This window comes from Martes martes (genome assembly GCF_963455335.1).
Source record: "Martes martes genome assembly, chromosome: 1".
In the NCBI taxonomy this organism is placed as follows: Eukaryota; Metazoa; Chordata; class Mammalia; order Carnivora; family Mustelidae; genus Martes; species Martes martes.
The window spans coordinates 104,777,866-104,922,044 of NC_137888.1; the positions used below are offsets into that span (position 1 = coordinate 104,777,866).

General features: G+C 42.2%; 1 protein-coding gene across 1 annotated transcript; it reads right to left on the minus strand.

The window, feature by feature from the left end:
• Window positions 1-21,646: 21,646 nt before the first annotated feature.
• On the minus strand, window positions 21,647-78,236 carry KLHL6 (kelch like family member 6; the record flags this gene model as incomplete). Its single annotated transcript, XM_080826719.1, has 7 exons — window positions 21,647-23,367; window positions 24,707-24,920; window positions 26,546-26,748; window positions 31,835-32,072; window positions 39,401-39,850; window positions 55,734-55,899; window positions 77,944-78,236. 7 exons carry the CDS (start codon window positions 78,234-78,236, stop codon window positions 23,066-23,068), a joined length of 1,866 nt encoding a protein of 621 aa, XP_080682845.1. The 3' UTR covers window positions 21,647-23,065.
• Between the last annotated feature and the right edge of the window lie 65,943 nt (window positions 78,237-144,179).

A 144,179-nucleotide genomic window follows, 5' to 3' on the forward strand; every position in this document is an offset into this window, starting at 1 on the left:
TGTTCTAAGAGACACCACACCAAGTTTCTCTTGGAGAAAATGGTGGTCATTTTAACATGAGACAGAACCCCAAATTAGATAGAAACGTGTGGTTTAGCAGAAGGGCTTCTTTCTTTCTCTTTCTTTCTTTCTTTCCTTTAAGATTTATTATTTGACAGAGAGAGACACAGTGAGAGAGAGAGAACACAAGCAGGGGGAGAGGTGCAGAGGGAGAAGCCGGCTTCCTACAGAGCAGGGAGCCTGATGTGGGGCTCGATCCTAGGGTCCTGGGATCATGACCCGAGCCAAAGGCAGATGCTTAATAACTGAGCCACCCAGGGCCCCTGCTTCTCTCATTGTTCTTATGGAATATACAGGTTTTAACCAGTGCAAAAACTCAAGACCTATGGTAGTATCTTAAAGAGTAGCATCTGTGGCCCCTCTGTGCTCCAAGTGTATGGTGGGGACCTCCTGAAATGGCCTTGGCTGTGTTCAATAACATGTGACACTATCATCTACTGATAGCAAAGTTTGAATTTCATATAATTTTATTGTCATAAAATAGTATGCTTCTGATTTTTTTCCCCAACCATTTACAAATGTTAACACCATTCTTAGCTTGTGAGCCATACAAAAATGGGCATTTGGTCCACAGGCTGTATTTGCTAACTCTTGATGTAGAAAACAGAAGGGAGGGATTTCCAGGAGCTGCAAAGAGTAATCTATTCTTAGTTGTAGAATTAATGTGTTCAAAAGGAAAGGAAGAGGGACACTTGGGTGGCTCAGTCTGTTAAGCCTCTGCTTTCAGTTCAGGTCATGATATCTGGGTCCTGGGATGGAGATTGTCCTCGGGAGTCTGCTGCACTCTCTCTCTCTCTCTCTCTCCTTTCTCTCCCTCTGCCTCTTCCTTGCCCTCATGCTCTCTTTCTCAAATAAATAAGTAAATTCTTTAAAAAAAAATTAAAAAGGCAAGGAAGAAACCAGATGAGGTTAGCAAGAGAAATCTGGGGGAACGAGAGAGAGTGTGTAGAGCTCTGCAGACCTTGGGAGAACCTTGGCTCTAGGGAAGTGGCGAGACATTACAGGGTTTTAAGCAGAAAAATGCCATGATCTGACTTTGGTTTAAAATTATGAAGTCCTAATTTAACCCAGTTTTGTAATAGGAAGTAGTTGAATTTGGTTTTTTGGTTTTTTAAAGATTATATTTATTTATTTATTTATTTATTTTTTTGACAGAGAGACACAGCAAGAGAGGAAACACAAGTGGGGGAGTGGGAGAGAGAGAAGTTGGCTTCCCCCTGAGCAGGGAGCCTGATGCAGGGCTCCATCACAGGACCCTGGGATCATGACCTGAGCTGAAGGCAGATGCCTAACAATTGAGCCACACAGGCACGCAGGAAGTAGTTGAATTTGAGTAAATAAATTCACAAATAAAACATTTAAAGAAAATTTCCTTCCAATACTTAATTTCTCTCCCAGCTGTGTGTGCTCAATTTGTTCATGACTTCCGTAAATCACGGGGGGGTGGCGGGGGGTAGGGCAGAGAACACTTTCAGACACTGTCATTATGGATCTCAACTGGGATGAATTTGATTTCTCTCCATGTGTCACAAACTTTTCTCTGTTGAATCCAGTGCATGATAGAAATGCATTTGGGGATGCCTGGGTGGCTCAGCTGGTTGAGCCTCCAACTGTTGGTCTGGCTCAAGTTATGATCTCAGTGTCCTGAGTCCAGACCCACGTTGTCTCTGCGCTATGCTGGGAGTCTGCTTGAGATTCTCTCTCTCCTTCTCCCTCTGCCCCTCCCCCTGCTTGTTCTCTCTCTAAATAAAGAAATAAATAAAATCTTTAAAACAAGCAAAAAGAAATGTATGCGGATTCCATTTAGATCCTGGCTGATCACAAACAAGTTCTGAAGTTTGACTACTCATGTTGAAAAAAAGACTTTTCTTTTCAAGGACTAGTTTGTGTGATCCAACAATGGAAGGATTTTTATGGCAAGTTCTGTAGAGGCAAAGACCTTCATTTTGTAGAGGCTGCTTTTGGGCAACAGGCCTGAGTCATGGAAACCTGAGTAGGGTCAAAGAGCCACAGTGACCATGGAGCTGAATGCATGCAAGTTTATTAAGGGACCCACCTCAAAACAGCCATAGGCCCCCACCTCTGGCAGACGGCCTCACCTTTGCTGCCCAACCAGCTGCTCCCTTGCAACGTATTCAACAAGCCCCTCCCTATACCTGAGCCTCTGGCTTCTGCCCAGTGGGGTCCCCCCAAACTTTCCTGATTTCATTCCTTACTTCCCTAAGCAGAATGTTGGCTGCGGAGGGAAGGCCGAGTAAATAACCTTATCGACTCTGTGGGATTGCCTGCGCTTCTTCCCATGCTCCAGGCACCTATGTCAAGAGGCTGTGAGGAGTAAATGACAATTAAGTCATAATAAAAGCACCCAGCACTGTGCCGGGCACCTGGGAGAGGCTGAATAAAGGGCCCCTGGGCTGACTCATTTGGATCCATGATCAGATTGGAAAGGAAGGAGCCTTTTTGCTTCTAGTGATTATAGTTATAGGTTCCTCTGTCCTACAGCTTCTGTTTTTTTCTGGACTGACCTTGTGCTGATTCACTTGCCCAGATGTTTCCTCTTCCTTTGTGTGAGAAGCATACAGCTCTGCCATGCTGCTGTCACCACCAGGAATGAAAACCTGGGCATCCAAATGTGGCCTCTTTCTGGAGGCCAGCTTCCCCAGACACTCTCAGCCAGATCCTTCATTTGGCTGATGTAGTCACATTTGAAATTCCTGTATCAGAGGCCTTACTTACAAAATATCCATGCAGGTATGCCTGGGTGGCTCAGTGGGTTAAGCATCTGCCTTCAGTTTAGGTCGTGAGCCCAGGGTCCTGATATCAAGCCCTGCATCGGGCTCCCTGGTCTCACTGTGTCTCTCTCTGTCAAATAAATAAATAAAATCTTTTTAAAAAAATGTCCATGCAAGAAGATGATAATGTTTTTTAAACAAAATGGAAGCAACACCTTCTAGTCTCTCTGTGAGGAATAAATGAGATGAAGCTCTTAGCATAGCATGTGGCTCAGGGTACGGTTTCACTCATTACTAATTGGTACCATCAACTGTTTATTCCTCAGATATAAGAGGAAAACACTGCTTAGAGCTTCAGACAGGGAAATAGCATACCTTCCTTTGTGTGTTAGAGAGGATCCTTAAAAAGTTGTACTTAAATTGTTTACCTTTCTTTTCTTTTTTAAACATGTTTTCTTTTCTTTTCTTTTTTTTAAGATTTTATTTATTTGTCAGAGAGAAAGCGCACAAGCAGGGGGAGCGACAGGAAGAGGGAGAAGCAGGCAGAGGGAGAAGCTGGCTAGAGGCAGGCTTCCCACTGAGCAGGGAGCCCTACGTGAGGCTCTACCCCAGGACTCTGGTATCATAACCTGAGCCGAAAGCAGACACTTAACCGACTGAGCCACCCAGGCGTCCCCACCTTTATTTTCTGAAAGGAAAAAAAAATCTTAGATGGAACCCAAACAAGAATATGGTTCCCTCCCTTTAAACCTGCGCTGGAGAGGCACCTTTGAGCTCGTGGTATCTAGCCTGGTCCCATCCCGCCATCTAGTGGACAATAAAGGAAAATCCGAATTTAGTGCAAAGTAATTCATCAGTCATGATGTATCCTTCAAAGTCTTTAATTCACTGAAAATGTGTTTTCTAATCAGGATAATTTAAACTCCCTAGTATATTCACTAGTTACAAGATTTTATTCAATGAGTTCAAGCAAAACTACAGTGCTAGATTTTAAACACTAAACCCAAACACTAATTTCCTAAGTCCCGCACTGATGAAGTTCTGCCTAGGAAAGACAGAATGCTCCCCAGGTCTTATGACCATGACTTTTCATGCTCCACCATTCCCATTCACCTGGTCCTTCTCTATCAACATACCTCGTGCTTCTTCTGCACATGGATTGGGAGTGTCCCCAGAGACCAGGGTTACGTCTTCCCTGCAGACTGCTGGACACTGGCCAGGACCAGAGTCGTTCCGTTCATTTTCCAAGAATGCAACTCTCCTTTGTAACCAGGATCATTGCTTGGCAAGGGCCCATGTTCTTGGTTTGGTTTGGAGCGTGTGTGTCTTTTTTTCTCCTCTCCTTTTATTATTAAGGCTGTTCATGACAAACAACTAGCTTCCTCCCCTAGGGACTTATGAGTATTTCTTTTCTGTCTAGGATGAAAACAATAGTAGCCCAGCGTCCCCCAAAAAACTCAGTCACAGCAGCACACCTGAAGTATTCAGAGTAGTCCTGAGACGGTCTAGTGAGTGTGGTTGTAATTATGATTAACAACGATCATTGCATGTTATTTTTGAGGTCCCAGGCACCCTGAGTTTTACACATTTTTGCTAATCCTCACACCAGCCCTGCAAAATAAGTTGCGAGAAACTGGTGCTCAGAGAGACCAAGTGACTTACCCAGGACCACACAGCTAGCGAATGAGCGATTAAGTCAGAACTGCCCTCAGGTCTCACTGACTCCAAAGTCTCTGCTCCTACCACTGGACAATGGGCCTTTCATTTAGTCACTCGTGGGATCTGTCAGACCCTGAACCCAAGATTCTGGGGTCTCCTGAGTGCTATGCACTCTATAGGAACTAAGAACTTAAGACCTCTGAGAGCCCATGGCCAGTGAACCCAGAAGGAAGGGTTTCAATATGCAAATGGCAGAGATGTAGCAAAACTCAGACTGGGAGTTACGCTTTCCTCCCCTGAACTTCTGGCTTTGAAGGACCTTCTCCAAGGTGTGCTGGTTCTGAGAATGCCTCCCAGGAGCTGGGGGGCGGGGTACTGGGTGAATAGGATATAGTCTCTGCTGCCAAGAGGCTGGGACCCATGAGGGAGACACAGGAGGGCTCCCCCAGAGCAGCTGCCGTTTGTGTCAGAAGAAATTCTCTCTTGAAGAGTCTTATGAGGTGATTGTGGGGGAGCCCATCATCTCCATAGCCCCTCTCCTCCTCTGTCTCCCAGAATAGAATGGGATAGAATAGAATAGAACACAATGGAGTAAAATACAATAGTAGAATAGAACAGACCAGATCAGATCAGAATATCATACCTGGAAGGGGAATATTGTTCCATAAACTTGTTTTCATTTCAGAGATGTGTTATGTGCATCCCCAAACCAGGAAAAGACCCCATCAAAAAGGAGAATTTCAGACCAATATCCCTGATGAATATGGATGCTAAGATTCTCAACAAGATCCCAGCTAATAGGATCCAACAGTACATTAAAAAGATTATCCATCATGACTAGGTGGGATTTATCCCTGGGTTGCAAGGGTGGTTCAACATTCGCAAATCAGCCAATGTGATAAAACAAATCAATAAGAGAAGAGAGAAGAACCACATGGTCCTCTCAATTGATGCAGAAAAAGCATTTGACAAGATACAGCATCTGTTCCTGATTAAAACGCTTCAAAGTATAGGGATAGAGAGAATATTCTTCAACTTCATAAAATCTATCTATGAAAAACCCACAGGGAATATCATTCTCAATGTGGAAAAGCTGACAGCCTTCCCTTTGAGATCAGGAACACGACAAGGATGCCCACTCTCGCCACTCTTGTTCAACATATTGTTAGAAGTCCTAGCAACAGCAATCAGACAATAAAGAGAAATAAAAGGTATTCAAATTGGCAATGAAGAAGTCAATCCCTCTCTCTTCACAGATGACATGATACTTTATGTGGAAAACCCAAAAGACTCCACCCCCAAACTACTAGAACTCATACAGTAATTCAGTAATGTGGCAGGATACAAAATCAATGTGCAAAAATCAGTTGCTTTCTTATACACTGACAATGAAAATACAGAAAGGGAAATTAGAGAATCAGTTCCATTTACTACTGCACCAAGAACCATAAGATACCTGGGAATAAACCTAACCAAAGAGGTAAAGGATCTGTATCGAGGAACTACAGAACACACATGAAAGAAATTGAAGAAGACACAAAAAGATGGAAGACCATTCCATGCTCATGGATCGGAAGAATAAACACTGTTAGAATGTCTATACTGCCTAGAGCAATCTATACTTTCAATGCCATTCTGATCAAAATTCCACCGGCATTTTTCAGAGAGCTGCAGCGAACAATCCTACAATTTGTATGGAACCGGAAGAGTCCCTGAATTGCTAAGGAAATGTTGAAAAAGAAAAACAAAATGGGGGCATCACATTGCCTGATTTCAAGCTTTACTACAAAGCTGTGATCACCAAGATAGCATGGTACTGGCACAGAAACAGATACATAGACCAGTGGAACAGAGTAGAGAGCCCACATATGGACCCTCAACTTTATGGTCAACTAATCTTCGACAACGCAGGAAAAAATATACAGTGGAGAAAAGACAGTCTCTTTAATAAATGGTGCTGGGAAAATTGGACAGCTATGTGTAGAAGAATGAAACTTGACCATTCTTTTACACCATACACAAAAATAAACACTATGTTGGATGGAAAATGGGCATCTCTCTGGGGCTGCACCCTAAGGAGTATAGACAACTTTGGTCCAGACTAAACTGGGGGGTCTGGGGGACTCCAGGCCTCCTCCCGCCCTCACCCGTGGTACCAGGAAAGAAGGAGGCCTTGTGTGCTGACAGTCTCCAGCCAGGAGGTGGCATCTGGGTCATGAAGCACTGGGAAGATCATTTCTTTCCAGGCTCAGGCTGAAGGCAGGAAAAGGCGCAGGTGACCTTGAAATGATGCGGTCAACCTGTGGCCAAATGTGTGAGAGGTCCCCTGTGGCACCCCTGTGCCGGGCTGAGGGTCCCCTTCCCCTCTGGCTGGGTCCACAGGAGAGGGGAAACCCGCCATCAGTGCCTGATTGTCATTTTGCCCAGGTGCCACCTACCTGCAGAGTGGCTGGAACTGGTTGTCAGGTGTCTAAGCTGCACCATCAACCCCCAGTCCTGCTGCCCCCAGGCCTTGAGCTCTCCATGGCCATGGAGACCTCCGGCCAGGCCCCACCCCTGGCCTCCCAGCAGATGGCTCTGGGGTTCCCCCCCACACCCTGCTTTGTCTGGGGCACTAAGGCCACATCCTCTGGAGATGCTGTCCTTCTGTTCACACAGGGAGATGGTGGGAGGGTGGTCCAGGGCAATGTCTCCAGTGTCCTCCCTTACAGCCTTTCAGCAAGACTTCCATTCCTCATCCTTCCTGTCTGCTCCCCAGTGTAAGGGGGTCTGGATTGGATGACTGCCCTAGAGAGATGTCTCTGGGTGTTATTGCGGATGTCCCAAGTCCTGTCTGGGGGAGGGCAGTGGGAGGCACCTCCCTAAGCCAGCTTCTCCTCTGCCCTCCACATTCCACTCCATACACTGTAATCCCTTGCTATATACCAAATTCCCCTATATCTTCATAGCTTAAAACAACAGACATTTGTTATCTTATGGTTTCTGTGGGCAGCTCAGCTAGTGATTCTAGTTCAGGGTCTTTCTTGAGAATCCAGTGAAGTGGATGGATGGGGCTGTGGTCATCTGAAGGCTTGAGAGCTGGAGGACCCACTTCCAAGACAGAGGAGTTCAGCATGGCAATGACAGGAGGCCTCAACTCTCTGCCATGTGGGCTTTCTCCAGGGATGCTTGTGTGTCCTCACAACATGGCCATTGGCTCCACCTAGAGCAAGTAATCCAAGAGAAAGAAAGGAAGAGGACCTGAGGCTTTTTATGATCTTGTCTCAAAAGTTACATACTCATTTGGATCACATTCCATTCTTTATACATGAGTCACTAAGTATAGCCCTGCCTAAAGAGAGGGGAATTCACCCACCTCTTTAAGGAAAAATATTAAAGAATTCATGGACATGTGTTAGCGTCACCATATTCAATAATCTGGGATTTGGAATCATATCCAGAACTAGACAAGCAAGTGTCCCAGGACATAAAACTTTAGGAACTCAAACAAATATAGAGTAAAAGTATATAGATGACATATTACTTTTATCAGATTTTCAGAAGAATACAAGAAGTGATATTGATTTTTATAACAATTTCTGATTATTCATTGTTAGTTTATAGAATTACAATCCATCTTTTTGTATATTAATGTTTCCTGCAAACTTACTAAATTCTCCTATTGGTTCTAAAAGTTTTCGTTGTTGGTTTATTTTCTATTTTTTACTGACTCCATCAGATTATCCACATAGATATTTTTGTCATCTGCAAATAAAAATAATTTTAAATCATCCTTTGCAGACTGGACATCCTTCCATTTTTCTTCATTTTTTTTTTAAGATTTTATTTATTTGACAGAGATCACAAGTAGGCAGAGAGGCAGGCAGAGAGAGAGAGGAAGGGAAGCAGGCTCCCCGCTGAGCAGAGAGCCTGATGCGGGGCTCGATCCCAGGACCCTGAGATCATGACCTGAACTGAAGGAAGAGGCCTTAACCCACTGAGCCACCCAGGCACCCCTCCATTTTTCTTCTTTATCAAGACAAGTTAGTGGGAGAAAGAATAGACTTTCTTTTTTTTTTTTTTAAGATTTTATTTATTTATTTAAGAGAGCGAGCGAGCGAGCGAGCGAGAGAGAAAGAACAACCTGTGGGAAGGGGCAAAGGGAGAGGGAGAAGGAGCTCCCCACCAAGCAGGAAGCCCGATGTCGGGCTCCATACCAACACACTGGGATCATGACCTGAGCTGAAGGCAGATGCTTAACCAATGAGCCACCCAGGCACTGCTGTTGATGGTGTTTTGATAGGGATTGTATTGAATGTATAGATTGCTCTGGAAAGCATGGACATTTTAACAATATTTGTTCTTCCAGTCCATGAGCATGGAACATTTTTCCATTTCTTTGCATCTTCCTCAAGTTCTTTCATAAGTGTTCTATAGTTTTGAGAGTATAGATCCTTTATCTCTTTGGTTAGGTTTATTCCTAGGTATTATGGTTTTGGGTGCAATTGTAAATGGGATCAATTCCTTAATCTCTCTTTCTTCTGTCTCATTGTTAGTGTATAGAAATGCCACAGATTTCTGTGCATTGATTTTATATCCTGACACTTTGCTGAATTTCTGTATGGGTTCTAGCAATTGGTGGTGGAGAGGTAGGAGTCTTTTGGGTTTTCCACATAGAGTATCATGTCATCTGTGAAGAGAGAGAGTTTGACTTCTTCTTTGCCTATTCGGATGCCTTTTATTTCTTTTTGTTTTCTGATTGCTGAGGCTAGGACTTCTTAGTATTAGAAGTTGTTGAACAGTTGTGGTGACAGTGGACATCCTTGCTGTGTTCCTGACCTTAGGGGAAAAGCTCTCAGTTTTCCCCATTGAGAATGATATTTGTTGTGGGTTTTTCATAGATGGCTTTTATGATATTGAGGTATGTTCCCTCTATCCCTACATTGTGGAGAGTTTTAATCAAGAAAGGATGCTGTACTTTGTCAAATGTTTTTCTGCATCTATTGAGAGGATCATAGGATTCTTGCTTTTTATTTTATCAATGTAGTGTATCACACTGATTAATTTGTGGAATTTGAAGCACCCTTGCAGCCCAGGAATAAATCCCACTTGATCATGGTGAATAATCCTTCCAATGTACTGTTGGATTCTATTGGCTAGTATTTCGGTAAGAATTTTTGCAGCCATGTTCATCAAGAATATTGGCCTGTAATTCTCCTTTTTGGTGGGATCTTTTTCTGGTTTGGGGATCAAGGTAATGCTGGCCTCATAGAAAGAGTCTGGAAGTTTTCCTTTCATTTCTATTTTTTGAAATAGCTTCAGAAGAATAGGTATTAATTCTTCTTTAAATGTTTGGTAGAAATCCCCTGGGAAGCCATCTGGCCCTGGACTCTTGTTTGTTGGAGATGTTTGATTATTGCTTCAATTTCCTTGCTGGTTATGGGTCTGTTCAAGTTTTCTATGTCTTCCTATTTCAGTTTTGGTAGTTTATATGTCTCTAAGAATGCATTCATTTCTTCCAGATTGCCTAATTTTGGGCATATAGTTGCTCATAATATATTCTTATATTTTTTTATTTCTTTGGTATTAGTTGTGATCTCTCCTCTTTCATTCATGATTTTATTAATTTGAGTCCTTTCTCTTTTCTTTTTGATAAATCTGGTTACACAACAAAAAATCTGGCCAGACGTTTAATCAATCGTGTTAATTTTTTCAAAGAACCACCTTCTAGTTTTGTTGATCTGTTCTACTGTCCTTTAGGTTTCTATTTCCTTGATTTCTGCTCTAGTCTTTATTAATTCTCTTCTCCTGCTGGGTTTAGCCTTTATTTGCTGTTCTTTCTCCAGCTCTTTTAGGCATAAGGTTAGGTTGTGTATTTGAGACTTTTCTTGTTTCTTGAGAAAGGCTAGTGTTGTTATGTACTTCCTTCTTAGGACTGCCTTTGCTGCATCCCAAAGGTTTTGAACAGTTGTGTTTTCATTTTTATTTGCTTCCATGAATTTTTTAAAATTCTTCTTTAAGTTCCTGGTTGACCCATTCATTCTTTAATAGCATGCTCTTTAAACTCCATGAATCTGTTTTCCTTCCAAATTTCCTCTTGTGATTGAGTTCAGGTTTCAAAGCATTGTTGTCCTAAAATATGCAGGTAATAATTCCAGTCTTTTGGTACCAGTTGAGACCTGGTTTGTGACCCAGTATGTGATCTATTCTGGAGAATGTTCCATGTGCACTCAAGAAGAATGTGTATTCTGTTGCTTTAGGATGGAATGTTCTGAATATATCTGTGATGTCTATGTGGTCCAGTGTGTCACTCAAAGCCCTTGTTTCCTTGTTGATCTGCTTAGACAATCTGTCCATTGTTGTGAGTGAGGTGTTAAAGTCCCCTACTATTATTGTAATATTAACAGTGTGTTTCTTTAATTTTGTTATTAAATGGTTTATATAATTGGCTACTCCTGTGTTAGGGGCATAAATATTTACAATTCTTAGATCTTCTTGTTGAATAGACCCTTTAATTATGATATAGTGACCCTCTTCATCTCTTATTACAGTCTTTGGTTTAAAATCTAAGTTGTCTAATGTAAGGATTGCTACTCCAGCTTTTTTCTTAAATGTCCATTAGCATGATAAATTGTTCTCCACCCCTTCAGTTTCAATCTGGAGGTGTATTTGGGTCTAAAATGAGTCACCTGCAGACAGCATACCATTGGGTCTTGCTTTTTTACCCAATCTGACATCCTGTGTCTTTTGATTGGCATATTTAGCCCACTGACATTCAGAGTAACTTTTGAAAGATGAATTTAGGGCCATTGTATTACCTGTTAAATTGCTGCTTCTGTATATTGTCTCTGTTCCTTTCTGGTCTATGTTACTTTTGGGCTCTCTCAAGAGACATTTCTTCAAAGAAAATATAAGAATGGCCTATGAGCATATGAAAAAATGCTCATTACTAGTTGTTAGGGAAATGGAAATCCAAACCATGAGATACTATTTCATACCTGTTAAAATGGATACAATAAAAAAACAGACAATAGCAAATGTCAAGGATGTGCAGGTATTGAGCCCTTGTACGTTGTTATAGGGCGTATAAATGGTACAGTCACTTTAGAAAATTGTGTAGCATTTTTTTTAAGAATGTTAAACAGTGTTGGTGTGTTTGAATGTCACAGCATGACCGAGCAATTTCATTCCTAACTATATACCTGAGAGAAATGCAAGGGATGTCCACACAGAAACTTGTATACATATGTTTATGGCACCATTATTCATAATGGCCAAAAAGTGGAAACAACCCAAATGTTTCCACCAATGGAAAAATGGATAATTGTGTTATATCCATACAATGGAATATTACTTGGCCATAAAAAAGAAATGAAACATTGATATGTGTTACAACAAACCAGAACCTTGAAAACATTGCTAAATCAAAAAAGCCAGTCAGAACACCACATATTGTATCATTCTGTATGTATGAAATGTCAAAAGTAAGTAAACATAGAGAGGCAAAATGTGGAATGGTGCTTGCTTAGGGCTGGGGATAGAACTGGGAGTGACTGCAAAGAGGCATGAGGTTTCTTTTGGGGATCATAAAAATGATCTACAATCAGATTTGGTTGATATTTGCACAGCTTTGTACATGTACTAAAACCCATTGAATTATATACTTACATCAGGTGAATTTTGTGCCATATAATTAATATCTCAACAAAGTTTTTTAAATAAATGAATGTATTGATACACACAACAATGATGAATCTCAAGATAATTGCTGAGTGAAAGAAGCCAGACAAAAAAAAGTACAAGTTGTATGGTTCTTATATAAAGAAACTAGACAATGCAAAAGTTCTAGAAAATGTGCACTGATCTATACTGACAGAAAGCATATCATTGTTTACCTGTATAGGGGTGATGGAGAGATGGGGATGGATGGGAGGGAGGGATTCCCAAGGAGCAGGAGAACCTTTGATGGTGAATGGTTTTATCATTTTGTTTGTAATGATGGTTTCATAAATGTATACATATGTCAAACATCAAATAGTATACTTTTTTAAAAGTTTTTTTTTAAGTAATTACTATATCCAATGTGGGGTTCGAACCCACAACCCCAAGATCAAGAGTTACATGTTCCACCTACTGAGCCAGCAAGGTGCCCCCAAATAGTATACTTTAAAGATGTACAGTTTAGGGGCTCCTGGGTGGCTCAATCAATTAAGCATCTCACTCTTGATTTCAGTTCAGGTCATGATCCCAGGGTTCTGGGATTGAGTCCCACATCAGGCTCACTGCTCAGCGGGGAGTCTGCCTCTCCCTGGCCCTCTGCTTCGCCAACACCCCCACCCCACACTGTGCTTACATGCTCTCCTCTGTCAAAAAAATATTTTTAAAAAAAGATACAGTTTATTGTATGCCAATTATATCTCAATTAGGCTTTTCTAAGAAATGATTTCAAGATGATAATGCTATGATTTGGCAGTGAAACAAAAAGTTACCGTGTACAGGAAAGCAAGGCAATAGAGCATTGGGATATACGTTTTATATTAGTGAAATAAATATTCATTAGAGGGGGATTGACCACAATCCTATATTTTCTTGCAAAGCACCAAGCAACTGCTGTAAGACACCTGAGTAAATGATGTTCTATTTATGCTTTATTACTGAGAATAGGTGCTAAAGATTGCCTATGTCATGCTAAGGAATTCAAGTGAAAGGGGGAGGTAAACGGCTAGTTCTCTTAAGAGAGAGAAAACAAATTTCAAAGCAAAGAAATGCGGGTGTGACCAAGCAGTGTGAACTTCGGTCATTAAGGCATTGTACGATCTTCCCTTTGTTAGGGTCACCTAAAATAAAGAGGCATCTTAACAATCAGTAGTGTGTTAGACTCAATGACTTCAGAATAGAACAGACCACAGTGCACCTGGGTGGCTCGGTTGGCTCGGTTTTGGCTCAGGTCGCGATCTCGGGATCCTGGGATGGAGCCCCGAGTTGGGCTCTGCTTAGCGGAGTGTTTGCATATCTCCGTTTCCTTCTACTCCTCCCCCTGCTCGCTTGCTCTCTCGCTCTCTCTTTCTAATAAATAAATCTTAAAAAAAGAAAAGAAAGGAACAGGTCATAGCCACTTAGGAGCTCAGTCTGAGGAGGGGGCCTGGCACGGAACTAGGAGGACAGGACAGAGACGTTAAGGCTTGGCGGTTCCCGCCAGACTTTTCCTTTTAAGACAATAAACCCCGAGAGTCCTTGGCTCCGCCCCATCGTCGCTTAGTAACTAAGGAACTCACGATCATCTTCCGCCCCCACGTGGACGCCTTTAAAAGTGCAGCCATGCCTCCTGCAGGAGAGTCCGTCAGGACCAGAAGTGAACTGAGAGTCCTCTCCAACCCCTTTGTTTTGTTCGAGGCCTTGCATAAATCACATAGTGAGTTAGCAATATGTATTCTAAGGGTGGCTCTGGAACTGCGACACGCGTGATCTAAATCCTCACATCAAACGATCATGGAGTCACGTGGGTTCTGTGTCATCAGGTCATCCAGTATAGCCCCGCCTCGCAAGCCCAGCGAGCATAGCAGAAGCATCTCCAGCTTGGGAGACCCAGAGACCTGTGTCCAGTCCTGACCCTAAAAAGCTACTCAACATCTCTGAGCCTCAGTTTTCTCATAAAGCATGGATGTACTTTGCAAAGTCGGTGCAAGCATTACACAGATACTATCTGTCAGACACTGCAAACTCAAATGCTTTTGGGCCATGCTAGGTCGGTGGAGTCTGGTAAACTGGAGAGCACCACCCCTTTCTAAAGAGAACATTCCCTACTCTGTTCCAGCCAGTTGTTAAGTAGAAATATGGCCCCTGTGTTGCCAATTTTCAAAAATATTGCACAGTCCGATATCAGTGATATCAGTGGTTTTCATTGTTCAACTTCTAATGGATGTACATGGTCCGGGAGGAGATCAATAATGGTGGTGGCAATGGCTGGGGCGGCCTGTTCTCAGGACCCCACCCCTGTACGTTCTTCCTGCCAGGTCACAGCTTCTGCACAAGGTGCTATATATATAGTCCGGAAGGCCACTAAAACCCAGCCCGTATCATCACCCTCCTCAGGAGTCAGGGAGGTTGGGCAACAACACTGGAACCCATTCTAAATCACTTCATCTCCAGGCTGTTCCCACTGAGGATTCCAAACGCCTCCTGGGAAGACGCGATCTCTGAAGTCATCCTGAAATAACACTTTTAGCACCTAATTTCTAGTTTGCATCTGAATTGCCACACATTTTAGAGAGATTTTTTTTTAATAGCTTCCTGGTTTGTACTTAACCACCAAGGATTTTTATTTGTTTTTTAATGTGCTAACCACAGGCCACATTATTTTGGGCTACTGATAAGAGGTTTCCAAATATTTAGGCTTCCTAGAAGAGTCACTGACTTGAAGTTCCAGTTTTCATCCCCCTTGCCCTGCCCCACCACCATCACCACTAGGGATCTTGTGATCTGAGTGATGCCCATGGATCTGAGTACTGCCATTTCTATTGATGCAGAGAATGATAGATCTTAGTTATTTGAGAGGCTTTCCCCAACCACCCCATCCCCCACCCCACCCAGCCCAGGCTCTTACAACTAGGCAGCTGGGAGAGGCAGCCCAACCTACCTTAATGTGAGCACACAGGGCAGGATCAGAAAAACCAAGGATTTGGAAAAAGAGTTTAATGTTTGTTGCTATCACAAAACCCTTGCGTTCAGCAGATCCTAGTTCCTAACTGCCACGGGGAATGCAGCAGACTTGAATGTGAAAGCCATAGGCTTGGGTACCTAACATTTGTGAATCTTTAGCATTACTAAACTTGTCTTATGCCCTATCATCTTACTCTGATCACACACAAAGTGCTTACAATGGCCTTGAGACTCATTATTATCACTCAGAATTTACTCAGCTACACAGACCTTTTTCCTGTTTCTTGAAGACACTGAGCCTCCTGCCTAAGGGCCTCTGCACTGGCTATTCCCTCTACCTGGAATATGCTTCCTCCAGGCATTCACAGGCCCTACACTTTTTCTTCACTCAAGTTTCTCTATAATAGTCTCTATCAGAAAGCACATCTGCTCACCCTGTTTAAAATTACCCTGATTTTCCAGCATTTATCACTACTTGGCATTATTTATATACTTGTTTGGTTGTTGCCGATCTTTACTAGAATGGTAGCTCATGAGAGCAGTGACATTGTTTTACTTGAGGATGCGGAGCCCTAGAACCTAGAATTGTGCCTGGCATGTAGTAGATGCTCAATAAATATTTGCTACATTGTTTCACAAGGACTAACCCCATTACTCCCTCTACCAACATCTATTTATGATTTAGTCAGAACGAAGTCTAATGTATTGTTTCCTCCAGGTTTCTAGGGTGACCTTTTCTGGGATGCACTTTGATAAGAAAAAAAAACCATTCCTGCCTAGACTGGTTTTGTCACTGTCCCAATCTCTGACTACTTCTGGCTCTGGGTCACATTTCTGGGAAATTACACAATAGAGGCTCCCATTACTATACTTATGTTATAAAAGAATAGACTCTTACCGGCAAAAATTCTGTTTGTCTAAGGTCAGAACTCATGGGCTTCTTCTTGCAGGTAGACCTTTCCCTCCAGTTTCTGTTGTGTTAAACCAAGGGTTTGCAACCTCCACTCCCCTGGTCCCTACCCAGTCTTTGTCTGGGTCTGTGCCCAGAAGCCTTGTATTTTTCAGGTGTGGGTTATGACTTGTGACCCACTGGTAGGTGATGAAATTAACTTAATAAATTTTGAACAGCATTTTAAGAAGAACTAGAATAGAAAATATTGAAAATGTTTCTATTTTGAAATTGTGGGACATAGTCTAAAAAGTTTGAGAGCATCACTCTGGCCTATATAAGTTGAAAGAAGTTTTAGCATTATTATTCTCTTTAATTATCTTTAGAATATTCTAGAGGGAGAGGTTATAGCACTCCTGGTCTCACAGTGAGCTTATGTTGAGTTGTAGAAAACACTCAGCCCCCTTTTAAAATTCCCCCACCAGCAGTACGAGTGGTGGGCACACTTACCTGTTTTATTGTCTCTGTTCCATAAAGCAAATATACCTGGGGTGCCCAAAATGGCCAAAGTTCTTTGCGTGAACACTCCTTTCAAACTCTTGCACTAACAGATGTGATCAAACCTAACACGGCTACCTAAGAATACATCCCTGGGATGAACCAGCCTTCCTTTTGTGTTTCTGTCTGGAAAAGCTCAAGAGTGTCAAAAGAACTTACCATGTGCTGTAGTCAACACCTGAGGATAGGCCCCGGACCTTCCTTTCTTAGAGCATTTACTAAAAATGGCTTACAACAGTAAATCCATCCTCTGTGCCTTTGAGATAGGTATGTACCTCCTATAGCCCAGGAGTGTCTTTCTCAAGGACCTGATAAGCCATTCCTTTGGATGTAACTACCAGGAAGTAGAGGGCCTCTGCCTGCCAGTCTCTGTGGAAGGAGGGAACCCTAACTTCAACATTGCCTGCTGGCAGACACAGGAGGGCTAAGCACACTTACTGACCAATGCTTTCTGACTTTTCATTTCCCTGCCTCTACCTCAGTGCCCACCTGTTCCCTCTCTCCTCCTCTCAGTTTTCCCTTTAGTACCTGTTCAGCTCTGCACAAAGCAGATGGGGCTCAGCCCTTTCCTCTACTGTCAGTAGTTGCTGGATAAAATCTGTTCTCTCTGATTTAGCTGTGTGCAGCTTTGTTTATTGTTGACAGCATGTACACACACGTGCTCACAGGCGCACATACGTACATCCCCACCCCCCACCTAAGGATAATGCTGCTTCTCAAAGACAGGTGAACCCTGGCATCCTCATCACCCAGAGCATTGCTCCTTTTTGTACTTATTTTCCTATAGCATCTCTAAGTCATTAGTAAAGTCTTATTCAGCTGTTCCAGCCTGGTCTGTGATGTCCTTTGGGAAATTAAGAGCCATGTATGGGACTCTTTCCTTACAGGGATAAGAGTTGAGGCTATGAGACCCAACTCTCTGTCCCCACTGGGAGTTTCTCCCTCTACTGCAAACTTGGAGGAACTGGGTCAGTTTTACCAAAGGAAAAGGAAATTTTTCTTACACACAAACCTTTTTAAAGAATTTGTAGCCAGAGTCAGTCTCCTATCTCCTTTTGCTTTTTCTCGAAACTTCAGAAATTAGGGGACCCGAGAGATACTATGGTGCTAGGACAGCTAGAGGTCAACACAGGAAGGGTAATGAGGTTTCTACGTTTGGAGATCCCAGGGCAGGCAGCAGGTTAGGGACTCAGACAGATGACCAGAGATGAGGGCAGGCATGGGTGTCCAGGTAGCCTGCCATGCAGGAACCAATAACAAAGGAGATATCTGAGCATGCAAGAAGGAAAATCCCTGGGAATTAGAAACAAGCATGGAAGTGAAACCAAAGTGATTTGTAATTAGGCAGACTGCTACAGGGCAGCTTGGGAGTTGGGGAGACCTGACCCAAATTAGTTCCCAGCACCAAGGGTCTGAATTGTAGTAGCATATAAGAACAGAAAATGAGGGGCACCTGGATGGCTCAGTCGGTTAAGCATCCAACTCTTGGTTTCAGCTGAGGTCATGATCTCAGGGTTGTGAGACTGTGCCCCACAATGTAGGTCTCTGCATTCAGTAGGGAGTCTTCTTGAGGTTTTTTCGCCCTCCCTTTCCCTCTCCTTCTGCTCTCCCCTCACTGGCGCTCTCTCTCAAATAAATAAATAAATAAAACTTAAAAAAAAAAGAAAGAAAGAAAGAAAAGAAAAACAGAAAATGAGGCATGAGCCCACAGGAGGTAGAGGAGAATTGAGATCCTATATAAAGGCCATATCCCCAGTGAAAAGGGGACTGGTCCAGAGGATGCCACATACCAGCAGAGACCACCAAGAGTGGCGAGAGGAACCAAGGAAAGCTGGGCAGATGCCAGGCCCTGGCTGAGCAGCCCAGGCCTCAGATTACTACTTAGACCCAGCAGGGAAACTGGAGGGCTCAGCAGTGAATTTAAGGTCAAAACCCCATCTTGGCTCACAACGGTGCGCTGGCTGTTGAGCTGTTGTCCAGGATTAACTCCAGAGTACTTCCCACCCGTGAGATGAGGCTATGCTTCCCGAGCTTTTCCATCCAGAGTCCCCAAAGTAGAGGAGTCAGAACCTCCATTTCCAGGGAGGACAGGAGGAATGGTTAAAGTTATTCATGTGACTCCAGTTTCTTTAAAACCTCAGGTTTTCCCTTTCAGTGGCACAGGATCTTTGTAATGTTATCCAAAACAAACTAAACTGATGACAAGTTTTCCAGTGGCCGAAAACTACAGCTCTCCATCTCAACTGCCAAGTTCCAAGTGCCCTGATTTGAGAAACACAGGTTGGTTAAAGCTTCAGAAAAAACAGTGATGTTGGTAAGGTGGGGTTAATTCTTTTTATTCTTTTACTTTTTAAAAGATTTTATTTATTTATTTGACACAGAGAGAGAGAACATAAGCAGGGGGAGCAGCGGAGGGAGAGGGAGAAGCAGAATCCCCGCTGAGCAGGGAGCCCGATGTGGGGCTTGATCCTAGAATTCTGGGATCATGACCTGGGCTGAAGGTAGACGCTTAACTGACGGAGTCACCCAGGTGCAAGATTAAGTGTCAGACCAGAAATCCAAAACCTAGAAGGGGGCCTCCTGTAAGAAGGAGTAAGGCAGGCAGGATGAGAGTCATACAGCTTTCAAGTGGGTTGGTAAAAGTATGCTCATAGAGGCAATGAGACTTTAGGGAGGGGAAAGCTGTCTACTTTTTTGCCATTTTCTAGACCACTTCTGATCAATTCTAGCTTATGACTTTATTGAAACCCTGTTGAACCAGCTGAAATGTTTTAAATTCCCACCTCCTAAATTAATTTCTATTCAGATACTACTTACTCATATTAACTAAAACAAGCAAAAAAAAATTCACCTAGTAATTGTGTACAAGATTCTTATCCATTCCACACATTATTGAATAAATACAAAATTTATTTGCATATTTATGTATAAACAATATCCTTAGTTTGATAGTTTAAAAAAATACAAATTCATGTAGCCAAAATGCTGAAAGGATTTGGTCAAGTTAGCATTGACATTTTTAACCTATAAATATGAAATTGGTCAAAATTGGTTTTGCAAGAACCACATCTGAGATATTTGTGGATTTCCATGAAGTTTGACTTCAGATTCTGAGATCTAATCCAACACTCAAATCAGATATTAAGGAAAAAAATGATTTTGCAACCCCAAGGACCTTATGGTATCTACTCACTTTGAAAATTCTGAGTACTTTTCTTATTCAAAATCAAGTAGGATTCGTAAACAACAGTACCTCAAGTGCTTTTATAAATAGCAAAGCTATAGTTTCACAGCTATAAGCAAACTATATTTCTATTTCCCTGAGAGCATAGTTTGACTTCAAGGGCAGTGTGTGAGCATGTGTGTTTCCTGAAGGCACTGATGGCAGAATGTGGTGAGGGCTAAGAAGAGGACACTTATCTGTGGATGTTCAGGTGAGCTTAGTTCCCTGTCCATTTCAGATCAGCTTTGGCAACCAGGGTCCTTTAACCTCTCCGACAGTTTCCATCCCATCACAGCCTCTGGGCCTCATTTTCTTCAGGTCCAGTAAAATAGGAGAGCCAGCCAGGCAGCTCAGAGCCCTGCACCCCAACAAGTGGGTCTGGCTGCCAGTTCTGTTCGAACTTGTGCCTCTCTTTTCCTGGAACCCACTTGCCTGAACTAGCTGTTCCTTATCTCTTTTGCCTTTGAGAATGGAGTCATGCTCACAAAATCTAGAGACTATGGTATCATTTTCTAGACCTGTATCCTTAAACTTGACTTTCTCTTTCTCCTCCTAGCTCATCCTCTTCCTCCCGGCCAGGGAGGTCCCTCACACAACCTGCTTCCAGATCCAGTCTGCTGGGCCAAGAAGAGCCCCTTGCCCTGCCTCAGTCCCTGGAGCCCTTTGCATCTGGCTCACCTGGCACCAACCTGCCTCTTCCCCCTGCTGGTGGGATGGGTTATGACAGCTACACAAACAAAAATTTTTGATTGATTGTTCACCTGCAAATGGAAATTAGATTTTAAGAGCCTCCATCTGGGCTGGCGCCTAGAAGCTTAAATCGCAATATGCTTATAAAGTTTCACCAAATTACTTGAACTCTTTTCTTTCTTTAAAAGCTGCTGATTGGCAGCTTTAAGTACAGAACTCTGTACCATCTTAACAGGTGTGACTGTCTGCCAACCCATGCCATTATTGAGAATCTCTATTTCTTAAGGGTCAGGCACCTGAGATTTTACAAGTCGCCTGCATATCTGATGACATAAAAATCACATAGAATCCTTCCCTTGCCTTCATTTAAATATTCTGAACTAGTCCTGATACTTGCGTCCTGCAGTTAGAACCAGATTTATAACACAGAGATCCTAAACCCCTTTCCCAGAGTAGGGATGATTCACTGATGAGCGCAAAATTTGCTGATTGTTCTTTTCAAAAGACTGCCATGACAAGGAACACTCTCTTTCTGAGGGGAGCTCTCTGCATATGCCACTGATGTTGTCATTGGATATCCATCTTGGAAGTTCTTCCCTGAAATGGTCTTGGGAAAATGATTTCTCCTATAGCTCATAAATGGTTTCTGAAGGGGATCTCAAAGAAAGTCAAATATATAAGCAATGGCCACATCACTGGCCCAAGAACACAGCTTTCCAAGATGCCCCTGGGAGAGCAATAAAGACATGGATGTAACCTCATAACTTCATATACATCTCATTTTTCTCTAACTTGAAAAGAAAAAATATAATGTTGACTAGTGGCCTGTTTACTGGTTTACTGAGTGTTTCTTGGTCGGGGAGAATTTGTCTTATTCATTGGTGTCCCCGAGTCTTGACAAACAGAAAGAACTCCTTGAATATTTGCTAAATGGAACTAGATTAAATTGTTTCAGTTGAAATCTTCATTAAGGTTATTAGTGCTTATGAGTAAGTACATCACTCACTGTAATGTGTTCTACATTTCCACAAATATGTGTGTATTTTCCCATCCTGCTTTTCAGAGCAGGGAGCTGAACCTAACCTGACCCCAAGGCACAGAATTTTTCACACACCAACAAGCGTTTATATTTATCCCCAGTGACATAAATGTACATAGAAATCTCATTTGTAATGTTCCAAGTCTTTTTTTCTTTTCAGATTTGAACTTTAGCTTCTAACCACAACTTTTCTATGAAAATTCAACTATCAACTCTAATACCTCTAACTTCCCAAACTATTCAGAAGTACGAGCACAGTCTGCCGCATCTGACATGAAATAAAACTCTGTAAAAAGATCGGAAATCGTTATGATGAAAATAAAACACATTGGGTAATGCAGTTACTATGTTGTTACCATGGTTGTTGCTTTTTAAGTACAGCACATGAAACAGGATCTCTTGATCTGTTTCCCCAATTTGGAGATTAGAATGAATTTCCAGTGAGCTCATCTGAAAGCTCTATCTCTTAGAGTGGACAGACTCCATTCTTTGTGACCAAATTGTGCCAGACTGATCCAAAAACCAAATAGAAGGGCTTCAAAGGATCCTGAAAACTAAGGTTCCAGGAAGGTGGGGACTCAGGGACACGGACTCAAATCTCAGTCTAAAAGGCAGAAAGTATATGGTTCAAGAAGAGTCAGTCATTCCTGCGGTGGCCAGCAGGGAGGGAATTTTTACATTTAAAAAAAAAAATAGTAATCTGAGTCTCTGGAAAACCCTTTCTATACTGCAATATAGGTGTTGGGCATGAAGAGGTGAGGGCACTGGCCTGTGCTGAAGGTACAATTCTGTCTGGCAAGGACAGTTCTGGTCTGAATGTACCTCTGTGATCCTAAGAAATAGAGGTTTTGATGGGGGGAAAGTCTTTTATCTCTTTCTAAGCATATAGGTTTTCCCAGAGCCATCTCCTGGTCCTGTCAGATAGAACAACATATAAGACACTCTTGACAAGGTGTCTTGTCACCTTGTGACAAGGTGACAAGGAGAAAAATAGGAGAAAAAAAGAAAAGGAAAAAAAAAAAAAAGAAACAACTTTATTTCCTTGCCTTTCTGAGTGAATCCTTTTAGCAAACTTGTCAGAACAAAAAATGAACCAGTTTTTGTTTGTTTTGTTTCCTACTCGGAGATAGACAACATGACAGAACGCCACTGACCTTTCAATGGAAAGAGCTGGGTTTAGATTCCTGACTTAGCTACTTAGAATCAGAGACACCAGGGGCAAAGCCCTAAGCCTCTCAGAAACTCAGTTTCCTCAGCTGTAAAACTGAAGTGATCATACCCAGTCACCAGGTCGTTATGATGGTTAAATGAATTGATACACACAAGTGCCTGGCACAGAACCTGGCATGGGACAGGTGTGTCCTGAATGTTAAGTAGTCTTCTTCTTTCCTCCTGAGGTAGGTCACGCAAACATTCCTGGCTGGTCTCGAGTGTCCCAAAGCTGTGACTTCCAAGGAGCCCCCATGGGGGCCCAGGTGTAGGGCCGGTAGCTCAAGGCCAGCCTGCTGTCTTTAGTGGCATGAACCCAGGCAACAGGTGCAGAGAGCGGTCTCCCGGCACCTGGTGCCCTTGCGCAGTCACACTGACACGGCTCCAGGCACGATCCTCCGGATGTGGGTGTAAGACTTCCTGATGGTGACGCTGCCATGGTGCGACACCCCCCGGGGCAGGACACACTCCTCTGTCAGTTTCTGGGCCTCAGGGTCCCAACACAGCACGGTGGCAATGACCTCATTCTTCTCGTCCCTCCCCCCGGTGATGTAGAGCCGGTTGTTGCAGGGTGCGATGCCGCAGCTGGCCCTCTCGTGGCTGAGCTGGGTCACCAGGCACCAGCTGTCCTCCAGGGGGCTGTAGGCATAGAGTGCTCTCATGGCCCCTCCTGAAGAGGAAGGCAAACACGGTGGGCATCTTACTGTTCTGGTTTTCTTCCCCTTTACCCACAAAAATCCCACTTCCGCTCGGTAAAATCTACCATCTTGCCAATAGAAAGGGTAGATTCATGGCTCTCCAGAAAGGTTGAATGGGTAGAAGGGGCAGTAAGTCTCACGCTGGCAACCCTTCAAAGAGCCCTTTAAACTCTGAGGTCAGGTGCTAATCAGGTGTTAAACAACAACTGGCTTCACACAGTGCCAAAATGTACCCTAAGACTGCTCCCTAGAAGAAATACCATCTTGTTCATTGGGTGCACTCAGCTCATCATCCCAGCTCTGCCACGTTTTTATTGTAACGATAATCCCTGAGACCAAGGTGATTTTAAGACACCAGAAGGACCATGGACATAAAGCACCTGCAGAAGGCCTGGTGCATAGAAGCTATCAACACATGACCATGACTAGAGGAGGTGGCATCTCTCTGTAGACTGAGCATGACCTGGCACACCAGTCCGAGTCACCATCTTAAGATGAGCTTTGAAGTCATGAGACTGACGATACAGATACAGGAAACCTGAAGCAAGGGCGAGAAGGGCTTTTTCCTTAATCTCTTCCTGTATTTTGCCTCCAGGAAGCCTTCTCTGATTAGCTCTTATTTGCTGAAGTTACATATTTTTGGCATCTCCTTACATCAGGGACTCTCAGTTGTGGCTGCACAGGAGAAATCGCCTGCACATTCGAAACACCTTGCTCTGCTGGCCAGCGTCCTCCCTCTCATTCTGATATCATTGGTCTGGGGTAAGCTCCAGCAATGCATATTTCTGTAAAAAGCTCCCCAGGTGATTCTCATGAATAGTCAGGATTGAGATCCATCATCCTTAACAATTACATGCCTACTGTGGTCTGACCAGTCAGGCTTTCCTCTTGGCTAAATGCAACTTGTCAGAGCTCCCAAAGCAAGTGGAAAGAGTAAAATTCCCATGAACACAAAATAAGAAATGATGATAGCTACCATTTAGCGGTCACTTATCATATACACTGTGCACATTTCAATATCTGTACATTTGCTAATGTTTACAATACACTTTGTTCCTGTAGCAGCTTCTGGCTCCTCCACTGGATCCCACTGTCAGTCTGCTTTGTATGTCCCCTGAAAGTGAGCTGTTTCTGCATCCAAGACTGGAAGGTAAATTCCACCAAGGCCTAGACCAATCTGGTCTTTTCTTTTTTTGAACCTCACCCACATCACCCAGGAATCTGAGTTCCCAGGAGGGCCTCATCTGATCTCCCTGTGAGGCTGCATGGGTGGGGGGGCTCAGATAAATAAGATGCCATTCATTGACTTACCAACAACATAGATGCGGTCCCGGAAACTGACGGCATTGATGCATTTAGCCTCCACTGGCATGGACGACTTTAAACTCCATTTATTAGTTGAAGGGTCATAACACTGAGTCTTGTCTGTGGCCAGTTTCCCATTGGGTCCTCCCCCAATCACATAGAGCTTCTTCTTATGGCTCGTAGCTGCGAAGGAACTGACGTGGACAAGAAGGGGAGCAGCCTGCAGAGGCACAGGGCACCAGGAGAAGCTGTCAGTCACACAGCTACAGACTGCTCCCAGATTGCTGCAGGGGCTCACAGGACACAGGCCAGGAGCTAAGGGACGCAAGTCTGGGCATCCTCTGCCTGAGGTCACAAGGCCTTTGGGCTTGGCTCCCTCTGAGATGCAGAGAGGTCAAAACATGCATTTACCACCCTCCCTGAAAGCTCAGGACGGGCTAGAACAGGCTGAGTTTCTTCCAAACTCCAGCTATCAGGTGAGTAAAGGTGTACGTGAGAATAAGTGTTTATACAGATGAAACCAGCCAATGTTGGAGGAAAATGCTTTCTCAAACATGCATATTTATATTCATTCATGTATTCCTTCATTCAAATAATATTCACTGAGTGCCTCCTATGTGCCAGGCATTGTCCTTATTGCTTCTATCTAGGAAGAAAAGCTGGTATAAGGGTTTCAGGTGGCCATAGGTAAGCCGACTCCCATTCTGGGGCAAAATGAAGATTTGGGGATTAAGCCAGACTTGTGCTCCCACCCTGTGAACCCCACGGCACTTAAGGGGACTTCCCAGAGCCTCTTATCCATGGACATGGCCCTCATTAGTCATGGTGCAACTCTGTAACAGGACTTGACAAGTTGAGCAGATCTGGGGCACACCCCCATAAATGTTAAGGGCTATACAGCAGTTTTCAGGTTGACAGATCTTGGCTGGATGCCATGACGACCTGGCTACCTTTGCTTGTGTCCCTAATGACCAGGTTTTACACTCCCCCATGTGGAACATATTCTGACATATGATCTAATAAGGAGAAAGAAAATTTGAAATTGGGCATAACCTGAAAATACAGGAAGTGAGATATTATTATTATTATTATTATTATTATTATTCTTGTAAAGACACTTAACATGAGATCTACTCTCTTGACAAATTTTTTTTTCCACATGAGATGGGTAACGTGCCAAGGTCATGAAAAAGTTTGAGGGGGCACATGTCACACAACAGTGTGAACATGCAATCATCACACTTATAAACTACAAAAGGATCTCTCAACATATTTTTAAGCATAAACTACAGTACCGTTATCTGTAGCAGACCACCAGAGCTCATTCATCTCGTGTAACTGAAACTCTATGCCCATTAACTAACAATGATATACACCGGAGGTTGAATAGCTAGTCTTGCAAGCAGCATGTAAATTGTTCATCAATAGGCAAATAAATAAGGGCTAAGCTCTAAACACTACCAAATCACTCCGACTCAGTAAACAGTGTATTAAAGGGATCCTTATATGCCCACTGTGGAGACAACAAGGGCAGATAGCATCTGGGGAGATAGCGACTCTGAGCTAAGACATGCCAACTGAGTTTAGGACCAAGTCTCCCCTCTACACCTGGGGTTCTTGCCCACACAGAACTTCCCTACCTGGAAAGAAGTTGTTTCTGTGACCTGATCAGCAATGCTGAAGCAAAGGCTCCTTTTAGGAGAGAAGCTCAGAGCCACCAACAATGTTCTCAGTGGGAGCAGAGAGATCAGAAAACCATATGCCTACATGGGCATATACTTTTCTTTTTTTTTAAAGCTTTGAAGTAGTAATACAAAGTCACTCATAGAAATAAATCTCCTATACCTCTGACCAGCAGTTATGGAAGGGGTCGTAAGTCTCCACATTGTTGATCCTCTGCAAGCCATCAAAACCTCCAATCACATAGACCTTGCCACCTAACACCACCATCTTATGCCTCCAGCGGCCTATATTTAAATACTCAATTTGAATCCATTTGTTGATTGAAGAATTGTATTTCCAAACATCGTGTTGTGTTTCTTTGCCACCTAGAAGAGAAATAGAGCATTTAAGAAACCACTAGATGTGTCAGAAATACAGCTTCCTCCATAATTTCCCACAGTCCTTAAGAAAATGATCTGGATCAGGAGACAGAGCCAACACAGGGGAATAGAGAGAGCCAGTGTGAGGCTGGGGTGAATTGTGTACCAGACTGTGTCATGTGTCACCTCTGTGCTTTGAGTTCAGAGAAGAAGTGGCTGAATGAGTTGGGTCCAGAGAAGTCTTCAGGGAAGTGGCACCAAGTCCACATAGGTGGGTAGGGGCCAGCAGGTACCTGGACTCCATGTCTGTGCAGCCAAGGGACAGGAAGTAAGGCAGGTCAGGTGAGGTTGGACTTTTGCCAGTAGGGACTGTAGAGCCTTGACCAGCTGCTAAATTAGAAGGCACCTCAAGTTTTGTTTGCTTACTTATTTAGACAAATACAAACCTGGAAAAATCACTAAGAAATCTTACAAAATTGTCTCAGTTCAAATCTCTGATCTATTCAAAAATCATAAGTGGGATTTGTCCTATTGTTAAATAATTGTTTATTATAAAAGAATGAGATGCTCGCAATAGGTAATTTGAGAATGAGCTGGTAAATATTTTCTTCAAGACCACTCTCTTAATAAACTGAAAATATATAATTCAGTTAGGGTGAGAGATCAAGACAAAGGGGAGCTGACTCTTTTGGTGATTTTAATATTCTATCAGCTTTGTGTTTCCATTCCTTAACAGCACAGAGTACCACCAACTCCTCAAAGCAAAGATGTACTTTTCAGACTTATAAATGTGCACTAGGGGGACGTGCTCGCTTCGGCAGCACATATAATAAATGTGCACTAGTGGGGCAATATGTATCCCTGATGATGCTCTGTGTCCTGGGTAAGTGTTTCTTCAGGGTAGAGCCCAAAAGTGAGACTTCTAAGTCAAGAGCACACACTCTGAATTTTTATAGGTGTTGCCAAAGAGCCTTGCACAACTGTCCTGGTTGACCTACCCCTCTCCTATCCACAACATATATTAAAAGCGTTTTTGTTTGTTTGTTTTGTTGTATACGCTGATGGAGAAAAGTAATGTCATACTTTGGTTTTTCCTGGCTGCTCAGGAGACCGAGCTTCTTCCTCTTCCATGAATTTTTTTCTTCATATAGTTTAGCCATTTTTCCTTGGGTTGTATACCTTTTAGAGGTCTCTATTCAAAACACTGTGTATGACATTGATCCCATTTAGGTAGTGTCAAAAGTTACAAAAGAGGGGCGCTTGGGTGGCTCCGTTAGTTAAGAGTCTGACTCTTGATTTTTGACTCAGGTCATGGCCCAACGGTCATAGGGTGGAGCTCCACATTGGGTTCCACACTCAGAGAGGAGTCTGCTTGAGATTCTCTCTCTCTGCCCCTCCCCCCTCACACATGCACACACACACTCTCTCAAATAAATAAAATCTTTTTAAAAAGAGTTATAAAATAACTATATGCTTTCAAAGAAATGTATGTATACTATATTGAAAAGAAGAAAAATTTATGATTTTTACTGCAAGATGTAAAGGAAGATCTGAATAAGTGGGAAGCATATCATGTGCATAGATGAGAAGACAGGTTATTGCAAAAATGTCAACCCTCCCTGAGTTAATTGATGCATTCAGTGCCTTCAGAACTTTTCAGAGAACTTGAAGAGATCATTCTAAATTTCATTTGGAAGAGTAAATTTGGAAAAATTTCTAAGAAACTTTGGGAAAAAAATGAATAAGAAGGCTTTTGTAGCAAATACCAAAATATACTAAAAAGCTATGATAATGAAACACTGTGGTATTGGCATAAGATGAAACAAATTGACCAATGAAAAACAAGAATACAGAAGAGACTGAAAGATATAAGGATCATTAAATAAATGGTAGTAGAACAATTGGCTATTTGGAGAAAAATTAAATTAGATCCTTCTTCCACATTATGGTGAAAATAAAATTCAAAGGTAAATGGTTTTATAAAAATAACTGGAGAGTATATAGAAGATGTTGATGATCTTGGGGTGAGAGGGGCTTTCTAAGCATGACATGAATGAAACAGAATCACATAGGAAAGAAAGTTACTACATACAATATAAATCAAAGTTAAAAGAAAATCATAGTCTGAGGGAAACTATTTGCAATACAAACAGCAAAGGATATATTGTAAGAGCTCCAAAAAATTAACAAAAAGGCAAACTACCAATAGAAAGACAAAGGGTAGGAGTAGATAATTTTTTAAAAAATAAAGTGTTAGCTAAAAAAAAGTGTTAGCTAATAAATATATGAAAATGTGCTACCATCATTAATGAATTAATTATTGAATTAATGAATTAAATATTCTAGGCTATTGAAAATATAAATTGTTAATAAAAAATGTTAGCAAGGATGTAGAAAATGGGCACTGTTCAACATTGGTTGAACTGTAAATTGGTACAAATTTTCTGGAGCACAATTTAACAATATCTACAAAAATTCTAAATTGATATATCTTTCTTTTTTTCACATCAGATGGGTAATGTGTGATGGTCGTAAAAAGGTTTAAGGGAGGCACATGTCACACAATAGCATGAACACCCAATCATCACGCTTACGAACTACAAAAGGATCCCTAAATTGACATATCTTATGACCACCTCCAGGAATCTCTCCAAACAGTAGCACAAGTTCTTAAATATATGTGTATTAAAATACCTATTGTGGTGCACCTGTGTGGCTCAGTTGATTGAGTGCCTGACTCTTGATTTTGGTTCAGGTCATGATCTCCAAGGGTTTGAGCCTTGTGTGGGGCTCTGTGCTCAGTGTGGAGTCTGCTTGTCCCTCTTCCTCTTTCTCTGTTCTTCCCCCCCACCTCTAAAATATATAAATAAAATCCTTGAAATAATAAAATAATAAAATAAAATGCCTATTGCAGTATTTTTTTTCCAGTGGGAAAATAAAAGCTAAAAAAATTGTTTCATTCATTCAATAGACTTAATCCATAATTTAGATTCATTATATCAATATGTAATTATGTCCAAAATAAATCATTAATTGAAGTACAAGTTTCTGTGATTTAACTGTGTGTAACAAGCATGCCTTCATGCACTGCTTGTATCATTTTTCAATAGACAACAACAAATCTAAGTGAAGGAAATGACAAACTGTAGAATATAACATGTGTAGCATGTGTGACATAGACTATGATTGCCAAACCTGTCTTTTCCTCCTGTGCACGCAGCTAAACTACATTTCCTAGCCCCCCTCCATGGGGGCTGGTGGTGCAGCAGGGAATGTGGCTAGTTCTTGTCCATAGAATGTAAGCAGATTGATGCCTCCCATCCAGGCAGAGGCTGTTATGAGCAGGTGTGCCTTCTCAACTTGTTCAGTATCTCCCTCTTCCTGAATTGTATCAACCTTGAAGGCCACGTATGGAAAACAGCAACATCATCAGATGGAAGGAACCTAGGTCTCTGAATGACTGAGTGAAGCAGGTCCACTCTCCCCACATACTATTGCAATAATTCATTGAGATTTAGCATTTGTGACAGCAACTAGCATTAGTTTACTCTAAACCAATATAAAATTACTTTTGTAAAAAAGTTAAAACATGTAAGATGGTAATGGCACAGAGAAACTGCCATATTTTACTTTATACTCTCTATATTATTTGAATCTTCAACAGCAATCAAAAAATATTTCTATAGTGGGGCACCTGGGTGGCTCAGATGGTTAAGCCTCCGCCTTTGGTTCAGGTCATGATCCCAGGGTCCTGGGATCAAGTCCCGCATCGGGCTCCCTGCTCAGCGGGAAGCATGCTTCTCCCTCTCCCTCTGCTGATCCCTTGCTTGTGTGCGCTCTCTCTCTTTCTCAGTGTCAAATGAATAAATAAGATCTTTAAAAAATTATTTCTACAAGATAAACAAAAGTTATCCCATAATCTACGATAATTAACATACCCAGGGAAGAACTGATGTGACTTTGATTTTGGAGGATACTGGTTCTGGGAAGAAGTTCTTCCCCAAACAAATACAGATTAGAGAAATTCACCAAGAGAGGACAAGGGATGCTTGTCTCCTCCCCAGGAGCCCCAAGAAGAGCTGGGGAAAGCATGGGCCTCAGAGAACCTGGGTTGAGACCCTGCCTGATGTTTACCAGTGTGTGACCTGTCTTCAGATACATTTCATAACACTTCAGAGCCTGCATTTTCTCCATTTGTAAACTGGAGATTAAAATCACCTACCTTGGAGAGTTGATGTGAGAGGAAAATGATTAAATACCACCAAAGTGTAAATTCACCTACTGTGCTGTAAAGATGATAGAGACTGTCACTTAATAAATATATATTAAGCATGTACTAGTAGCCAGGCGCAGGGCTAGGTACTGGCAATACAGTATTGACTCTCCTGGAATTCAAGGACTAATGGGAGTCAGGTGCAGTGTAATTGTAAATAAGCAAGTAACTTAGAAGTGAGAAATGGCAAAGTATTGTGTGCTACTGGAGCATCTAAAAGTACAACAGTTGGGGCACCTGTGTGACTCAGTCAGTTAAGCGTCGCCATTGGCTCAGGTCATGATCCCAGGGTCCTGGGATTGAGCCCTGCACTGGGCTCCCTGCTCTGTGGGAAGCCTGTTTCTCCCTCTCCCAATCCCCCTGCTTGTGTTTCCTCCCTCACTGTGTGTCTCTCTGTCAAATAAATACATTTTTAAAAAATCTTTAAAAGTATAACAATAAATTTGAGGTGAAGGTTCAGGTTTGGGGAGAACAGCAGACATTTTTATTCATTACCCAGTGCCCAGCTCAGTGTCATACACCTCTAGCAAATACCAAATAAGCTCTAGTATCACTTCCCTTCTTCCTTTCCATGAAGGACAGGACCTGTCTGCTGCTCCCCCAGATCCTAGTACAACTGCTCACAGGTTAGCCTCCATTAAGTAAGAATGTGCTTTCCAGGATAAGATCACCTGAGCTCCTGGTTTCCACGTGCTGACCCTGTCAGAGCTAGATCATCACCATTCATAGTAATCCTTCTAAATTGGTTGCCTGGCTCTCACTCAGGAAATGCATAGTGCCCCTGGGGGCTTGCTTTGGCATCACGTGGCTCCTGCTTACCTGAGATGTAGACCTCATTTTTTAACGTCACGCATGCAAACTCCACCCACTTCTTATTCTCACTGTCCAGCTCATGCTCCGTCATGGGGAGCTTGGCCACCTCCAGGCGGCTGCGCCGCAGGGGGTCCAGGCAGGTAACCTCCGCCACAAACCGTTCATCCTTCGTGCAGCCACCAATGATCATGAATACCTCAGACTGAAACTCATGCATCCTGGGCTTGGTGCGCTCCGAAATGATCTGGAAAACCAATGGGAGTACGTAAAGTCAGGATGACACAGAGGTTCAGAGCCCAGGCTATGGAGCCAGACCGAGCAGAGCCCAGTTCCCAACTCTGCACCATCTGACCTCACCTTGAGCCTCAGCTCCATCATCTGCATCATCTGTGCAATGGGGACTTGAGCCGTAATTACCTCATAGGTCTGTGGTGAGGATGAAATGGTATCACATATGTAGTGTGCCTGGCCTGGAAGAGGCCCAGCATATATTAAATACTCAACAAAGTTTACCTATTGTTGCTTTTGCTGCTATCTTAAGAAGTCCAGGTCCATTTACCATCAAAAGCACTTCACCCTTCCTGCCCAGTCTGAAGGTTTGAACCCTGGAATTTCATTTCTGGCCACCTTCCCCCTACTCCCGGTTTCAATTTCTTAAAGATATCCCAGACTTTGCTCACTACCAGACCTCTTCTGAAAGAGAAGTCCTGACGGTAGGCACACAGAGCATTTGGAGACTTAGGGGAAAAGTCTCAAACAGGAGCATGGTGTGGCCAGGGACGTTGGAGGACTGGGTCTCAACATCAAAGATATGACCCTTCAGAGCCCTGAACAAGCAAGAAAAAAAAAAAAAAATCCACACCACAGATATTTGAACCCAGCTGAAAGAACAGAGGTTTGAAAGTCAAATACACCAGAGTTTAGTCCTGGTTTCACCACCTTTGGCTATATGACCTTGGAGAAGCAACACAATCTCCATAAATGCCTGAGATCACTTCTGTGTCACCAAGTCATTGTGAGCATTCATGCAGTTGTGATGTAGAGGAATGAGCAGAGCACCTGGCATAGACACAGCCCTTAACAGTCATGGTAGGAGGAGCAGCTAGAGAGTCATATCAGCATTACTGGGGAAAAGGGAGAGCTGCCCTCTTCCTGGTTCCATCCATCCCCTGGGCTCTGTGGGGCAGTTTCTGCAAGTGAGCTAATAGGAGATGGAAAGGCAGCACACATTTCTCAATGACCAAAGCAGCCTGCAAGGTCAGGCTGACCTCACACAGGCTGACACTTCAATTTTGACCACAGGTGTGACAAGTTACAGTAGCAAAAACTTCCCCCTCAAGTGGCGAACTTGAGGTTCAATTGTCACAAATAAGCAGACCAAACAAAGTAAGAGACTTTAGTTTTCTGTACCAAAGAGTCAGACACAGTAAATTTTTCATACTCAATTCATGGCCGTGAAGTGTGTTGCAGGGCTCTCCTTTGGAGGTCGGCAGAAAGAAGTAGGGGATGTCTGGGGCAATGGGCAGAATCTGAGAGCCCTGACAGTGGAGAAGACAGCTGGGATAAGGGTGGGAGGGGTGGTCCTGGGAATTTGGAGGCACTGTGAGAAACCAAGCTGGCAGGACAGGATCTGAGTAATGAGCCAGCACCAAAGACAAGTTTTGCCACTCTGTCATTTTCTTTCCACTATCTGCCCTGCTTCATGTCCCTAAATCTCCCCTCCCCACAGTTGAGATGCAACTCCAGCACCAATCTGGTCCTTTCAAAAGAATTAGGGACTGCGGAGCAATGCTTAGATGATAGCACTAGCTTCCCAGAATTGGTCCCTGTATGACCTTTATTCCAGTTCTGAAAGCCAGACCTCGGCCTTCCTCTGAAGGCCCATCTTCTTCACAGTGGCTGCTCTCTTGCCTCAATAGCCTGTTGACCTGTAGGGGATTGGACTAGTTGTGATCTTACTCCTGATTTCTAGCCTGGTACCTTATTCCTGAGTCCTAGGCTGTGGAAGACTCTGCTCCCATTGACTGAAAACTCTGCCTTCCTGCTATCTGGATCCTCCCATAATATCTGTCCTTGATTTCCCATACCACTTCCCCATCCACCTACCCTTTAAGTCACAGGCATTATTTGTAATGTCCCTTGGTCCTTTCTTCCAAGAAGTCATTCTTGACTTTCTACACATCTTCCCACAGTCCTGAATTCCCCTATCACAACACTTTTCCTACTTCTTTGTAATTTACTATCAGGTCCCTGATGGCAGAAACAGCCCTTATTCTCCAATAGATCCTCAGCATCAAGAATAGTGCTTGGAGGTTGTGGGATTCTAAGAACACTTGTTGAATGAATGGATGAATGAATGAATGAATGAATGAATGAATGAGTTAGGTAACCCAGGACCCAATACAGACTTTTTTCCAGTCTAGATCACATTGTAACCAGCTTCCACAGTGGCACCCAGCAATCCCCACCTCAGGGTATTTACATCTTATGTTGTAAGATGTAAGATTGTTCCAGGGTTGGCCTGTATGCCAGCAGAATACAGCAGAGGTGATGATTTATTAGTGCTGAAACTAGGTTTTAAAAAGCACTACAGCTTTCAGGGTGCCTGGGTGGCTCAGTGGGTTAAAGCCTCTGCCTTCGGCTTGGGTCGTGATCCCAGGGTCCTGGGACCGAGCCCTGTATTGGGTTCTCTGTTCAGCAGGGAGCCTTCTTCCTCCCCTCTCTCTGCCTGCTTTTATGCCTGCTTGTGATCTCTGTCAAATAAATAAATAAAATCTAAAAAATAAATAAATAAATAAATAAAATCTTAAAAAAAAAATAAAAAGCACTACAGCTTTCATCTTGATGGATCTCTCAGTCTTTCTGGGACCATTTGCTCTGGAAAAGCCAGCTGCTGTGGAGAGGCCCATGTGGTAAGAAACTGAGGCTTCCAGCCAACAGCCAGCAAGAAACTGACACCTGTCAACAATCCTGTGAGTGAGGCTGGAATTTGATCCTCCAACCCTGTTTGAGCTTTGAGATGACTGTAGCCTCTGCCAACAGCTTGACTACAGCTTCATGAGAGACTCTGGGCCAGAACTGCCCAAATAAACCATGCCTAGATTCCTGTGAGCTGTGAGAGAATAAATGTTTATTGCCTTAAAGTTTGGGGACAATTTGTTACACAAAAATAGATAACTAATATAACCATCTAGTTGATAGCATTGTTAGATATTAAGACCCACCTTATCACTTGGCACCACAGAACTCCTAAGTGGTGGCACTATTATCAAACTGTAAATTCAGCTACATTTGACAAAATATTAACCCCAAAGGCATCATGACAAGGCCAGTCTTGAAGTCAGAGACGTGCAAGTTTGTCGCAGACACACAGAAGGGTTTGCCAGTGAATCACATGCAACAATTAGGCCTAACTAGTTTCTTTTCAGATTGTTAAAAATAGAACAAACAGTTGCACCTTGCTGACTGTTCATTAACAAGGCCTATACTAGGGGACCAGCAGAAGAGACCATGTTGCTTTAACAAAGCTGTCCTCAGGGGTGAGCCTCTGCCTCACTCAGGAGTGAGAGACACCACGCATGCCAGAGCAGCTTTGGGTATAAATCAAGGTGGTCGCTAGACATTTAGGAGGCAATGAAATAAAGGGAAAACTATCTCTGCCCCCAAAGACTTCTCTCTATGAAGGTACTAGCTACCATTCCTAAATTGAATGCAGATTGACATCTGCTTTTAGGGTTCTAAAATATCCCACTGTCTTCCACCTCCCCAAACTTAGAGGAGGAATAAGGTTAAAAGGGAGAGATGATGATAGGACAAGAAGGGCTTCAGTTTGGAAAAGGAAGGTTAAGGGGATAACTGTGTTCAAAGAGTAGCCTCCAGACTTAGACCACTATTATCAGGAGGAAGCCCAGGATTATTCAAGTAGTGAACAGATAGGGAGTTTCAAGGAATGAACAGGCAATTGACACCCCAATTCAAAGATCACAATGGTCGATTGGTTCAGTTACCCAGACTGTAAAATAGGAATGAGAAAGTGCCCTGAGGAGGATTTGGGAAAAAGCAGCAACCCTTGGACACAGTGAAAAGAGAAATCTGGGATGCCTGGGTAGCTCAGTCAGTTAAGCATCTGCCTTTGGCTCCGGTCATGATCCCAGGATGCTGGGATCGAGTCCTGCCTACATCAGGCTCCTTGCTAAGCAGGGAGCCTGCTTCTCCCTCTGCCTGCTTTGCCTGCTCTGCCTGCCACTCCCCCTGCTTGTGCTCTCTCTCTCTCTCTCTGACAAATAAACAAAATCTTAAAAAAAAAAAAAAAAGAAAGAAAGAAAGAAAGAAAAGAGAAATCATAGATTTAGAGAGAGAGAAAATGCCTGGTTGTGAGAGATAGTGCACCATAAAGGAATTGCAAAAGAATGAGAATAGTCTCATTTGTGGGGCCTTAACCACGCACCAGACACTGTGCTAACCACATCTCATTGATTATCCTATTTAATTCTCACTGTATCAGTTGGTAGGCATTATTATCTCCATGTTATAGGTCAGGACAGAGCTTTCAAGCAGCTAACTGGCTTACCCAAGGCCACACTGTCAATCAATTGTGCAGTCAAGATTAAAGCCCAGATCTGCCTAAATATAAAGCCCAAGTTCCTGCCACTGGAAACTCTTCCAGATATCAGAATTCTCTCCTCTCCTAACCCCAAAATTCATAATGCCACTCTCCCACACACTGCAAATACCAAAGTCAGAGTACATACTTCATAGCAGCAACTTAGGTATTTTTTATCAGCAGAAAACCTTTATTACCTGTATTTCAGGGACTTAGGAAATAGGAAGCAGAAATAAAAGTAGCTAGAATATTGGAAGTGTAGTTGAGCAAGACTCTATACTTTGAACACTGAACTGAGAGCAGTTGTAGAGACAGACACTATCTGCAGTTTTATGAGGGCTTTGATGACCCAGTGCTGAGCCATCTGCCAGCGACCCACATACCCAGCATGTGGTAGGACCCATACGGTTGCCTGGACTCCCTCTTCTAGTCTACTCGTCACTGTTCATTCATTTAGTGTCTTAGCTTCTCTGATAGACCATAAGGCAGAGACTGTTTTTGTAGTGCCTGGTGCCATATCTGGCACACAGCTGGTGTTCAGAATTTATTTGCAAAAAATACATACATACATATATAAAAAATATAGCTTATTAAAATATATGGGATGCTGTTAAAGTAGTTAGCAGGAAATTTATAGCACTACTGATAATACTAGAAAATATAAGTTAGTTCTAAAATCAATGACTTCAGCTTCCAATTTAAAAAAACAAGAGATAAACCCAAAGTAAGCAGAAGAAAGAAAATAATCATGATTAGATTCAAATAAATGAAATAAATCATAAAAACTAATGAAACCAGAAGGTGTTTCTTTGAGAAAATTGATAGAACTGATAAACCTCTAACCAGCCTATTCAGGAAAAAAAGAGAGGAAACATTAACTACTAATATCTAAAGTGAGAGATGTGACATCACTATAGATTCTACAGATATTAAAAGATAATAAAGGAATGCCATGAGCAACTTTATGCCAGTAAATTCCATAACCTCTATGAAATGGGGAAATTCTTTGAAAGACACAAACTCCCAAAGCATTCTAGAAGAAATAGATAACCCTATATATATTAAAGAAATACAATTTGTAGTTAAAAATCTCACAAAGAAAACTCCTGGGGCACCTGAGTGGCTCAGTTGGTTGAGCATCCAACTCTTGATTTCAGCTGGGTTAATGATCTCAGGGTTGTGAGACTGACATCAGTCTCCGCACTCAGTGCAGAGTCTGCTTGTCCCTCTCTCTCCCTGACTTGCATTTTCTCTCTCCCTCTCTAAAATAAATAGATAAAATCTTAAAAAAACAAAAACCCTCCTGACCTCCTGATTCTGATAGTATCACTGGTAAATTCTACTAAACATTTCAGGATAGTTGCAGAGTGAATCAATGACAGCAGATCTGAGGGCAACACACAAATAGAAAAGGACATATAGGAAAAGAAGGAGGCTCCGGTGGCCTCAGACAGATAATTTCTAAACCACATGAGGTTAGGATTTCTATCAATGGCCTAATGAAGGTTTAGAAGCCTATACCAGAATTACTGTACAGTGGTATATAGGTGTGTGTGTTCATGCGTATAAACTTAACACACTGTCCCTATATTATTATTTCCTGATGGTTTTTTTCCTTTCCACTAAGCCTATTTTTGTGTTTATGAAGTTTTGAATAAAACACTCTTCAGAAGTTGTTAAGGAGAAACAGGTACAGCCAAATGATATGCATATTCATCATCTTGGTACCCATTTATTCATTCAACAAACATTTACCAATCAGTTACTCTATATCAGGGCTTCTCCTAAGGTCTGGAGATGGAAAGTCCAATAAGACATATTTCTGACCATAAAAAGCTGCCCAGTATCGAGACATTTACAGATGAGGAAGTCAATGGTTACCATGTGGCGGTTGGTGCTACGACAGAGCAATGCACCAGGTGCTAGGGGAACGAGGGAGGTCTCTGAGGTGGTGCTTTAACTTTTTGCAGCTGGCGCAGAAGTCAACTAGATGGGAAGAGGAAAAAAGCACTTGAACCTTAGTCTGCATTAGTGGATGAAAAAGTACATCCACTTTGGGGAACTGCAAGCAGTGCACAGGACCCTAGCAGTGGGGAGAGGCTGGAGATGGCGCTAGAGAAGCGGGCAGTGGTAAAGTAGGTAAGCGAGGCTCTGGGAGCTCGGGCAGGAAGGGTGTGGGCTTTACCCTAAGAATCATAGGGTGCTGTGAAGAAGGTAAGCCCAAGAGCACAATAATTAGGTTTGAGGTTTTTTTTTTTTTTTAATTTTAAAGATTTTATTTATTTATTTGACAGAGAGAGACACAGCTAGAGAGCAAACACAAGCAGGGGGAGTCGGAGAGGGAGAAGCAGGCCTCCCGCTGAGCAGGGAGCCTGATGCAGGGCTCGATCCCATGACCCTGGGATCATGACCTGAGCTGAAGGCAGTTGCTTAAAGACTGAGCCACCCAGGTGCCCTCAGCCTTGAGTTTTAGATCATCCAGCTGATGAATGAATTGGAGGGAGGCCAGACTGAGTGCAGGAAGGTGAGTTTTGGGGAATTTTCAGAAACTCAGGAAGGAAACAATGACAGTCTGAACCAAGGTAATGTCACAGGATATCCAAGAGACTCGTGGTTCTCCAGAGCAGTACTCCTATGGGATGGCGACCAGACAGGGCACATTCCATCCTCTGTGTGTCACCCCCACCAACCTCCACTCTTATGCCCTGGGATGAGGGAGGATGTGCCCAGCATGGTGCTGAGTGATTTCCCATCTCACTCAGTCCTCTCAGTAGGTGTTTATGTCGTATCAGCCCCATTTTACAGATCAGAAATCCAGGGCCTTTGGAACTGCCTGACTCAAACCACAAACAGAACAGTGCCTTCTCTGTGCTGTAAAGATTGGTAAGCCAGCCTCACCTATATTTCTGTAAGGCCGCTGACTCCTCTACTTCACTGCTTAACTACAGGCTCATTCAATGTCAACTCACCTCATTGCCTGAAAGGTGGTACATCCTGGCTTCCTGAAGCAGTGGGAAGACCTCTGGGCACTGTCTGATAAGAGGATCTGCCTCCACTGTCTCCACAAAGTACCATGGGTCCAGAAGTGGCAAGCGCACATTCTCAAGGACATAGGGGAGCAAGCAGAATCGTTCTGACTGTTTGTGCCGGACCCAACTCATCACAGTCTCAAACACCTGAGCCTCCTCAGTCACATAGAGGTCATCGCTCTTCAAGATGTGGTATAGAGTGTCCACGGGAAGTTCGAGGAACTCCTCAGAGTTCAGAATCTGCACAAAATTTTGAATGATGTAATTTTGAACCTGCTTCTTCAGACTGTCCAACGAGTGTGTATCTGCCAGCCTCAGTATTCCAACACAGTTTTCGGGGTTCAAGGCTTCTGTTAGGAAGCTGGCACAGGCATCCACCATCCGCAGGAACTAAAAGAACAGAAGGGAGCAAATCAGGCCAGAGAACCATCAGTCCACAGGAAGCCTTATCAGAAAGTTGTGTATGGTGGCAAAAAATTAGAACAATCCAAATGACTGACAGTAGAGGACCAGCTAAAGAAATTATGTAGATTCTTATTTTTTACAACTCTGTAGTCATTAATACAACAAAAATGTTCATAATGTATTGAGTTTAAATATCTGTTCTCTGAATCTGATCAAGTCTCTTGATTTAATCAGCAATTTACAGGAAATATAGTAGAAAGAGGAACATGTTAAATGGTACCATGGGAATATACAATCAGCAAAATCTGGACTGTGAGAAACTTTACGGAATCAGTTCAGTTACTTCAACAAATACATCACAAGGGTAAACGAGAGAGAGAGGTGGGGAGGAGGAACTTAGAAATGAAGAGAGATGTAAGAGACACATCAACCTTGTGCAAAATCTGGGCCTTATTTGGACTAGTATTCATTTTAAGTATTCATAATGGTATTGTGATTATATTTCAAGAAGAATCCTTGTGTTTTAGAGAGATATATATACTAAAATTTTGCAGGTGAAATAAGAGCACTTCACAAAATCATAGGTACATTATGATCCTATTTTTATAAAAAATATAGAATATAGGTATAGAAAAAAGCATGAAGGATATACACCAAAATATTAACAGTTATTATATTTCATTGTATCAGGTATCTTAGGACAATTTACGCTGCATTAACCTCCAAATCTCAGGCACGGACAAGAATAAATGATTATTTCTCACTCGCATTACATGTCCAACAGAGGTCTTCATTCCAAGATCTAGAATGACAGAAAAGCCAGTCTTGTGACAGGAGAAAAAAGATGGTAGAGCCTTACTAGGCTCTTAAAACTTCAGCTCAGAAGCTGCACGTGTCATTTCCATTCACACTTAATTGGCCAGAGTAAATCACAGGGCAAAATCTGTTGTCAAAGGAAGAATAATCTTCCCACAGACACAGTCCCAATAGGGATAGAAAGGGCAGATACTGTATATATACTGTAAGATATCACATTTTCTAATAAGACTCTGAGAATTTCCCTTACTTTTTTTACATATTTTAAAAATCTTCTAAAATGAATAAGTAACACTTTTGTTAAGTTAAAAATTCATTTGTAAAATTGTTGGTTTCTATGTCTTAGTTTTAAATTATCATCATCCTTATAAAAATATGAGCCCTTTATGCTTATATAGCACTTAATCACTTACAAAGCATGTCATATCCATTATATTATTTAATGTTCATTTTACAGATGAGGTGCCTCAGATGCATCAGCTTCTTTTTTTTATTAAGTTGGTTTTTTAAAAAGATTTTATTTATTTATTTATTTGACAAAGGTAGTGAGAGAGGGAACACAAGCAGGGGGAGTGGGAGAGGGAGAAGCAGGCTTCCCACTGAGCAAGGAGCCCAACACAGGGCTCGATCCCAGGACCCTGAGATCATGACCTGAGCCAAACGCAGATGCTTAACAACTAGGTCACCCAGGTGCCCTATTAAGTTTTTTATTTTAATCCCAATATAGTTAACATGCAGTGTTATATTAGTTTCAGGTGTACAATATTCAAATGCATCAGTTCATTCTTATTCACTGCTCTCTGGAGCTTAGCTCTGAACAAGTCCAAATTCCTATCCCCCCTCCTTGTCCCCTGGGTCAGTAAAAGGTCAAGTTCTCAGTGTTCTTGGGTTGATGAATTAATTAACAGGAGGGAAAGAGGAAGTCTGAGTAGAGAGAACCTGGTCTCTCCAGCAGGGAGGGCTGGTCTGAAGGCAGTGAGATAGCCCAGTGAGAGTTTGGACGGACAGACCTGCATCCGATGGGATGCAAACTGCAGAGGAGACGAGACGCTCCAGTGATGAACTGAGGGTAGCGGGGCAGTGGAGCAGGACTGGTCTCAGAGTAAGCCATATTGATTTAGGTTCTGGCCTTTACTCCAGAGCATTCTAGGAGACACACATCTCTGATTTTCTAATCAATCCCAATTGCAACATATTATCTTTCCATGTCAGAACACTCATTCCAGCCATCAGTTTAGAAACATTGAGTGTCAATGAAATGCTGGAGAAGCCTGAATTCTGCTTCAGACCGCCTCATCTGCTGGCCCTGGCCATTGCCTGCAATCTGTTCCTCGCATGAGCAACTGTAGAAACGGTTGAGACTGAGAATTCTAACACCTGTTTTCTTGTTTGCAGATTTTCAGTTCAAAGAGTAAAAATGCACAACCGAGACCAAGCCTTGCTAGCCCTCAGAATTTGTCACCAGAGCCCTATGTGGCCCTGCCCACAGATGCCTATGAGCACTGAAAGGGAACTCATTTTTGTGGCGGCCTCCAGTGCAAAGGGCAGGTACACTATTCCAGTGTTTGCGTGAGAAGATGATTAAATAGATTTTCTAAATATGTAAACTAGCCCTGGGAGGCCACCTAAAAACCTGGTAATAGCGGTTGTCTCTGGGGAGGGGAACTGGTAGCTGGGGTCAGGGTAGAGAGGAAGACTTACTTTTCTTTCATTTATTTATTTTTCATTATTTTTTAAAGATTTTATTTATTTATTTGACAGAGAGAACACAAGCAGGAGGAACGGCAGAGAGAGGGAAAGCAGACTCCCCACTGAGCAGGGAGCCTGATGCAGGGCTCAATCACAGGACCCTGGGATCATGACCTGAGCTGAAGGCAGATGCGCCCCACTGTTCACCTATTTGTACTCCCTTGCTTTGAGTGCCATGTGATAGAATTCTCTATTTAAAATAGTTTCTCGGGGCGCCTGGGTGGCTCAGTGGGTTAAAGCCTCTGCCTTCGGCTCAGGTCATGATCCCAGGGTCCTGGGATCGAGCCCCGCATCGGGCTCTCTGCTCAGCGGGGAGCCTGCTTCCTCCTCTCTCTCTCTGCCTGCCTCTCTGCCTACTTGTGATCTCTGTCTGTCAAATAAATAAATAAAATCTTTAAAAAAAAAAAAAAAAAAAAAAATAAAATAGTTTCTCATAGAAACAAAGAAATAAAATAAAGTTTCTCATGAATAGAGAAAACACTAGAAAGTAACACATCAAAATGCTATCCATGTTTATTTCAAATGCAGTTTTATAGATAAAGCAATTAATTTGTCTTTTAGACTTTGCTGTTTAGAACAAATGTTCTACACTGAGCATGAAGTTGCTATTTTATTTTAATTTTATTTTATTTATTATTATTATTATTATTTTTAAGAGGGAGAGAGAGTACAGGAGCAGGAGAAGGGTGCAGGGGCAAAGGGAGAGGGAGAGAGAGAGAATCCCAAGCAGGCTCCACATCCAGTGCGGAGCCCAAAGTGGGGCACAATCCCATGACCCTGAGATCATGACCTGAGCTGAAATCAAGAATTGGACACCCAACCAACTGAGCCACCAAGGCACCCAATATGATGTTTCTTTTAAAATCAGAAAAAAATAAAATAAATACTTCCTCGTGATTTTCAAGTACACAATGAGAAAATAAAACAAAGTGTAAAAAATAACACCCCCTATGAGCCAGCCCCTTTATATTACCCAGATAATTTAATCCTTACAACACTATAGCTATTTATTGTCATTCCGGTTTTATAGATGAGGAAAGGAGATCCAGAGAAGTGAGGTAATTTCCTCAGAAACTTATAGCTAATAAGAGGTAGAGCTAAAATTTGAACCAGTCTTATCTGATTCCAAAAACACGTTTTTAGACCATTTCAAGCTACCTCAGGTCGAACTGTGTGTGCACAAATCAAGAACTTGGCAGATGTCAACCATGATTTGCACGCCTCACCAAGGAGAGCTCTGATAATCTGATCTGCCCAAAGGAAGGCTTGGCCGACAAGGTGCTAATTTCTACCCCTGCTTGATGACTACTGATGAGCAAAGAAGGAAACCATGAAAGAGCTCACATTTGTGAAAAACATTGATCCAAAGTGTCGCTCCCCACCCAGAAACTGTTCATCCCTCCATTCATCCACCTGTTAATTTCCAGAATATGTCCTGAACATCTGTTATGTAGAAGGCCATCAACCAATGCTGGGAGTACAGAGCTGAGCAGAAAGAAACATAGTGCCTGTGCTCACTGGACCTGACAGACGAATGGGGAAGGCAGACATTAATCAAATAATCACACAAGTGTCAAATTATAACTGTGAGAAATGCACGTAACAAAGTTCAGGGATTCCACTGCTAAAAGTGAAGACCTAGCCTTATTCTTACCCCTCAACCCATGCACTGTCACCAGAACTCACCCTGATGGAACCCTTCCACAGTGAGACCTGTCTGCTCACCTTACCCAAATATTTCTAAGCTCACCTGTCACAGTCCCTTTCTGTGCTCATGCTGCTTCATCAGCCTGGACCAGCTTTCTCCCTCATCACTATCTGTTAAAATCCTGCTCTCCCTGCCCAGGCAAGTTTTACTTCAGAGCTCCATTTTTTAAGAAAGGACTCAGGATGGTTTACCCTTTCAACTGAAAAGGCCCCTTTCAAGTTAACTTCAAAAAAAAAAAAAAAATGGGGGCAAGAGTACCATGACCATCAACTTATCTACATAGGGGCTGTTTTCTTCATTCAGAGTGGTAAATCTGGGACTGATGCATGGGCTCCAGAGTCTGTGAACCCCTACGATGGTATACAAACATCTGTTTGCACATGTGTCAGTTTTCCTGAAATTGAGTTTACAGGAGACACTGAATTGCTCTCTAGTATCCATAAACCTGAGGACAAAGCCAGCACAAGAGGGAGAACCAGGCTGACAGAACCAGAGGGTCTTAACAAGACTGTGCTTTAAGCCTTCTCTACCTCTGGATATTTTTAATTCTGGGTCAATACTTGCTTAAGAAGAAAGGAGGAGAATGAAAGAGGAGAGAAGGGAAAAGAAACAGAGAAATCCTATCCATTCATGAGGTTCTTTCTCAAGAGCCACCTCCTCCTTCTCGGCTTCTCCAGTTGCCAACATGGAATCAGCTCCTCCCTCCTCAGTGCTCCACTGAGCAAGTCACTTGCCCCTCTGTGGAGCACTGATTACATTTCTCCCCTGTGCTATGGTCAAGCATCTCAAGGGCAGATTCTAGGTAGGTCATAGTTGTGTTTTTATTTCCAAGAGCACCTAGCACAAATTCTGCCAAAAGAAGGAAAAGAAAGAGAGAAGGAAAATAGTTTTTGGATACCTAGCATGCACCAAGATCTGTTAGATAATTTCCCATCCATTTTTTAATTTAATGAATGTTTTATTTTTTAATGAATATTTTTACTTTATAAGTAATAACAAGGCTGGTATTTGATATATTATAATACGAGGTTTTATATATATATAAAATACCGGCCTTGTTATTACTTATTTTTATAGTAATATTACTAAAAATATATATATACACAGGCCCAGACCATTGCACAGAGGAAGAATCAGAGAATTCGAAGAGTTAAATACATTGCCTTAGGTCACACAGCCAGTAGGTGGTACAGATGGCACTCAAGGTCATGGCTAGCTCACTCATCTCACTGGCCATTGCACTGCCTTTGTAAAGGTCACATTGTTGAGCTAACAAACTTCCAGGAGAGTCTGAAGAGGACTTATGGGGATAAGGGTAGTGCAGATCTCCAAGTTGCCTACATTTCCCCCAAAATACTTCAAGAAAGTGCTTCAAGAAACACTTTCGAGCACGAGGGGTGTAGAGCAGCATCCTAACCAGTGATTGGGAAACTGCTGATGTACAGGGCAGTCATGGGAACAAGAAATTGTTTTCTTTACAATATATATGCTTTTTGCTTCTTCATAGTCAAGATTACTTAGGATGTTAGCATAAATTTTCTTTCTCAGCCTGTCCCAATGACACATGAACTTGTTTATTAAAGCTGAGCTATGACAGATAATGGCAACAGACAGCCAACTTCCTGTTTGAGGGGACATGTGAGCAAAAGGTTACAGTCAGGCACCTGACTCTCGAAGAGGGAGACTAAAAATACAATCAAAGAAACCACTTGAGACATGGCTGCTGTTCCCATGAGAAGTCTCTGCCTCAGTGAGATTTTACCCTCTGCTCCCCAACTCCACTGGCCCTCCTCTGCTTCCCTTCATGCTCTCCAGAATATGGGGTCTTAACAGATTTAACCAATGTAATTTCACCTCTCCCAGAGGTGCCTTCAAATCAACTGCAGAAAAACTGAACCCTATTTTGGCCCAAATAAGCAATTTCATTGACCACAGTCCCCAGATGACCTTACAGTTATTGCAAAGGATATATAAAGACATTGGTATTCTTACCTTCAAGTCCCAATAAATCAGTGTTTGTGAAGAGTACATAATTTGTTGATGAGATTAATAAACCAAAATCAGGGGCGCCTGGGTGGCTCAGTGGGTTAAAGCCTCTGCCTTCGGCTCAGGCCCTGATCTCAGAGTCCTGGAATCGAGCCCCACATCAGGCTCTCTGCTCAGTGGGGAGCCTGTTTCCTCCTCTCTCTCTGCCTGCCTCTCTGCCTACTTGTGATCTCTGTCTGTCAAATAAATTAATAAAATCTTTAAGAAAAAATCACTTGAAATTGCTGTGATTTTTCGGTGAATTGTTTGTGAATTCACAGTAAATCTTTTGTCACCATTTTTCTTCTCAGATAATAGTTATGAAAAGTAAAGTTGTTCTCCTATGGGGTGTGTACTGATGTCAAAGAGAGGTCTTCAGGGGCACCTGGCTCAGGTCATGATCTCAGGGTTATGAGATCAAGCCCCACATCAGACTTCACACTGGGTGAGGAGCTTACTTAAGATTCTCTCTCTGGGGCGCCTGGGTGGCTCAGTGGGTTAAAGCCGCTGCCTTCGGCTCAGGTCATGGTCCCGGGGTCCTGGGATCGAGCCCCGCATCGGGCTCTCTGCTCAGCAGGGAGCCTGCTTCCTCCCTTCTCTCTCTGCCTGCCTCTCTGCCTACTTGTGATCTCTGTCAAATAAATAAATAAAATCTTTAAAAAAAAAAAAAAAAAAAAAAAAAAAAAAAAAAAAAAAAAAGATTCTCTCTCTGCTCCTCCTGCCCCCCCAAAAGAGGAGTCTTCATACTTAAAAACTATAAATTACCACTGATCCTAATCTTCCATCCCTTCCCCTTTCCCTCTTTCTCAGGTGATACATCTATTTTAGACCAATGGGAATATGTGTCCGCTACCCCCAGGATGTCCTCTGCTCCCTCCAAACTTTCAATCCTTGCTCTAGACTTTGCTGAGGGGTCTGCTGGTCCCTGGAAGCTATATGGGGTGGGCAGGAAAGGGAATAAGACCTGCAAAATGTGCTCACTTAAGTGGGGCAGTGCTGGGGGACTGACACAACTATAGAGGTAGACTGACCTCAGAAGTGGAATCAGAGGGAAAGGAAGGGGTGTGGGAAGTTTGGTCAAGATTCTGCCAACAGACAGCTCCTGAAGTTTCAGAGGAACCAGTGGGGCCCCCAACAGGCCAGCAGCACACATGGGGGCAGGGGGACTACATGGGCCATACTAACATTCAATGGGCCAGAGCACAGCTAGAGAATCGTGACTCAGCCCAGGAACAGAATGAAGGCCAGGGAGGGACTAAATGGAATAACTGTGTCTGGGACATGTTTGATGCTCAGGATATGAGTTATGTGGGGGGCTAGAGGGTGAGCGCAGAACCAGTAGGGCAGGATTTGGCAAAGCCAAATCCTGAGAAGCAGGTCCATGGGCAGATAGCTATAATAAAGTTAGCAGGTAGAGAAGGTGGAAACCTAAGTCTCTGCCTAAAGTTCTCTCTGCCTAGAATACATTTCATCCAACCCTACTGCAATGTGTTAAAATCCTACCCATTCTATGAAATCCAGTTCAATGCCACCTCCTTCAGACCCAGAACTTTTTTCTACTCCTGCACTCTGCCCTAGGGTCTGACTGGATTGCTCTGTGGTTTGAAAGCTCAGTGGAAATCCTTGCTTTTGAGGCTTTAGGTGTAGTGGTGGGTAGTAGGTATGGGGGTCAGAAGTTCTGGATTTAGGCCCAAGATCATAGCTTCACTCTTTGATGACCTGCTCTTTGATGAGCTGAACTCTCTGTGAGCCACAGTTTCCTCTTCTGGAAAGTGTTGAGAATAATAAACCCCATCTTGCAGTCTCACTGTGAGGGTACTCCCTGGCCAGCCCACTCACAGAAATGTCAACATCAGATGGGATCATGTAGGGGAAAGAATATGATAAATGGTTAAATAAATGTGATCTATATTTATAACTTTTATCTTTGTTTCCCCCTGATAGTTTCCTATAAGTACCTTGCACATAGAGAATGGTTAGTAATTTGAGGTAATTAAATAGAAGTAAAAGTCAGAATCTGGTAGCAACATGGGTTTTCATTACAACTAAAACCCATACCTCACTTCCTAAATTTTAACAACCTACAGGCAACAACTAGGGCATTTCAGGCTTTCACATCCAGGGAAGGGGTAACAGGATAGACAAAAGAATACAATTTTGGTTTTTGAGTTTCTAAATACACTTTCAGTACTATAGTAGAAAAATAGTTTCAAAACATCAATTAGTGGTAATAACTGGGCCCTTTGAATTGGAAAAGCCAGAATGCCAAAGAGTCTAGGCATAAAGTTTATATCAAAGCAGTATATACAGGAGAATGGATGATAATGTAGGAGCCATCTTTCCAACAATGATTCCTAGGCCAGGAAGAAAGAGGAGAAAGAGTCTAGTAAAAGTGTGAGAAACAGGTGGGTCTCTGAGATGATCTCCTGCCTCCCAACCCAGGCCAAACTCTAGAGTAAGGGAGATGCAAAAAGCTCCTTAGAGGTTGTGGATCGGAGAGCATAAGAATGTGTGCCTTGACTGCCCAAATGAAATCAGAAAAGCAGAACCCCAGTAGAGCAGCCACAGAAGAGAAGCTGGAATGCATTGTTTCTAGACAAAGGGGGTCTATGGCAGTCGCTCCAAGTTCCCTATAGTTCCAGATTGGCACAGGAGAGCAAATGGAAGTTTCTTGTGTGTCTTTGAGAGGGACACAGAAGTTGCAGAGAGGACTGGCAGACCTGAGGAGGCCTTCTAAATGGGACAAAGAGAATGCAAAGTGGCCCACAGAGACTGAGGGCCAGAACCCGGTGGGCCTGAGGATTTTCAGCTGATGGCACAGAGTGAGGGTGTCAATGATCAGAGAGAGACTGATGAGAACACAGATGCTCCAGCAGGTTGCCAGCATGGACCAATGATGCAAATAACCATGGTAAGTCTGGGCCAGATGCCTCTTTCTACTATGTCCTGGCATTATGTAAACACCCCTTATAATTATATAAGCAACCCAGACTCTAAAGAGAGTATTCTGGGATGCCAAGGATGTTCTGGAGCTTGATCTGGGTGGTGGTTACATGGTTGCAAACACATGTAAAAAATTAAAAAACCATATACTTAAGATGTGTACATTTTACTAAGTGTAAGTTATACCTAAAAATCAAAGTCACCACTGAGATTAAACACAGAGCTGTAAAGACTAAAGAGATGCAGCATGGACAATAGCAGGCTTACTGTTGAGATGGGGACACCTGGCAGCCCCAAGTGTCCTAGTTTCCCCAGAGGGAGATAGGCATGAGGGGTGGCAGCTGTGCCAATCTCGCCCCCTGACACAGTTACAGGGCCCCACTGGTTCCCAGAATTTTCCACTGGGCAGCCCCCTCTGAGGCTGCTGATGGCCCTAGCTGCCTTTAGGATCATGGCTTGTTTTGGGCCTCACACCTAGGGATGGATGCAGTGTGTGCAGTGGAGAACACACAGGCTAGCATAAGCAGACAGGAGTGAAATTCAGGTTCCTCTCATTAGCCATGAAACCATGAACATTTAACTTTATATCACTGAATTTTATTTCTCCCATCTTTAAATTGGGGGTAAAAATACCGACCTCATTTTAAATGAAACAGTACAGGCAAGAGTTGCCACATAGTGAATGCTCTGAAAAGCACAACTATCACTGCCTCTGGACCAGGAAACTAACCCTAATGTTTTAACACTTACAGTGGTCACAAAGTAACACTGGTTGACAAAGAGGGTGTGTGGGAGAGGAACATCAGTCAACAGATGGATTTTATCTAGATAGCAACAAAGAAATAGTTGGGCTGGTTTCCTTGCTTGGATCAACTGACTACTCTGATGTTGGGTCCATACAACCTATGGGTCCCTGTCAATGACAACAGAGGTTCATCTGTAACTTGCAGTAATGAGACCTGCTTTTGCTAGGTGCCTAGCACTTAGTAGGTACTTAAAAACGAAGCAGTCATTAGTATTAACCCTGGAAAACTTCTTCCTCTACTACCTACAACATTTCTTAAAGTCGGGAGTGGGTTTCTTAGTGTCCTCTTAAAGCAAATCAGGCAATTTTTGATGGGGTCTTGAGCAATTTCTGAGGCAGTCCACATATTCAGCTAATAATGAGCAAGAGTAATGCATGCCTTCATTGATTCAACAAATATTTATGGACTATGATCCACAAACTGAGTAAGCCAAGAAGCCAACCCAGGCCATCAGGGTCAGCCTCTGACCACATGGCTACCTCGTCTGTACAGATGTCAGCCCAAAGCGTGTTGTGGCTTGTGTCTCCTCAGGCTCAGGCCAGATGACGAGGCTCCCACTCTGGCAGACCCCTTTCCTTCCTCATGTCAGGCCTCAGGACACAACACGATCTCTTTTTGCTTCTAAGCTCCTTCTTCTAACCAGCTGCTCTGTTATCTTAGGCATCCTCTGTCCCAAAACTAAATGAGGGGTGAGCTGGTCTTCATGGCCTCACACCTTTTGCTGCCCTGCTGATAAACTCATAAGCCCTTATTCTTTCATGAGTTTTTAATACTAAAAATGAAAATAACAAATATGACAAAGTTCTCCAAATGAACACAGCAGTTCTCTAAAAACGAAGACCTTTACCAAGTTCTTAAAGCCATTGTTCCAGTCTACAGTCTCTATAGCTTCTGACTGCCTTGCTCATATAGAACTCAAGAGCCTGAAGTTCCAGCTAAGGCAAGTTCTTGGGGCCCCCACTAGATGACATTCATCTCAAAAACCCTGTCTTCCATGTGAAGGGTCACCCAGGCCTTTCCTCATAGGTGCTTCTCTTACTCTTACCTCTCTAGAAACTACTTGGAGAAAATACATTTCTCCCATATTCACCAATAAATTATGGTTAGATTACTGCAAATTCCTCTTATGGGCAATTCATTCAGTATCTTCCCCACACTAACCTTCCTCCTAAAAGAAACTGTCCCACCCTAGGCACAGCAGATTGGACCAATGACAACTGACAATGGTAATGGTAACTGACCCCAGGGTTAGCTGTCTTCATGAGGCCAGCAACTCATGAAATTGCCTCACACAGAAAGCCCTTTTCATACAGCAATAGTGGTGACCGACTGGGTCAACTGAAAGATCTCTTTCTAGACTGGGAAATTCTGGCATAGAAGCAATCAATGGATAATAGCAAGAGAGCTGAAAAGAGAAGGAGAAAGTGAGGGAGCAGCTGAGCATCAGCGATGGTGTGACAACTAAAAACCTTTACCGGGGTGCCTGGGTGGCTCAGTGGGTTAAAGCCTCTGCCTTCAGCTCAGGTCATGATCCCAGGGTCCTGGGATCGAGCCCCGCATCGGGCTCTCTGCTCAGCAGGGAGCCTGCTTCCCCCTCTCTCTCTCTGCCTGCCTCTCTGCCTGCTTGTGATCTCTGTCTGTTAAATAAATAAATAAAATCTTTAAAAAAAAAAACAACGAAAAAAAACCCTTTACCACCAGATGGGGTAGAGAACTCCAAGATACTCTGATTCCCATCAATTTCAGTCACACAAATGTGGTATCGGCCTCTGTGGATGTTCTAAAATAACAAGATAAAATGCCCACTCTGTCACTCTTTTCTCCACCTATAATTCTGAGTTAATTAAATATAGCACCAGACCAATTCATTCTACTAACCAAGTGTCATATGAATATGATAAAACAAAACTTTAAACCATGGTCTCTTATAATCCTAATATGGGAAAAAGCAAAGATTTGGGGATGGCATAGGAAAATGTCCTCACAGCTCAATGTCAGCCCAGTTTATTCAAGGCACTAACTGTCCAAAATAAAGTTAAAATTAATGTACAAATAACGGGAAGAAAATTCTATCCAGTATCTATAATGCATCAGGCATTTTACAAATAGCATCTCATTAAATAACTCTCCCTAAAAGGTAGGTAAAGGCATTGTTATCATCCTAATTTTACAAATAAGAAAGCTGAGGCTCAGACAATCTAAGTAACCCGTCCACATCCACACAGCAAATAAATGCCTGAACTGGAATTTAAACCCAGGTTCTGCCTGACTCCAGCACCCATGTTCTTTACATTCTACCACTCTGCCTTATAAGAGACCATTAAGATAACTCGACATGTTTCATTTCTCAGGAGACCCCAAAAACTTTTTGAGCCATCAGAAAGGCTCTATTAAGGAGCACCTGGGTGGCTCAGTCAGTTAAGCATCCTATTCGGTTTCGGCTTGGGTTGTGCTCTTGGGGTCATGAGATTGAACCCAGAGTCGGATTCTGGGCTCAGCAGGGAAACTACTTGGGAGTCTCTGCCTCTCCCTTTCTCTCTGTACCTCCCCTCATTCATGCTCACTCTCTCTCTCAAATAAATAAATAAATAAAATCTTCAAAAAAAAAAAAAAAGAAGGAAAACTCTCTATGCATACTGATCTGTAACAATCTCCAAAATATATTGTGAAGCCAAGAAGAGCAAAATGCAAAATGGGGTGTATAGTGTGCTAACATTCATGTTTAAAAAACTGGAGACAATGAGTGGGAGTGATATATGCGCACACACACTGTGCATAGGATATGAAGGATAGCAAGACATGGTTAAAAGTGAACATGGCAAAATGTTCCACTGTCTCCCCTTCTATTTTTCTGAATTTGGAACAAGGGTATATTTTATCCATTCAAATTAATACATACTTTGTTTAAAATCACAAAGTGATTTCAACAACCCATAAATTTCTGTCTCTTGTGGTGTTTTCAAGCATGAAGATATTCCCAGTTTTCTTTGCCTGAGACTTCAAAGCAAGTCATCCAAAAGCAACAGAAATCAGAAAGTGGGTTAAATAGACACCCAGATGCCCAGAGCACTCTTCTCTTGTTTTTATAAGAATTAACACTCATAGGAAAATAAGTAAAACAGCCTCAAAGAGAAACTTATTTTTTGCCTAGAAAGTGAATGAGATTTGGAAAATTCTGAGGTGAGGGATTACCAGAATAGGGGAATCAATAATAAACAGAGCACGCTTTCTCTCTAACCTGTCTCTATCTTCCTCTTCCTTCCACCTCTGATTAAAACCAAAATCTCTACTGAAGCTGCTCCCACTTGAGAGAAAATGAGGAGGAGATGGAGGAGGAAGAGGATGAGGACATGGAGAAACTTTATGCCAAAATAATTTCCAGATACATTAAAGATTTAAGTATCAAAGGTGTGGACATAACAAGACTAACAGAAATTACAAGTGAATAAGATATAATTAAGCAGCGGGGAAGTTCTTTCTAAAAACATGTAACAAAGGCAAAAAAGATCAAGGAAATGATCAATAGATCTGACAAAACTTGAATTTTAAATTTTGTACATAAAAAAAGTCATAACCAACAATTATGAGTCAAATAACCAATGGAAGGTATTTGTAACATTACAAAACTCTTTACTATCTGAAGAGTTTTTATTAAAATCACCCCAAACTGAAAGGAGAACAAGAAACAGAAAGACAAACTCCCTCCTCCATGAAATTGGGAGTTATCAGTAACCCCAAACCACAGACTATGAAGACTGGCAAATGGCTTTGCTGAGAGGAAAGAGGTCAGACCAAGTGCCTACAAAGGAGTTTGTCCCTCAGAACCCTCAAAAGCAAGAATATTAAAATCCCAGAGAAAGAGCAAGGCCAGGGCAGGTGGGGCTAATACCAGGGGTGGTTTTAAGAAGAATTTAAGCTTCCTGAGACTCCTTCCACTTCTTATGATCGAACAACTCCACTCCCGCTGGAAAAGATGTATCCTCTGGAGAAACCAGACCAGAGAGGTTCTGGACTCCAGAAACTGAGGAAGACACAGGAAGACATCATACTGAAAATAAAGAAGCTAAGTAAAGATTTGCAAATACGCCCACGCCCACACACCCTGGTAGAATACATGCAGCTGTCTTGTAGTTCCCAGGCAAAAGCTGAACTAGATAGAGGCCCTATGAGGGAAGGTTTTTCCTGCGGTCAGACTGTTGGAGCAGTGGGGGCGGGGGTGGGAGGTGGGATGATATAGGGCTGCTGAGCGTGAGGTTCTTAAGACCCTCCCTCCACAGAAAGGAGAGTATTTTCCTGCCAGTTAGTAAGGCTGAAGGGGTAAGCAAGTCAGGATGAAGAAAGGGGGAAGGCTTTGGGGGTAGTGGTAGGTAACCGACTTGGACACATCACCAGAAGGCGTGACCAGCTCTGTCAGAAGTAACTTGCTCTGTTATCTTTAAAATGCCCTGAGGAAACTGATACAATAAAATTGGCAAACAATTATTCAGAACTCATCAGTGCTGTTTCATAGAGTTTCCTCCCTCTTTCTACTCTCCCTTCCTTGCTGGACTCCACAGATCCTGCCTAGACTCCAGCTTCAACAAAGATAATCCCACTGTCCACGGTCTTGACTCATGACCTCTCATTCCCCACCTTCCCAGACTTTGTTTTGTTTCCCCTTAAATGCTGACCTAGAGAGGATCCAAGAGGATACCACCTCCCTAAGTCCCAAACCATGCATAAGATCTGATGTTTGTCCCAGTCCCTACAAATGACCAGGCTTGCCCCTGGACTCTGTCATAAATCTCAATATCTTCAGAGAGACAATACGCTTAACCTGGCAAAACCAAGTCCAAGGTGTACTTTTAGACCTAGACAAAAACAGTAATGGGGGTGGGGCCCCTGTGATAACTATGGATGCAACCGACAGAATCTATGTGTCTAATTAATTATCCCATGAAGCTAAATATAATTGTAATCGGATTGAAACCAACATAGTCAAATGGAAACCATAAAACTTAATCCCAAGGGTTCTCTCTCTTATCTTCTGTAATACCCCTCATGAAAAGTGCTCTTCTTCCACACCCACCACAAAGTGCTGACCAGGCAAGGTCCTGCATTTCCTTAAATCTAGACACTGCTCCCAGAGAGACTGCATGGTCACTGCAAAAATGCTGCACCTGGACTCGGAAAGCCCAGGGTTCAAATAACCCCCTCTCTGTACATTATTACTTTTCCCACCTGCAAAGTAGGGAGAAGTAACCATCTCCCCCTGTTGTGCTAAGGATTAGAAGTTACATATATGAGGGGTGCTGGGGTGGCTTGTCAGTTGAGCATCTGGCTGTTGGTTTCAGCTGGGGCTGTGCTCTCAGGGGTGTGAGGATCAGCCCCTGCATTGGGCTCCAGGACCAACGCAGTCTGCTGGAGATTCTCCCCCTGCTCTCTGTCTCTCTCAAATAAATTTTTTAAAATCTTAAAAAAAAAAAATAGAGAGGGAGAGAGAGAGAAGTGACATACTGAAGTTATGACCGGAACCCCTGGCTCCAATTAGGTTTCTGCAAATTGTAGTCATTGCAGTTAGGAACCAAGTAGTGATTCCAGGCACCAGGCTGTCCTGGCTTGATGATATTAAGAAGTGAATGCCGCATCTCACTACCTCTCAGGAAATTTCCGAAGGAGCCTCTTCGAACTTCCAAGTAAGCAGAGGCCCAGCTAAGAGTGTGTGTGTGTGGGTGTGGTGTATGTATGTGTGCCAGGTACGAGCTTGGAAGCCAGTCTGGGCAGATCTCTGGAGAGTCGCTGCTTTCTCCTGCTCCAGAGAACACTGAGACTGTTCACACACCTGGAAGAGGTTAGCAGCTTCCAGGACCCGCTGCACATTCTGCTTGGTGATCAGAGCCTTGCTGGTATATGTGTAGTCCAGAAGAGTGTGCATGGTCTCAGCATCGACCCCTTTGATAATGATCCTCTTCTCGTACTTTTCCTTTAAATCGTTGCAGAACATGGCCCTGGAAGAGAGATGTATGAATGTGAGTCCTACTGTGATTCTTAGTTCTAGGTTTAAACAGAACCCCCTCACACCCATCTACCCCCATGGAATAGCAAGGTTCCTAAGGTCAAGACCTGGGATGATTGCTTTCTGTTCCTCCAACACCCAGCACACACCAGACGTTCAATTGGTACTTTACTAAACTGAACTGCCCTGCTCTGCTATGCCCAACTGTGGTCCCTACAGCAGTCCCAGATCTGACGGGACAATAAGAGCCCTACTGACCAAACTGGTGGGATCTAGAACTACTTTACTGGCCAAAAAAACTACTTCAATGGCTCAGAGTGGTGGAGATTCTTCTGGGAGCATTGTGGGTCCCCTCTCCCGCCCAGGCCTTATCTGTACTTTTTCAATGACTAGTATCCCAAAACAAGGTTTCTGACTTCATTCTCAGTCCTCATTCCAGGTTTTCTCTGGCCTGAAGGCTGGCCCTACACCCAGGCCTGGCCAGTGGGGCCTCAAATGCTGGAAGGGGTTTAAATATCAGGCAGTCTCTGGACTTGTAGCCCCCTAAAATTCATATATTGAAGCCCTAACCCACCACTGGAGACAGCACTTTTTTTTAAAAAGATTATTTTAATTTATTTATTTGACAGACAGAGATCACAAGTAGGCAGAGAGGCAGGCAGAGAAAGAAAGCAGGCTCCCCGGTGAGCAGAGAGCCCAATGCAGGGCTCAATCCCAGGACCCTGAGATCATGACCTGAGCCGAAGGCAGAGGCTTAACCCACTGAGCCACCCAGGCAGCCCCTGTACATAGCATTTTTAGCAGATAATTAAGGTGAAATGAAGTTGTAAGGGGCGGGGGTCCTAATCCAGTAAGATTGGTGTCCTTAAAAGAAGAGGGAGAGACACCAAACTCTCTCTCTCTCTCTCTCTCTCTCTCTCTGCCATGTGAGCACAGTGGCTATCTGTAAGCCAGGAGAGCCCTCACCAGAAGCCAACCATGCTGGCACCCTGATCTTGGACTTTCAGTCTCTAAAAGTGTGAGAAAATAAATTTGTGTTGTTGAAGCCACCCAGTCTATGGTATTTTTTTTTTTATGACAGCCCAGGCTGGCTAATATAGACAGTCTCTCCCCTAACCCCTAGTACTCCAGAATCTAGCAGGACACATATGCACAAATTATAGTCTACAAGGGTCAAAAAGACTTACGAAGTGCTGTACTGGCCAGAGATGGCTGCTCATGGAAAAAATGTTGCTATGTGACAACTGTGGTTAGGACTTCCAGGTAATAAACCCAAGAAGTAGATGCAAGAGTGTGGGACATGCAGAGGCTCTAGCAGGCTGGTGGTTTGGCCGGAGCCCAGGGGCTATGAGAGAGCGTGGGGAGAGATCAGTGCAGCCAGATAAGCTAGGTCCTGATTGTGGAAGGTACCAGAGGCAGGCTGAGGAGTTAGGTTTTTATTCAGTAGGCAATGGGGAGCCATTGAAGGGAGCAGAAGCAGGACTCAAAAAGAACATTTTTAACAGGTGTGTTCTCACTTTAGTTTGTTGGTGACAGGTGCCTTTAGAGTAATGCATTAATTGCACCCATACAAAGCTTGGAGGCTTGTGACAATGCCAAAGCCTCATCCCAGAAACGGTACTAATTGAGGCAGTTGCCACCCTGCTAGGCAACTGGACCTCCTGAACTTCAGATACATGAACAAGACCCTTAGAAGGCCGTTATCTCCTCGCCAAGTCACTGAAATGGGAAGGCCCCAGGGTCACAGAATGCACTTCTCCAAACTGGGACTTCCATGCCAACACAGAGGCATTTACTCTTAAATTCCACTACTCCTCCCTTCTCCACACCTCCTATTTATCTCTGGGAATCCCTCATCAATTTTTTTACCCCATTTCCTAATCTGCAAAACCAAAGTAACTGCTTCTGGTGTCCCAGGAACAATCATAAACATCAAAAGTCCCCAGAAAGAAAGAGATTGAGAAAAAGAGAGAAAGAAGAGAGAGAGAGAGAGAGAGAGAGAGAAATCACTTCACTAGCTGACTTTTTGAACCTTCTGTTTTAACCAATGAGATCTTCTCCCTAGGGTCTCCTTGTGTCCTTCCCAGCTCCTTATTATAATCAACAGTAATCCTCCCACCCCTCTCTCCCTCCTCCTCTTCTCTTCCCTCAACTGGCCTCTTTCTCCTAGGGAATATGACAGCAAAAAAGAAAGTAAAAATGTGAATTCTGCAGAGTTACTAAATCGCAACTTGGAAGTAGAGAGGCAGTGATATCATCTGGGCAGATGGCTGATTTACAAGCCACTTTTGTCAGCCATAAATTCTCTTGACCAGAGATGCACAGTGCCATCCGCAGAACCATATGCCTTGTAAGGTGGTATCACACAGGACCCATCTTTCTGCCTCCTGATCCCATAGAGAACCCTGCCATCACAGCAAGCACACAATTTCTTCCCAGCTCAGCCTCTCCAGGATTTGAACAACTTCACTTGCTAAGCCTCCCTTTTTTTTGAGTCCCTAGAGGAGCGCTGCCCAATAGAAATATAATGCAAGCAAGTTGGGACGCCTGGGTGGCTCAGTTGGTTAAGCCGCTGCCTTCAGCTCAGGTCATGATCCCAGAGTCCTGGGATCGAGTCTCCCGCATCGGGCTCCTTGCTCGTCAGGGAACCTGCTTCTCTCGCTGCCTCTGCCTGCCTCTCGGCCTGCTTGTGTGTACTCTCTCTCTCTCTCTCTCTGGCAAATAAATAAAATCTTTAAAAAAAAAAAAAAGAAATATAATGCAAGCCATATGTGCAATTTCAGATTTTCTAGTAATGATGTTTTTAAAAGTAAAAGGAGACAAAATTAATTTCATTTAACCCAATACACTTCAAATGTTATTTTAACACGTAACAAATATTTCATAATTATTAATGAGATAATTTACATTCATTTCTCCACGAGACTTCAAAATCCCTCATGTATATTTTGTACTTAAAACACACCTTGATTCAGACCAGTCATAATTCAACTGCTCAACAGCTGTATGCTGTTGGCTATTCTATTAGATGGCAAAGCTCTAGAGCATCACCCAGATCTGCCATCATCTCAGGGGTAAAGTGAATGTCGCCCACATGAATGTTATGTATATCAATATGGAAAATAGGACTTTTGGCAGGAGAGGGTGGGCAGTGATGATGGGGTTGAATGAGGCTTCACATAACTGAGGCAACATATTGACAGAGTCCTACCAAGGTGAAATTTAGAAATGCTACTTCACCTGCAATGTGATTTTAAGATTAGTAAAGTATGAATTTTGTTGAATCTATATGATCTTAAATATTCCAATGAGAACTGCAAAAGCCCAATAGAGAGATGTTTTAATATTAAACAAGATAGGTATATAAATTATTATATATATACTATATATATAAATTATATGTTATATAATTCAATGTCTTGCACTTTGAGGGGCTCTTTTGAAGCCTATGTCTTTCCCATGTGACACGGTTATTGGAATCTCTGGGATCATCTGAACTCTTGATCAGGCCCGTCACTGCTAGACACAGCTTCTGAATTTTCTCTTGGAATCAGTCATTGAGTAACATCCTGCTCCAGCTCAGCCCCTACCCAAGTGGGACTCTTGATTGCCCAGAAGCTGACCTTATCAGCTAGTGATGTGTTAGGGATATAGGAAGAACAGAACAGGGGAAGGCAGGAGGTTAAGCAAGACAAAAGTCATACAGAAACTTCTGCTTGATCCTACGTGGGACCATTGGTGAATACACTCCAGAGCTGTCCCCATAAGAAGCAAAGAAGCTGATCTATGATTCTCCAGCATCTGCTGACAGTCTTAATTATGGGCCATCCCAGAAGTAGGAAAATTCTCAGGCACTTCCGGCTTTCTGTGTGTGTGTGACTGGATGTGTGCACAAGCAAAGGGGCTCCAGGAGCCCAGGAGAGGGCAGGAAGAAAAGTCTACAGTGCAGGCTATTGGAAGGCAAAGGCTAGCATCAGACTAGGCTCTGATGCTACTTCTTTACATGATTTTGTACAAGTGAGCAAACCTCATTTCCCCCTATGTAAAATGATATAATAGTCCCTACCCCAGTGAATTGTTGGGAAGAATAAGTAAGATAATACAAACAAAGTGGTTTGCATGATACCCAGCACTTACTAGGGAAAGGTGTTTTAGACCAGGTCAGAGGAATCTTGGCAGGCTGTTGGGAGATACTTAGAATAGGCAGGCCCATCACACTCTGTCTTGCAACTCTTGACTTGCCAGCATTTGGCCTGGTGCCTATCAGGTAAGTGGGTGTCAGAGTCACTGCACTGCTGTCCACAGCCCCTCCAGAACAGAGTAAGGGCTAGGGCTACACACAGTCTGGTCCAGAAACATTAGCACGGTGCCTGTCACATGGTAGGAGCTCAGTAAGTGTTCAAGGGAGAGAGAAAGGAAGTGCCCTAAAGACAGAGTCCTCTCTCTAGGGCTCTTTTTGCCTGCTTTGGCTCCCAAAGTCCCAGTATTTTTCTGCTCTTCTCTGAGACTTTGTCACTGATTTTCTGTCACTTAAATACATTCTCCTGGGCCACAATCATGCTCAATACTGACAAGGTGAAACTAGAAGAGATCTACATATTTCTCATAGACCAAACTCCCAGGTCCCCTGCTGCTTTCTTGGGCAATCCATGGAAATACCTAGGCCAAGTTGGGACCCCATAAAAGGTATATAATCTATGTAAGGTGGGTCATCCCTAGATTTCCACTTTAATAACAGTAATCTCTTACATTTATGATTTTAGCACATTGTAGGACAAAGAATAGTACTTTTTTGATTATTATACCCATTTTATAGTTGATAGACTATAGAGGTAGAACCTAAGTGAATTGCCCAAGGCCATATGGGCTGTCAGAAATAGAATGGAGATGAGAACCTTGGGCTTTTAGTCTGGAGCTCAACAGTATGCTGAAACCAAGAAAATCAGCAGGAGTTCAAGGCTACCTTTAGGGGTCAACTGAATGAGAGCACCAACAGAACCAAATTTCACTCTGTGAAACAAAGCTGAGTTAGTTGCTAATCGTTTACTCCTTGGCTTACACTCGAGATAAATAAATTTTTGTGTAATAAAAAATACTTTCTAGACAGACACTGACCAATTCTCATGAGATTCTTGTAAAACAGAGGTAGCTGTTAAGATCCTCATTTCTAATAGAAATAGTCTCAAGTAAGGAGCCAGTTGCCCAATACTCAGCAGTGAGTCAGTGCCAATCCCAAAACAGAGGCTGGGCAAGTGAGCTCGTCTCCCGCAATAGCCATAAAAACCTCTATGGGCCTAAGAGTGTTCCGGAATGAAGTTAGGGTGTGGCCCCAAACACAGCTTGGGCCACACTCTTTTCCGAGCTCTGCCAGCCTTATTGCTCACGTCATTTAGGTCTCTGCTCAGAATTCACCTCCTCAGAGAGACCCTCCCCGTGCTGCCCCCAATCTAGTCACTCCCTAACATATTCACCTCCTTTCTTTTTCTTTACAATCTGTCACAACCTGAAATTAACTAATTTAACAGCGGTCTCCCCACTACAACATGAGCTGAGTGAGGGCATGGGTTGCACCATGCTCACCACTGTATCCCTGGGGCTAGAACAGGGCCTGGAGCCTAGAAGGGACTCAGTAAATATTTGGGGAGAAAAATGAATGAGTGAATGAATGAACAAATGAACTTGTCCTTCCTAATCCCTGTGTGTTTTCCTTTGGACAGTATTCTACCCCTCCAAAATTATCAAACACCTTTGGAAGAATCAGATCCATAAGGCATGCCTTATATGCCCTCTACCCTCATACCCATCACACCCCCAAGTCCAGGGCCTGGAGCTTGGAAAGGAAGGACACAGCCACACTGGAACATTCATTCCACTTAGACCTCTGATAAGTGTTAACATGCCCCCCAGTTCCTAAATGTTATCAACTCAGAGTCATTCGCCCAGCTCAACATTACTATGGTTCACCCCCTGTCCCTGGGCCTCCACACCTGCCTCTGAAACCTCTGCCTCCTACACCTCTAACCCCAATCACAGGCCCACAGACCAACACCCACCCCATCATCCCCTCTATCTCATTCCTAGGCTAACTCCACCCATGTTTCCCCTGCTCTGTCCTTCCTCTAATCCCCTCACCATCCCATTTATACCTGAAACTAACTGCATCAGTGAGACATATTCTGTATTGGAATAGCTCTAACATTGGTTAACTGAGTTAAATTCTATTTAATTCTATTTATTTGCTCTAGCATTGGTTAACTGAGTTAAATTCTATTTAATTCTATTTAAGAATATAAATGTTAGGGCACCTGGGTGGCTCTTGATTTTGGCTCAGGTCATGATCTCAGGGTTGTGAGATTGAGCCCCGCATTCGGCTCCATGATGAACCTTCTAAGCGCCAGCCTCCTAGAATTCCATGAGGCCTAAGGCCTCATCCCTACCTGGGGCCTGGAGTCAGCTCCCTGAGCCCCCAGCTGCTGGCTGAGTCTTGCCTCCAAACGGACAGAGGAGCTAGAACCCCAGAGCTGCCCCCATCTGACTCTACATAGCAAGCCTTGAAAGAACTGCCTTCTGCCATACTCCTTGCCCAGTTCAGCACTCCTCAAGGACACTGTACATGGACCCTTTGAAGACCAGAACTCCAGCTATGTTTCTATAGAACCAGTGTCCCTCCCAGCCCCACAGGACCATTTCTGAGACCTCAGCATGCCATGTAACTCAGCCCATCCAAATGTATAACAGAAAGAAGGGCTTGTTCTGTCCTGCAAGATCAAGCAGGATAGAACATCAATCACAGGAAATGTTTATGGCCAGGATTCAGCAATGATTCAACTACAAAAAATATAATAGGCAGTTCTTATTATGCCTGTCCAACATCATTCCTAATCTTTTTAGTAAGCATACCCAGATTTTCCTTTAAGAAACTATCCCTCTTCCAATATTTGAGAGGTTTGGGGGGAGCTAGCCCCACCTCCTAGACTAAGGGTGAGCATAGCCCAAGTCACCATATTAATCTCCCATGCCACAGGGAGCAGTTCACGGATGGGCATGGAAAGAAACAAGTCCAATCAAAGCTAACTCTAGGGACGCCTGGGTGGCTCAGTTGGTTAAACAGCTGCCTTCGGCTCAGGTCATGATCCCAGCGTCCAGGGATCGAGTCCCACATCGGGCTCCTTGCTCAGCGGGGAGCCTGCTTCTCCCTCAGCCTCTGCCTGCCACTCCGTCTGCCTGTGATCCGCGCTCTCTCTCTCTCTCTCTCTCTGACAAATAAATAAAATCTTAAAAAAACATTTAAAAAAAAAAAAAAAAAAAAAAAGCTAACTCTAGACCTTTTTCTGGAACCACTGGGAAAGAGAAGCTCTCTACTGTAACAGCTGAGCTCGGAGAAATAAAGTTTGGAGGTGCTGGATAGTTTCTTGCCTCCATGTGTGAAGACCCTCCCTAAGAGGGAAACCAACACAGAGGAAAGCAGAGACAAGATACAGAGAAAGAAACTGATTCCTGATGACATTATGTGAACATAATTGATTTAGAGAGAACTAAAATCAATACCTTGAACTTTTAGATTATGTGAGCAAATAACTTCTTTTCAAAATGTGCTTGAACCAGTTTGAACTGAGTATCTGCCATATGCAATGAAGAGTCCTGACTGACACAATTAGACAAACGGATAATGAATAACAAATGGGCCCAAATGCTAAAGAAGATTATATTAAAAGTGCCCAGAAAATGAAATGTTAATGTACTGTCAATATTACCATTCTAGGCCCCTTAGAGTCTGGCCTATGCACCCCCTACCCCATCCTCTGATGCAGCTATGCCCAACAATCACAGTTTCCAGCATGTGCCTCTGTTCACCTCAACAGCCTTGGGTTTGAAAGACTTCTCTCTGTATACTCTACATACCCTTTTTTAAAGCTTATTTTTAAGTAACCTCTAGACCCAACATGGGGCTTGAACTCATGACCCCAAGGTCAAGAGTCGTATGCTCTACCAACCGAATCAGCCAGGTGACCCTACATGGTCTATTTTTTTTTAATTATTTAATTTTTTTATTTGACAGAGAGAGAAATCACAAGTAGGCAGAGAAGCAGGCAGATAGGAAGGGAGAAGCAGACTCCCTGCTGAGCAGAGAGCCCGATGTGGGGCTCAATCCCAGGACCCTGGGATCATGACCTGAGCCAAAGGCAGAGGCTTAACCCACTGAGCCACCCAGGTGCCCCTATATGGTCTATTTTTTAATTAGTCTTCTCCTCTATTAGATTTATAAGACTCTGAAAGGCAAGAGCTGGATTTTACTTCTCTCTCAATTATTTGCTGGCCCACAGTAGCCATTTAATATTTGTTGGATGGATGGTGGGTGGATGGATGGATGGATGCATAAATAGATGAGAAGGAGGATACACATGCAGTGCCATCCTGTACTTGGTCCTGCCAGCCAAGTGGATTTGCCTATTAGACACTACAATCTCCAAACCCACATTGCTCCTCTAAGGGCTGATATCCAAGATCTATAAAGAACTCCTCAAACTCAACAAACACAAAACAGATAATCATGTCAAAAAATGGCCGGAAGACATGAACAAACACTTCTCCAAAGAAGACATACAATTGGCTAACAGACGCATGAGAAAATGTTCATCATCATTAGCCATCAGGGAGATTCCAATCAAAACCACATTGAGATACCACCTTATACCAGTTGGAATGGCCAAAATCAACAAGACAGTAAACAACAAGTGTTGGAGAGGATGTGGAGAAAGGGGAACGCTCTTACACTGTTGGTGGTCATGCGAGTTGGTGCAGCCACTTTGGAAAACAGTGTGGAGATTCCTTAAGAAATTAAAAATAGAGCTACCCTATGACCCTGCAATTGTACTGCTGGGTATTTACCCCAAAGATACAGATGTAGTGAAAAGAAGGGCCACCTGTACCCCAACATTCATAGCAGCAATGGCCACATACCAAACTGTGGAAAGAACCAAGATGCCCTTCAACAGACGAATGGATAAAAAAGATGTGGTCCATATATACAATGGAGTATTACACCCTCATCAGAAAGGATGAATACCCAACTTTTATATCAACATGAACAGGAATGGAGGAGATTATGCTGAGTGAAATAACTCAAGCAGAGAGACTCAATTATCATATGGTTTCTCTTATTTGTGGAGCATAAGGAATAACACGGAGGACATTGGGAGTTGGAGAGGAGGAGTGAGTTGGGGGAAATCGGAGGGGGAGACAAACCACGAGAGACTGTGGACTCTGAGAAACAAACTGAGGGTTTTGGAGGGGAAGGGGGTGGGGGTGTTGGGTGAGCCTGGTGGTGGGTACTAAGGAGGGCACGTATTGCATGGAGAACTGGTGTGGTACATAAACAATGAATCTTGGAACACAGAAAAATTAAATTAAATTAAATTTTTAAAAAGGAATAAATAACAATGAGCTCCTGGTACAAAGTGTGTTACAAAGAGAACTGGATTATCTAGTGATTCTCCAAATCGGAATCTCAGGCCCATGAAGTTTACCCTAAGCCTTCCTGACTTAGATCTTACAATACAAAACATAGTGGTTGTTCTTCACCTTAATTAGCTTTGGCACATCTTCCTTCTCCTTACCAGAGATGAAACCTGGCTTTCCCTGACAAAACACCACTTCCCTCTTCAATGAGGTCTGCTCTGATTTTCACTTCCCACTGGGCCATGAGCAGGCTCAGCATTTGTGCTTACTGCCCACTGCCACATCCTGACCCGGCTGTTGTCCTGGAGGCTCCTTATCAACCCCCTTTTCCAAACACATTCAATCCCAACCCCCCAAGGACCCCATGCTGGCTTCCTTATGACCTACCTTGTCATTATCTAGAAGTCATGGATCAGCCTCTTCTTTGAGATTTTTCTGAGCATTTCCTAGTTCTGACCACTTGGAAACATGTGAACTGGCACTGGCCCTTATCCTCACCACAAGGTATCCTCAAGTCATAAGTTATCCCTATTGTGATAGAGCAAAATTTTTTTTGTGTGTGTGATAGAGCAAATTCGATCATCTCTGTGTTCCAGACTTCTCCCTCTACCAGCTGCCATGGAGGAATCTGGACTGCCAGGCCTGGTCCTTAGGCTTTTGTGATACAGATCCAGAGAGAGAGGGGAAAGGAAGACAGGAGATGCTCCAGCTGGGAGTGGAGTAGAGTTTTAAAGGCAAAGATGAAGAAGGACTACCATAGTTTGGGCTGTACTGAGGGCTGCTCAGATAGCTGCTAGAGTGGGTCTGAAATCTAGCCTGTGCTATACCCCCTAAGCCTCATGCCCTCAGGTGGATGGTGACAACCCCAGAGAAGAGGACATCTATTTCTAATCGGTCTTCCCAAAGAGAACTTTTATTTTTCTTTATTTTTTAAAAGATTTTATTTATTTATTTGTCTGAGAGAGAAAGAGCACAAGCAGTGGGGAGCAGCAGGCAGAGGGAGAGGCAAGCAGAGGGAGAAGCAGGCTCCCCACTGAGCAAGGAGCCTGATGTAACACTCAATCCCAGGACCCTGGGATCATGACCTGAGCTGAAGGTAGATGCTTAACCAACTGAGCCACCCAGGCGTCCCCAAAAAGAACTTTTAGAAACTCATACAAAGTTGCCCTAAAAGCTAGCAGTTGTCTAGATCATAGATGTAGATAAGAGAGAACAGATTTTAATAACAGCTGTGGTGCCTATCTCCTTCAAGGTGTTCAAAAAATGCAAGTTCAAAACTTAAGTTACTTCAAAATGATTTGTGTTTCTGGGCTTTCCTCTAAAAGGGGATGGCATGGTAGGTGAAGAAATTATAAAGTTACTTCACCTTTGCTTTCTTTTCCCAGTCCTGAAGCTCAGCGTTGGCTCTCAACCAAAGTATGGTTTGGCTTCCATTTGAGTTTGTCTCCTAGTCCCACAACCTTGCAGGGCCTCTCCTTCTTGCAGCTTCTCTGTGGTCTAGCTGCCCACAGAATGCCACTTGAGACTGTCTCCCCATGCCCGCTGGCCGGGCCACTGCCTGCAACCACCTGAGGGTCTTCCTAGATTGACAGGGCCTCTACACCACAGCCCAAAGGGTTATTTTAACAGAGATCTTGAATCACATTTCTCCTTAACGATTCTACCATGGCTTCTTGCTTCCTGTAAGATACATATCAAACTCTTCACTCTAGCCCAACAAAACCTTCATGGTCTGACCCTGCCCATCTCTCAAGCTTATTGACCCGAGCGTATCCTTACTCCAACCCTACTCAGCTACCTCTGGTTCCCATGCTTACACTGCATGATTCCTTCCCAGATGCACTTCCTTTTGCCTGGAATGCTTCCCCCTTTCTCTCCTTCACTGGGCACCTTCTAGCCAATGCCTACTCATCTTTTAAAACTCTGCTGTAATATCAATTCTCCCAGGAAGTCCTCTCTGATTGCTTTTTCCTCCAGTCTGATTTAATGCCCCTTCTGTAAGCAGAATTCCATTATAGCACTTATCACCCTGTACTGAAACATTGATTTGCCTCTCTTTCTTCTGACTATGATTTGAAATCAATAGGAAATCAGAACTCATCAATCTTTGTAAATGCAATGTCTGATAGAGAGTGGGTTTAGAGAAATTCCATTCGTCTATCCAATTCATGCATTCATCCAATCAACCCAGAGTGCTGTGATCCCTAACCCCACCTTTTAAGAATTATTCACTGACCATCTGCCCCTCTCCTAATTCCCCTAACACCAAATGCCCTTGGTATTTATCCCATGTAGAGCTTACTCTACATGACACACGATCTCTTGAATGTCAGTGATTTAATTTTTTTTAAGATTTCATTTATTTATTTATTTGACAGAGAGAGAGAGAACAAAACCAGGGGAGCAGCAGGCAGAGGGAGAGGGAGAAGCAGGCTCCCTGCAGAGCAGGGAGCCCAATGAGGGGCTTGATTCCAGGCCCTTGGGATCAGACCTGAGTGGAAGGCAGACACTTAAGCAACTGAGTCATCCAGGTGCCCGGTGAAAGTCAGTGTGAGTTCTTAGTCGACCCTGGACCTGATACATCATAAGCAAACTTGGTGGAGGGTAAATCTGTAGATCCTTGAGTATCTCCTCAGAAAGGGCTATGAGGCAACTTTTGGTTTGATTATGTTTTAAAGTCACAGCAGTATTAAAACTCCTATAATTACTCTGGCCTTAAAGCTTTCCACAAAAGTTAGATGTAATAAAAAAATGTCTACTCTTACAGCTTGCAGAGGAGATGTAGGTTGCCTAAATGATATTTTTCATAGCAAGGGAGACTTATCTTTATACAAAAATGGCTTCTCTAGGGGCATCTGGCTGGCCGTCAATAGAGCATGCAACTCTTGATCTCAGGGTCGTATTCAAATTCCACATTCGGCCTAGAGCTCACTTAAAAAAAAAAAAAAAAAAGCCTCTGCGAAATAACTTAAAGAGGCTCATACTAAAGCCTCAGAGGTATTATAAAAGACAAACCAGTAACAACAAAAAGTAAGAAGATCTAAGTAATTAAAGTAGGAGGAGAATATATCACTGAAACCTAGGCTAAGGGAGCCTCCTGACAGCCAGAACTAAGACAGAAGTATAATAAGTTAGCTAATAAAAGAAAGTAAACCAGGATTTATTATCCCTCTTTAAATACATTTATTTTCCTTTAGTCCAGTACCTTCCCGTTCTGGGAAATGCTCTCCCAAGTCCCACCCAAATCATGTGGCTCAAATAGAAGCTCTCTACCTTTTTACTAATCTCCCCTTCTTCACTCCCCTCCGCCCACATCCCCTTTGGCCAACCTTGGACTCCTAACCTAAACTGGGCTGATCACTGTGCCCCACCTCCCTGACACAGTGACTGGTCTAGGCTTGGGTAATTGAATGGAACTGGGCCAATTAGAGTCTTTCCTGGGGGCTTTTCAAACTGAAGCTAGCCCCTCAGTTTCTCTCTGGAACCAACCAAAGGAAGTGAGTCTCAGAGCTGCCAACAAGCAAACCCCCGACTGTGTGGCAGAAGTCCATCTGGGAAATCCCACCTGAGAAAGAAGCCAAAGGAGGGTGGAAAGAAATACCCAGACTGCGTTCAAGTCCCTGGTTCCTCTTCTTCCCAGGCTCTGCTACATCCCAGCCCTTCCTATGAATTGGCTATGTGGCCAAATACCTTCCTCTTTTGCCCAAGCTGATTTGACCTCAGTTTCTATCTCTGGCAACCAAAAGAATGCTGACTAATATAGGAACATTGAGCAATGTGATGGATGGTGAGCTCTAAGGCACTTTTACCAAAAACACAGATGTTCTGCATATGGGCAGCTCTTCTCATGGACTGTTTGGTATTTACCATATTAGAATCTACTCTACAAAGGCGTTTTTGTAAATGGACAGCTACGTGTCTGTGTACATAACATAGGGGTAATGCTCAGAACTTGAGATGTGGATGATGAAAGTATTTCTCTGTTGTGTTTTATTTGAGAGCTCCATGGAGCATTATTCAAAACAGGAGAAGAATGGATTTTCTGGTCTTGACTATAGGATGACCCACATGCCCTAGGCACCAGGGGTGGAGATGACAGAAATGAATTTTTATTTTTATTTTGTTCTTAAGTAGGCTCCACACTCAGTGCAGAGCCCAACATGGGGCTTGAACTCACGGTGGTGAGTTTAAGCCCTGAGCTGAGATCAAGAGTCGGATTCTCAACTGACTGAGTCATCCAGGCACTCCCAGAAATGACATTTCATTAAAAATTCAAAGGACCAGAGCACCTGGGTGGTGGCTCAGTCAGTTAAGCGTCTGCCTTGGGGTCAGGTCATGACCCCAGGGTCCTGGGATTGAGTCCCATATCGGCCTCCCTGCTCAGTGGGAAGTCTGCTTCTCCCTCTCCCTCTGCCTGCTGTTTCCCCTGCTTGTGCTCTCTCTCTCTGTCAAATAAATGAATAAATTTTTTTAAAAATTCAAAGGACTCAATTATACTTCTACCTTCCAATTCTAAAAAAAAGATCTGCAGGATTCACTATGTAGGCCTAGCACATTTGTGTCCAAATAGTCATGTGAGTAACTTATTGAATCCACAACATTCTGAAGCATTTTGGACTTTTTAACCGCTCCTCATAATTTTTACTATGGTGACCACAGTTGATCATCCTTCCCTTTTGTAAAGCTGTACAATAGCCTCCCAACTCTGTGAGGACTTCCTGCTCTGACCAGGATGCTACCTAATCAGTGACTGAAGAGGAATCACAAGTTTGTATTGACATAAAATATTTACAAGTTGTCTGCTAAATGCCAGCCATTGTAATGTTGTCAAAGACCCTCTCATAGCTCACTTTCAGCCAGTTTCTAGATCATGCATAATGGTTGATGCCTGTACACCACACACTCTTGCAGATATATGGGGGCTACTCAAGATTTGAAGGGAGAAAACAACTGAAAGTGCAAAAGAATTGTCCTCTTGCCTGTAATATCTCAGGATCCTTATCTCTGATGCATATGAGACAAGAGTCATGGAATTCTCTACCACTTGCATATTTTTCATGATGCCTTAACCCTTCTTCTCCACCTAATGCAGGTCTGGCATATAATAGCTGCATGTAATAGACTCTTGCCAGTTTTTGGTTGCCCAGCATCTGAAGCCCTTCATAGGTATGGCAATTCTCCCTTGGAATGAGATGTAGTGTGTGGCAGAAGCCACTTCCTGATCCAGAAGCTGCAAAGGTCCAAGGCACACTTTCCCAGCCTCTGTCACAGCTAAGGCATTGGCATGTGTAACTCAGCCTCGACCAATCAGATTAACTAACTCCAGTCTAGGAACTGGGAGCTGCTAATGCAAAGAAGCAGGGACAGAGGAGAGCCCGTTCAGTGGAGGTAGCAGGAGAAGCAGCAGCCTCCGGTTTCCAGGAACTGCAAGGGCAACAACGCCCATGGTCAGAACTGCACTAGCCTTGGCCTCCAGGATTCTGGGTGGTTTTGGGCTGTGGTCCTGGCTACTGCCTGGCCTCCCTGGCCCCTGTCTGTTTTCTGAGTTTGGCCTTCTGGGGCACTCTGTGAGTTACCTACATAAATCCAGTTGATTTCTCTTCCTTAGAATGAAGAAATCTGAGTCATTATCCTGCATAAAATGTTTAGGCAAATAAATTTATAAATGAATCTATTTTATTATGTGTATTTCACAAACTTACTGGGACAAACACAAATCATTAGCTTCATTGTGTTGTATAATGAATGGCACTGAACATCAGAAAGGCCAAGCAATTCCTCCAAGATTTACACAGCCAATAAGTGGAAGGGTACAGAGTCAAATGCCAGTGACAAGATTTTAAGATACTATTCTTTCCATTATACCAAGCAGTTATTTGTTCCTGCCCCAATGATGCCCTATAGTTTCTTGAGACCCTATACTTTCAAAGCATACTGTCTCTTCACCTTGCATCCTGACCTGCTCCCTTATTTCTTATTTAATCCTTTGACCCAGACTGGTGTCCTAAGGCATGCTGAGTCTTTGCTGCTATGGGGTCTGTTATCTCAGCCCCCAGACAAAAATTGGCTTGAATGTTCCCATAGTATCCTGTTTATGTGTGCAAGGTGGGGGGTACATGCACACAGAGGCAATAATTTTTATATTTTCTCCTCATTTTCAGCCCATGTAGATCATACTAGTGCATGGTGGGGAGAGGGAGTTAAGGGTCTTACACAGGAAATGTCTCAACAGCCACATTTCTGCCCAATGGAAAGATCTGTTTTCAGTTTGGATCCCAATGGGGAAGCCCTCTTCCTTTCAAAGTGAGTTCCTTGGAGGGTAAAACTGAGACAACGTTATCTACTTGTTGTTACCTAATAGTTGATATTGTGAAAATTAAACCAAATGAAAGAGAATCCAGCAAAGTTCCTGGTATGCAGAAAGGAGGCAAAAAATGTTGGCCTTTCCAGATTCCAAACTGCAAAAAATACTTACTACAAAGATGCTTACTACCACATTATTTATGAAAACAAAATACTGAAGTAACCTACATTCACAATGAGAGAATGATTTTCATATTATGCATCTATTAAAAATTATAGCAAAACAAATAGGAGTTATGAGACTTGGGGGAGATTATAATGAAAAAAAGATGCAAAACTATATATAAACTATGTTTACAAGTATGTAAAATATTCTGATGAAACAAGGTAGAAGAATAACACCAAAATGCAACAAATTTCATCAGAAAGTCCCATAATCCATTATCCCAAAATCTTGCAGTCAGATGAGCTCTGGCATTCAGAATTGTTTGGGTATTGCCGTAGTTTGTATGTTATATAGTACCTCCAGCACTCCTTGATCCAGCACACGAGGACTCCAGCAGCAAATATATGAATAATGGCCCTAACTGGAATAAACAGACTCTAAGTAGCCTCCCCTCAGTTCAGGATAGATGTCTCCATCAGACAAATGCAGTTCAAGACACAGATCTGTTCACCAAATAAGTTATGAAAAGCTCTTCAATTATCAGCACTTTGGGGATTTCAGAATTGCAGATAAGAAACTATAGACCTAGGGGCACCTGGGTGGCTCAGTTGTTGGGCATCTACCCTCAGCTTGGGTCATGATCCCAGGGTGCTGGGATCAAGCCCCACATCGGGCTCTTTGCTCGGTGGGAAGCCTCCTTCTCCCTCTCCCACTACCTCTCCTTGTATTCTCTCTCTTTGTCAAATAAATAAATAAAATCTTAAAAAAATTAAAAAAAACAAACTATAGACCTAAAGTACTTAAATATTAACCACCACATTGGTTCTGCCAAATGAATAATATTAAAAGCATAAAATGCAGGAACTCATGCTAGAATTACAATCAGTACTTCTTCCAATTTGCTTGAGTTCACCACTGTAGCAACAGCAATCTTCAATGTTCTTGCCACTAGCCAGATTTCTAATCCAGACCTAGAGGGCCTTAACTCACTCTTGTTTTCTTTTGCACTTACACTATCATCCATGCTTGCTGGCTCCTTTGTAGACACCTTACACTACTATGCAGCAAAAGCAAAGACTTATAACATCTACGTGAGGTTTGAGAGTACCCTCTCACCCCACTTTCTGTCATACAGTAACTGGTTAATATATAAGAATATTATTAACAGATTGTCCCACAATGCCATTCCCATTCCTGACCTGTGCTTGATTTTTGCAGCCAGTGGTCAAAGTCCCCTCATCATGGCCTCAGGGAAACAGATCCAGAGACTGAAGTACAGAAGTACAAGGCAGGAGCCAAGATCCAGGCAGATCTGGGGCATCAGCAGCAACAAAGGAGCTTGCTGTTTACTCAGCCTCAGTCTGCAAGCTTTTTTGTTCATGTAGAAATGCCAGTCATGAGGTAGGACTGTGAGAAACCTGATGATCCCTCTCTTCCTCACCACTCCTTCCCTCAGCCATCCCTGGGACCTACAGCATGATTGCCCTCAGGGGTCAACATCACTTATGGGATGAACCAAAGTGGCAGTGAGTTGCTCCATGCCCCCCAAAATGTCAAGAACCACTTCTTTAGATGGAGATCCTTTGGAAGCTGGGGTTCAGTACACAGGATGCACAACCGGTTGCAAAGACTTAGATTTAGGGACATGTCCAAAGGCATAAGACAAATGGCAGCTCTCTTAGTCATCTTATAAAAGACACTAGTAATCTTACGACATTAAAAAAAAAACATTATTATGAATGTTAAATCATGCTTCCCTTGATATTCCTGCCATGAGACTATTTGGACATTTGACATTTAATGTATGTCATGAGCTACTTTTAAAGCTTTATTCTCCTTTGCCCTTTTCTCAGCCTCAACTCTATATATCTTCCCAACTTTCTCATTCCACTCAAGACTTTAAAATAGGTCCCCAAAGGGAACTACATTGTCTGAGTTACTAGTAATGTCCCTGTTTACAGCCACCAGGGTTATATATGCAGCTCAACAATAGCTGGGCAGCAGGTCCAAAGAACATGTATAAAATGCTGTCAGTGAGGAAGATTCTTGGGGCGGGGGGAGTGGAATCGGTAGATTCTCTGATGCACTGAACCACATGAAAGATCATGGTGAGAGGCTGTGAGTGAAAGATAGCCCCAACATTAAGCAAATGGAAAAAAGAATGAATTATTAACTTCAGATAAAAGACTTTACAAGAAACAAAGTAAAACATTATCATACAACTTGGCTCAACAGGAAACAATGTTTTCATGGACATAATGTAAATTCTTAATACAAACTTAACAAAAAAAAGTGATAACATACTGAGAGATTGTAGGGAAAGGAAGTGTATGGTAAGGGATTTAGGTATAAGTGCTAAGTCTTTATCAGACATGCTAGGAAATCAATAAATAATGTCTAACATTGAGAAATCAGAAAAGAGTAGTATAAGCATATTTTGAAGAAATATAAATATGATACCAGAACAAACAGCTAAATGTCAAAAATGGTAGCTTCTGATGAGAAAAACTGAAGGGTAGAAGAGGTAAAGAGAAACTTTTGTCATTATAAGCCTTTAAATAGTATTTGACTCTGGGCACCTGGGTGGCTCAGTTGGTTGAGCAGTTGCCTTCAGTTTAGGTCATGATCTGAGAGTCCCTGGATCAAGTCCCGCATCGGGCTCCCAGCTCCATGGGGAGCCTGCTTCTCCCTCTGACCTTCTTCCTTCTCATGCTCTCTCTCACTGTCTCTCAAATAAATAAATAAAAATCTTTAAAAAAAATAATATTTGACTCTTTGTTAACTATCTGCATGTAGTACTTTGATAAAAATAAATCTTAATTTTAAAAAATATACATGAATGGGGCGCCTGGGTGGCTCAGTGGGTTAAGCCGCTGCCTTCGGCTCGGGTCATGATCTCAGGGTCCTGGGATCGAGTCCCGCATTGGGCTCTCTGCTCAGCAGGGAGCCTGCTTCCCTCTCTCTCTCTCTCTGCCTGCCTCTCTGCCTACTTGTGATCTCTCTCTGTCAAATAAATAAATAAAATCTTAAAAAAAAAAAAAAGGAATTAGAAAAAAAAATTATAATAAAAAAAATAAAAAATAAAAAAATAAAAAAAAATAAAAAAAAATAAAAAAAAATAAAAAATATACATGAAAATTGGAAACGTATGAGAGAGCTCACAGAAAAAGAACTACAGCCAATCCTTAAGCATATGGGAAGATGTTTGAGCTTATTAGGAATAAGAGAAATACAGGGCACCTGGGTGGCTCAGTTGGTTAAGCGTCTGACTCTTGGTTTCAGCTCAGGTCATGATCCCAGAGTCATGATTTCAGGGTTGTGGGATGAGCCCCATGTGCTCTGTGTTCAGAAGGGAGTCTGCTTAAGATTCTGTCTGTCCCTCTCCTTCTGCCCCTCCCCCCAAATAAATAAATAAATCTTTTTTAAAAAATTAAGAGAAATGCAAATTAAAACAAAACAGATACTGTTTCTCATCTGTCAGATTGGGAAAAATCCAAAAGTTGGAAGCCATCCTCTTTTGGCAAGCCTGTGGGGAGTGCACAATAACTGAACCTCTATCGGGGAGAATCTGGCATATCCACTTCAACTGCAGATGCATTTCTCCCTGACTCAGCAAACCCTCTTCTAGAAATACAGCCCCAGATAGTCGTGCATCCATATAAAATGACATGTATAAGGTCATTCATTACAGCATTGTTATACAGCAAAAGACAAGAAACAATCCAAATGTCTGTCAACAGGGGACTGGTTAAATACACTATGGTTCCATCACTCCATGGAAAATATTTATGTTTTCAACAAATAAAGGAGGGAAAATTACATAATTTAACAGCCAGCTTCTAGGCCTTCCCAAGCACAGAGGACTATGTCGGAAGCCTCTCAGACAGAGCAGACTCTCTGCCCTTCTGAAGTGTGAGCATAAAAGGAACTTGGCTCCCAACCCCTTTCAAAACCTTAGAAGCAAAGCAAGACAGGCAGTGAGGCAATGTCTGACTTAATATCAGTCCTAGAGCCAAATCCCACTTGGTCACTTTATTAACAGAGACCCTTGGGGCTTTGGTTCCTTATCTATAAGCTGGGATAAAATGCCCTTCCTCCCAGGGTTGCTGTGGGAGAGCGTGTGTGACACTGGTGGCCCAGAGCTCTGCTCACAGCACTAGAAGAAAGAATCCTGTCTCCAGGCCTGTGTTCATTATAGTAGAAAAGTCATCTTGGAAATACCAAGATAAGAATCAAAAGTCACTGCTCTGAAGAAAAGAATAGAAGGAATTTCCCTCCACGACCAGGCAGTTTTGGAAACAACTCTTCATCCCCAGGCTGACATGCACACCATGTGGGAGTCTCCAGCATCACATTGTACCACCTCTTCTGAGGGCTGGTAGACACTTTCCCTAAGGATCCCACATCAGCGAGGTGCGAAGGACCTGGGCCCAAACACCTTCAAAAGGACCAGAGTAACCAGCGACGCACTGGAGAGCATACAGCCAGCAGTCCTGTGCCAAGCCACTAACAAAACTGCTAATCGGGTATACCTTTGTGTGACAACCATTTTCCAGTGATTCAAAACAGAATGAACACACCTAAAAAAGGGTACTCAGGATATTGAGCCAAGTTGACTTTCCTTTACTTCTGAAAGTGGTTGTGATCAATGCGAAAGCCATGCTCGAAACTGGTGAGTAAGAAATGTGTCTATCTTTGTCAACCCATCTTTATGTTGTGCCTACCGTTACCTTTTATATATTTCCTGTGGAATGAAGCCCTAAATTTAGGGGCAATTTGTATTGCAGTAAAAAACAAGGATTTCTACAATGTGTCCAATCCCTGCTCTAGCAATGATTACATGTGTAAAGCTGGGTTTCCATTTCCTCATCTGTAAAAGGGAACATCAACCACCTTCACCACACTACTGCAAAAATAAAATCAGATAACTGTGTCTGTCTGGCACATAGCAGGCACTACTTCCCGCCGACCCAGGTGTCCCCTTGCCTTGTCTACATATGGGACCTAATCAATTCCACAACAGCCCATTGACCCTGCTCTTTGAAGTCCAAGGAAAAATTTCCCTCTAAATATCTCAGAAAAATGAAAAAAACAATGCTTTTCAAGATATTTCATAGGTAAATACTTTTTAATTTCCTCAGCCAGAAACAAGAGTTAAGAAGAATATCATTTAAAAGAATTATAAAGGCATTTCTTTTTCAAGTTCCGCAAATACCTTCCTCATCCTCATTTCCCTTGGGGAATGATCTGCAGTCTGCAGTGATCTGGAGAACTCTGGATCCAGCCCTATTCACTGCATTCCTGATTCTCCCACATTCCTGTCCCAGGCATTTGTTCATGGTAAATACTCATTAAATGGTTCTAAGCTGAACCAAACAAAATGAGGTTAAGAATTTCAACAAAGACATATTAAGCATCTACTATACCCTAGGCACTGTGTAAGAGCATTTTCCCTCTCCCATTTAGTTATCACAACAATCCAGAATGGTAATCATTGTCCCCAGCTAACAGATGACAAAACAGAAATTCAGAGCACACAGTGACTTGCCTTGAGTCCCAATGTCAGGAAGGGCAGGACAGGATGGAGCCCAGGTCTCAGAGTGTGTTATAACTGGGAGCCCCTCACTGCAAAAGCACCTTTGTTATGCTTTCTTTTCTAATCCACCCCCTGTGCACAATAGAAGCCCTTAATTTTCAGCAAGTCATTTGATAACTCCAAACGATGGGCCACAAACTTTTCTCTACCTCTATTGGTGAACAAAGACAACATCATGTTTCCAACACACTAATCAAACCAAGGGGGGAAAAAATCCCCATGACTTCAGTAATTTTCCATCCTCTGGAACAAACACACATACAGAGAAGATTTACCGTAATATATAAACATTGCTTTTAAATGATACCAATCTCTCCTTTAATATGCCTCCAACCCTAAAATCTAAGGTTTAATAACTTTCTTTTTTGTTATCTTGAATAGACACACAAATCTAAATAGTTATACAAACTGTACATGCAACAACGGCCACCTGGTTAGATTGGGCTCTCACATCGTTACTGATTTTCCTTACAACCTGCACCCAGCTTGACTGTAATCCTAGGCGTGCTGACCTGAAATAGTTGCTGGCCGCAGCGAGCACCACGCGGTGGCAGGAGAATTCCTGAATGTCCACACACAAGATGACATCGGTCAGAGCATTTTCCACACGGAGGGTGTCCAGGCCATTCTGCAGAATTAAGGAGAGTCCCGTGTCATCGAATTTTACCTTATCCCCATTTAAGATTTCTACAAGGTCTCCCCTTTTCTGGGAGGGCTCATCTGTAGAAGGTGCCAGAGGCCCTTCCAAACTCTTCTCTACCACGTCGCCCATGGTCCAGGCGTCCCTTTGTCCTGCCATCAACATCCAGACTGAAGGAGCACCCAAGCTTCAGGCAGGTCACATTGCAGAAGCTGAGCGGATTTCCTGTGTAGAGCCCTCCACTTATCACCAGCTGTCACACACACACAACAGGAAGTCTCGTACTTTCTCATCCTGTTACTACAAACGCCAGTAACTTCTATTCCTCTTCTTTCTGTGAGTCACTGAAAGGTTAGAAATTACTTAGAAGGGGTGTGTGGATAGGGGCTCCAGGAGAGAAGGGGTGGCTTCTCAGAGTCTGCTATTAGTGCTATAAGGTTATTTTGGTCCATCTCCCCCTCATATCCGTGAGCAGGAAGCCTCTGATTCTGGCTATTACATTTGTACCTCTGGTGTTTTACAACCAAGGTTGTCAGTGATAGGATAGGCAGGGAACATTCTATGATCTTCCCCCTCCCTCTTCCCTGGAGTCTGAGACCCCATGATAAGCCCCCACCCAGCCCCTTGGGAACTTTGTAAAACTTTGTGGCATTCCTGTTTATATCAGCACTGCACATCTTCTGCCTTTGTCTTCCTCCACTGCTCAGGGGAAAACAATGTCGTAGCAAATATTAATGTTCTTCCCCCCCACAAGAAAGTCTATTGTTTCAGATATGTCTCTGGGGACAGAGGAGAAATGGTCTCCAGAAACTCCACCCCCAGGGGCTTCTCTCTTAGCAGACTAATCAGGGCAGGTTAACACCAGTTTACTCTTGCAAGTCTCAACTCAAATTGGCCTGATCTCACTCAGTATCTAGTGGTCAGGTTTCTACTGAAGTACCTTCACCATGAAGTATCTTCACCATGAAGTATCTTCATTACCTTTGCAGGTGTCTGTTAAATAATAATAACTACCTTTTCATAAACTTCTATTATACTACAGATTAGAGAAGTTAACTTATTTTAATGTATTTTAATACTTACAAGAATCCAATGGAGCAGATGACTTTCTTCATTTTACAGAGAAGGAAACTGAAGCTCTGCTCAAGCAAGTAACAGGACTCACATCTGTTTGGCTCCAAAGCCCATTTCCTCCACCACCAACAGGCTACAAGAGCTATAATACCATGTTTGTCCTGACTCCTGCATCTCCCAGAGAGAGAACCACAGGGCTTGCCTGCCACTGCTGCTCCCGTCTGCAGCACCTCACCAAAGTGGCCTCTGCGGTCTTACTCCTGCTCTCATGCACTGTCAAGCAGTGGGGAGCATCAGCTGTCCTCCTGATCAGCAAGGAGCCCCCATACTTTCTCTGTCCTGGTCAGTAGTGGCTGAGCCCTCTCCAGTGGTCCCTGTTGTGTCTCAGTTCTTCTTCTCTTCCATGGATGCTTACTCCTAATGTCAGTGTCTTTGTTATCTACCCCCCCCCCCGACCAGACTTGTGCTATATCCAGAACTCTGTCAATCAAGACATGTTGGCCTCAAGAACAGAACAGCCCATTAAAGTCATTTAAACAATAGAAGTCTCACATTATAAGAAGCCAGTAGTATGGAGTCCCAGACTAATCCAGACACTTACCCTTCTGTGTTATCACGAACACGTAATTTTTCCATTTTCCCATTCTGTCATACTCTCCGTGTGATGGATATGCTCCTCATGATCACATAACAGCTGCCACAGTACCAACAAGTCCAAAAGCAGGAAGAAGGGCAGGTCTTTTCTCCTTCATCTCTTTTTACCAGGAAGAAGATATTTCCTAAGATCCCCATCAGACTTCTCCTAAGTCACTTGACCACCTCAGACCAAACTCCAGGAAATACAAATGGAATAACATGATTGCCTTGCACAAAACATGATTCATCTACTGGCTTGAGTCCACTTTCCCCAAAGAGAAGGATCTGATAGCCAAATGTTAGCACAGAGGAGGGGCAAGGGCTGGTGTGCAGCTAGCCTCCTGAGCCCACCACACAGAACATGCACAACATTGACACTTCGCACACACCTCGACTGGGAGGAGCTCAGCACTTCCACCTCCATGGCTCTAATCACCACCTCTGGTAGAACTGATTAGGTGATTACCCTAGTAGGGATGCATGCACAGACATGTACTGTAGGTGTGATAATGCCTACAATTAGATTTAGCACAAAGGAAAAAAACACAACCAGTTTGGCAACCATGTCAACCTGGATATGCTCTGAGATTTAGCATGAATTGATAAATATTCTTTATAGTTACAAGCAAAATAACTCCGTTCTGTGGAAGTTTTATTTTCCCTACCAAGCAACAAAATGTACAAGCCACTGGCAAAAGCTTTAATACTGAGAAAACGATCTAATTATATCTTACTAGACTAGTTGGCTTTATAATGCTTGAAAGGAATAGATTCTGCCCCCGTGCAAATGGGTAGCTTCACTTAAGGGAAATCACTATTCCTAAAACCACAGTTTGCCCCTTCTGACCCCAGTCAACTGTTTACTCTAACACAACCTAAAACGATAGAAACAAGTCTTAAGTCAGCTACAAAAGAAGAGCCACTGGTCCCTCATGTTATTACTATTAAAGCTATCATTTATTGAGTATTGACTATTTTTCAAGAAATGTGAGAGGCACTTTATGAATTCTGATGCACTTAATCTTCCCACCAATCCAGTGCAGTTACATATTATGATCTCCATTTTAGAGACATGAAGACAGGTAAGATCACATAATTGGTATCATGTCCATATCCCCTCAGTCCATCCTGGAGGTCACCCAGACAGTTCGTATAAGCACACCAAAAGCATCACTCTGCCTGAGCACATTCTCCAGTTATAAAGGCAGGTGGTCTCATCAGAAGTGCCCAAGAGTGACCTGCAGCTGAGAGCCAGGAGTTGGTACACAAAAACGCTAGCTTCCTGTCTCTCGGTGGGAGTGCTGAAGTGTGTTCTACCCTAGCAGAAGACTCTCAGAGGACTGAGCTCTAGTTGCCCAAGTAGTAACCCATTCACCCTCTAAGGGAGGGAAGCCTCTGATGCTATTTCCTTATATTCCAGGGTAGGAAGGGAAAAGTAAAGACTGTCATCCCTCCCCAGAGAGGATTTGTTTATATTCCAGAGTAAAGGTTTCTCTCTCAGGAGGAAGATGGAGGAAACAGACCCATGTGCCAGCTGCCCTATATAAGTTCTGAGTCTCATAATTTCAGCATTCATCTCCTATGGTTCAACCCCATTGTACACTCACGGTAACATCAGGCTTTCATCGCATTATCTATAGAGATAGGGATGCACAGAACTGGTAAGATGGTCTCTGCATAATAAATTATCTTTTTTCTGATACAGAGAATTTGTGTTTCCTGTCAGACAAAAATTGAAATACATACATACATATGCATTTAACATGCAGTTAATTTTTTTACTATCTATCTATCTATTTACTTAGGAGTGGGAAGAGGAGGGGCTGAGGGAAAAGAAGACAGAGAATCTTAAACAGCCTCCACACTCAGAGCCCAGAGCCTGACACGGGGCTCCATCTTACAATCCTAAAATCATGATCTGAGCCAAAATCAAAAGTTAGATGCTTAGGAGTACCTGGATGGCTCAGTTGGTTGAATGTCTGACTCTTGGTTTTGGATCAGGTCATGATCTCACCATGGTCAGCTCAAGCCCCAAGTGGGGTTCTACACTCAGTGCAGAATTTGCTTCAGATTCTCTCTCTCTCTCTTTCTCCCTCTCAAATAAATAAATAAATAAATAATAAAATCTTTTTTTTTTAAAGACTTTATTTATTTATTTGACAGACAGAGATCACAAGTAGGCAGAGAGGTAGGCAGAGAGAGAGGAGGAAGCAGGCTCCCTGCCGAGCAGAAAGCCCAATGCGGGGCTCGATCCCAGGACCCTGGGATCATGACCTGAGCCGAAGGCAGAGGCTTTAACCCACTGAGCCACCTAGGCACCCCAATAAATAAAATCTTTTAAAAAAAGTTGGAAGCTGGGGCGCCTGGGTGGCCCAGTGGGTTAAAGCCTCTGCCTTCGGCTCAGGTCATGATTCCAGGGTCCTGGGATCGAGCCCCGCATCGGGCTCTCTGCTCAGTGGGGAGCCTGCTTCCTCCTCTCTCTCTGCCTGCCTCTCTGCCTACTTGTGATCTCTGTCTCTGTCAAATAAATAAATAAAATCTTTAAAAAAAAAAAAAAAAAAAAAGTTGGAAGCTTAACTGATTAAGTCACCCAGGTACCCCAGGTACCATTTTAACTTGATTTCTCCAGAATGAGTGGTAACAGGTGTGGGAGGGTAGAACCAGCAGAATGAACAAAATGCTTCAGGGTCTAAATTCTACCAAAGGAGACCCAGACTTCATACTTTCCTGATGCCTGCAAAACTTCTCCTTCAGGATAAATGTCCTTCCTGCCTTCATAAAGCTTCTCCAATATACCTACATGTATTGCAAGCCTTACCTGTGTACACACTGCTCTCTGCTTTTGCCCCTATGGGTGCACTGAAGCACTGTATTGTCATTTCCTGGCTACTTGTCTGTCTCCCCCAGTAAGCTGTGAGCTCCAGTCAAGTCATCTTATATCCCAGAATATGGCACAAGCCCAGTTACATATGCTTCAGTCAAGAAATAAGGGGTGGATAGATGGATTTCATGGTGGAATGAAAGAATCATCAAAAACTGGAAGAAGATGTCTGCCTTTGTAGCCAGTGGCTCTCTTAGGAGGACATCCTGCATGGCTGAGGTAATATGTGAGCTCATCTGGGAGGACAAGAATTTATGAGAGAAAAGGGAGAGGGTAAAGTCTTTCCAGAGAAAAGGAGGAATGAACACACCAAAGGTATAAAAGAACAAGGAGTACTTGGAGAATTACAAACCATTAGACTGGAAGACAAGGTGTGTGAGCACCACACCAAGGGCTGGAAAATGGGGTACAATAATAAGACACAGGGGGCTGAGGGCAGGTGCTACTGGCCTGATGCTGCATGAAGCCTCTGCTCAGCTCTCTGTGCATTAACTCCCAGACAACATGAATCGATAGCAACAGAAAATGGTACTGAGACAGTGGAAATCAGCAATTTTGTACAGAAAGGTTTGGGTAATGTTTACTAGAGTCTGCCTGCAGTTAGGACAAAATTGGAAAACAAGATGAGTTTGGTGCTTTGGAAAGTGATAAGGCTGCTAGAGAATTCTATTCTCCTCTATCAGGAGAAGTAACTGAAATAATGAAGCTCTTGTATAAAATCTGGGACTTGTCAACAAATCTTGTTATGAAGATGGTTGGCTGATCAAGATACACTGAGTAACCCTTCAGAACTGGATGAATTAATGAGTGAAGAAGCATATGAGAAATACATAAAATCTATTGAGGAATGAAAATGGAACCCTTAAGTAAACAACTTAATCTAACACTGTGGGCTTAAATTAGCGGTGCATGGAGGATTTAAAAATTGTAACTTCCAAAAAGAAAGCCAAAGTTGGTGGCCTCACAATCCCAGACTTCAAGCTCTATTACAAAGCTGTAATCATCAAGACAGTATGGTACTGGCACAAAAACAGACACATAGATCAATGGAACAGAATAGAGAGCCCAGAAATAGACCCTCAACTCTATGGTCAACTAACCGTCAACAAAGAAAGAAGGAATGTCCAGTGGAAAAAAGACAGTCTCTTCAACAAAATTAGGGCTTCCCAACAAAGGGTGTTGGGAAAATTAGACAGCCGCATGCAGAAGAATGAAACTGGACCATTTCCTTATACCACACATAAAAATAGACTCCAAATGGATGAAAGACCTCAATGTGAGACAGGAATCCATCAAAATCCTTGAGGAGAACACAGGCAGCAACCTCTTCGACCTTAGCCACAGCAACTTCTTCCTAGAAACATCACCAAAGGCAAGGGAAGCAAGGGCAAAAATGAACTATTAGGTCTTCATCAAGATCAAAAGCTTTTGTACAGCAAAGGAAACAGTCAACAAAATCAAAAGACAACTGACAGAATGGGAGAAATTATTCGCAAATGACATATCAGATAAAGGGCTAGTATCCAAAATCTATAAAGAACTTATCAAACTCAACACCCAAAGAACAAATAATCCAATCAAGAAATGGGCAGAGGATGTGAACAGACAATTCTGCAAAGAAGACATCAAGATGGCCAACAGACACATGAAAAAGTGCTCAACATCACTCGGCATCAAGGAAATACAAATCAAAGTCACAATGAGATACCACCTCACACCAGTCAGAATAGCTAAAATTAACAAGTCAGGAAATGACAGATGTTGGAGAGGATGCGGAGAAAGGGGAACCCTCCTACTGTTGGTGGGAATGCACACTGGTGCAGCCACTCTGGAAAACAGAATGGAGCTTCCTCAAAAAGTTGAAAATAGAGCTACCTTACGACCCAGCAATCACACTACTGGGTATTTACCCTAAAGATACAAATGTAGTTATCCGAAGGGGCAAGTGCACCGGAATATTCATAGCAGCAATGTCCACAATAGCCGAACTATGGAAAGAACCTAGATGTCCATCAATAGATGAATGGATAAAGAAGATGTGGTATATATACACAATGGAATACTATGCAGCCATCAAAAGAAATGAAATCTTGCCATTTGCCACGACGTGGATGGAACTAGAGGGTATTATGTTGAGCGAAATAAGTCAATCAGAGAAAGACAATTATCATATGATCTCCCTGATATGAGAAATTTGAGCGGCTGGTTGGGGAGGGGTCGGGGGATAGGGAAGGAAAAAATGAACAAGATGGGATTGGGAGGGAGACAAACCATAAGAAACTCTTAATCTCACAAAACAAGCTGAGGGTTGCTGGGGAGGGGGGTATGGAGAGGGTAGTTGGGTTATGGACATTGGGAGGGTGTGTGCTATGGTAAGTGCTGTGAAATGTGTAAGCCTGATGATTCACAGACCTGTACCCCTGGGGCAAATAATACATTATATGTTAATTAAAAATTTTTTTAATTTATTTTTTAAAAATTAAAAAAAAAATAAGTTAGTAAAAAAAAATTGCAACTTCCAGTAATGCCAATGGAAAAAGAAACTACTTGCAACAATGTTCATGGAAGAAAACATCCCTTAATTTTCTAATGATTGCAGATAAACACAATATGCATCCTTTTTGCAATACCCTATGATTTTTAGGAAAGGCTCCAGTTGTAATAGTCAAAATCCTGAAATTATGTGTGGTTAAAAACCAGTTATAAAAATTATGTAATTCAAGAGGCCCCTGGGTAGCTCAGTGGGTTAAGGCCTCTGCCTTCGGCTCAGGTCATGAACCCAGGGTCCTGGAATTGAGCCCTGCATCAGGCTCTCTGCTCAGCAGGGAGCCTGCTTCCCTTCCTCTCTCTGCCTGCCCCTCTGCCTACTTGTGATCTCTGTCAAATAAATAAACAAAATCTTTTAAAAAATTATGTAATTCAAGAATAATATTGTAATCTTAAACCTTAGGGAATATTGTAACTTGCTTACATCTGTCCCTGGGCTGGGGTCAAAATACTTACATGATCTTTCCTTTGGAAATAACTGACAATGGAGAAAGGTTAGTTAGTTGCATAGCATCAGATAAAGAGGAATACCATCTTAATTTTGCAATATACTGTGCTTGCTGGTGCTATTTTTATACAATAAAGCAACAGCCTTGCAAGAAGATAAATAGTTTAATAATAAAACATTCAGGGGCGCCTGGGTGGCTCAGTGGGTTAAAGCCTCTGCGTTCGGCTCAGGTCGTGATCCCAGGGTCCTGGGATCAAGCCCCACGTCAGGCTCTCTGTTCAGCAGGGAGGCTGCTTCCACACCCACCCCCCAACTCTTTCTCTGCCTGCCTCTCTGCCTACTTGTGATCTCTGTCTGTCAAATAAATAAAATCTTTTAAAAAAAATAATAAAACATTCAACTTCTTCCTTAAGAAAAAAAGAAAAGAAAAGACCAGGCCAGTGAGGGAATTTGGACCCATGGCCTCTGGCAGTTATGCTGAAACTGGAGCAGGCATCAGCGTAACCCGGGCCCCAACCCCAGACTTGCTAATTTGGTGGGTCTAGAGTGATGTCTGAGAATTTGCATTTCTAACAGGCTTCAGGTGATGCAGATGTTAATGGCCCTGGTCCCAGGTCCATCCTTTGAGAACCACTGTCATATGTGAATCTGTCCGAGGCTCTGCTGGTATTTAACAAAGGGGAAAACCAGGACTCTGATACGGGACTTGGAAGGCCGTCAGGTGGAAGAAACGAGAGGATGACTCCATTGAATCAAATAAAAGCCAACAAAAAAGAGTTACAGGCAGGCCACTTGGAGATCAATATAAGCAATTCTCAAATCCTTAAGAGTCTTCCCAAGGCTGGCTTACAACTACTTCAAACAAGTAGTTTGTAGACCATGAAATAAACCCAGACAATTAAGTGACTTCCCCAAAGTCACACAGCTAGATAGTTGCTGAAATGAGGCAAGAATTCAGGACTTATAGCTCCAGTGCTTTATCCACCCCAGGCTCAAGTAGGATGATCAAGACTTTGTATATATCTTACTTGTAAGTGGGAGGTAACTGGAATATCCACCCATGTGTCAAACAAGAGTAGCCTTACCTTCTGTCCTGTGATCGTCTTCTGGTTCCAGTTAATAGCTGAGGATCCAGAGGACAGAGAACCTGCAGCTTCTACCTCATATCAGGTTCACCTGTGTGTCCCCAGCTCATGGGTGGAGCACCCTAGCCTCTGGCACTCCCATCCTGCAGACACTGTGGCCTGGTCTCTCTTCCTCACCTGATTCGAAGCTGCCCAAGTGTCCTAGACTCCTGCCCATCACACGTTAGCCCTGGGCCTTTGAGGCCTAGGCCTCCTGACAACCTCGTCCCAGCTTAATAACAAAAAAAATAAATGCTTTCACAAAGAACAATGAGCTGGGGGCCTGCCTGAGTCAGAAACAGGAAGTTGGGAAGTTGTATGAGAAGGAGCATAAGGCTGATCTAAGTGGGGAGCCCAGAAACCAAAATCTGAGTACAGGGCCAAGTCTAAAGCCAACTGTTTCATCATTTAAATCTGGAGATGATTATTTTTAAAAGATCTGTCAAGGTTTTATTTTCTCTTACAAATGCCACATAAAGAAAACACTTTCCATAGCATAACTTTTCAATTTTTAGTCAACATAATGAAAGAAGTGTCATGTATTGGTTATAGTTTTCCCAAACTCTACTCAGAGCCACCTAGCCAGGTCCCTGAGCATCACTCTGGAATGTCCTCCGCAGATCTGAACTTAAGGAAGTCCAGGTGGTTCCCAAAACCCCTACCAGGCGGTTCTGAGCAACCTCTCTCTGAAAAAATGTCCACAAAATAGGGAGTCAAAATTTGGAAGGGAGCTCAACCAAACCTGCTGCAAGCCCTGAGGTGGACCCGGGGGCCAAAGGCAAAAGTTAAGACTGACCTTCAACAAATGGCAAAACCAGAGAAGTTTATCCATAATACACCAGTCCATATCCCATGGGGGCTCTCTGCTCAGCGGGGAGCCTGCTTCTCTCTCTCTCTCTCTCTGCCTGCTTCTTTGTCTACTTGTGATCTCAGTCTGTCAAATAAATAAATTTTTTAAAAATGCAGGATTTGAGGGGCGCCTGAGTGGCTCAGTGGGTTAAAGCCTCTGCCTTCAGCTCAGGTCATGATCCCAGGGTCCTGGGATTGAGCCCATCAGGCTGTCTGCTCAGCAGGGAGCCTGCTTCCCTTCCTCTCTCTCTACCTGCCTCTCTGCCTACTTGTGCTCTCTGTCTGTCAAATAAACAAATAAAATCTTAAAAAAATAAAAATAAATTTTGTTACTTTTTTCTTATTATAAAACAATAATAAACCACATTCTTGAAAACGTGGAAAGTTCAGGAAAAAATCAAAGTTGACATTTAATGTGTTAGCATAGACTTAAACTGACTAGAGAAATAGAGTTGCATGTATTTCTTCCCAACTTCAAGTCCAGTGATATTATGTTGGTTGAAATTGGCCATGATAGGAGGGTTCACACCACAGAAATTGGTAAATGCTATAAATCAGCGCCTTTTTGTCTGTCTGTTTGTTTGTTTGAAATCCAGTTATTAAACATTTACCAGCACATGACTGATATACCACCTTCCCCCTTGGACTGTAGAGGTCCTGAGATTACTTTGAATCTGGACCACTCTCCAGCTCCAGTTAAGGGTCTACTACCAGATTTTAGAGAAATTCTGCCTCAATCCCCCTTTTCTCAAGGTAGCTTGATTGATCCTCTGCTCCTTATATACAAATGGGCTTCCCTGGAACAGAAACAGCAATACCAGGATGTTCCTCTCTCTGTCCCTCACATTTATCACCATATTACCCTTCCTCCAGACTCTAATGTTGACCCCACCTCCAAGCACTCATGACAGAATCACATCTGCAGCCTTTCAAGCTTCTACACCTGCCCTAATGGCAATTCCAGTTCTCTCATAAAGGGAATTTCCCAAAAGACACTTATTTTTGAGCAATTTATCTTCATGTAGCCTCTCATTCATTGTCCCATTATGGTTTTCTGTCCCAATTCACCAATTCTGTCCCAATTCTTATCCAGGTGAATTGATATTAAGATATTAAGAGGCTTTTTCTTTTTCTTTTTCTTTTTTAACCAGAACTGCCGTATTCCAGTAGTTCACCAAAATGACTAACACAAAAGGAAAGAAGAGAGGCACCCACTATATGTTCTCTAGGCCTTTTAGAAAACACGGACTTGTTCCTTTTTGAGCCATGCTATTTCCTTATGTCTACAATATCACCCTTCTTCTAGATTTGTATGTATGTGGCTCAAGCAATGGCATTGCTCAAACAGGCGCATGTTCCATGGCAAAACTGGAAGAGTCTACAATATTACCCAGCATGCTGTCGGCAATGCTATAAACAAATAAGTTAAGGGCAAGATTCTTGCCAAGAGAATTAATGTATATATTGAGCATATTAAGCACTTTAAGAGACAAGATAAGGTCCTAAAATATATGAAGGGAAATGATCAGAAAAAGAAGGAAACCAAAGGAAAAGTACATGGGTCCAATGTGTTGGGAGGAGGAAAATTTTATCCCTAGCCTGCTTGATTCTTTCAGCTTGTGTAATAATTAAATTGACATAAGACCAATAAACAGGAGAAAAAAACAAATTTAATTCATATGTATGGAGACTCATAGACATGGGACCTAAGAAGTAACCAAGGCAGGCAGCTTTTATATTTTCTAGACAAGAAACAATAAAATTCTGGAAAATTGATAAGATAAACTTAGGTTTGGGTATTAATTAGTGGAGAATCTATGCAGAGTTTATTTACATAGTCTACTTGGCCCTCAATTTCGAATCTCTGACTATAAGGATGTCTCTATACTTCCTGGTAAAGGGAAGCTATCTTTCACATGAAAGACTTACTTCCTGCTTTCTGGAGACAAAGGAAGATCAGAGTGTTCCTCTAGCACTGGTTGTTTCTTAAGTAACTTCAGTTCAGAATAATCAATATGGCACTGTGGCACATCTTGCCACACAACCTGCCCTGAGCCCCAACAAACTGAAATGCCAGCCTCCTCCACCAGAGAAGCACACTTTGTGAAAATCACTGGAAAGGAATCTGAATTTCTAGAACCCATTCCTTATGGCATAATAAGTATTAAAGGCATAATAGGTATTTTTTTAAAAAAAGATCTCTGGACTGTTAAAAAAAAAATAAAGGTATTAAGGGCTTTGGTGGCAGCCCACAGGTTTGACGTTTATGAAAGAATGTTAACCCTGGGAATAAGCTGGAGGAGAGAGGCAAAACTCCAGTCTTGAAAGAATAGCAATACCAAATGTGGTACCCAGAGGACTAAGGACTAGAGACAGGCGTAAGTTTAAAGCAAGGTCAGTTGATTATGGTTTATTGAAAGGATTTTAAAAATAGGTCAGTGTCTCAGTATCTTTATCCATAAATTGGTGATAGTAATAGTCTTTACCTCCATGTGTTTGTGAAGAAGGGGAAATAAATACATACATGTGAAACCTTATCAATGATGTCTGGCAGGGGCACCTAGGTGGCTCAGTAGGTTAAGTGTCTGACTCTTGATTTTGACTCAGGTCATGATCGCAGAGTTGTGACGTCAAGCCCCATTTGGGGCTCCATACTGGGCATACTGGGCATGGAGACTCCTTGGGATTCTCTCTCATAATCTTAAAAAATTATGTCTGGCATATATGAAGCCCTATGTAAGCATTAGCTATTATTATTCAAACCATTCTATACAAAAGAGAGTGTGTATGTCAGCCTAAATCTGGTTTCTGGCTTCAGACCAAGAACTTCTTCAGCACAATGGCCTTTGTTAGTACTTACAGGCTGTCTATTGTCCCCATGTTATCTTGGATAACTTCCATATAATCAGTGTAGAGGGGCCCATAGACCACCATCTTCCCAGAGAAATAAAACATTCCTATCACTCTTCCTATACCCTGTGCATTAGAAATATTATTCTACCCAGAGGCATAACAATTCACAGAAGAATTTATCCATTGGGAAATTCTCCCCAGAAGTAACCCAGTCTAATCAGAGGCAATTTAAAAATATATTATTTCAATTATATTAATGTATATAATATACATGTTAATTATAAATACAGTTGACCCTCAAACAACACAGGGGTGAGGAACACCAAACCCTGTGCAGTTGAAAATCTGCATATAACTTTTGACTCACCCCCAAAATTTAACTAATAACCTACTGTTGACTAAAAGTCTTACCAATAATATAGTTGATAACATGTAATTTGCATACCATATGTATTATTAAGCTAGAAAAAAGAAAATTTTATTAAGAAAATCATAAAAGGGGCACCTGGTGGCTCAGTCATTAAGCGGCTGCCTTCCGTTTAGGTCATGATCCCAGACTTCTGCGATCAAGCCCCGCATGGGGCTCCTTGCTCAGTGGAAAGCCTGCTTCTCCCTCTCCCGCTCCCCCTGCTGTGTTCCCTCTCTTGCTGTGTCTCTGTCAAATAAAAAATAATTTTTAAAATCCAAAAAAAAGAAAATCATTAAAAAAAAACACTGTACTAAAAAATCTGCATGTAAGTGCATCCACGTAATTCAAACCCACACTATTCAAGGGTCAACTTATTAATATGCTATAGATGACACTATTACTAAAAGAGAATCATTTGCTGATATGTTATCAGGCTAAGTGTTCTGTATGTTTTGTGTCATCCTATTTCCTTTTATCCTGACACCTTGATAAAATGGATTATTTTCCTCTTTTTACAACTGAGGAAACAGAGGCTTCAAAATGAAGTTGGGTACTTTGTTCCCTTAGACAGGCTGTGTTAGGTAAGTCCATTATAGCATCTGATTTGCCCAGGTCCTACTCTAATGAAAAATTCCCAGCCCACACCTTCTGCTGCCCAGGAAGCCATTTGTGGTACTACATGACTGCTGCTCCCCTTTGTTAACTGAAGTAGAGTGGGCGCACCCATCCAAAGACAGCCAAATATATATAGAGATTAGTTCAGGGACACACAGAGCTGACTCAAAAAGATCCTATGGGACCATTAGAGAATCTCTAATTTGAAATAAGAAACACAGAGTTTGGGGTGCCTGGGTGGCTCAGTGGGTTAAAGCCTCTGCTTTCAGCTCGGGTCGTGATCCCAGGGTCCTGGGATCGAGCCCCACATCAGACTCTCTGCTCAGCGGGGAGCCTGCTTCCTCCTCTCTCTCTGCCTGCCTCTCTGCCTACTTGTGATCTCTCCTGTGTCAAATTAATTAATTAATTAATTAATTTTAAAAAAAAAAGAAAGAAACACAGAGTTTGCCATTTGAGAGCAAAAAAAAAAAAAAAAAAAGGTAAAAGGAAGCATCAAGAAATGCCAGATGTGGAGACAGAACCAAACTAAAGCCATTTGCAAGCCAGCTTCTGAAGAGTAGAAGAGACCTGGAAGGTAAGTAAGCAGGGAGACTTGGAAGGTAACAAGAGAAGACTGAAGCCAACATGAAGTGAGTAGCTAAGAAAGGGCACCCTGAGACTGGGTAGAAAACCATAGGCTCCTGTCACTGAAGTCCTGAGGCCACTCTGATCCTGAACATACTCTCTAGCTAGGGCTCTGCTCTTGGATTTCAGAGAGATTTCTGCTTAGATGCCACTTTTCCTAAGTAGCTTGATTGAGACTGTTCTTATATCCAGACGGACCTCTTTGGAACAGAAGCAGAGCAGTTCTATAAAGCTCATCTGTCTGATTTCCACATACTAACTACCGTGCTACCCTTTCTCCACAGACCAGGGTTGTTGCCAGGTGCAGAGATGCGCCCTGAAAAAGGATCAGATGTCATAGCTGCAGCCAGTGCTAATTCAGGTCTGCTATCCATACCCAACTCTAAAGTAGACTTTCCAAATGAAGACTCAAGGAGTAAATTGGAAACAGTGAAAATTACAGGGAATGGGCTTTGTCAGTAAGAACAGCATTCAAATACTCACTTATTGCTAAGTGGGGAGAAAAATTATGTAAGGGGAGGTATGCTATGCTCCCATTTTTGCAAATATGAGTATGAGTATAATATAATACCAGAAGGACAGGTATTTCCTTAGTCATCAAATATTTAATAAGTATGTTCTAGGTGCTCAGGATACAATATGGAGCAAATAGTGACAGAGTTTCCCTGACTCAAGGAGCTCACAGTCTAGTGAGGGAGGACCAACATTAAGAAACAAACAGACCTGTATGGAGTGTAGAATCACTATATTGTACACCTGTCACTAATATTACACTGTATGTTAACTAACTGGAATTTAAATAAAAGCTTTAAAAACAAACAAACAAAAACCACACATGCATTGCAATCATTCTAAGAGCTGTGATGGAGATGCACTTGGCAGAGAGCCTTTGTCAGGGGCAGTCTGACCTGGTCAGGGAGGTTGGTGAAGGCTTCTCTGCTGACTGAGCTGTGATGGACAGCTGTACAATACCTACACAAAAAGTTGTCTAAGTAGAGACTACAGAGTGGGTAGAGCCCAGTGGTACGAGGGACCACAGCAAGGAGAAGGAACTGAGAAAAAGGCCATGTGGTTGGAGAAAAGACAGTTGGGCAGAGAATGGTGTGGGATGGGGCTGGAGGCATCAGCAGGGCCAGGTCATACAGGGCCACAGAGGCCAATTAAGGAGTCATTACCTCTGAGGGATGAGGGGAAGCAAGCGAGGGTGGGGTGTAGAAGATACCATTGGATTTGCACTTTGAAAATATTTGTCTCCGTATGGAGAACAAAGTACTAGGGGCCAGCATGCATGAGCTAGAAGAAAAAGGGAACAGTGTAGACTCGATCATAATCCAGGTGGCCTATGATGGCAGCATGGACAGGGGAGTAGTGCTGGGGAGAGAAATAAGTAATGAATCTGAGGCACATAGAAAAGTTAAAATCAGGGCAACCCTCTCGGGTCCCCTCCCTCTTCGGGAGCTTTGTACTATTACTTTACTGCCGCTCAATAAAGCAATTTGTTTTGCTGCCCACTTAAAAAAAAGAAAGAAAGAGAAGTTAAAATCAATAGAATTTGCTGAAGGATTGGACATGGAATGTAAAGGAAAAAGAATTTTCAAGCTTGGCCTAGGTTTCTAGTGTGAACAGCTGGATGAATGGAGATACCAACACTCTGATACAGAGAACACTGTTAAAAGAACAGGTGTGGGGGAGAGGAGTAGCCGTTTATTCTTGGTCATGCTGAGTGTAGTCTGAGACATTCAAGATGCGCTATCAAGTGGAATGTTTGATACATGGTCTGGAGCTCAAAGGAGAAGTGTGTGTTGGAGATGAAACTGATGTACTAAAACATGAAAAGTGGTTATTTCTGGGTGATAAGCTCTTGTATCTTTTGTTTTATTCTCTGTACTTTTCTACTTTTCTCCAGTTTTCAGCAATGAAAAATATTTTTTTCTAAATAGAGTTTTTTTAAAAGAGTAAAATTTTCCCTCTCATAACTGGCATTAGTAAAACTTAACAGGAATGTCCCTAGAGTGGGGAAAGCCAAATTAGTTTAATGCTAATATCTCTTTGGCAATACTGGATTTCTTTTACTGGGTCTACAGAGAACCTGCCGCCTTCCAAATTATAACTTGTTATCCTGAGTAGACTTACATAACAGGAGGGGGTCCACTGTGCAGGTAGATGGTCAAGTTGAGTATTTAGGTGTCTCCCTGATAACTGAGGTTTTTAAGAAGTCCAATAAAAATCAGTATTTTCCCCCTCCTCCTGGAAGAACCAACTGATAAATAAAACAAAGAGTTAGGAGATGAGGGCCAAATATTTGTGTACTAGCTGAGCTGGGGAGTCAAACTATATAATCAACAGATTATTCACCCTGTTGTGGTAACACTGAAACAGAGCCAGCCTCTACTCCCACCTTAACCCCAGAATTGCAAAACAGAAGGCACATGAGAGTAGCCAGCAACCAAAGGAACAGGAGATGAAGACTCTGGGTCATGCACAGAGTTTCTTCTTTTTTTTTTTTTTTAAGATTTTATTTATTTATTTGACAGACAGAGATCACAAGTAGACAGAGAGACAGGCAGAGAGAGGAAGGGAAGCAGACTCCCCACTGAGCAGAGAGCCCAATGCAGGGCTCAACCCCAGGACCCTGGGATCACGACCTGAGCTGAAGGCAGAGGCTTTAACCCACTGAGCCACCGAGGCACCCCATGCACAAGTTTCTATCTCCTCACTCAACATTTTCCCTGAGGCAGAATGAGGGAGGGATATAAGGATGAAGAAAAGCCAGGAGTGTAAGGCTAATCCCAGAAGTGAGGTGCAGTCATACTTACCAACATCCACTATGGGTTTCTGTATTTAGCATAAGGTTTATAAATCAAGCTCAATCATGTACAAGATGCTATTCATAAGCATTTGGATAGAGTCTGGTCCCTGATAACTAGCACTAAGCCAACACCAGCTTATTTTTAGCAGAAACTGAATTTATTAGCACAATATTGGGTGTATAATTCTTGTTTGGATCCTGGATTCAAAAAGAAAAACAACACCCATATTCATAGCAGCATTATTCACAATAGTCAAAAGGTGGAAGCAACTCAAGAATTCATTGACATGAATGGATAAACAAGATGTGGTATTTACATAGAATGGAACACTATTCTGCCTGAAAAATGAAGGAAATCCTGTCATACATTGCAACATGGATGAACTTTGAGGAAACTGCTAAATGAAATAAGCCAGTCACGAACAGATAAATGCTGCATGATTCCACTTACATGAGGACCTAGAGTGATCAAATTCATAGAGTCAGGAAGTAGGAAGGTGGTTGCCAGGGGCTAGGGGTCAGGTGAAGAGACCTAGGAGTTAGTGTTTAATGGATACAGAGTTTCAGTTTTGCAGGATGAAAAGAGTTCAAGATTATTGCACAACAATGTGAATATATTTAACACCACTAAACTCTACACTTAAAAATGGTTAACATGATAAAAACAAAACAAAACAAAAACCAGCAGTGAGAACAACAGAAATTGCTAAAAGAAAGTAGTTTTCTTTCTAGTTTTAACACATTGGGAATATTGGGCATGGGTTATTCCAGAGTTCCAAAAGTATTAACATCAAATGTCACGTGTTTCAAAATACCCTTAGATGAAACACTATTGAATATGGACTGGGTTTGAGATAGAAAATTAATCAAACTTGAGTCCTGGAATATTTGAGATGATCTAAGGTATTTTTAATTACGTGTGAATTCATCTAGCACAAAAGTGGCATTAAAGGTTTGATTACATTGCCCCCAAAAAATGTAGCTATAAAGAACATTTTAAAGACAAAGGAAAATTTGAACATGAACTACACCCAGTGATTTTATATCAAGGTTATGTTCCTTGCATATGATAATGGCATTGTGGCTATGGAGGACAGAATCCTTGCACTCAGAAGATAACATGGAGTTTTTAGAGTGAAGCATCATACCTGTCACTTACTTTCAAATGGTTCAGCAAAAGAAAATACTGTATAGAGAGAAATAAAGCAGAGTATATGGGAGTTCATCATACTATTCTTCTTTCTTAAGGTTTTATTTTTTTTTAAGATTTTATTTATTTGACAGAGAGTGAGAGAGAGAGAGAGAACACAAGCAGGTGGATTGGCAGGGAAAGGGAGAAGCAGGCGCCCCTCAGAGCAGGGAGCCCCATGCAGGGCTCGATCCCAGGACCCTGGGATCACGACCTGAGCTGAAAGCAGACACTTAACTGACTGAGCCACCCAGGCATCCCAAGGTTTTATTTTTAAGCAATCTCCACACCCAGCATGGGGCTCAAACTCACAACCCCGAGATCAAAGAGTCACACACTCTACCAACTGAGCCAGCCAGGCACCCTGTATTCTTTTTTATTTTAAATTTGAAATGTTTGGATCCTTTTGTATTTCATAAGCATGATGATGGGGTGTTCACACCATTGTGACATGTGTTTTCCTCAGACCTTGGCACATTTCTCGTCTGATGTGAAAACACAATAATTAATTAACTAATTAACTAATTTAAAACATTTGGAGGGTGTATGGGGAGCACAAAATCTCCAGCTTAGAAGAACAAGGCTTGAAAGATGCAGTTAAGAACAGGCTCAAAATCACTTGAAGGATCAGCCTGGTGAGGACACCACTTTCCTCAACCCCAGGCATGAGATGCTGCAGCATTCAGCCGTAATATTGCTGGTACACGGTACCAGGATGCCGCTGCTACACCCACGCCACCGCTTCTCCCAAAGACTCCTCCTTACAACAACCTCCAAATGAGTAAATGAGATGGTCACTTCTGGATGTACCATTAGAATTAAAGTATGACGTGATCAGCTGACTATAAAGGACAAGCCGTTGCTTGGGGCAGAGGAGTTGAGGGACAGGGACTTCCAATCAATCTCATTCTGAAACAGCCATGTGGCCTTCTCACCCTTAAGACACTTCATCTACGGTGAAGAAATGTGATCAAGTCTGAGGGTTCAAGATACAGAATTTCAATGCTCTTTTAAATGACAGCTGAAAAATAAGAAAAACACTGGATTAATAAAATCACTGGAATTAATAAAACACTGGATTAATAAAATCTACTTTTTCTATACCTCCATTTCAAGGGAAGTTTTCATGTCTACCTCTGGGTATATTATCCACATTATCCAGAGATTTCTAAATTAACTTAAGTTTTTGTAGCCTTAAGTTCTTCTAGCCTTCTATCTGGAAACCTGATACAGTAAATATGATTCGATATGTTATCTTCTTTTAAAAGATTTATTTATTTATTTTAGAAAGAAAGAGTGCATGTGAGAGAGTGCAGTGGAGGGAGGGGACAGAAGGAGAGAGAGCCAGAGAGAGAGCGAGGCACTTAAGCAGACTCCTCACTGAGTGCAGAGCCTGACGTGGACCTCAATCTCAAGACCCGAAGATCATGACCTGAGCTGAAACCTAGAGTCAGACACCTAACTGACTGAGCCACCCATGCACCCCAGCTCTTATCTTTTATGATTCTTTAAAAATATATAGATATGTTTTAACACATTTCAAAGGCATTTAGGAAGGACTTTTGCACAATCCCCAATTTGGATTAACAACACTGATGCTCAGCACTATGGATATATTTACATGGAAAAAGAAAATATTAAATGTGCCCTATGTAACCAACAGTCTTCTATAACATAGTTAATCATTATATCAACCCTTCCAAGTACAGATATGATAAGAGACATTGGCGGCAGGGAGGTGGGGGGGGCACATTTCCTGCTCATTTCTGTATCTCACATTGCCACTTTGCAAACTGTCTCCTTCAGCATGGTGTGTAAGAAAGAGAAAGTGTATTAACCAGTTCAAACTGAGGCCTGGAAAATTTAGTCATCACTTTCTCAGAGAGATCATTGGAATTTTGAGTTTTTATACCTGGAGAAAGGATGCTGGTGTGGAGAGTCAGGAGATCCATTGTCCCATTCCAAGGGTCTATGGGCTCTGCTTGAGCAGGAAAGAAGACCAATGGAAAGGGCCAAACTTTAGAGTCAGAAAGACCTGCATTTTAATCCCAGTTATTGCATTTCCCACAGTGTGGCTTTGGACAAACTGCTTAACTTTGCAGATCCACAGATTCTTTATAAGATGGATTACCCATCTCATAGCATTGTTGTGGTTATTGAAGGAGAGCTCATTAGGTAAAGCCCTCAGCACTGCACCTGACATGCAGTAGTGCTAAATAAATAGCAACTATTATTAAGTAACGAAAGTTTCAAAACCTAGGCAAAGAAGAGCAGAGACATAAATTCCCTCCAGACATGAGAACTATTCTGGCCACTGACTGACATGTAAATCATGTCTAACCCTCTCAAAATAACCCACCATAACGGAAAGTCATTTCTATGTTTAAATTTGACAAGGTACACCCCTTTCACCAAGCTGCCCCTTTCTCTACTGGCTCTGTCCTGGGTCATCTATAGGTCTGAGATGACACTGGCAATGTGGAGTTGAAACATATCTTTTTCCAAAATTTAAGTTTAAGCTTAATCAATTTGCATTAAATGTCAAGCATGGTCCAGCCATGGTGCTAGAAACTAGGAGATACATAGGTGACTAAATATCCCCAGCCTGCCCTCAGGGAGCTCCCGGACTAAGGAGGCCAACATGTGAACAGGAAAACTGAATGGCATATGGAACATACAAGCTACTGTGAAAATATAAGACACCCTAAGTTTTATGAAGCCTTTTGACCCCATCTTTATATTTTTTTCAACATTTTATTCTGTTCTTCACTTTGTTTTCCTTAACAATTAAACACTCAGAAAATAGGCCTAAGTCCAATGTGTATTCAAATGAGAAAACAGAATTCGCCACTTTTGGTTTGCTTGAGAGTTGCCATCTTTAGGGCACCTGGGTGGCTCAGTTGGTTAAGCGTCTGACTTTGGCTCAGGTCATGATCTCGGGGTCTGGTATCCAGCCCCGCTTTGTGCTCTGTGCTCATTGGGAGTCTTCTTCTTCCTCTCCCTCACCCTGTGACCCTACCCCTGCTCGAGCTCTCTCTCAAACAAATAAATAAAATCTTAAAAAAAAAAAAAAAGAGTTGCTATCTTTGTCTCAATTGTGCTAAAAACGTCAGCTCTATGATTCTTGTTGGTAGCATCAGAAGAAAAGTATCTAATACATGCCAGAAACAATCTCTCTGCTACACTCTCTGTGAGAGTCACAGTGGGGATTTGGACTTTCAATACACGAATTTTGTGGGAACATAATTCAGTCCATAGCATTGTGCCTCTGGTCCCCCCAAATCCATGTCCTTATTGCACACCAAATACATTTCATTCCATCCCAACAACCCTCAAAGTCTCAACTCATTCTAGCATCAACTCTAAAGTCTAAAATCTAAGCTTTCATCTAAATATCTAAATCAGTTATAGGTGAGACTAGAATTGTGATTCATCCTGAGGCAAAACTGCTTTCCAGCTATGAGCTTGTGAAATCAAGCAAGTTACATGCTTCGCAAATACAAGAGTCGGTCAGGCATAGGACAGACATTCCTATTCCAAAGGGAGGAATAGTTACTGAAACAAGGAAGGAATAATAGGTTTCAAGTTAAGTACAAAACCCAGCATGGTAAATTCCATTAGATCTTTCAGTTTTGAGAATAATCCTCTTTGGATCAATGCCTGGCCTTCCAGACCCACTGGGGCAATGGCCCCACCCTGCAGCTCAGCCAGGCCAGGGTGGTTCCCTCAAGGCTCTGCCAGCAGCAAACCTGACCCCTAGGCTCCAGTTATTTTAAGAGAGAATTTAAAACAATGTTTAACTAGGTAATGAAGAATTGTTCACTAAGTAATTGAAAAGGCAAAAGAACACTGAGCTTTCACAAGTAGCAACAGCAGGAAGCAGTTCAGTTCATAGCACCAGGAGAACAAAGGGAAGAGGTTGTAATTATTAAACCTTAGAAGCTTGGAGGACAGTCCCAATGGATTGGGACCAAGGCTTCTGAAAAGGGGTGCCAGCCAGCTGAGCTGATGTCTCTGTAGGGATTCAATGAGTTTGCCTTTGCAAGCTGGTGAAATCTCAGCCTAGATCCAACTGTATGTTATTTGCTAGGGCTGCCATAACAACATACCACAGACTGGGTGACTTAACAAAAATCTATTGTCTCACAGGTCTGGCAGCTAGAAGTCTAAAATCAAGGTGTCAGCAGGAGGGTTTCTTCTGAAAGCTATTAAGAAAGGATCTGTTCCAGCACTCTAGCCTTGACTTGTAGACACCTATCTTCCCCCTATGTCTCTCCACATAGTCTGCACTCTATGCATATCTTCCTATAAGTACAGTTGGGCGCCTGGGTGGCTCAGTCGGTTGGGGAGCTGCCTTTGGCTCAGGTCATGATCCCAAAGTCTTGGATCAGGCTCTCTGTTCAGCAAGGAGTCTGCTTCTCCCTCTGACCCTCCCACCTCTTGTGCTCTCTCTCTCTCAAATAAATAAATATAATCTTTAAAAAAGAGAGAGGGGGGCACCTGGGTGGCTCTGTGGGTTAAAGCCTCTACCTTCGGCTCAGGTCATGATCCAGGGGTCCTGGGATCGAACCCCATATCGGGCTCTCTGCTCGGTGGGGAGCCTACTTCCCCCTCTCTCTCTGCCTTCCTCTCCACCTACTTGTGATCTCTGTCAAATAAATCAATAAATATCTTTAAAAGAGAGAGAGAGAGACATCAGTCATAGTGAATTAGGACCCACCCTAATAACTGCATGTTACCTTGATTACCTCTTTATTTTTTTTAAAGATTTTATTTATTTATTTATTTATTTGAGAGCAGAGGAGCAGAGGGAGAGGGACAAGCAGACTCTTCACTGAGCTTAGAGCCTGATGCAGGGCTATACCCCACGACTCTGTGATCAAGACCTGAGCTGAAACCAAGAGTCACATACCCAACTGAAGGAGCCACCCAGGTGCCCCTTGATTACCTCTTTAAAGATCCTATCTCCAAATAAGGTCATATTCTGGGGTACTGAAGATTAGAACTACAGCACATGAATTTTAAGGGACCCAGCTGAACTTGTTACAAACTGCTTCTGGAATGAACTGGCTCCGCCGGAGTGAAGCAGCAGCATTGCTGGACGCTGGTGAGAGGAACAGGAAGCCAAACAGAAAAAAACCAGAGGCAAAGAGGAAAGAGTAAATCCCTTCTTCCTCATCTTGCCATGCAGTCTCCCTCCAGTGTTCCTTATTGACAGAGCCTAAAAGGAAGCAGCTGGCAAAGGAAAAATGTGGTTGGCAGAGTCCCAGTCCCTGCATCACAAAGCAGAACACAGAAGAGTGGGTTTGAAGCTGAGAGCCAATAGGCTAATAACCAGCACAGTGCTGAACAACTGTGAGCTATTCTTATTAATCACTAGCATCAAAATTTTTATTTTCATTTCCATATATTTTTATAATATAATAAGAAAAGGTTGTAATAAAATATTTAACTGAACAAACATACTGCCTACGCTGCTAAAGTTGTCCTGATGGCTGGTAGACTGAAACATCACCATGCCACGGTTCACATTCATTTATTCACTGACATACAGCACTGAATCAGTGGCCTTCCTGTGGGAGGCCAAGGTGTAATGTGTGTGGTATATAAGGAAATTAAAAATTCGGAATCCAAGTTGTCAGTCAACAAGTGTTTCCTCATTTTATGCCTGAGAAGATGAACATTCAGAAGGAGAAGTTGTGGGAGGGGGGACGGGAGAAGGTGGTGGGGGTATGGACATTGGGGAGGGTATGTGCTATGATGAGTGCTGTGAAATGTGTAAACCTGGCAATTCACAGGCCTGTACCCCTGGGGATAAAAATACATTATATGTTTATTAAAAAATTTAAAAATTAAATTTTAAAAAAAGTAAAAAAAAAAAAAAAAACGAAGAAGTTGTTTGACCAAGGTCACACAGCTAATAAGTGAGAGGGCATTGATTTGAACTGAGGTCTGATTCTCTGTGTCTCAATTTATCTGTCAAATGAAGATAATGGTATCTATCCAATAGAGCTGTTTATGAGGATTAGATGAGATCATACGTGTAATGTGCATAACAGATACAAAGCCTGACATGTACTAAGATTTTTTTAAAAGTTGGCCAAGGGGTGCCTGGGTGATGCAGTCTGTTAAGTGTCCAACTCTTACTTTCAGCTCAGGTCATGGTCTCACAGTCCTGGGATCGAGCCCTTTGTCTGAATCCCCACTTGGGATTCTCTCTCTCTCTCCCTCAGCCCTTCCCACTTGCGCTATCTTTCTTTCTCTTTCTATAAAATAAATAAATAAAATGCTTTTAAAAAATAAATAAAATTTTAAAATAAAAAAAAATTTAAAAGCTGGCCAAATCTAGGGCTTTTTCTAACATAACAGGATATCCTATTCCATGCACTTGTCAAAACTTCACAGTATTTGGAAGATAGAACTGTAAAGAATCGAGATGGGGTTGGGAATAAAATTCCTTAAAAAAAATTTATTATAATGTATTTGCTATCAAATCTTTCTGAAGGCAATCATCCATTTTGGACTCCCACAAACTATAGACAAATGTTTTTTGAGCACCAGCCACAGAGTAATTACTGGAGATACAACACTGAGACACAGATAGCCCCACCTTCAAGTGTCTCATCAACTACCTGAGGACATAGTCAAGCAATGACACACAATCCAGACTATGATCAACAACATCCAGTATAGGGAAACCTGATGTAGACTTGAGGAAGTCAAAAAAAGCTTTCAGAAGGTCACATTTAAGCTAAAATCTGAAGAACAGAAAGGAGATTGGTAAGCATATTAAGCACAAGGGAAAACAGGAGAAAGAGCCACAGGAACAAGGAATATTCAAATAACTGGAGAAAGCTGACTATACCATGGAAATTGGGGTGGGCAACAGACAGAGCTGGTAAGACCCCCAGGACTTATTCCTGAAGGGCTATGTGACCCATAGGACCCTGGACATTAACTGGAGGCAGTGTAGGACCACCACAGGGTTTTAGCAAGTGAGGGACAATTAGATGTGCACATTATGAAGAACAGCTTGGATGTCACATGGAAAATGGCTTGGAGTGAGGTAAGAAAGGAGGTAGGGAAATCAGAAAGCTGCTACCTGCCAGCAAGCCAGGTGAGAGATGATGGAGGTCTGAGGGAAGTGTTCTGGGGATATAAAAAAACGAATGGATTCAAGTAGCATTTAAAGGATAGAGCCTAATGAACTGTTGAATACTACATCAAAAACTGATGATATACTATATGCTGGCTAACTGAACATAATAAAAAAAAGAAAGAAAAACAAACAAATAAATAAATGTATTCCAGATATAAACAAATAAACAAACAAACAGTAGAACCATCTTTTATCAGAACCACCAACACAGGCCACATTCACACCAAAACCATGAAAAAGACAGGCTGTGGCGTCACTGAGAAGTACTACTCATGCCTGGGCAATGACATCCGCACCAATGTGCATGACAGAGATTACCATCATTCCCAGGAAGAAACTCTGCAACAAGATAGCAGCTTTGCCACACGTGAGAGGAAGCAGCTTCCGAAAGGCTCGGTGAGAAATATCTCCAACAAGCTGCAGCAGGAGGAGACAGAAAGCAGAGATAATTGTGTGCCTGAGGTCTCAGCCCTGGATCAAGAGATCAATGAGGTAGAGCCTGACACTAAGGAAATATTGAAATTCTTGGAATCTGGCAGTATGTCTAACCTGCAGTTCACTCAGCCTACAGTCAGGATGAATTTCAAACACCATGTGGAGCCATTTGAATCTTTCTGCTGTGCTGTAGTATCTTCAATAATCCTTGGACAACAAAAAATAAATCAGGGGTGCCTGAGTGGCTCAGATGGTTAAGTGTCTGCCTTCGGCTTGGGTCATGATCCCAGAGTCCTGAGATTGAGGCCCGCTTTGGGCTCCCTGCTCAGCAGGACCCTGCTTCTCCCTCTCCCTCTGCTGCTCCCCCTGCTCGTGCTCTCTCACTCTCTCTGTCAAATAAATAAATAAAATCTTTAAAAAAATATATCAATCAGTCAATAAAAACTAAAAAAAAATAAAAGGTAGAGCCAACAGGGTTTGGTAGGTGACCAGAAGTAAGGAGTGAAGAGCAAAAGAAAAGAAGAAAAAAGAAATAAAGGAAAATGCCCAGTTTTCTTCTTTGGGCAACTAGATGGCCGGTGATAACCTTTACTAGGACGGGCACACAAAGGCAGAGAAGCTTTAAGGCAGAAGCTGATAGGTTTAGGTTTAGAGTTGAGTTTAAAGTATACAAGGGTCATCCAGATGGAGATAGCAAACCACCATATCTTTTTCCATTTCAATTTTTGACCAGAGTCCTGGCTCCCCAAGGAACAGAGCTGTCTGTGAGCCAACCAGTAAGTGCCCTGCATACCACCTGTTACCTAGAGTATTATTAGCCTCTCATTATAATAACCAATACATTTAAATTTTCTTCCCTTCCAAAATGCATCCTAAATGAGAACAGGATATGGGTGTAATCAACAGATAATGATATACATACTATGAAAGCTGTTCAAAATGAGACCATTCTTATTCAATTGATAAAAACTTTCAAACCCAAATCAAATTTTTGTTCTTTATTTTGCTATCACCAACAAGGAGAGATGGTCCATTTTTTGTAAAGTCATCCTGTCGTAGTGTTCTTCACAAAAACTAGACACTAAGGAATGGAACACAAGTGATTTGAATTTTTATTCTTGAAGTGAAAATCCTAAACTTTACAACATCACTCAGATTTCTTAATCCAAGAATATAGCCAGTTTAGAATCAGAAAACATTATAGCTAAAACATTTAAATAAGTGGCTATTTTTCATTCAGAAATTCCTGCATACAACGTTCTTTTCAACAAATTTTGGCCAGTGTTGGAAGATATGTTAAGTATAGTTCTGTTCTTCTCTACAAGGGTCAAGTAGCAGAGGCAGGGGAGGAAATGGGGACGTTTTTTCAGGTGTAAGCTTCTCCTAGGTGGGAGCTGCTCTCCATGGAGGGAGGCGTGGCCAACCCCAGGACAGAACCTCTAGTGGGACTATACCTTGGAAGACTGAGAAAATAGAAAAGCCACAGCCCACCTAATCACAAGGAACCATATATATTGAGAGAGACTGAAAACGTCCACTTCCTCCAGGAAGCCTTCCTTCATCCTACTCAGGCTGGTTTAGATGTGTCCCAGATTTGCTCACATAGGGAACCTTGGGCATTCTGCCCGGCACTTGACACACCTTATTAGAAACATCTGTTCCAGAGACCATTTCTGGATTACACACACTGGTGTGCATTGTGAGCACAGAAACTGTGTCTTGGATATAATCTCCCTAGTGTCAGGCATAGAAGATATTCAGCAAAATCTGATTTAAAAAATAGTGAATGCCCTACACATATGTTTCTCAGGAAGCTGTACCATCAATAAGGACACTTGAATGTTTAGAGTTAAATACAAATAAGCACGTAATTTTATAAAATCTTATTGACTTTTAGCTCTTCTACTAACATAACAGCCAGCTCCCTGAGAAATTATTTTTAAGAAGGACTTATTTTAAATGTGCCCCCAAATAAATGTGGTTTTGTTTTCGGTCAGCCACTGCATGAAATTTATCTTTTCTCCTCTGTCCTCATCCACCTCCACAAGGCACCATTCATACATCATTCAATTCAAATATATGTATCCAGTGCATACTCTATGGCAAGCACTGTGCTTAAAGCAGGATATGCAGCATTGAACATGATAGAACCAGGCCCATGCCCTCATAGAGCTTATAGTCTGGTGTCCACTACTCACCTCCAAAACTCTATAAAGAGTCGGAGAATGTCATGTGGGCATAATACATTTTTATCTTTAAGCTCTTGAAAATGTAATACATTGATAAGGCAAGCCCAGGCTAATTCAGGAACATATACAGGCTTGCTGTCTAGAGTTAAATAACAAGTCTGCAAGTATTTTAATTTTCCCAAAGCAACTGAGAACTGATCAGTCCCAACGGATCCATTCCGAGGCATATCCAAGTTTCCTTTTGCCTGCCTTCAATGTGGGCACTTGGACAGGCATCCTGACCGCCATCTCAAAATAGCCAAAGGGAGACTAACGGTGTCATGCAGCATCACTTCCTAAGGTCTCTCAGTTGCCTGCTTATGAGAGACACTTGTGTGAATTAGGGAAAGGTGCCCCCTCAGGGCAGGTGCATTAGAAAAAAAGGCATCTCTTCCTCCCCAGCAGATGTAGCCCCACTCAGGGGTGCACAGCTGGATAAGAGGAAATCAGCCAGGATTTCAAACCAAGCGTGACCCCTCAGCATAGTTCCAGACCAAAGCCCTGCTACCAGCTCCCTGGCCCATGCACTGGGCACAAAATACATTAGTGCATTTATATTGTATGTGTTTTAAATTATCCTTATAGCTAAGGAAAGCAGCTTTTCTGTGAAATTACTGAATTATATGGAAATCCTTTCCTAAAACCCAGCAGCAGCCACAGGAACTTTAAACATGATTCAAAGGCATTAAACTTTTTCCAAGAATTCAACTTATTTCTGCCAAGTAACTCTGTAACTCTTCAAAACCTGTGACTTCAACTGAGCTCTGAGCAATTCAGAAATGGAAAATGAGCACAGTCTCTAGCCATGTGGTTTGGGACTAAAGCCTTACACCTCCCTGGACAAATATCAAGGTCAGTGTTCCCACAATTGCCAGTCATATCACTAAGGAAGTACAGTCTAGTAGTTTTTTAGTCTTTCAGAGTTTAGATTCTCAATAAGTCATTTTTCTCAAGTAGCAAGTCAAGAAATCCCCTCATCCTAGCCATATGGTATATTAAAATAACCCACTCCCTATACCCTTTGGGTTCAGCTACTTCCAAATAAACTATAAACTGGCAATAGTTCAAAGCACATGCATAAGGAAAACATACAAACTTAGTCATTTTTTCCATCACATCATTCAATAAACCTCACTTGAAATGTGGCCCTCATGGCAGCTGGGGTAGCCATGCCCCTTTGAGATCTAGATAGGACTAGTTTAAATCCCAGTCCTGGACCTGTGGAAAGTCCAGGCTCTCCTGTGATTTCTGCAAACTAGCAGGACAGTGTTCACAGCTCCTTTAGCTCTGATTCCCAGGCTCCCTGGCCACCCATTCTGCCTCCCTGGGCTTGTTCTTTACCTGGACCTGGGGTGATTCACTTAGGACCAGCACTTTCATGTGAGACCCCAAGACAGGAACACAAGGCAACCACGGGGAGACATTACAGGGCTGCCCTACATCAGCTAACACTCATGTAGACAACCTGCTCTCAAAGGTATCCCGGACACTCAGCACTGGGCATATCTCACTACCTACACCTAGCATGGGACATCCTGGTCTTGCTCACGCCTCTCCCTCCTTCTCCGTTCCCCTCTTTCCTGTCACCACCACACCCTAGGTCCAGATTTTCCATACAATCTGAGGTGAGCCATTCAGTCCCTCCTTCCCAAGTCACCCATGCCCCAAATTCCAGTAAACCCTTCAAGGGGCTCAGCTGAACAAACAGGCCATGTACTCTTTCAACAGAGGCCTTGACTTACAGTTGTTTTTTTAACAACATTCACCATCCTTGAAGACAGCTGTGATTTCAAAAGAGCCATTTCTCTTTGCTTTTGCTTTTCCAATGAATGATGCAATGGAAATCAGGTACTTGAACCTCCTTCTTCAGCTTGAATAAACAGTCAAAACCTTTTTCCCCTCCCTTTTATTGCAGGTGTTTGGTCTCTGGCCAATGCATTCAAATTTTCCAAGCTTAGAATAGGGTTTCCAAACCACTTACTGGCAGGTAGGTTACCCTTACCGGTTTATTGAGCTAGCTACTTAGGTTTAAAGACAGAAAGAGTTTTAGTATAAAATCTCAGTCAGGCCATGGTCCAAGATCTGACAGGCCAATTTGGTTGATAAGCTCTGTGTAAGGCAGCCTATCTCAATGGCTCAGACCTCAAGGATGTTCAGTGGGTTAAAGGATGGGCCTTGTTCACTTTTGTGGTTCTTTGGCTGACAGTCATTTTGCTCTTTCCTCCAATTCTTCTCTGTCATCCCTACTCAAACATCATAAGCAGAAAGGAGACAGATTCTCTATTTTCTACATTCTCTGAAAAAATGAAAAGGAACACTCTTTTACCTTGTTTGAGTATATAGTCATACACATGCATACATGAGCATATATGCACATGTTTGTGTCTATACCTTTTTTCATAGAGTCCTAGAGCTCACCATAATACTACTAAACCCTGACAGCATATTAGAATTACCTCAAGATGGGGCGCCTGGGTGGCTCAGTGGGTTAAAGCCTCTGCCTTCGGCTCAGGTCATGATCCCAGGGTCCTGGGATCGAGCCCCGCATCAGGCTCTCTGCTCAGCGGGGAGCCTGCTTCCTCCTCTCTCTCTCGCTGCCTGCCTCTCTGCCTACTTGTGATCTCTGTCTGTCAAATAAATAAATAAATCTTTAAAAAAAAAAAAAAAAAAAAAAAAAGAATTACCTCAAGAGCTTTTTCAAAAAGACTTGTGCTTGACCCATCCCAGACCAATTATATCACCCGAGTCCTTTTTAAACTCCCAAGAAGATTGATTCCGAGATAGAGCCAGGATTGAGAACTCCGTAGAGGTCTTCTAAGCCCTAGCTATTCAAGTCTGAATGGTAGAGCAGCATTGCCCCCTCCTACTGAATCAGCATCTGCATTTCAGTAAGATCCCGAATAGTCTACATGCACACACCATTTCAGAAGCACTGCTCTGGTGGCTCTCTCATTTGATCATGAGGCCCCAAGACACTGGTGACTTCAGGGGTCGTTCTGTCAACTGGAGACTCAAATGAGACCCTACTAGACCCTTTATTTTCATTACATTAGTATTTTTCAGATTTAACCAATAGTTAAGTAGTCCTCGAAATGTGTGTTATATAGTCTTTCTCAAGTTTATCATAACTCTCTCTGACTTGCCTCTATTTTTTTAAGCATCAAATTAAAAAAAAAAAAAACATTTAAGACTTTTGGAGCCGGGACACCTGGGTGGCTCAGTTGGTTAAGCAGCTGCCTTCAGTTCAGGTCATGATCCCAGAGTCCTGGGATCGAGTCCCACATCGGGCTCCTTGCTCAGCAGGGAGCCTGCTTTCCCTCTGCTTCTGCCTGCCTCTCTGTCTGCCTGTACTCACTCTCTCTGACAAATAAATAAAGTCTTAAAAAAAAAAAAAGACTTTCGGAGCCTTCCTATTCTGCTAGTAGAGGACAAAATGATTAGATGACATGACAAAAAATATTTCAGAAAGACATGGTGGAGCGGTTGCGGAGAAAAAAACTGGAAGGCATTTAACCAAATACCAGCACCTCAGCTGTGAATCCTCACATTGCAGAAGCTACTGATGCTGACAGGAGGACAGACATGGCCTCTAAGCTAGCAAGGCTGTATCTTGTGACAAATCAGAATTCAGCATAGGGAAGACACCTAAGCCTTCATCTTGCATCTGAAAAAGAACACCTAAAAGGGTGGTTGTTCATAGGCTTGCAAATTTCATAGTTGCCTTTCCTGTGAGAACAGTCCATATCATGGACAAAGGAAATGAACAAAATTCCACAGATCCTTACAAGACAAGGTTTTACAGTCAGGATGGCCAACTATACAAGGAATCTCATCAGTCCTACAGCCTTAGGAACTTGCAGGATTCCCATTTCACCATGTTCCCAGCTCCACATTCCATCTCTGCACCCTGAACAGTTACTTCAAGCCCTCACACCCAACCCCCCAGAATCACATGGGTTCCACAAGAAAAGGTGACTCCCTCACAAACTTGAACCACTCTCCTTGACCCAGTCCTCATATTTTCTTCCATTCTGATTATGTTACTTGTTTGGGGGATGATTTTGATTCTCCACCCCAATCATGTGGGCTCAGGCTGCTTCAAGGAAACAGCTCTCCCCAGTGACCGTCCTATGACCCTTGTGTCCTGGAATGGTTGACTGACCCTCCAGTCCTGAGAATGGCATCAGGCCATCAGGAATCCACAGGCCCAGGCCCAGGAGCACTTGCTCCTCCTTGGTTCCCTTGTCCCAATCCCCTAAAACTCCTAGCAGTTCCACACTCCAAGTCTGCTGACAGAGTCCTAAGAAAAGGCCTCAGCCCTTGTAGGCTGAGCACTATCCCAAGGCCACTTCCTGCTCCGATGTCTTTGCTGGAGTATTTTCCAGCATATTAATACAGCTGCTTAGCTTCTCCATGTAGTTAAGGCTTTCATGACTGTGACTCTCCAGAGAGACAGACTGAGTAGTGTTTTGGTTCCCTGCCTGATGAAAGTGATCCACATCCAAGGACACATTCCTTATGTGATCTGCAAGGTTTTTCCAGCTATCTCTGGCAACAGTGGACTCAAGAGCAGAAAACACTACTGCTAATAGCAAGGATTACAGAAGAGAGACTCTGCAACTCACAGCAGTCACACTATCAGGGCAAACATCCCTTTGCAAAGACATGGAGAAATTTTCTTCTAGCTCCTTGGCTGCCTGCTCTCATGAAGCCAACTGGAAGCGAGGCTGGGTTTGGGGCAGCATCAGGGAAGGAGGCAGCAGCTGTTATAGGATAATTAAAGTCAGGCAAAATGCAGAGGCGGCCAGAAAGCTGATGTGAGGTCAAACAGGACATGGGTCAGATCAGGCCTGTAGTTGCTGTTAGAGACCAATAGACAGGAATGGCTCATCTAAGCACTGTCCAAAGACAAGAAAACTCTAACTGAAATGTTCTGACAAGTCTCCCCTCATAGAACCACCACGAGAGATCCATCCTCTCGCTCTCAAGTGTTTCTACTGAGGTTTCCTTCCAGAAGGTTGAAGAATCCCTGTTTCTTGTTAGATGATTTGACTAACAGGAAATTATTTCCCTGGCTTGTGCCACACTGAATGGATGGATGGATAGATGGGTGGATGAATGGATGAAGAGAGAGAAGTAGGAACATGTATATTCCATAGATGGAACAAGTTACAAGAATTTAGTTTAAGGCTGGGGGTTTACCACCCTCCACAAACTATCTCTGAGGACCACAATGACATTTGACTTTCAAGAATGCCCCCAATGAGGCTAAGGGTGTGATCCTCATGGAGTGGTGCCAACAGCAATAGTAATAACAATAGGGATCATTTTTGTCAGAGAACTGCTGCTACGCACCAAGCATTGTGTCATACACTGTATTACACAGAACTCTTGTCTGTTCTGTGCAAAAAACTTTGAGAAGAGTGTTATTTCAGAGAATGGATGTGATAGTTCTTGTGTAATGCATTTCAAGAAGTGTTTATAAACATTTGTAATAATGACGGTTATAAAAGTGATACCTGCGTGTGACAAATAAAACAGTGCTATTTAAGAGAAAAAAATATTTTTTTTAAAAGATTTATTTTTTTATTTGTTTGACAGGCAGAGATCGCAAGTAGGCAGAGAGGCAGGCAGAGAAAGAGAGAGGGGGAAGCAGGCTCCCCGCTGAGCAGAGAGCCCGATGCGGGGCTCGATCCCAGGATGCTGGGATCATGACCTGAGCCGAAGGGAGAGGCTTAACCCACTGAGCCACCCAGGCGCCCCAAGAGAAAAAAATATTTATTACTGCTTTCTTCCATTCTGATTTTGCTATTTGTTTGGGGGATGATGCTGACAGGAGGACAGATGTTGCCTGTAAGCTAGCAAGGCTGTATCTTGTAACAAATCAGAACCCAGCATAGGGAAGACACCTAAGCCTTCATCTTGCACCTGAAAAAGAACACCTAAAAAGGAGGTTGTTCATATTGACACAGGTGTGAAAAATGAAACCCCCACATTACACGGAGATCATTTTGAACCCATGACCAGGAATATTCCTGGACCCTCCCAGGGCAGAGAATGAACCAGGAAACATTCTCTTTACATCTGATTTACTATTTCTCTCAGACTTGCTCTTTTAGCTTCTTCATCTTTACAACAGAAAACACAACTGCCACCACCACCCACATTTATGTACAACTGTCTCATCCCTCATGGCAAACAATTACCCAGTCCTTGAAGGGATATGTAAGATGTCATTGGTAAAGGGCTAGAAAACAAGAGGCTTTGAAAAAATTGAATGATAAGTGGAGGAATTAACATAGTCTCATGGTCTTTGGATGGGAAAACAAATGGTTTTCCATTTGTCTACTAAGAAGTTGAACTGACCTATATTGTCATTCCTCTGTTTAAACTTAATCTCTTATGATTCAGCCTGCCACCTTATAACAGTGCTACTTCCTGGTAACCTCCTATCCCTTGGAATTAGATTGTCTTTTGTTTTCCAGCAAGGATCACAGGTACCTCCATGTCTTAATATACACCAATGATATGTTGGATATCAATCTTTTTTTTTTAAGATTTTATTTATTTATTTGACGCAGAGATCACAAGTAGGCAAAGAGGCAGGCAGAGAGAGGAGGAAGCAGGCTCCCTGACGAGCAGAGAGCCCGATGCGGGGCTCGATCCCAGGACCCTGAGATCATGACCTGAGCCAAAGGCAGAGGCTTTAACCCACTGAGCCACCCAGGCGTGCCTGTTGGATGTCAATCTTGACCCTAATTTACTTGAAATCAACTTCTTGCTTTACAGCATTCAGCTTCTCTAAAAGTCTCAGATCTTCCAAGGTTTAGCATAGAGATGGGAGGAGAAAATTAAGATAGGCCTTGCATTTTATCATGCCTATGAAGTGTTTTAGCGCAGCGAGGTATAAGCAAAAGCTCTCCCACCATAATGATCATACCATCATTTGTCAGGCCCTTTCCACGTATCAGAACCTTAAACCTAAACAACTTAACAAAGGTAATTATTCCTTAAATGGAGAAATTAAGATTCAGAGAGGTTAAGTAACTTGCCCAGTATCATTAAGCCAGTAAGTGACAGAGATAGAATTCAAAATCAGATGTCTGGCCACATGCTCATGTGTTTCCCATCATAATACATTGATTAAATATTCATTGTCATCTATTGCTATTTGCAATTTGAATTTGGTTGTGGAGGAGGGCATGGAAGTTATAAACATAGGATAGTATCCTAGAATTTCTCATCACTTCTGTGACTCACAGCACCTTATCCAAGTCACCTTGGATCCTCTATCAGTCTGGTGTACACTAAATCAGTTTTCAGCTTTAGAAGGTCTTGAGGGCTCCAGTAGAGCCCTCTGTCCCTGAGGAGGGAGGTCATTACCTGGGCCCTCTCTACTGAAGGATTTGTTACTCAGTCTGGCCATTACAGAGTGGAATGCTTAGAAGTATTGCCCTTTATGCCATTCTGATAGGATTTTCTTGGGGAGAGCCTGCTCAAGCCTTAAGTTAGTTTCCTTCTCTATCATCTTCTAGCTACAGAAAAGAGAAAACTAATTACTGCTAACATCTATCTTCTCCCGACCATGATTACATTATACCCTTCTTCCCAGGTAGCATGGCAGAGTGGGGCAGTGGCCCACTCAGATGGACAAAACCCCACCTTGAAGTGACATCCTCCCCTCTGAACAAACTTCAGGACCCCTGTGATTTCACTCTGGCCTCTTCTAATTCAGATTTACCTGGTTCCTTCAGAGGATACCTACTCATTGTTGGATGTTTCCCCTATTTATTAAACAGAAAATAATATAAGTAAACAGATAAGATCATTTAAATTTGTAATAAGTGCCACTGATACAAGAAATAAGGTGACTAGATAGAGAATAACAGAGGATTCAGAGGAGCTCATTTAGACAGGTACTCAGGAAAAACCTTCCCAAAGAGGGGATATTAGAGCAGAGACATCAAGGCTGAAAAGGAGTAAGCCTTATCAGAGTCAGTAAAAGAACATTCCAAGCAGAAGGAACAGGAAGTACAAAGCCCCTGAGGTAAACACAAGACTGGGCCATTCAGGGAAAAGTGACTGCAGCCCAGTGAACAAAGAGGGGATGGTCAATAGGAACTTAAAAAGGAAGACAAAGACCAGATCATAAAGGCTTCTGTAGGCCATGATTAGGAACTTGAATTTTATTTTTATGAAATAGGAAAATAATAGAGGATTTAATCAGAGCAGTGATATGATTGGATTTAAATGTTTATAATTCACTCTGGTGTGGGACACCTCGGTGGCTCAGTTGGTTATGTGTCCGTCCGCCTTTGGCTCAGATCATCATCCCAAAGTCCTGGGATCAAGTCCTGCATCAGGCTCTCTGCTCAGCGCAGAGCTTGCTTCTCCCTCTGCCTGCCACTCTTCCTGCTTGTGCGCTCTCTCTCTCTCTCTGACAAATAAATAAATAAAATATTTAAAAAATAATAAAATAAAATAAATTCACTCTTGTGATGTAGGAAACAGATTAACAGGGATAGAGGGGAAGATGAGAGACCAGGAAGGAGGGCTTGGACTAGTTCAGGAGAAGTTGATGGTAATTAGGAGGAAGGGATGACAGTAGAGATGGAAAGAAGAGGATGGACTAGGGATATATTCTTCAAATAGAACTGATAAGACTTGGTTATGGGCTGGAAGTAAGGGGCAAAGAAAAGAGGAAAATCCAAAATGACTTTTAAATTTAGGGGTTAAGCAATTGATGCTTTTTATTAATTATGGGAAAGAACCGGAAAAAAACAAATGGTGGAAATGGAGACAGGAAAATCTGTAAAAATCTGTAAAGATGCCTATTAGACTAGCAGGAAGTGGAGTTGCCAGTATATTGGGTTCATGATTCTGGGGCTCAGAAAATGTTTGGGCTAAAGGTATACATTTGGTACACATTTGGAAGGCAGCATAAAGTGAGTCAAAGACATAAAATGAGAAAGGATAACATATCAAGAAAATGTAGACAACGATGAGAAGACCTGGCACAGATCTTGGGCACAAGCTCATTTAGAAGTTGGATGGAAGAGTGCTCGCTTCGGCAGCACATATACTAGAAGTTGGATGGAAGACAGAAAAGTCCATCTTAATGATACACTGAGCAAGAGGGATGCACTTAGTATAATCAGAAAACCACTTTATTCTTTTTCTCCACAACCTGTTCAAATCATCCCCTCAATGGAACTGATTGTTTCCTGCTCCTCCTTAAATAAAATCAAAGGCAATTTTGTGACTTTTCTAGACATTCTTAAATAATAAAATGTCATCAAGTTACCTCTGGTCAGACACACATACACAAACATAGTTTCATTTCAGTATCACAAGTGGTACGAAGTAGTAACAACTTGCAAATCAATGAGTTGAATTTTCTCCACCATTCCCCAGCTTGAGTGTGCTCCAACCTGGCTGCCTCTAGTGGGAAACCAGTATAGGTGGCTCTTTATTTTTTTCACCTAAAACCTTCAGCTCCATTTCTCACCTAAAACCTTCAACCTTCCTCAGGGTTGAAACAGACTGGAGAGGGAGACAATATATGGGGCCAGAAAGATCTTAATTGACTTATGAACTAAACAAAGTTACTTAGGTTACTTAGAGCTTATTCTTATTTCATGGGACTATTTTGTGGCTTTTTTGGAGCTCCATTATATCAGCAAATCTTGGAATGAAGTTCCTTTGTTCTAAGTAAATGCATCTCCCATGGCTGGTCACATTAAATCTTCCCCTCAGTACCCAGAATCTAAGAGTATATCTCCAGGGTTTGTTTATTTTTCCCCAAGCAGCTCTCTTGGGCAGATCCAAGAAAACCCTATACCTGCTTTCTATGCATGTACTATAGAAGGTCTATGGGAAGCTCTGAAGCATCATTTGTCCAAAACTCTGGGAAAGCAGCCATCCCCAACACAGCATCACCTCTTTACCCTGCCATTGGAGCAGCTAGCCAGCCACAGTCAGACTCTAGTCCTCTATGCCCCCACTCTCCAAGTGCTCCCCAATAAAGCCCCTTTCACTAAACTGATCGAGAAGAAGAAGCACCCCACTGCTTCCCTACTGCGGGAGAAAACTTATATTACAGATCTCTAAAGTAATTTTCTAATTTCTTAGAAGAGGTTGGTCTCTTCATCCTCTTTTATAAGGATGGATTTTTAATCAACTAATAGACATAAAACCCACTCTTCACCACCTCCTTTGCAAGTCCTAGCTAATCATCTCATTCTTTACTTTGAAATGTTGGAATCATCTGATTGTGTTGGGAAGAAAAAGCTGAAGACAAAATAGGATGAGTCCTGTTTTACAATCCTGGCACACAGAAAACCAAGAAGAAACAACAAGGGAGAAGAGAAAAACCAAGAGAACATGATGTGGCAGAAGCTAAAGTGTACTCAAACAGACAAATGTTGCTAAAAGGTAGAGTAAGGTGAAGACAAAGAAATGCTCACTGGAATTTGGTGCCTTGTGTGGTTTCATCCCAGTGTAGTCTTGTGGGCAAGAGTTAAACTGACACGTGACATACTTCACCAGAATCTGTTCTCCTTTCCTTCCTTCAGACAGAATCCTATGCCCAACTCCAAAGTAAATCCTGATTGGAGCAAGCCAACCACTATAATCCACTTTCCTCTAGCAATATGTTTAGGAATCGGAATGTGATATAATTCTAACAGAACATGATGGGAAGTTTGTTGGAAGATCTCTGTAAAGGTCTCTTTTTCCTTAAAAAGAAACATAAAGAAAAGACAGCTTCTCTTCTTCCATTGGCTACTGTCATTTCTACATGTGACACCTAGTTCTGCAGAAACCATCTTGAAACCAGCCTGAGGATAAAGCAATGCCAAAAAGAAGAGCAGACTCAAGAGAATTGCCACAAAGCAGAGCTAGAACTCACGCCTGAAGCCTGGTCTATTTGTGGGGTTCTTGTTATTTAAATTCATAAATCCCCAGTTGATTCAGAATATTCTGTTATTTTTTAAATACATCATTTACTTATTTATTTGAGAGAGAGAGAACATCCTGGGGGAGGAGCAGAGGGAGAAAGAAAAGCAGAGCCCCATGACAGGCCCAATCCCATGATCCCCAAGATCATGACCTGAGCCAAAATCAAGAGCTAGACACGCAACCAACTGAGCCACCCAGGCATCCCCATAATTTTCTGTTATTTAATGACAAAAGCATCCTAAAGCTAAAGAATAGTCTTAAGGGAGATAAAGAATTAAAGGCAGAATGTAGGTAATTCTTTTGAGATGTTTTTCTGGGAAGAAAGGCAGAGAGATGGTCTGACATCTGAAGAGGGATGAAGGATCTAGTGTAGGCTTTTTTAAAGATGGGAGACACTATACCCAGTTTGTAAGTAAATGAGGATGATCCAGTGGAAAGGGGAAAGCACAGAGCTGCAGGTAGAAGCACATTCTTGTCACCTCACTTAATGTGCACAGCCACTCTTGGAGTCTCCTGCACTGATCTTGCTAATGCCCCAATAAGGAAGAGCCACCAATTCTCACACTATTGTTTGCACTGTCCAACTACAACTACTTGCATATTCCCTCCCTGGTAATCTGTTGGTAGAATCCCTCCAGCCACCTCTGAGCTGTTTTTGTTTGTTTGTTTGTTTGTTTGTTTGTTTTTGTCTGGACAAAAGTCAGTGGCTGATCCCTGCAGGACTGGGCTCTTTAAGAAAACTCCGGGCTCAAGTGAGGCTAGCAAGAGCGCAGCTTTTTAACTCTTGAGATTATTCTAAAGGAAGGGCCAATTCTCCAGATTTTTACTTCCCATCACAAAGAAACTCAAGAGGCTAAGCTACCCAAGAGCCTAGCTTGCAGTTATTTGCTTATCCCCCAAGCTGAGCCTACCCCTAAACCACACTTCACTAAGGGTTCTAGGCAGAACAACTTAATGAAGCTTGTTGCTACTTAATCCCTCCCTCCTTCACATTCCTACTTTCTAGTTTGTTTGTTTTGTTTTTGTTTTTTTTAAGATTTTATTTATTTATTTGAGAGTGAGAGAAAGTGAGAGAGATCACAGAGGGAGAGAAGAAGCAAACTCACTGCTGAGCGGAAAGCCTGATGCAGGGTTTGATCCCAGGATCCTGGGATCATGACCTGAGACACAGGTGGACACTTAACCAACTGAGCCACCCAGGCACTCCAGAACATTCCTACTTTCTAATTATAATTGCACAAAAGGGTATGCACCCATGCCTGTTGGAGAATATAGCCCCTCTCCTCAACTGTGGGAAGCCTGGTCCCCAAGTCAGCACTCTCTCCCTTTTCTAGCCACCTGAATCATATGCAAACTAACTCAGGCTATAGGGCCTTTCCCCAGGGGAAAAGAAACATTCAGTCCCAGCTGGGGCTTGCACTATATCAGATACCCATTTACTGATCAACTAAATGGTGATCCAAAAGAGCATTGCTATAAAGCATTTCCAGTAAAAGTATAAAAACAATGCAAAGGACCAAGTCAAGAACAACGTTGATTTGCCTTTCTATTGCTTCCTGTCCAGAGTAATGATTTGTTCCGCATTTTACTTCCCCTACTCAGTTAGCAGTAAAACAAGATATGTAGCCTAAAACATTTAATACCCATGCTGTGGGGTACCATTAGCTATAGTCATATAGAAACACCTGGTAAAGCCAGACAACTGGGTTTCATTTCCTTATGAAATTTCAACAATTCGTTAACCAAAACATTACAATTGACCAAGATATTTTAAATATCTAAAACTAGCTCCCTCTGTTGATTAAATTCAAATTGATTTACTAGTTCTTATTTTATCACATTTTCTTACTAATTTAATTTTGGCTAAAATACAGACCGTGTTTAAGTAAAAAGAAACAAACCAGCCAAACACTCATTTTTAAAATCTCCACACTTACCTGTAATCACTAGGAATAAAACTTTCCACTTAGAACAATAACATAAACTAAGTCACACTTGAAATTTTTAATGATTTTGGAGTAAAGTATTTTAATACTAAATTTATGTGTTTTCCAGGCTTATTATATTAAAATCTGTACCTGTACATACTTTAAGAATTAGCTGCCTCATATCCTTTTTCAGAATAAGGCAGTTATTAATTATCTTGTAATGGTCTTCCTCTTGTTGATAAGTCTTGCAATGAACATCAATTATATCTGGTTGTAAGAGACTTCTTTTGGGATTCTTCTCTGAGAACTGCCCTTTCCTATGGGGGTAATTTCCATAGGTATATTCTTATTGATTTCATATTCCTGGCCACATTTGATTGGCCCAAGGATAGACACCTGGCCAAGCTGGGCTGATCAGATTGTCTCTTATGGAAATTTAGAATTGGATATAGCAATTCTATTTAGGCTATATGGATACTGAAGAAAATGGATGAGAGGCTGAGCAGACAAAAAAGCAAAGGGAAGAAGAGAATGAAGCATGCTCTCAGAGAGAACAGAAATAAAAGACCACAAGACCTCACAGAGAGACATAAAGAGGAAGAAACAACTCGGTTTCTGGTGGCTTTTCAGAATCCAATCTGGTGCCTCATGAGGCTCTCTCTAGACCTTTGGTTCAGTGAAACACGTAGTCTTGTATCTCTTTTTAGCATATGCAAGTTTGAGGGAGTTTCTGGAACTCTGAATTAAGTCTTCTCTGAAATAACCTCAGAGCCTGCTAAATTATGGAGAACAACTGGCAACAACAATAACACTAAATTTCCACAATTTATGCTTGCTGAGTTCTTGAGTCTGCTCTTGATGTGTTAAGCACCTATATAGACTGAATAATGCTTTCAAATGTTTTGCCTACAACATACAGAGTAGTCATCAAAATGGTGAAATGAGAGTTTTTTATCATCTTTTCCCTAAAGAACACTGACTCTGACAGTCACCCATGGACAAGAATGCCTTTGTAGAAGTCCAGGAATCCAATGGAGAAGTTCCAGCGCACTGTTGGAGCAAAAAAATATCTGATGTTGGACACACTGGAGAGAATAAGAGGAAACAGTTTCTCTTTACCCATGTCACCCCTCCTCCAAGGCAGCACATCTCAGTCCCAAGAGTGACCTACTCAGCCCATGATTTCTCCCACAGGAGATAGTGAGAGTGTGTGACTAAGTGTCCAGCATCCCCAGATGTCCATGATGCCGCCAAAGGGACCCACGTCTTTTTCACCCCTCCAGAATACTGAGGAGTACTGCATGACCTGGGGGGCGGGGTGGGAGAGGTTGGGTTAGAGAGTGGCTGGAGACCAGCAGACAGGGCTCTTGAAGAGCATCAAAGGGACAGAGATTTTATTAACTGTGTCATGTATTCCATCAAGAAGACCAAGTAGGAGCTCCTGCGGATGCCCCAAGTGGCCTGCAGGGACCCACAACAAAGCTCAACATGCCTCACCCATATACACCCACATCCTATGGCCAGCTCCCTGTGTGTGTCCTGAGGGGCAGTTAGAGTGAGCTTTTGCAGAAAGCTGGCCAAGCCCTGCAGGATTAGGTGAAAGTAAACTTAAGCATTCTGCACCAACCCAGGGAAAGGAAGCTGTCAGCACCCAGCTTGGCTTTGCATAAAATCTTAAGAATCCCACCCACTTGCAAGAGGGAACAATAAATATGAAGCAGGGATATCCATAGAAAAGATCTGAGAAAGCCTCAGAATCCTTAAGAGGCCTGACAAAAGGTATTTCTCTCCCAAAGCCATTCAGTAAAGGCTAAAGTGACTGTTTCTTCAGATGTGAAGGCAGTAATGCAAGACTTTGGGAAACATTTAAAAAATCAAGGAAACATAACACTAGCAAAGAAAAACAGTAAGTTTCCAGGAACTGACCCCAAAGAAATGGAGAACTATGATAAATAAAGAATAAATAAGAATAAATAAAGAATTTATAAAGAATAAATAAAGAATTTAATTTAATTTAAGGAACCTCCGTGAACTACAAGAAAACACAGAAAGATAATTCAACAAAATCAGGAAAACAATACATGAATAAAATGAGAAGTTTAACAAAGATAGAAATCACAGAAAAGAACAAACAGGAATTCTAAGAATCAAAGAATTTGTACGAAAGAATACAATGAATGAAATGAAAAACACGATAGAGAGCATTAAGAGCATACTGGATCAAACAAAAAGAATATGTGAAGTAGAAGACAAGTCATTTGAAATTATACAGAGGATGGACACCTGGCTGGCACAGTCAGAAGAACATGTGACTCTTGATCTCAGGGTTGTGAGTCAAGCCCTATGTTGGGTGTAGAGATTATTAAAAAAAAAAAAAAACCTTAAAAAAAGAAAAGGAACAAATTATTCAGAGGAGAACAAAAGACAAAAGAATGAAGAAGAAGGAAGAAAATCTAACGAAATATGGAACAGCATTAAGAAAAAAATTCTGGGCATTGTTGGAGTCCCAGAAGAAGAAAAGAGGGAGAAAAGGGAAGAAAATTTATTTAAATAACTAATGACTGAGAACTCACCAAACCTGGGGAGAGATTTAGACATACAAGTTCATGAAAATCATAGGTTCCCAAAATATTTCAATTCAAAAAGATTTTATTCAAGACATGTTATAATAAAACATTCTTTTTTTTTAAGATTTTATTTATCCATTTAACAGATCACAAACAGGCAGAGAGGCAGACAGGGGAAGCAGGCTCCCCACCTAGAAGAGAGCCTGACATGGGGCTCGATCCCAGGACCCTGAGATCATGATCTGAGCTGAAGGCAGAGGCTTAACCCACTGAGCCACCCAGGTGCCCCATAATAAAACATTCTAAATTCAGAGACAAAGTGAAAATTTTAAAAGCAACAAGAGAAAAAAAAATTCCTCACATACAAGGCAATTCCCATAAGGCTATCAATGGATTTATCATAAGAAACTATGAAGGCAAAGAGAAAGTGGGATGATATATTCAAAGTGCTGAAAGAAAAAAAAACTGCCAACCAATAATACTTTACCCATATCAAAGCTGTCCTTTACAAATTAAGGAGAGAAAAAGATTTCCCCAGACAAGCAAAAGCTGATTAAGTTCATCATCTCTAGAATAGCCTTACAAGAAATGCTGAAAGGAGCTCTTCAGGTTGAAATGAAAGGGCACTATTAGTAACATGAAAACATACAACATGCTGGTAAAGGTAAGTATGTAGTCAAATTCCGAATACTCTAATACTATAATATAGTTAAGTGTTAGTCATTAAACTCTAAGTATAAAGGTTAAAGGACCAAAGTATTAAAAATAACTATAACTATAATAATTTGTTATCGGATATACAATATAAAAAGTTATAAATTGTGACATCAAAAATATAAAATGGGAGGAGTGAAAGAATCAAGTTTTTATAAATAATCAAAGTCAAGCTGGTATAAGCTTGAAGTGGTATGTTATAGCTATAAGATGTTCTATTTATAGAATGTTTTATGTAGCCCCCATGATAACCCAAAGCAAAAACCTACAGCAGATACACAAAAAATTAACAGGAGGGAATCAAGTTATACCACTATGGAAAACTATCAATTCACAAAAGAGGAAAAAAGGAACAAATGAACAAAACAGCCAGAAAACAATAATGTGGCATTAGTAAATCCTTACCTATCAAATTTAAAATAACTAGTTTAAATGTAAGTGCATTAAATTCTCCAGTCAAGGGGTGCCTGGGTGGCTCAGTCATTAAGTGTCTGCCTTCGGCTCAGGTCATGATCCCAGGGTCCTGGGATCGAGCCCCGCATCTGGCTCCCTGCTCGGTGGGGAGCCTGCTTCTTCCTCTCCCACTCCTCCTGCTTGTGTTCCCTCTCTGGCTGTGTCTCTCTCTCTCTCTATCAAATAAATAAATAAATAAAATCTTTTTTAAAAATAAAAAAAAAATTTCTCTAATCAAAAGGCATATGGAACCCCTGGGTGGTTCAGTCAAGCATCCAGCTCTTGATTTCCACTCAGGTCATCATCATCTCAGGGTCAAGAGATCAAGCCCCACGTCAGGCTCTGTGCTGAATGTGGACCCTGCTTAGGATTCTCTCTCCCTCTCTCTCTCTCTGTCCTCTCCCCAACTCCCAGCTAACATGCTTTCTCTCTCTCTTAAAAAAAAAAGAAAGGGTGCCTGGGTGGCTCAGTCAGTTGAGAGTGTGACTCTTGGTTTTTGACTCAGATCATGGTCTCAGGGTCACAGGATGGAGTGCCACATTGGGCTCCACATTCAGCATGGAGTCTGCTTGGGATCCTCTCTCCCTCTCCCTTTGCCCCTCCCCCATCAAATAAAGAGATAAATCTTTAAGGAAAAAAAAGTCACAGAATGGCTGGCTGGATTTAAAAAAAAAAAAAAAACAAGATCTGACTTAGATGATGCCCACAAAAGACTCACGTAAGCTTTAACGACACACATAAGCTCAAAGTGAAAGATGGAAAAAGGTTTTCCATGTAAATAGAAACCAAAAGAGAGCAGGAACAGCTATCCTTAACATCACACCAAACAGACTTTAAGTCAAAAACTGTAACAAGAAACAAAAATCATTGTATAAAAAAGTTTCAGTTCACCAAAAAGATGTAAAAATTCCAAATGTATAGATAACCTTTTTAAAAAGCCAGAAAGGGGCACCTGGGCGGCTTAGTAGTCAGTTAAGCATCTGCCTTTGGCTCAGGTCATGATCCCACGGTCCTGGGATTGAACCCCTCATTGGGCTCCCTGTTCCGCTGGAAATCTGCTTCTCCCTCTCACTCTGCCTGCCATTCCCCCTGTTTGTGCTCGCTCTTTCTCTCTCTCTCTCTCTGTGCCAAATAAATAAATATAATCTTTAAAAAAAAGAAAAGAAAAAGAAAACATAGACAAATCTCCTTGACATTGATTGGTCTTTGTGATAACTTTTTGGATATGACACCACAAGCAATGAAAACAAAAATAAATGAGCAGGACTACACAAAATTTAAAAGATTCTGCATAGTAAACGGGATAAATGAAACAAGATGGGATCAGGAGGGAGACAAACCATAAGAGACTCTTTTTTTTTTTTAAGATTTTATTTATTTATTTGACAGAGAGAGAGAGAGAGAGAGATCACAAGTAGGCAGAGAAGCAGGCAGAGAGAGGAAGGGAAGCAGGCTCCCCAGCGAGCAGAGAACCCGATGCAGGGCTCGATCCCAGGACCCCAAGATCATGATCTGAGCTGAAGGCAGAGGCTTTAACCCACTGAGCCACCCAGGTGCCCCAAGAGACTCTTAATCTCACAAAACAAACTGAGGGTTGCAGGGGCGGGGCAGGGAGGTAGGGAGAGGGTGGTTGGGTTATGGACATTGGGGAAAGTATGTGCTATGGTGAGTGCTGTGAAGTGTGTAAGCCTGGCAATTCACAGACCTGAACCCCTGGGGCTAATAATACATTATATGTTAATAAAAAATAAAAAATTATATTAAAAAAAGAAAAAAAAGATTCTGCATAGTAAAAGAAACAATCAACAAAATGAAAAGGCAATGTATAGGAGAAAATATATAAAGAACTCATACAACTCGATCTCAAAAAAAACCCCAAATAATCTGAATTTAAAATGGGCAAAGAACCCAAAGAGACACTTTTCCAAAGAAGACATACAGATAACCAAAAGGTACAGCCAAAAGATAGATATCACTAATAACCATCAGGGAAATGCAAATCAAAACTACAATGAGATAACATCTCACACCTGTTAAATGTCCATTATCAAAAAGACAAAAAGTAACAAGGTTAGCACCATTATGTACTGTTGGTGGGAATGCAAACTAGGATCATCACTATCGAAGACAGTGTGGAGGTTCCTTAAAAAATCAAAAATAGTACTACTATATGATCCAGTAATTCCACCTCTGGGTATAGATTCAAAAGAAGTGAAATCACTATCCTTTTTTTTTTTTTTTTTAAGAGGTTGGGAGAGGAGCAGAGGGAGAGGGGGAGAGAGAATCTTGAGCAGGGTCCACGCCCAGCACAGGGCCCATCATGAGGCTTGATCTCATGATCTGGAGAGCATGACCTGAGCCAAAATCAAGAGTCAGATGCTTAACCAACTGAGCCACCCAGTCACCCCTGAAATCACTATCTTAAAGAGATATTTCTGTCCTCATGTTCATTGCAGTTTTATTCATAATAGCCAAGACATGGAAGCATCCTAAATGTCCACTGATGAATGAATGGATAAAGAAAATAGAGACACACACAGAAACACACAGAAACACACACACACACACACATACAATGGAATATTATTCAACCACAAAGGGGTGCCTGGGTGGCTCAGTCAGTTAAGCATCTGCCTTTGCTCAAGTGATCCCGGGCTCCTGGGATCGAGCCCCCAGAGCAAGGAGACTGTTTCTCCCTCTACCTCCACCCCCCACCCATGCTCTAGAACTTGAGCTCTCTCTCTCAAATGAATAACTAAAATCTTAAAAAAAAAGAAAAAAGAACTGGAGAAAATCAAAATAAAATTAAAAAGGTAAAGAAAAATAATGTGCAAGGCAAATAAAACAGTAGAATGAAATAAAACAGTAGAAATAAAAAACTATAAAAATCATCATTTGGTTTTATGAAATATTTAGCAAAATTCAAAGTTAGCTGAATTTTATAAGTGAAATCACAAATGAGAAAGAAAACAATTTTTTTTAAATTTAGGAAGAATTGGGAAGTCTGGGTGGTTCATCCATTAAGCAGTCAACTCTTGATTTCAGCTCAGGTCATGATCTCAGGGTTCTGAGATTGAGCCCTTTAAGAGGCCCTGTGAGAGGCTCTGCTCTAGGCATGGAACCTGCTTAAAATTCTCTCTCTCTCTCTCTCCCCCACTCCAAAATCAATTTAATTAATTAGTTAATTAATTAAAGAAGACCTGTTACTTACATTCTATTAAATGGAATGTTCAACAGAAAATTTGTAAGTGGGGATGCCTGTGTGGCTCAGTTGGTTAAACATATGCCTTTGGCTCAGGTCATGATCCCAGGGTCCTAGGATTGAGTTCCACACGTGAAGCAGGAAGAAGCAGGACACCTGCTTCCTCCTCTGCCTGCGGCTCCCCCTGCTTGTGCTCACTCTGTCAAATAAATAAATAAAATCTTTAAAAACAAAAAAGAAAAGAAAATTTGTAAGTAGTCATACTAGTTTGTATAGTTTCTGATAAGAACTTTTGCTCTAACTTACCTTTGTTTCTCTTTGTGTAAAGACTTTGTAAAAGTCTTTGTAAAAGTCTTTTTGTAAAAGACTGCCCTTTTTTTTTTTTTTTTTTTTTTTTTAGATTTTACTTATTTTCATTTGAGAGAGACAGTGCATGTGCAAACCTGGTGGTGGGGTAAAGGGAGAGGAAGAAGCAGACTTCCCACTGAGCAGGGAGCCTGGGCTCCTTCCCAGGACCTCAAGATCACAACCTGAGCTGAAGGCAGACAGTTAACCAACTGAGACACTCAGGCATCCCTGTGTATCATTTCTAAAATATTTTGTATCTTCCATTCTATCTCAGGTTTTCCTCTACCTTCTTGAAAATATGGAGTGTATTTTTTTTTTTTTTGGAGTGTATTTATAAAAGCTGTTTCAGGGGCACCTGGGTGGCTCAGTGGGTTAAAGCCTCTGCCTTCGGCTCAGGTCATGATCCCAGGGTCCTGGGATCGAGCCCCGTCGGGAGCCTGCTTCTCCATCTCTCTCTGCCTGCCTCTGCCTACTTGTGATTTCTGTCTGTCAAATAAATAAATAAAATCTTAAAAAAAAAAAAAAAGCTGTTTTAATATCTTTGTCTTCTCCTTCCATCATGTCTCATTTCTGAGACTGTTTCTATTGATTGACTTCTCCCTCGCTTATGGATATTTTCCCACTTCTTTGCATACCTGGTAATTTTTTTTTTAAGATTTTATTTATTTATTTGACAGACAGAGGTCACAAGTAGGCAGAGAGGCAGACAGAGAGAGGGGAGAAGCACGCTCCCTGCCAAGCAGAGAGCCTGATACGGGGCTCGATCCCAGGACCCTGAGATCATGACCTGAGCTGAAGGCAGAGGCTTTAACCCACTGAGCCACCCAGGCGCCCCGGTAATTTTTTTTATTATTGGATGCCTGACATTGTGAATTTTATCCCTCTGGTGCTAGATTCCATTGAATTTCCTCAATTAGTTTTGGATTGTGTTCTGGTGTAATCACGTCACTTAGAATCAGTTTGTCCTTTTCAAAGCCTCCTTTGAAGGCAGAGGAGTCTAATTTAGTCTAGGGCTAATTTAGCCTTACTAAGAAAATAGCTCTCTGAGATATCTCCCCGATGCCTTGGAAGTTATGAGATCCTTCTACTCTGGCACGAAATATTCCCAGCTCCATGGGAGCTTCAGGAATTGTTTGATTTACAGCTTCAGGGTGATCCTTTCCATGGCCTCAGGAGTTTCCACTTTACAAATGTGCAGATCACTCAACCAAAGACTTAAGGGGGTCTCTCTGTAAATATCCAGAGCTCTCTTTGTGGTTTCCTCCCCTCCTTTACTCAGCCCCACAAGTTCTAACTGAACTGACCTCTCAGAACTCCCAATTTATATTTATAGCCTGGAGGATTAGTTCCTTTTTCCCTGCACTGAGTCTATCCATGCAGTATACTAAGTCAATTGTAAAACTCACCTCATTTGCTTTTCACCTCTCAGGGATCATATATTTGTTCTACCTGCTGTCCACATTCCAAAAACTATTATATATTTTGTCCAGAGTTCTAGCTGTTTAAGGCTGAAGGGTAAATCCAGTCCCTATTATACTCTATCACGTCTGGAAGCAAAGTCAGCACATTTCTTTCTTTCTTTCTTTTTTGATTTTATTTATTTATTTGAGAGAGAGAGAGAATGTGTGAAAGAGAACAAAGTTGGGGTAGGGGACTGAGGGAGAGGGACAAGCAGGCTCCCATGCAGGACTCGATCCCAGAACCCCGGGATCATGACTTGAACAGAAGGCAGATGCTTAACCAAATGAACCACCCGGGTGCCCCAAAGTCAGTTCATTTCAATCAAAAACAGAAATCAGACAGAAGTCACCCCTTTTATTTAATTTATGGCAATTGTTATTAGCACAAAAGAAAAAAAGAAAAAATATCAAGGTGACACTATTATGTATTTAGCAAATTCAAACAAACTACCTATATTGTGCCAAGACTATTCCTGGTCTTGCAAGTCTCATCGTGGTTCTTTGAGAGTTGTAGTTAAGAATAAAATGTTTCAGGGGCGCCTAGGTGTCAGTTGGTTGAGCGACTGCCTTCGGCTCAGGTCATGATCCCGGACTCCCAGGATCAAGTCCCGCATGGGGCTCTCAGCTCCTTGGGGAGTCTGCTTCTCCCTCTGACCTTCTCCTCTCTCATGCTCTCTCTCACTCATTCTCTCTCAAAGAAATAAATAAAATCTTAAAAAAAAAAAAAGAATAAAATGTTTCAGCCCTCAATAAACAGGAGAGTTGATGAATCTATGTAAAGAAGCCAGTGAGACAATGATCCACACTTCTCTGCCTATTCCAATCAATGCTTAGTTATGAAGTTACAATCATGCTGCCCTCTTACATTTCATTACCACTAAAGATCCTTTATGTCATATTTTTCTTATTTTTAAATGTATGCTATTTCTGTTCACTATAGAAAAAATTAGAACATACAGATAAACAAAAATAGAATAAACATTCACCCAAAGTTTGCATACAGATTGCAGGAGATAACAATTAAAATACCATATTCCAAAACACTAAAACTCCTTGGTGAATTTTAATAAAATAAAACTAGCAAGAATATGGAGGTACCTGGGTGGCTCACTCAGTTAAGCATCTATCTGCCTTTGGCTCAGGTCATGATCCTAGAGTCCTGGGACAGATCTCGAGTTAGGCTCCCTGCTTGGTGGAGTCTGCATTTCCCTCTCCCTCTGCCCCTCTTAAAAAAAAAAAAAAAAAAAAAAAAAAAGGAAAAAAAATGACAAATGAAATTGAATCAAGATCCCAGAAATATACTCAAAATATCAGACCACAAGAACCTACTGTACAAAATAAGTAACACATATGAAACATTAAGTAATAAATCTTGGCAAATGGATTAATAATAAGTCTTTAATACCCACAGTTAACTATTTAAAGCTGCACATGTGTTAAAGAATCAAATATTTTTAAATTTTTATTTTAATGTATGATAGACAAATTTATGACTATTAAAGAAAAATGAAATGCATTTCTATTTTAAGATAGATATATTTTATAGAAAGCTATATACAAAAACCTCAGCACAATGAAATGGAATAGGACTCCACCACAAATAACACAGACTGTAGAAAAATATACAAGGCAAATATGATTGAAAAAGCTCATTAAAAGTATAAAGATTTGAATCTTACATAAAAGAGAAGGTCTCAGCACTCATCACAAATTTGAATATTTTTAAAGTATTGTTATTGACCAGACCTTGGGAATAAATACACCCAGATATTGCATTTGCATTTCAAATTGGTCCAATGTCTCTAAGTACCAACTGGCAAGCTACAAAGCTGTTTACACATCTGACCTAATAATTTCACTTCTAGGAATATAGTACTAGGAAATCTGCATTCTGGGCAAAAGTTTTTATGGTAGTATGGTCTTGAATAGCTTAGACAAACAAAACTTAGAAAACTTCAAAACCTTTGAGATGCCAAAAACCAGAGCTAAGGAAATAATTACTCTAAGATATTTTAACACAGTGAATAATATATACAATTTTAACAATTTTAACCATCTATTGAGCAATTGCTATGTGCCAGGTACTGTGTTGGTTGTCTTGAGTATTCTATTTTGTATTTGCATTTAATTGCTTAATAGTCTCTACCTTAGGTAGATAGCTATAGATAGAGAAATTAAGGCTCAGAGAGATTATGTAATGGGCTCACGTTTGCAGTTGCTAATAGGAGACAATTCAGATCTGTCTGGCTTCAAAACCTTTCAAAAACTCCTTCCACTTTATCATGGAGTTGCAGGATCCAAATAGGGCAAATCCCAACGTTCACAGAAAAAGATCAGGAAACATAAACCTTTGAGGACACAGGATATAGTAATCAAAACTATATGCTCTGTTACTGATCTTTCCAGAAAGATTTGTAATTGTGATTACAATACAAATTTTCAACACTGTACTCTTTAAGAACCATGTTTTAGTTGATGTAATATCATTTCCAGTCAAAAGTTTCATGCACTTGTCTTGGTCCTCGTTCCAAACCCTTTCTCTATACCTTCTTCCTGTCTCCTTGACACGCTTGCTGTCACAAACACTTCCTCTTGTTCCATCAATTCCTGCCAGTCTCCTACCTTCTCTCACCTCTTCCACCCCTCCCCCATGCCTTCCCTGAGAAGAGGCCAATCACTCTGCTGTGGAAGGGACCAAGCACCTCTCTCCAGAGTTGGGAAAGAAAATTCTAAACTGTTGAAACAAGTGGTCCTAAAAGCTCATTCCTGAGTGCTAAACAGAGCAGAAAGATTCTGAAGAGGGTGAATCCTGCAACTTCAGGAGACCACTTCCCAGAGAGAAGAGACTGAAGTCAAAGGGAGCAGCCACACCAGGGGTGATCAGAGGAATGATATATAATAAATTTAATTTTTCTCTACTGAAATACAATAAATATGTGTTTTCCATAAGTTTTATTTTATTTTACAAATTCTGAGATAAATACAGAAATATCAATATTGCCATCATGCTGTCACTAACCTGTACATGTGTTGCTGATTAATGTAATTGCATCACCAATTACAAAGGGGCCCAGGATGCCTTCACTATATGGAAGGCATGAATTTAAAATGCAACTGGTGGGAGAAGAATTCTAGATTTTTAAACAGTGTCATCAGGAAAAGCCTCACATGCGGAATACTTCAGCGATTGATAATGCAAGAGAAGGGAGAGAATCTACCTACATTTACGTAGGACTGTTCACAGGATAGAGACAGGACTTGGTGACTTTAAATCTCTGGAAAAGTGCACCTTATAGAGGAGGAGAAATTCACACTCTCTCACACCCCAGAAGAAGCAAAGGGCACCCACATACACAAATACACACACACACACACACACACACACAGGACTATGCTCAAGAGATACAAACAGGAAATGGCTTTGTCTCCTAACCTTGCCTTTTTACTACCCTAGACAACCAGCATCCCAGGAAGATCTTTAAGTTTTCCAGGGCCTCCAAAGCTTATATGAAAAGCTTCATCTGGGGCCATTAAAGAAACAAAACAAAACAAAAACAGTCCATAGTGAACAACGACAACAACAAAACGAAAAGCCTCTATCCAATTCAATACTTCCCACACCTCAGGCTCCATCTGTGGCATGTGTGGTCTGCCGGTCCTCTGGCTCCCTCGTCCACCCCTCCTGGCTCCTGCGGGATTGGGTCAGGGGTAAGAGAAAGGTCTTTTAAGCTAGGCTGGTACAGTCTGTGATCTCTTGACTAAAGGTGGACTGATGTTCAAGGGTTAGGTCTTTTTTCCTTGCCTTTTCTTTATGTTTTCAGGCCAAGAACAGCGCTGGGCCCCACCTGGCAGGAGGACCCCCTTGGCGGGAGCTAGGGCTCGACCCACAGCCAAGCGGTGGTGGTGGGTGGCCATCTCCGCGGAGGAGGGGCGACGCTGGGGAGTCCGGCACCCCAGGGCATGCACGCCCTTAGGTCCTCAGAGAAGACTTTCTCAGAGGGCATGTCACCGCCACTGACTGTCCCGACCAGCGGGAAGGCATTCAGAAGCACCGGGGCGTGGGGCGAGGGTGAGGTATGGGCGAGCCTAGGGCCTAGCCCTGTGCTGCCACAGTCTCGTCCACTTGCCTCCCTCGGCCCCTCGAAGTCCCACAGAGCATCCCGTGTCGCCTTGAAGTTCGTTTTTCGGGCAGGAAGGGAACACAAGCGTACACACACATAGGCCACAGGGTAGCTCTCAAAGATGGCCAAAGCGCCGCGTGGCTGGCTCTGCCCGCCATCATCACTCACGCGGCCGCAGGCAACGCGGCAAGGGCGACACGCGGTGCGCCCGGGTAACAGCAGGACCACGAGGCAGCTCCCAGAATACGACCGGTGTGCCACCCTTACTTACTCCACCCGGCTCCTCCGACTCTCCACCACCGCCGCCGCCTCAGCCGGTAGCCGGAAAACAGGAACCACGCCTCCGCTCAGCCTCCCTCACCTGGGCGCCCCCCAGGCCTCTAGCGCCCGGGATCCACTACAGAGGGCCAGGACAGACACGCGCCTGCGCCAAGGCTGCGCGCGCAGCCGCACGGCCCTCGCTACCACACACCGCTGGGAGGGCGACGCTCGGTGCAGAGGCCCAGAGAGAGCGCTGCGAACGAGGCGGCCCCGGAGGCAGAGGGCGCCGATCTCACCACCCCACCTTGCTCCCTGTACCCACCACCCCACCTCCTCCTTCCACAGGCTACCAGCATGGGGAGCACAGGGAGGAGCGGTGGGCAGAGTGGGAAGAGCGGCACCATTGGCCTGAATGCCGGTGCCTCCTGTGGTGTGGCTTAGGCCCAGCCAGGGAGAGTGCCATGACATCCATGAGTACTTCATGAGTACCCTAAATGCTAGGTCTTCAGAAGGGAAGCATTTGTGGGTTCGACAGAGGGCCCCCTGGTACCTTCGTAGTGCATGGTACCCCGATGTGGATGATGTATTCTCTCACTAATTTATTGTGATCCATCCTCTTGGCTCCTAACCCCTGGAGGGAACCCGCACCTTGTCACACTGCTAGAGTCCTGGCAGATAACCCTGTGGGACAGGATCCCATTAAGGCGCATCCCTTACTGCACCGTCCACTTCACCGAGGAGCTCACATATACTTACCCTACCAAACTGTTGCCCTCTCTCCTTGACCCTCCATCAAGGTCTGCTCTAGCCTGTTTTCTCCTTTCAGAATTCTCCAAGCAAGAAGAAAATAACAAAGTTTATTTCACTAGGACCAGCCCTAACCCCACCACCACCTTCCACCTCACTTCAGGGTTTGTATTTCAGGCTTAAGGCTTCTTAGCCCATAGCTCTGTCTCTGTGGAAGCACAGGTGCTGTGATTACTTGTCAGCCCATCACTTGATCACATCACATCCTTATTTCAGGTTCTGAAATGAGCCACCTTTGAAATTCTAGTTTCCATGAGGCTGGAGGTAAATGGCAGGCTGATAGTCAAAAGGCCAGTTCTGTCATCTTATTAGGAATCCCTGAAGGTATGTAAAATGACATTCTTTAGAAAAGGAGAGATACTTATCCTTATCACCAGCTTTGAGAATTCAGCCACAATTCTGAGACACTAGAAAAATTCCATTCCATATCCTTTTACATTAACAACAATTCAGTTCTATTTCTTGACGTAGTTGCTGGTTACTTGGGTGTGTTCACATTGAGAAAAATTCATTGAGCTCTGTGTTTATGCTCTGTGCACTTGTCTTTATGTAGGTTATACTTGCATAAGAAGTTTACTTACAGGAAACAATTCTGAATCCATTGTGCATTGGATTCTTGGCCAGGTGTTTTGCATATCTTAATCAGGATGACTAATATTTATTAAATACCAACTATATGTTAGCATTTTGTTACATTCTTTCTTTAAATTCGTATTGTGATAATGTAACATTAACCCAGAATAAGTTCAGTTTAACAAATAGTTATAAAGTAAAAATATAACCATTACCCAAATCAAAAAATATATTTGCCAAAGTTCCAGAAGTCCCTCATGACCTCCTGATCATAACCTCCTGCAATATTCTGATCATATGCATTATTTAATTTAATCCTCATAACAATCTTTGGAAATTATAATCAATGACTGCCATCTGAAAAACTCCCAGAGCTTACCTAGATCTGGGACACATTTGAGTTTTGATCAGTCAGAGTGCAGAAACCACACAGAGCACCTGAGACATTCAGGAAAAACCCCAAAGAGTCACATCTCACTAACAGGACATAAGTCTGTGAATAAAGGCTACTCTAGACCTATAATAACAAAACTTTAAAATAAGCTTCAAGGGGTAGCTGGGTGGCTCAGTTAAGCAACCAATTTGATTTCAGCTCTGCTCATAATCACAAGATAGTGAAATCAGGCCCCACCAGACTCTATGCTGGGCACAGAGCTTGCTTAAGATTCTGTCTCTCCCTCTCCCTCTGGCCCTTTCTTCCTCCACTCATGCATGAGTTCTCTCTCTCTCTCTCTCTCTCTCTCAAATAATAAAAATAATAATAAAATAAGCTTCAAAAAATCAAACTGATCTTCTAATAATTCAACTCCTGCTAGAACAAAGGTCGACATTCTTTAAAGGAAGAAATGAAACACCCGTGCTCAACAAAAGTCAAAATACCCAACATCCAATCATATATTACAAGATAGGCAAAGAAGCCAATAAAAAAAAAAAAATTAAACCATGGGCCATCTGGCTGGCTTAGTCAGTAGAGTGGGTGAGTTTTGATCTCATGGTTGTGGGTTCAAGCCCCACATTAGGTGAGAGATTACTTAAAACAAATAAAATTGATAAAATAAAATTACTTAAAACAAATAAAATTTAAAAACAAAATTGAACCATGAAAAGAAGAAAAATCAGTTAAAAACAATTTAGAAATAACAACGGTAATGGAATTAAACAAAAATGTATGCTAAAATGGCCATTAGAGGGGCACCTGGGTGGCTCAGTGAGTTAAGCCTCTGCCTCCGGCTCAGGTCATGATCTCAGGGTCCTGGGATCGAGACCACATCGGGCTCTCTGCTCAGCGGGGACCCTGCTTCCCACCCCCTCTCTCTCTGCCTGCCTCTCTGCCTACTTGTGATCCCTGTCTGTCAAATAAATAAGTAAAATCTTTTTTAAAAATAAATAAATAGGGGCGCCTGGGTGGCTCAGTGGGTTAAGCCGCTGCCTTCGGCTCGGGTCATGATCTCAGGGTCCTGGGATCGAGTCCCGCATCGGGCTCTCTGCTCAGCAGGGAGCCTGCTTCCCTCTCTCTCTCTCTGCCTGCCTCTGTCTACTGTGATCTCTCTCTGTCAAATAAATAAATAAATCTTTAAAAATAAATAAATAAATAAATAAAATAATTTTTAAATGACCATTATAGCTATGTTAAAGTATTTAAAAGAAGAATGAACATGATACAGAGAGAAATGGAATATATAAACAAAACCAGATGGAAATTCTAGAGATAAGAAATACAATGTCTGAAAGAAAATTTAATAAACATCTGAAAGGGATTAACAAAAGGGGGCACCTGGGTGGCTCCCTCTGTTAAGCATCCAATTCTTGATTTCAGCTCAGGTCATGATCTCAGGGTTGTGAGATCCAGCCTTGAGTAGGTCTCCCCACTCAGCAGGGAGTCTGCTTGAGATTCTGCCTCTCTCTCTACCCTCCTTCCCCTGCTTGCTCTCTCCAAAATAAATAAATAAATGTTTTTTTAAAAAGGATTAGGCGGTATGGAAAAAAAGATCAGTGACCTCGGAGACATAATAATGAAAGCTATCTAAACTAAAGCACACAGAGAGAAAAAGGCTAGAAAAAACTGAACAGAGCCTCAGTGACCTATAGTAGCAAGTAGTCTAACATACATATAATAGTAGTACAAGAGGAAAAAGTGGGGGAGTGACAGAAAAAATATTAAATGGAAAAGTTGCTGAAATTTTCCAAATTTAACGAAAACTCTAAACCCATAGATCGAAGAATGTCAACAAACCCCCATGCAGGATAAATGTACACACACAGATGCCCCCCCCATCTAAAAAAAACTAAAAAGCAAGGCATATCATAATCAAGTTACTGGAAAAAAAAGAGGAGAAGAGAATATTAAAAGTAGACAGAGAGGGGCACCTGGTTGGCTCAGTCAGTGGAGTATGAGACTCTTCATCTCAGGGTTGTGAGTTCAAGCCCCACATTAGGTATAGCACTTATATAAATGAATGAATGAATGAATGAACGAAAAAATAGATATTCTCTAGGCAAAAGGAAATTATATCATATGGAAACTCGGATTGACATAAAGAATGAAGAGTGCCAATAATGGTAAATATGTGGGTAAATACAAAAGACTTTTTTCTCTCATGTTTTCTTATAAAAGATAAATAACTATTTTTTTTATTTTTTTAAGATTTTTTTTTTATTGGTTAGAGAGAGAGAGAGAGAGCGCACAGGCAGACAGAGTGGCAGGCAGAGGCAGAGGGAGAAGCAGGCTCCCCGCCGAGCAGAGAGCTGGATGTGGGACTCGATCCCAGGACGCTGGAATCATGACCTGAGCCTAAGGCAGTCGCTTAACCAACTGAGCCACCCAGGCGTCGTGATAAATAACTATTTAAAGCAAAAATTCTACAAGTTATTGTAGACTTTATAATATACGTAGAAGTACAGTGTATGACGACAGTAGCACAAATGACAAAAGGGGGGAATGGAATTATATTCTTATAAGTTTCTTACACTATACATGGAGCAGTACAATATTATTATTATTAGCAGTACAATTATTATTATTATTAGACTGTTCTAAATCAAAGATGGATATTATATATCTTATAACAACCACTAAAAAATAAGCCAAAGAAAAGAGATATAGATAGCAAGCTTATTGTGGAAATAAAATACTCAATTAATCCAAAAGGAAACAGGAAAAGACAGGGGAAAATGAGCAAAGCAAATGGGACAAATAGGAAATGAATGGCATATTGGTAGATTAAAACACAACTGTATCAAATATTACAATTATCTACCATTGTACTTAAAGGAATAAAGATTATCACATTGATAAAAAAGCAAGACTCAACTCTCAACTATATGCTGCCTATAAGAAACTGACTTTATTTATTTTTTTTTTAAAGATTTTATTTATTTGACAGACAGAGATCACAAGTAGGCAGAGAGGCAGGCGGAAAGAGAGGGGGGAAGCAGGCTCCCCGCTGAGCAGAGAGCCCGATATGGGGCTCGATCCCAGGACACTGGGATCATGACCTGAGCCGAAGGCAGAGGCTTTAACCCACTGAGCCACCCAGGCGCCCCAAGAAACTGACTTTAAATATAAGGATACAAGGGTGTCTGGCTGCCTCAGAAGAGCATGCAACTTCTGATCTCTGGGTTGTGAGTTCAAGCCCATTAGCTATAACGATTACTTCAAAACAAAATCTTTTTAAAAAATAAATAAATAGGGATGCCTGGGTGGCTCACTCCGTTAAGCATCTGCCTTTGGCTCAGGTCACGATGCCAGGGTCCTAGGATTGAGTCCTGCCTGCATCAGGCTCCTTGCTCAGTGGGGAGCCTGCCTCTCCCTCTGCCTGCTACCACTGCCCCCACCCCCGCTTGTACTCTCTCACTCTGACAAATAAATAAATAAAATCTTCTTAAAAAAAGTTTTTAAAAACCCTACTTGAATGTTTAAATAAATGAATAAATATAAGGAGACAGAATGATTATAAGTAAAAGGATGCATCTCAATAAAGCTGTTTTTTAAGAAAGTCAAAGGTAAAAACATTATGCCATAAAACACTAACCAAAAGAAAGTTGGACAATGGAATGTCCTAAAATTGGGTTTTATTGATGATTGCACAATCTAAATACACTAAAAAGCATCAACTGTACATTTTAAGTGGGTAAATTGTATAGTATATGAACTATATCTTCTTGAAGCTGGGGTTTTTTAAAAGATTTGTTTATTTGAGAGAGAGAGTGTGTGTGCTCTGCGGGGAGGGCAGAGGGAGAGAGAGAATCTCAAGCACACTCCCTGATGACCACGGAACCCTGCTCAGCGCTCCATTTCAGGACCCTGAGATCACACTCAATAAAGCTGTTTTTTAAAAAGAAACGCAGAGAGGCTATGTTAATATCAGGTAGAGTATACCTCAGAACAGAGGAACATTTCATACTCATAAAGAGATCAATTTGTCAAAAATACATAACAAGCCTTGATATGTCTGCAGCTAACATAGCTTCAAAACACGTGAAGCAATGGACTGCCTGGCTGGCTCAATCAGTTAAGCGTCCACCTTTGGCTCTGGTGATGATCCCAGGGTCCTGTGAGTCCTACATCAGGCTCCTTGCTCAGCGGGGAGCCTGCTTCTCCCTCTGCCTGCTCTGCCTGCCGCTCCCCCTGCTTGTGCTCTCTCTCTCTCTGATGAATAAATAAATAAAATCTTCAGAAAAAAATACGTGAAGCAAAACTAATTGAACTGAAAGAAGAAAGACAAATCTATAATTATATCTGGAGTTATAAATACTTGTCACTCATACAATTACAGAACAAATAAATAAAATCAGGAAGGACATCAACAATTTCAACAACTCTATTGATTAACTTAGCCTAATTGACATTTATAGAACATGCCACTCAACAATGGAAGATACTGTCCTTTCAAGGGTACATGAAATAATAATCAAGATAGACCATATATTTGGGTCACCAAACAAGAATGGGACCACTAATGTTTTAAATCCTGTTTTTTGGATCAAGCATCTTTTTTAGGGGGGAAGCTCCATGGTTTAATGGGGTGTATATTGTATGGAAATGCCAAATACTACAAATTTTTAAATATTTAAAGGTAAATGAAAATCCTCTCAAATGATGTTAAACACAAAAGACACCACAAATATCTTTTACCCAAATCAATAGGAAGTCCCAAGTCCCAGATAACAATGTCCAAACTCATAGCGACATATTATATATAATATATATATTATATATTTTTTCTTTCTATCTTTTGACCTCCTTTACCCATTTCTCCCACATCACCCCCACCTCCCAGTAACCACTAATCTGTTCTTTGTATCTATATACTTGGGGGTTTTGTTGTTGTTGTTTATTTTTGTGTTTTTCATTTTTTAGATTCCACATATTAGAGAGATCATATAATATTTGTCTTTCTGCATTTGACTTACATCATTTCATATAATGCCCTCGAGGACCATCTATAGATCAACTGTCTTAATCAGAAATGGAGTCTTAAGTGCCTGCTCAGTTTCTATCATACTGGGTTCTGCCCTGTTCTCCATACCCCAGAGGGTGGACCAAGCTCCTAAGGTCCAGTCCCTGTACCTAAAACCCCTGCAATGCTCTGCTTATCTCCCAGATACTGAATTCCTAGATTGCATGACCATTGGCCACTAGAACTTATTCCTGTTACCTACTTCACCCTCATGAGTCCCTAAGCTCTGGTTCCAATTACCCAGGGTCACACTCACTCATTTATTCAACAAGCATTTATTGAGTACCTACTATGTACCAGATACTGAGGAAGGTCCTGGAGATATAACAATGAACAGGGCAGATATAGTCACTTTTCCAAAGTATTTAGTGTCTAGTGGGAGATACAGACAAGCAGCAAGACAATGACAGAGCATTGTGATAAGTCTTATGAGCTAGCAAGCCCAGGGAGCTTTGAAAAGACAGAAGATAAATGCCTAAATCGGACTTCAAATTTAAGAAAGACTTTCTAGGGGGGTGCCTGGGTGGCTCAGTCAATTAAGCGTCTGACTTCAGCTCAGGTCATGATCTCAGAGTCTTGGAGTGGAGCTCCATGTTGGGCTCCCTGCTCAGCAGGGAATCTGCTTGTCCCTCTCCTTCTGCCCATCCGTCCTGCTTATGTGTGAGCTCTTTCTCTCTCTCTCTCAAATAAATAAAATATGAAAGAAAGAAAGAAAGAGAGGGAAGAAAGGCTTTTTAGGGGCACCTGTCTAGCTCAGTTGATAGAGCATGTGAGTCTTGATCTTGGGGTCATGAGTTGGAGTGTTGGATGTAGAGATAACTTAAAAAATAAAGCATTAAAAAGAAGACTTTCTAAAGGTAATAAAATCAAAGCTGAGACCTAAAGAATGAGTAGGAGATAGCCAAAAGGATAGGAAGAGTAATAAAATGTTTTAGGCCTGCACTTCTCAGACTGTGTTTCCAGACCAGCAACAGTATCAGCTGAGAAACTGTTAGAAACACAAGTTCCCAGACCCTTCCCCAGACCTACAAAATCAGAAATTCTGTATACTGGGCCCACCAATATTTGTTTTAACAAATCCTCCAGGCAATTCTGGTACCTGGTAAAGTTTGAGAGTCACTGTTCTAGGCTGAGGAACAAAATGTACAAAAGCCTGGAAAAAAATGTGTCCTTCTTGTTGCACAAGTCAAACTCCAGTTGTGAGAATGTAATTCCAGGGCCTCATCTGAAATGGTAACTCCAGGCCCAACCTAGTCCCTTCATAACAGAAAAAAGAATGGGGAAGGACTACTATTTGTTAAATACATCATGTATACCAGGCCCTACACTTCATATTGTTTCTTTTCTATAATCCTCGCAACATCCCTATTATTGTGACCGTTTCACAGATACGGAACCTGAGGTTCAAACACATGAAAGAACTTTCATCCAACATCACTCTGCTACCAGAACTGGGACTTGAATCCAGTTCTCTCTGACTCCAGAACCCAAAGATTTTTCTACAGCCCACTACTTCCAGGGAAAAGAACTTAAGTTTACAGGATTAGGATAAGATCAGAACACAGGCTGGCCTCTTGACCAAACAGTACCAGCTAGGGTGGAGAAAGGAAATTCCAGTTTCTCCCTATGTTCCCATCTCTCAGACTCTCTACTCCACAGAAAGGAGATAACCAGTAGGCAAGAGCAAGGAGGTCAAGAGGAGCCTAGCTGGCTCAGTCAGAGGAGTGTGTGACTCTTGCTCTTGGAGTCATGAGCTCTAGATCAAGGGTCTTACACCCCACCAACTAAGCCAGTCAGGCATCCCTTACACACAGTATTTTTGTGACCACAAGAATAATCATGATATATTATTAAAGAAAAGGGTGGTATAAAAGTTATATATACAGTGTGATTCCAATCATGTGAACATGCTTAACAAAAACACTAGAAAGAGGGGCACCTGGGTGGTTCAGTCTGTTAAGCATCCAACTCTTGATTTCAGCTCAGGTTGTGATCTCAGTGTCCTGAGACTGAACCCCCACGTCAAGGAGTCTGCCTGAGATTCTCTCTCCGTCTCCCTCCCCTGCACTCATGCATGCATGCATGCTCTCTAAAATAAATAAATAAATCTTAAACAAAAACAAAAACAAAGACTAGAAAAAAATGTACCAAAATGTTAAGGGGCATCTTAATGTTAAGGGGTGCTCAGTCAGTTAATCTGCCTTTGGCTCAGGTCATGATCCTAGGGATCCAGGGGTCAGGATCCCATAGGGCTCTCTGCTCAGCGGGGAGCCTGCTTGTCCCTCTGCCTGCCACCCTGCCTGCTGGTGCTCTCTCTGTCAAATAAGTAAAATCTTTCAAAAAAATGTTAAAATAGCCTCTTCCTCATCTAATATGACAATCCTATTATAATAATCATGTCCACTCTACAGATGCAGAAATAGAGTGATTGCCTCTGAAGAATAGACTTGTGGTTGGCTTATTCCACTTCTTTACCACCTCTTTTGAAATTTTCTCTAATTCCACCCCTTGTACCTATTCCAAGAGGTAGGAGGCGGGGTCTGAAGGAAAAATCCAATGATGATCCCTAAGGTTCAAATGAATCCCTTCTGCCCAATGACACAGCTGGTCGTCTGTCATGAACCTCTATGGAAGTGAATGGAGGTGGGCATTTGGCTTCCCTGAGACATCTAGTCCCTAGAAGGTCTAGAAAGACCATCTTGTGGATGCAGTTGTGCATAAAATTTAATTTAATTTAAAATTTAAAAACCCGAGCCATCCCTGATTAATTAAAATTAACTTGACTTCATTTTTTTAAAACCCCATCTAAGGCTATAGGGCTGTGACCTCCTCTCAAGGAAATTTGAAAATTTCCTGATGCCATCTCTGCTCCCCAGCCTCCATTTCTGCCTTACCCACTCCCCTGGTTCAGAATTTCTTTGTAAGCCAGAGAACCTACCTGGCTTCCCTCCGATTGTTTACTTATCTGATACCACTTTAGGCCCCAAGCTTGCCCGGATCCTGTCTGAACCTGTTGGTGACCCAGCCCTTGGCTTCCACAATACCCCTGACTCCCTGCTCTCTGTCCCTGCTGGCCACCCACCCAGCCAGCACCTTTGCAGCAACTCTTGGTCATGTCTTCATTACACTTTTATAGACACATTTGTTAGCAAAGGTAGCGATCCAGAAAACAAGTCAGATTTTATTTCTAGCGGTGACATCAGCAGGCATTAGAGTAGCTCCTGGCTGTAGTTAACAACACAGAAACTAGCTCAGACAATGTGAGTGCTCTCTATTTTTGCCATTTCTCTTTGTCTGTACTTGCTGCTGCCTCTTTTGCCACCAAGTTTTGCTGTTACCATTAAATTTGTTTCAAAAAAAAGTTCTCTGAAAAAAAAATTTTCTCTGATTCTGAAGAGTCAGATCCATCAACCAGACTTTAAGTGCCTAAGCTTTCAATGGTTCTTTTAATAAAATTTCAGTGCTCGTGAAATAAGCGGAGGGAAATGTCTCCAGCAGCACTACCCAGCTCCCTGTTCTGCAGTACTTTAAATTTTTACCTCTCTAGGCTACGGCTTCAGCCTAACCTTCCACTACTGGGCAAATTTCATTCCTGGACAACTTGAGACACCTGGACCAATAATTCAGCCCTCTGTATCCTAGTCTGGTGGCCAATTCCATTCTGAACCTGCTCAAAGAATGGGAATAGCTTGTAACTTAGTTCCTGTCTTGAAACCTCAGGTGACCTTGATCTCCTGTCTGGGTCTCCAAGGCAAAGCCAGCCTGGCATCCCAGGAACATGAAGCCAGTTCTCTTGTAGGAGAGCATTGTCCTCCTCAGCTACGATCTCAGGTGCAGTGATGGATGCTTTTGTGAAATGTTGTGAGCAGAGGTTAAAGGATGCAACCTGGGCTCTTGGCTCAGCTCAAGGCAAAAAGGATGGACTTTGGGTACTAACCAAGGGGTATCAGCCAGACCTCAGGGGGAAGGAAGCCTTAGAAGTTGATCCCAAGCCACCAGCTGCTGGCACTCTGCCCTTTTCCTGTCAGACTCTGAGATGGCTCCTAAATTAGCTTGGGATTAGTCAGCAGAGAACATCTAAGATGACAAGAGAGATGGGATCAACCAAAGCCAGACTTTCTTCCCCTGTGTTATATAGTCTGGTTTCCCAGAGAAACAACACCAATGGGAGATGATAGATAATAGACAGATAGATAGATAGATAGATAGATAATAAAAAATCAACTCGCACAATTATGGAAGCTGAGAAGCCCCAATATTTGCACTTGGCAAGCTGGAGACCCAGGAGACCCAATGGTACAGTTCCAGTCTGAGTCTGACCCAATGGCAGGAGAAGACCAATATCCCAGCTCAAAGACAATCGGACAGGGAATTTTCTTTTACTTCATCTTTTGTTCTATTTAGGCATCCAACCGATTGAATGAAGCCTACCCCCATTGAAGGGGGCACTCTGCTTCACTCAGTATACAGATTCAAATGTTAATCTCATCCAGTAACACCCTCACTGACACACCCAGAAATAATGTTTGACCAAATATCTGTCCACCCCATGGCCCAATCCAACTGACACTGAAAATTAATGATCAGACCCTCACTGGGCTTCGATTTCCTCAATTTTACAATGAGGAGACTGGTCATGGTGATCTTCAGTTTTATTGCTGGTTCTATGAACTTATCAGAAGACCTAGCCCATTCTGTATTACCTAAAGGTGTGTGTTGTAAAAAGCAAATTAGATAATATGTATGCAAGTGTAAAGCAGTGACATTGTTATTTGCTGAGATTATTAAAGTTCTCTATAAGTTTATTAAATTTATTGTTTCTACTAACTATCATAATTATCATGCCCTCTCCCTGGCTGTTACCCATTGTACCTTATAATTAATGCCACTCTTCCTGTCAGTTACAACAGCCCTGCTGTTCTCCTGTGTTGTCACATATTTCAGCCCACCATTATCTTTGTCATTGTCAACTTTAGTACCATGTCTGAAAATGCAATGGCTCAAAGGTGAGAGCCCTGTGAGAACCTGATAAGGCAGGTGATGGGGATATGGTCTTAGATTTGCTGGTTTACAAATGAAAAATACTCTCCCAGAGGAGTTGTTTGCTATCTGTAGGAATCTGTAGGCATTTGCTAACCCTGGGAGGGACAGCACCTTCTAGTAGGCAAGGCCCCACAAAGCATCAAAATAGAAAGATTTAATACACACCTCAATACTTTATACATACCCTAGGAGGTATTGATCTTTACTATCATAGTTAATTTCATTGAAACAGACTTCACAGTTAAGAGAAATCCTTTCTCTCTCTATCCTTCATTTGTTCACTCAACAACCTTCTATTAAGTGCTTACTTGCATTAGATATTATGTTAAGTTC